This window comes from Plecotus auritus (assembly GCF_963455305.1).
Source record: "Plecotus auritus genome assembly, chromosome: 4".
In the NCBI taxonomy this organism is placed as follows: Eukaryota; Metazoa; Chordata; class Mammalia; order Chiroptera; family Vespertilionidae; genus Plecotus; species Plecotus auritus.
This window is the reverse complement of record NC_137775.1, coordinates 101,434,093-101,570,145: the sequence shown is the minus strand read 5'-3', so window position 1 is coordinate 101,570,145 and position 136,053 is coordinate 101,434,093. Positions and strand designations below refer to the sequence as shown.

The following is a 136,053-nucleotide window of genomic DNA, read 5'->3' as shown; positions in this document are numbered from 1 at the left end:
CTCCCATAAGGCTAAAATTCATCAGAAATTCTACAGGACAGAAGGGAATGGTATGAAGTACTCAGGTAATGGAAACCAAGGATCTGAAACCAAGATATATCGAGCAAGGCTTTCATTCAAAATAGATGGTGAAGTAGCTTCCCAGACAAAAAAGGCTAAAGGAGTTCATCACAACCAATCCAGCACTACAAGAAATGCTAAAGGGACTGCTGTAATGAGAAGAAATAGGGAGAGAAACGTAGGCATACAGAATCAAAATGGCAATAAATAAGTACTTATCAATAATAACCTTAAATGTAAATGTATTAAATGCTCCTATCAAAAGACATAGGGTAGCTGAATAGATACAACAACACAACCCACCTATATGCTGTCTACAAGAGACCCACCTGAGAACAAAAGACTCACACAGGGTGACAGTGAAGGGATGGAAAAAATTTTCCATGGAAATGGAAAAGAAAAAAAAAAGTTGGGGTAGCAATAGTCATATCTGACTAAATAGACTTCAAAATGAAGGCCATCACAAGAGACAACAAAGGTCACTACATAATACTAAAAGGATCAATCCAACAAGAAAATATAACCTTGGTAAACATATATGCACCCAATATAGGAACACCTAAATATATAAAAAAAACTTTTAGAGGACTTTAAGGGAGAGATCAACTACAATACAGTCATAGTAATGGACTTTAACACCCTGCTGACTTCACTGGATAGATCTTCCAGACAAAAAATTAACAAGGAAACAGTGACACACTGTATCACATGGTTTTAATGGATATTTATAGGACATTTCACCACAAATCTGCAGAATATTCATTCTTTTCAAGTGCACATGGGTCATTCACAAAGATAGACCACATGTAGGACACAAAATAAGTCTCTACAAGTTCAAGAAGATTGAAATCATACCAAGCATCTTCTCAGATCATAATGGAATGAAATTAGAAATCAACACCCTAAAATATTTAAACACATGGATGCTGAATAACATGTTATTAAACAATAAATGAGTTACCAATGTGATCAAGAAAGATATAAAAAACTTCCTGTAAACAAATGAAAATGAACATACAACAACCCAAAGTCTCTGGGACACAGAAAAAGCAGTCCTGAGAGGGGAAATTTATAGCACTACAGGCATACCTCAAAAAACAAGAAAAATTAATAATAAATGATTTAAGCTTATAACTTAAAGAATTAGAAAGAGAACAAGAAAAGCCCCCCCCCCCCAAAAAAAAAGAAAAGCCCAGAATAAGTAGAAGGAAGGAAATAATAAAGATTAAAGCAGAAATAAATGACACAGAGACTTAAAAAATAATACAAAAAATCAATGAAATCAAGATCTGGTTCTTTGAAAGGATAAACAAAATTAATAAACCATTAGCCAGACTCATCACGAAACAAAAAGAGAGGACCCAAATAAATAAAATCAGAAATGAAAGAAGGTAAGTAACCACTGACACCACAGAAACACAAAGGATTGTAAGAAAATACTATGAACAACTATATGCCAACAAGCTGGACAATGTGGATGAAATGGACAAATTCCTAGAAAAATACAATCTCCCAAAACTGAATCGGGAAGAATCAGAAAACCTGAATAGGCCAATAACAACTGAGGAAATAGAAGTAGTAAAAAACAAAAACAAAACAAAACAAACAAAAAACTCCCAGCAAACAAAAGCTGGGTCTGGACGGCTTCACATGGGAGTTTTACCAAACATTTAAAGAAGAACACCTATACTCCTCAAACTATTGCAAAAAATCCAAGAGGAAGGAAGACTTCCAAGCTCTTTTTATGAAGCCATCATTATCTTAATTCCAAAACCAGATAAAGACACTACAAAGAAAGAGAATTACAGGCCAATAAGCCTGATGAACATAGATGCTAAAATCCTCAACAAAATATTAGCAAATTGGATCTAGAAATATATTAAAAAGATCATACACCATGACCAGGTGGGAATTCTCCCAGGGATGCAGGGCTGGACAATATTTGCAAATCAATAAACATGATACATCACATAAACAAACTGAAAGACAAAAAACACAGGATCATATTAATAGATAGAGAAAAAGCATTGGACAAAATCCAACACCTATTTTTTATAAAAACTCTCAGCACAGTGGGAATACAGGGAGCATATCTCAACATGATAAAGACCATATATGACAAACCTACAGCGAACATCATACTCAATGGGCAAAAACTAAAACCATTCCCTCTAAGAACAGGAACAAGACAGGAAAGTCCACTTTCACCACTCCTATTCAACATAGTACTGGAAGTCCTAGCCACAGTGATCAGACAAGAAGAAGAAATAAAAGGCATCCAAACAGGAAAGGAGGAAGTAAAACTCTCATTCACAGATCACATGATATTGTACATAGAAAATCCTAAAGACTCCACCAAAAATCTATTAGATTTAATAAATGAATTTGGCAAAGTTGCAGGACACAAAATTGACACCCAAAAATCAATGGCTTTTTTATACAGCAATAATGAATTCCCAGGAAAATAAACTAAACAAACTATTCCATCTACCATGGCAAGAACAACAACTACAAAATTAAGATACTTAGGAATAAACTGAACCAAAGAGGCAAAAGACCTGTGCTCAGAAAACTATATGACGTTGAAAAAAGAGATAGAAGAAGATATAAACAAGTGGAAGAACCTAATGTGTTCATAGAATTGTAGAGTCAACATCAGTAAAATGTCCATACAACCCAAGGCAATCTACAGATTCAATGCAATCCCTATTAAAATACCAACAGCATAATTCACAGGTCTAGAAGAAATACTCCAAAAATTTATATGGAATCAAAAAAGACCCCGAATAGCTGCAACAATCTTGAGAAAGAAGAACAAAAGTTGTAGGATTCACAATACCAGATTTCAAGTTATACTACAAAGCCACTGTAATCAAAACAGCCTGGTACTGCACAAGAACAGGCATATAGACCAATGGAACAGAACAGAGACCCCAAATATTGACCCAAGCCATTACACTCAATTAATATTTGACAAAGGAGGCAAGAGCATACAATGGAGTTAAGATGGTTTCTTCAATAAATGGTGTTGGGAAAATTGGACAGATACACGCAAAAAAAAATGAAACTAGACCACCAACTTACACCATACACAAGAATAAACTCAAAATGTATAAATGATTTATATGTAAGTCAGGAAACTATAAATATCATAGGCATCAAAATCTCAGACATCTCAAGTAGCAATATGTTTACTGATATAGCTCAGTAAAAAGAAACTAAGGAGAAAATAAACAAATGGGACTACATCAAAATAAAAGGCTTCTGCACAGCAAAAGAAATGATCAACAAAATGAAAAGGGAGCCCACTGTAAGGGAGGACATATTTGGCAATGATACATCTGATAAAGGTTAATACCCAAATATATAAGGAACTCATACAACTTAACAAAAGTAAGACAAACAATCCAATTAAAAAATGGGTAAAGGACCTAAATAGACACTTCTCCCAAGTGGACATACAGATGGCCAAGAGACATATGAAAAAATGCTCAAAGTCACTTATCATCAGAGAGATGAAAATTAAAATGACAATGAGGTATCACCTCACACCTCTCAGAATGACTACCATCAACAAATCAACAAATGACAGGTGCTGGCCAGGATGTGGAGAAAAGGGAACCCTAGTACACTGCTGGTGGGAATGCAGACTTGTGCAGCCATTATGGGAAACAGTATAGAATTTCCTCAAAAAATTAAATATGGAGCTACCATTTGAACCAGTGATCCCACTTCTAGGAATATGTCCTAAGAAACCCAAAACACCAATCAGAAAGAATGTATGCTCCCCTATGTTCATAGCAGCACAATTTACAATGACTAAGATCTGGAAACAGCCCAAGTGCCCATCAGTAGATGAGTGGATAAAAAAGCTGTGGTACATTAATACCATGGAATACTATGCAGCAGTAAAAAAGAAGAATCTCTTACCCTTTGAGACAGCATGGAGGGACCTGGAGAGTATCATGCTAAGTGAAAGAAGTCAGTCAGAGAACGACAAGTATCACATGATCTCACTCATATGTGGAATCTAAATAACAAAATAAACTGATGAATGGAGTGGATGCAAAGACATGGAAGCATGGAACAGAGTGGGGAATCTCAGAGGGAAGACAGGGGATGGTGGGTGGGTGCATACTAGTATATACATAACCTTGTATGCATATATACATAATCCATGGTAGCAGATAGTGGGGTGGTGAGTGTCTGGGGAGGGCTGGAGAGGGTTGATGGGGGGGAAATGGGGACATATGTAATACTTCCAATAATAAAGATTAAAAAAAAGAACTGAAGTTTCCATGAACATATCTGTAGACCTCCATATTGAGAAACACTAAATTAATGGGTCAACTTTGTCTCTTCAGGTCCTCTCTTATCACCATTGTGACTATAAAACCCAATACAAATATAGGTGCTGAAACTTCTTTTAAAAGTAATGCAAATTATCCCAAATGAATATTATTTTTTAAAATATATTTTTATTGATTTCAGACAGGAAGGGGAGAGAGAGAGAGAGAGAGAGAGAGAGAGAGAGAGAGAGAGAGAGAGAAACATCTATCATAAGAGAGAACCATTGATTGGCTGCCTCCTGCACGCCCCCTATTGGGGATCAAGCCTGCATGTGCCCTTGACCATAATCAAACCTGGGACCCTTCAGTCGTAGGCCTATGCTCTATCCACTGAGCCAAACCAGCTAGGGCTGACTTTTATTTTTTAAAAGATGACCCATCAAAATGAAAACACAAAATTTAAGTTTTATAAGAGGCCTCAGAAGTTCCCAGAGAGAAATCCATGGATGTGTAGATTCCCCCAGGTCTCAGCTTGAGAAAAACACAGGACCCAGGAGGAGTTGAGGTGTGAAAACTCAGAAAAGGGAAGGAGCAGAGGCATCTTCCAAAGTGTCACTGCGTGAATGTTGACTGACTCAGAAAGAATGTATTGCTCTTTCCCAGCTCCTCCCTGCTTGCTGCTGGGGCTCAGCTCTCTGAGAATAGTCACCAGGGAATTGGGGAGAAGACAGGAAATAAGCCAGGAGGATTATATCCCCAGTCCTGGCTAAAGAATATGGGATCTGAAGAAGACACAAAAAGAGGGTGACAAATCAAAAATTGCTTACCTTTTGGGATAGAGGCATGGACTGGGGAGTAAGGAAGGAGCAATGTCTCTCTCCTCTTTTCCCTAAAGGTCCTAATATATAAAAGCCCTGGGTCCGTCAGGACCGGAGGCTCAACCAACTGGAAGTCAGTCCTGCAGTCAGCACTGGGTTACCGTGGTGACCCAGCACTGACTGCTATGGCAGCAGGCTCGGTGACCCAGCACTGACTGCTGAGGGGACTGTGAATCAGGCCCAGAGAGAGGCCTGAAGAGAGAAGCAGGGTCTGATCCATAGCCTCTGTGGCAACTGTTGATCAGCACTTGCCTCTATTTCTCTCCAGGCCTTCACCGGGGCTGCTGATCAGCCCTGCCTTTCTGATTAGACCCTGTTGATAGGCCCAGAGATGCTGACTGGAATAGAAACCTACCAATCAGAACCATATCTGGGTCAACTGTGAGGAGCCAATGGCTGCCTAGGAGGCGGAGCTTTTGACGCTGACTGGCATAGAAACTGATCAATCAGAACCAAATCTGGATGAACTGTGAGGAGCCAATGGCTGTCTAGGAGGCAGAGCTTTTGATGATGACTGGCATAGAAACTGACCAATCAGAACCAAATCGGCTGGCAAAGGAGGGCAGTTGGGGACGAGTTCAGGCCTGCAGGGGAGGGGAGTTGGGAGCGAGATCAGGCTGGCAGGGGAGGGCAGTTAGGGGTGATCAGGCCAGCAGGGAAGGGCAGTTGGAGGCGAGATCAGGCCAGCAGGGGAGGGCAGTTGGGGGCAACCAGACCGGCAAGGGAGGGCAGTTGGGGGGGGACCAGGCCAGCAGGGGAGGGCAGTTGGGGGCGAGATCAGGTCGGCAGGGGAGGGCTCTTGGGGGCAATTGGGCTGGCAGGGGAGAAGTTAGGTGTTAATCAGGCCAGCAGGGGAGTGGTTAGGGCAGTGGTCAGCAAACCGCGGCTCGCGAGCCACATGTGGCTCTTTGGCCCCTTGAGTATGGCTTTTCCACAAAATACTATGGCCTGGGCGAGTCTATTTTGAAGAAGTGGCATTAGAAGAAGTTTAAGTTTAAAAAATTTGGCTCTCAAAAGAAATTTCAATCATTGTACTGTTGATATTTTGAGTTTGCCAACCACTGGGTTAGGGGGTGATCAGGCTGGCAGGCAGAAGCAGTTAGGGGCAATCAGGCAGGCAGGCAGGCAAGCGGTTAGGAGCCAGCAGTCCTGGATTGTGAGAGGGATCCAAGATTAGAGAGGTTGCAGGCTGGGCTGAGGGACACCCCCCTCCCCAGTACATGAATTTTATGCACTGGGCCTCTAGTTTGAGAATAAAATGGAAGAGCAGACTTGAGGGGGAGAGATGAAAAGGAAACTTCTTCCCCAAGTGACTGGATTCAATCCCACCCTCTCACTACAAGTGTCCTCTGCTTTCTTTTTTTCTTCAATGGCCCACGGACTAACCTCACAGCATCAAAGTATATGGATGCAACTAAGACATTTCCCCAGTTTCAGGTAAGAAGGACAAGAAGGAGGAACACATAGGAACCTCCCAAAAGAGAGTAAGATTATGGGAGACTCTGGGTCTTAAGAAAGTCAAAGACTTTTTTTCTCCCTGGCAGCTTGAAGATTGGCCACCATCATGAACAACACAGTAACTATCTGAACTGCGAAGTTCATGACCAACAAACTATTTCAGAGGAAATAAATGCTCACTGACATGCTTCATCCTGGGAAGGCAACAGCACCTAAGACAGAAATTAGGAAAAACTAGCCAAAACAGACAAGACCACACCAGGTGCCATCTTTGTGTTTGGATTCAGCACCCATCTTGGTGGTGGCAAGACCACTGGCTCTGGCATGATGTATGACTCCTGAATCACCCAAAGGAAAGGGAGCCCAAACAGAGACCTGAAAGACATGGCCTGCATGAGATGAAAAAGGCCTCAAGGAAAGAGAAAAGAACGTAAGAACAGAATGAGGAATGTCAGGGGGCTGCAAGGCCAGTGTTGGTGCTGCAGAGAGTGAGCTGGAGACGGGACGACAGAGGAGTAAAGATTCCTCAGGGACTTGATCTGTGGTGACTGTGCAGATTTTTCATGAGAGGGTTATTTAAGAACTTTAACAAAAGAAAGTCAAATATACATCTGGGAGAAGGGAAGGACTTGCAGGAGGGAGAGTGTCACTGGTTCTGCTAGCTATGATTAAGGAAAATGAACCCCATTCTGGAACAATTCTTCAGCAAGGGGCCTTGCTGAAGATTGGGCTGGGTGAAAAAGCCATAGCTGACAAGTTTCTGAGGATTTACCTGAAATAACTGTTTTACACTCACCTGGAGTCACTTCTTTTCGAGACCCCTCCTGCCAAGGTGGCTCAGAGGGTCTGGCGTATGCTGCCACTCTCTGCCTTCTCCCAGAAGGATTTTTGCCTTCATTGAAGTTCTAACCTGATGGCATAACCCAAGGTGAGGTCCAGGAGCTGGTGGAGGTAATTGTGAGCTGGTGGTTGTTCTGTGTTGTCTCCACACACAGAGCATAGGATACCTGCCTTCTCAATGAGTGAAGTAAGGTTCTTTTCTTATTCATTCAATAGCCTTTGCTGAGTACGCAGAATTCACCAAAGAAACATGGAGATAAACACAGAGATCTCCACCAGTAGTCTAATAAGGGTAAAGAGTCATTTAACCAAAGCTCCAGGTGCAAGGGCAAAAGTGGTAAGTGGCAGGGAAGTTATGTCCAACTGGGGGTGATCGGAAAAGGAGTCCAGAGGGTTGAGCCTTGGAAGAGGGCCATAACTTTGACACACCATGGTTGAAGGGGTGCACTGCTGGTGGAGAAAGCAGGCAAGGCAGGAGCCATAAGAAAGGATGCCCCTTTACACCCGGCATTACTCACCTCCCGTTTGCCCTCCAGCCTTCCCAGAGTACTCCAACACCTCGTGCTGCCCTGTCCCAGGCATCAAGCCAGCTGGAAGTCTTGACAATCTTACATCCCACCGTGTTCCATACTCACCACATGGGACCATATGCTGCACTTGCTTTCTGCCATTTAGCCTCAGCATGTGCACACATATTCTAGCTTTCCAAAGGATAAATAAATTCCCTTCTGTTTAGCTTTGGTGGTTTCTAGTTCTGCTGGGATTTATGTCAAAATTGTTCCTCCTGTTCGCTCCCAAAGCATTTGGCTTGTGCTTGTCTTCTGGGGGGGCTTTGGGGCAGAGTGAGGCAGCCTTACCATGGTGAAATGTTTAGTGATGAGAGCTGCTCTTTACCAAGCCTTGACCTCATGGTGACCATAGCAGCAGGCTTTGTGCTAGGTCTCATGTAGACCACTTCTTTCCTCCTCATGCAACTCCAGGAGCTACCTATCTAGTCACTCAGCAGGCCCTCCTCTGGGCCAGGCACTGCATTGTGAATAAGGCAGTGGGAAAAGCCCCACATATCTTGTAGCTTATATTCAAGTGAAGATAATCTATATATATAAAAGGCTAATATGCAAAGTGTCCCCTTGGGAGTTCGACTGGAGACTGGGAGTTTGATCATTCGCTATGACGTGTGCTGACCACAGGGGCGGAACGAAGGAAGGCCCCGGCCAGCAGCTGGAAGGAAGGCCCCAGCTGGCAGCCAGAAGGCCCCAATCGGCCCTGATTGCCAGCCAGGCTAGGGACCCTACCCATGCACAAATTTCATGTGCTGGGCCTCTAGTAGTCTATAAAAATCCACCAGGAAAATGTGATGTCAATTCTGTACAACCAGAGGAGGATCCAAGATGGCGGCGTAGGTAAACACCTAAACTGCTGCCTCGCACAACAATTTCAAAACTACAACTAAAAGACAAAATGTCTATCACCCAGAACCACGGGAAAGCTGGCTGAGTGGAAGTTCTACAACTAGAAGGAAAAAGAAAAGAGCAGTGAGACGTGCACAAGCACTGAAAAGCTGAGGTACTGAGGCGTGCGTATTGGGTTGGCGTCGGGCAACTGGGAGCGCTGCTATTTTCAATCCGAAGGGAGATAAGCTCCCGATTACTCTGAACTCCAGTTTCTGGGGAGACACGGGGGTCCCAAACTCCTACAGGGAGAAGCTGGACTGGGAAAGTGAGAGTGGCTTGCTTGCAGGGCTGCCCGCAGGAATAATTGTTTACTGCACTGGGGCGCGAGATGCGGGGACGCGGTTGGAGACACAGAGCCGGCTAACTGGCAGCCATCGCTATTTGCCATGCCCTAGCCTAGTGGCGCCCTGAGACCCCGCCCTGCACAATCTACAAACCCACCCAAGCTCCAAGCAGCGGCTTTAGCATATGAATGGTCTGCCCTATTGCAGCTTAACCTAGCAAACTTGCAGCCCAGGTCAGACAGCTTCAAAACCTCCAAACCCCAGGCAAAGAGGAGAAAACTGTAGTTCTCGCTGTAGCTCCTGCTGGGTGGCCTCAGACAGTAGCTGACCTGCACCCCATTGGAGATCCAGAAGCCAGTGTACCTAGTGGTCAGTGTGAGACACCAGATTTCAACTCCTCATATCCATAAGTGACACATTCAAGAGGCAGACTCAGTGAGCACCAAAGCCCCACTGAAACAAGTCCTGCACCATAAGCGTGTCGCCAGCGCAGCAGTTCTTCCATAATAGACAGAGCAGGTCCTCACAGACAATTGGCCCGGAGGTCAATTCCTCCCAGTGTACCAACAACAATCAAGGCTTAACTACACCAAGACTTTGCACTCAGCCCACAAGGGGGTGTACCAAGAGCGTCCTCCTCAGGTGATTGGGGAGGCTGAGCTACTGGCCCCTATAGGTCACCTACCACACAAAGCCACGCCATCAACACAGGGAAGCAGCCAAAATGCGGAGACAAAGAAACATGTCACGAATGAAAGAAATGGAGGAAAGCAAACTACTGGATGACACAGAGTTCAGAACCACATTTATAAGGTTACTCAAGAATCTTCTAAAAACCTCTGAGGAACTTAGTGAGACCTTTAAGGATCTTAATGAGAATGCCAAAAAAAAAAAAAAATGGAAAAGGACCAGACAGAAATTAAGCATACACTGTCTGAAATAAAGAATATACAGAAATTCAACTGTAGATCAGAGGACCCCAAGAATCAAACCTAAGATCTTAAATATGAGGAAACAAAAAACACCCAACCAGAAAAACAAAAAGAAAAAATCCAGAAATATGAAGATAGTGTAAGGAGCCTCTAGGACAACTTTAAGCGTACCAACATCCGAATTTTTGGGGTGCCAGAAGAAGAGAGAGAGCAAAATATTGAAAACCTATTAGAAGAAATAATGACAGAAAACTTTCCCTACCTAGTGAAAGAAATAGACTTGCAAGTCCAGGAAGTGCACAGAACCCCGTACAAGAGGAATCCAAAGAGGACCACACCAAGACACATCATAATTAAAATGCCAATGGCAAAAGACAAAGAGAGAATCTTGAAAGCAGCAAGAGAAAAACGGTTAGTTACCTACAAGGGAGTACCCATACGACTGTCAGCTGATTTCTCGGCAGAAACTATGCAGGCCAGAAGGGAGTGGCAAGAAATATTCAAAGTGATGAACAGCAAGAACCTACAACCAAGATTACTCTACCCAGCAAAGCTATCATTCAGAGTTGAAGGTCAGTTAAAGAGCTTCACAGACAAGAAAAAGCTAAAGGAGTTCATCACCACCAAACCAGGATTACATGAAATGCTGAAGGGTATTCTTTAAGAAGAGGAAGAAGAAGAAAAAGGTAAAGATAAAAATTATGAACAACAAAATGACATCAAATACACACCTACTAACAAGTGAATCTAAAAATCAAGTGAATAAGAAATCTAAAGAACAGAATGGACTGGTGAATATAATAGAATCAGGGACATAGAAAGGGAGTGGACTGACAATTCTCAGGGGGAAAGGGGTGTGAGGGGTACGGGAAGAGATTGGACAAAAATCTTACACCTATGGATGAAGACAGTGGCGGGGTGTAAGGGCATGAGGTGGGGTGGGGTGGGGTGGGGAATCAGGTGGAGGGGAGCTATGGGGGGAAAAAAGAGGAACACCTGTAATAATCTGAACAATAAAGATTTATTTAAAAAAAATTCTGTACAACCAGGTGGTATTAGATAAATGAGCACAGTGAAACAGGGTAAGGGAATGGCTGGGACATGCTCCCAGGTGTGTAAGTCTGCTTTTAATCAAGTGACAAGCAAAGCCCCCTCGTGGTGGCGACATTGGTGCAGACATGAATGAAGGAAGGGAGCACACAGGCAGGCGTCTGAAGGAATGTGTCCAGAGAGAGAACACAGAAATGCCAAGGCCCTGAGGCAGGAAGGAATTGGATTTTTATGCTAAATTCATAGCATCTAGATAGAAGAACAGCAAGGGGCCCATAGTGGGTTGAGCAGAGGGAGGAAGGAAAAAAGTAGGAAGGGATGAAGTCAGAGGTGTGGGGAGGAACAAGACTAGGAAGGCTTCACAGGCCAAAGTAAGGGTTTGGAGTTTGCTCTTTTTTTTACTAAATAAAAAAATTTTTAATGTTTTTATTTGATTTTTTTTTTGAGAGAGAGAGAGAGAAACATTGATTTGTTGTTTCACTTATTTATGCATCATTGGTTGTTTCTTGTATGTGCCCTGACCGGGGATGGAAACCACAACCTTGGCATGTCGGGAGGATGCTCTAACCAATTGAGCTACCAGCCACGGCAGACTTCGTTCTAAGTGGATTGAGAACCATCCAAGGGTTTAAGCAAGGTGAGTGATGTCATCTGGTAATTTGAAAGTTCACCCTGGTTTCTGCATGGAGTAAGGACTATATCAGGCAAAAAGAGGCAGAAAAATCACAGGAGCTTGACTAGGGTAGAGGAGAGGGCTGAGGGTAGCGTCCCAGGACCCTCTGAGACTTAGGAGTCCAGAGGAGCAATAGAAGCTGTCAGGGGAGACAAAGAAGAGCAGCAATTTGGAAGGAGGGAAGACTTTGTTTAGGTGGATCCAAAAAGAGTATTTTAAGTGAGGAAAGCAGCATTTCAAGGAGGAGGGAGTGATCCACTTTCAAATGCTGCTGATGGGTCTAGTCCAGGGGTCTCAACCTTGGCACACGTATAGCATATATTACAAAGGAGCGGAAAATCCTGCAGCTTAAGAAATAAAGCCTTCCTGCAGTTGTTAGAGCTCCCCCTGTGTCCCTCTCCATCAGAATTCCCCTCCCACCGAGGGGTAACCACTCTTCTGAATGCCATGCTTTTACTACTGAGGCCAGTAGCAAGCGAGGTTTTTTCTTCTCGGAGATAAGTTATATTATTATAGTACTAGAGGTCTGGTGCAAGAAATTTGTGCACTCTGTGGGGTCCCTCAGACCGGCCTGCACCATCTCACAGTCCGGGAGACCTTGGGGGATGTTCAACTCCCACCACCGCTGCTGCACTCACCAGCCGTAAGCCCGGCTTCTGGCTGAGTGGCACTCCCCCTGTGGGAGCGCACTGACCACCAGGGGGCAGCTCCTGCATTGAGTGTCTGCCCCCTGGTGGTCAGTGTGCATCATAGCGACCAGTCGTTCTGCCGTTGGGCTGAAACCAGCTCTCTGACATCTTCCCTAGGGGTCATGGATTGCGAGAGGGCACAGACCAGGCCAAGGGACCCCACTGGTGCACGATCGGGGCTGGGGAGCGACGTGGGAGGTTGGCCAGCTGGGGAGGGACTGTGGGAAGGCTCCAGGGCATGTCCTGCCTGTCTCACTCAGTCCCAAACAGCCGGACACCAGCAGCAAGCTAACCTACCGGTTGGAGCATCTGCCCCCTGGTGGTCAGTGCTTGTCATAGCGAGTTGTTGAGTATCCTTAGCATATCATTAGCATATTACGCTTTGACTGGTTGAATGGCCGACCAGACAATCGGACACTTAGCATATTAGGCTTTGATTATATAGGATGTTTGTATGATGAAGAGAATGCTTCAATCAAGAGGGGGAAACTGATTATGTGGAAGAGACAGGGGATACTTTCAAGAGTCTGTTTCTGAGCAGGTGAAAGGGGAAGTGCCCATGTGGGTGGGGCCAGGTCAGCGTCTCTGTAGTAACAAGGGGAAGGAGTGAATATGGTGGAGATACAATGGCCTGGCAGATTTGGGACCATGAGGAAGTTTGAAGTTTCTATTTTCTCACTGAAATAAGAAGGTAGGTTGTCATCTTGTGAAATTGTGGTCTCAGATTTGGGGAATGTGAACTGACCGGGGTAATGTGGGCTGGCGGCCATGCTGAGGCCCACAGGAAGTGAGGCTAGGCAGTCTGACTGTGTTTTTCCCCGATGATTCAGCTGTCGGGTGCCAGTGTGGAGCAGGCAGAGCTGGATTTAACCAGGAATAAAATGTTGGAGGGAGAGGGGCAAAGGCTGAGAGGTGATTATGCTGTTGAACCTGGGGACCTATACTTGGTAATGCAGAGTGTGAGAAGTTGAGGGGATCAAACATCAAAGAAGAGTGAGAGAGTCCATGGATGGGAGGTCCGGGTGGGGCCGAAGAATTTTTGGGATGGGCGTTCTGGGCAGAGGAGGGGGTGACAGGAAAGACTGAAGGATTTTGAAAGGGTGGCACTTATTGGTGACAACCAAGTGAAAGCTTTGGCCCAGGGAGTATCTGGTGATATAGGGGAACATCATTGTAGGTACTGATCTTCATAAAGGAAGAGCAGTGGTGAACCTGAATGAAATCATGGGGGAATCAGAGCTCCAAGTAGAAGCCAAAGTGGTCAGAACCTCTTTGAGGGGGCAGAATTATTGATGATGGGGTGCAAAGCCAAGGGTGCCATGTTGGGAGGGAGTGGAGGATGGCAGAAGGAGAAGCAAATTGGAAGAGGCTGAGGGAGGAGTTGCAAGGTGAGATCTGGGGAAGTCATTTTCAATCACTTTTTTCTCAGCCTAATTCCTTTCCATCCAATTGAGTTCAAAAAGGTTTTATCTGATAAGAATCTGAAAACCAGATATCCTTGCAGAAGAGGTTCCAGCAGGACGTTTTGGATTCCTTGAAGGACTTTTTAGAGCCTCCTGTGCTCTTGCAAGGCTCCGACCTTTTCCGTAGGTGTTCAGGGCTCCTGCAACCAAGTCTCTGAGGGCCACTGCCCAGCAAGAGGCCTTGCCTCCCTGGGTCTTTATGTCTGGCCCAGACCAGTAGTTCCTCAGAGAGCAGCTCAAAGCTGGGCCTTCTGGACATGGGAGTTGCCTTCTCCATCGTCAGTGGACGCAGGTCACCATCATCACCACCTTCATAACTCCTGTGTGAGGCGACAGGGGACACTGGCTGCTGGGTCTGGGGCACCGTGAGAATACAGCTGTTTACAACCCAGAAAGTGTATCTTCACCAGAACCTGACAGTGCCAACACCCTGAAGGTGGACTTCCAGCTTCCAGAACTGTGAGCAAGAGAGAGAGAACTACATAACCAGACACCTGGAGAAGAGAGACCATGGGGAGACAAAGAAACAGCCCGCATATGAAAGAAAAGCAGGCATCACCAGAAAAGGAAGTAAACGAAATGGAGGCAAGCAACCTGCCAGAGAAAGAATTCAGAGAAATGGTCATAAGGTGGCTGAAAAGAATGGAAGACAAATTCGACAATATGTGTAAGAACCAAGAGGAAATGAAGAACCAAGAGGAAATGAAAAATGACATCGCTGCTGTAAAGAACTCAATAGAAAGCATCAAGAGTAGACTAGAAGAAGCAGAGGACCTCATCAGTGAGCTAGAAGACAAGGTAGGAAAAAATACCCAAGTAGAGCAGCTTCTAGAAAAAAAAATTACAAAGCAGGAGGAGAGCCTAAGGGAACTTTGGGACAAAACAAAACAAAACAACATCTGCATAATAGGGGTTCCAGAAGGAGAGGAAACTGAGCAAGGAATAGAAAACCGGTTTGAATAAATAATGACAGAAAACTTCCCTGATATAGGGAAGAAAAAACCCACACAAATTCAAGAAGCTCACAGAGTCCCAAGCAAAATGAACTCCAAAAGACTGACGCCAAGGCACATTATAATTAAATTGGCAAACACCAATGACAAAGTAAGAATCTTAAAAGCAGCCAGAGAGAGACAGAAAGTTACCTACATAGGAACCCCCATCAGACTAGTGCCTGATTTCTCAACAGAAACACATCAGGCAAGAAGGGAATGAATTGAAATATACAAACTCATGCAAAGGAAGGGTCTGAATCCAAGAATACTGTACCCAGCAAGGCTATCAAAATTGAAGGTGAAATCAGGAATGTTCACAGCCAAAAAAGGACTAAGGGAGTTTATTACCACCAAGCCAGCAATCAAGAAATGCTAAAGGGTCTGCTGTAAAAAAAAGAAATAGGAAGCAGAGAAGGAACACAGGGGTAAAGAATAAAAATGGCGAGGAGAGGATCCAAGATGGCACCGTAGGTAAACACCTAAACTGCTTCCTCACACAATTTCAAAACTACAACTAAAAGACAAAACGTCTATCACCCAGAACCACGGGAAAGCTGGCTGAGTGGAAGTTCTACAACTAGAAGGAAAGAGCAAACAGCATTGAGGGGTGCACAAGCGCGGAAAAGGTGAGGTACGGAGACACGCGAATCGGGAGCACTGCTGTTTTCAACCCGAAGGGAGATAAGCTCCCGATTACTCCGAACTCCAGTTTCTGGGGAGACGCTGGGGACCCAAACTCCTACGGGGAGAAGCTGGACTATCTGCCGTGGGGTCAGAAAGTGAGGGAGGCTTGCTTGCAGGGCTGCGCGCAGGAATAATTGTTTACTGTGCTGTGGCGCAGGACGTGGGGACACGGTCGGAGACGCAGAGCCGACTTCTGGCAGCCATCGCTGTTTGCCATGCCCTAGCCTAGTGACGCCCTGAGACCCCGCCCTGCACAACCTACAAACCCACCCAAGCTCCAACCAGCGGCTTTAGCATATGAATGGTTTTCCCTATTGCAGCTTAACCTAGCAAACTTGCAGCCCAGGTCAGACAGCTCCAAAACCTCCAAACCCCAAGCAAAGAGGAGAAAACTGTAGTTCTTGCTGTAGCTCCTGCTGGGTGGCCTCAGACAGTAGCTGACCTGCACCCCATTGGAGATCCAGAAGCCAGTGTACCTAGTGGTCAGAGTGAGACACCAGATTTCAACTCCTCATATCCATAAGTGACACATTCAAGAGGCAGACTCAGTGAGCACCAAAGCCCCACTGAAACAAGTCCTGCACCATAAGCGTGTCTCCAGCGCAGCAGTTCTTCCATTATAGACACAGCAGGTCCTCACAGCCAATTGGCCTGGAGGTCAATTCCTCCCAGTGTACCAACAGCAATCAAGGCTTAACTACACCAAGACTTTGCACTCAGCCCACAAAGGGGTGTACCAAGAGCGTCCACCTCAGGTGATTGGGGAGGCTGAGCTACTGGCCCCTATAGGTCACCTACCACACAAAGCCACGCCATCAACACAAGGAAGCAGCAAAATGCGGAGACCAGGAAACATGTCACAAATGAGAGAAATGGAAGAAAGCAAACTACTGGATGACATAGAGTTCAGAACCACATTTATAAGGCTACTCAAGAATCTTCTAAAAACTGCTGAGGAACTTAGTGAGACCTTTAAGGATCTTAATGAGAATACCAAAAAAATGGAAAAGGACCAGTCAGAAATTAAGCATACACTGTCTGAAATAAAGAATATACAGAAACTCAACTGTAGATCAACGTACCCCAAGAATCAAACCAAAGATCTTAAATATGAGGAAACAAAAAACACCCAACCAGAAAAACAAAAAGAAAAAATCCAGAAATATGAAGATAGTGTAAGGAGCCTCTGGGACAACTTTAAGCGTACCAACATCCGAATTTTTGGGGTGCCAGAAGAAGAGAGAGAGCAAAATATTGAAAACCTATTAGAAGAAATAATGACAGAAAACTTTCCCTACCTAGTGAAAGAAATAGACTTGCAAGTCCAGGAAGTGCACAGAACCCTGTACAAGAGGAATCCAAAGAGGACCACACCAAGACACATCATAATTAAAATGCCAAGGGCAAAAGACAAAGAGAGAATCTTGAAAGCAGCAAGAGAAAAACGGTTAGTTACCTACAAGGGAGTACCCATACGACTGTCAGCTGATTTCTCGGCAGAAACTATGCAGACCAGAAGGGAGTGGCAAGAAATATTCAAAGTGATGAACAGCAAGAACCTACAACCAAGATTACTCTACCCAGCAAAGCTATCATTCAGAGTTGAAGGTCAGATAAAGAGCTTCACAGACAAGAAAAAGCTAAAGGAGTTCATCACCACCAAACCAGGATTACATGAAATGCTGAAGGGTGTTCTTTAAGAAGAGGAAGAAGAAGAAAAAGGTAAAGATAAAAATTATGAACAACAAAGTGAGACACCAGATTTCAACTCCTGGTGTCAAATACATACCTACCAACAAATGAATCTAAAAATCAAGTGAATAAAAAATCTGAAGAACAGAATGGACTGGTGAACATAATAAAATCAGGGACATAGAAAGGGAGTGGACTGACAATTCTCAGGGGGGAGGGGGTGTGAGGGGTGCGGGAAGAGATTGGACAAAAAGCTTACACCTATGGATGAAGACAGTGGTGGGGGGTAAGCACATGGGGTGGGGTGGGGAATCAGGTGGAGGGAAGCTATGGGGGAAAAAAAGAGGAACACCTGTAATAATCTGAACAATAAAGATTTATTTTAAAAAAAGAATAAAAATGGCGACAAATAAGCACCTATCAATAATAACTTTAAATGTAAATGGATTAAATGCACCAATCAAAAGACATAGGGTAATGGATTGGATAAGAAAATACGACCCATATATCTGCTGTCTACAAGAAACCCACCTCAGAAAAAAAGATGCACACAGACTGAGCGTGAAGGAATGGAAAAAGGTTTTTCAGGCAAATGGAAATGAAAAAAAAAGCTGGGGTAGCAATACTTATATCTGACAAATTAGATCTCAAAGTGAAGGACATAACAAGAGATAAGGAAGGCCACTTCATAATACTAAAGGGAGCAATCCAACAAGAAGAAATAACTCTGGTAAACATATACACACCCAATACAGGAGCACCCAAATACATAAAAAACTCCTGGAGGATATCAAGGGAGAGATTGACAGCAATACAATCATAGTAGGAGACTTTAATACCCCACTATCACCATTGGACAAATCCTCTAAACAAAAAATCAGCAAAGAAACATCAATCCTAAATGACTCACTAGACCAGATGGAATTAATTGACATCTTCAGAACATTTCACCCCAAAGCCACAGAATATACATTCTTCTCAAGTGCACATGGGTCATTTTCAAAGATAGACCATATGTTGGGTCATAGGCAAAGTCTCTTCAAATTCAAGAAGATAGAAATCATATCAAGCATCTTCTCAGATCACAGTGGCATAAAACTGGAAATCAACTACAATAAAAACAATCCAAAAAAATCAAACACATGGAGACTAAACAGCATGCTATTAAACAATGACGAGGTTACCACAGAGATCAAAGAAGAAATAAAAAAACATCATGGCAACAAATGACAATGAAAACACAACAATCCAAAATCTATGAGACACAGCGAAGGCAGTCTTGAGAGGGAAGTTCATAGCTCTACAAGCCTACTGCAAAAAAACAAGAAACAATGCTAATAAATTACCTAACTCTACAACTCAAAGAGTTAGAAAGAGAGCAACAAGAAAAGCCCAGTGTAAGCAGAAGGAAGGAAATAATAAAGATCAGAGCGGAGATAAAACAACATTGAAACCAAAAAAATAATACAAAAGATCAACAGAACCAAGAGCTGATTCTTTGAAAGGATAAACAAGATTGATGCCCTAACTGGTTTGGCTCAGTGGATAGAGGGTCGGCCTGTGGACTCAAGGGTCCCAGGTTCAATTCCGGTCAGGGTCATGTACCTTGGTTGTGGGCACATCCCCAGTAGGGGGTGTGCAGGAGGCAGCTGATTGATGTTTCTCTCTCATCAATATTTCTAACTCTCTCTCTCTCTCCCTTCCTCTCTGTAAAAAATCAATAAAATATATTTAAGAAAAAAAAAAAGATTGATGAACCTCTAGCCAGGCTCAGCAAGAAGGAAAGAGAGAGGACCCAAATAAACAAAATCAGAAATGAAAGAGGAGAAATAACAACAGACCCCACCAAAATACAAAGGATTGTTAAAAAATACTATGAACAACTCTATTCCAACAAACTGGACAACCTGGAGGAAATGGAGAGGAAATGGACATATTCCTAGAAAAATATAACCTTCCAAAACTCAATCAGGAAGAATCTAAACATCTCAATAGGCCAATAACTATGGAAGAAATTGAAGCAGTCATTAAAAAGCTTCCAGCAGCCGAAGCCGGTTTGGCTCAGTGGATAGAGCGTCGGCCTGCGGACTGAAGGGTCCCGGGTTCGATTCCGGTCAAGGGCATGTACCTTGGTTGCGGGCACATCTCTCATCGATGTTTCTAGCTCTCTATCCCTCTCCCTTCCTCTCTGTAAAATATCAATAAAATATATATTAAAAAAAAAAAAGCTTCCAGCAAACAAAAGCCCAGGGCCAGATGGCTTCACAGGGGAGTTTTACCAAACATTCAAGGAAGAACTAAAACCTATCCTCCTCTGACTATTCCAAAAAATTCAAGAGGAAGGAACACTTCCAAGCTCATTCTATGAAGCCAGCATCAACCTAATACCAAAACCAGATAAAGACAACACAATGAAAGAGAATTACAGGCCAATATCCCTCATGAACATAGATGCCAAAATCCTCAACAAAATTCTAGCAAATCAGATCCAGCAGTATATCAGAAAGATCATATACCATGACCAAGTAGGATTTATCCTAGGAATGCAAGGATGGTACAATATCCACAAATCAATAAATGTGATACATCGCATAAACAAATTGAGAGATAAAAAATCACATAGTCATGTCAATTGATGCAGAAAAAGCATTTGACAAAATCCAACACCCTTTCTTGATAAAAACTCTCAACAAGGTGGGAATAGAAGGATCATACCTCAACATAATAAAAGCCATATATGATAAACCCACAGCTAACATCATACTCAATGGGCAAAAACTAAAACCATTTCCCCTAAGAACAGGAACAAGACAGGGATGCCCACTCTCACCACTCCTGTTCAACATAGTACTGGGAGTATTAGCCATTGCAATTAGACAAGAAGAAGAAATAAAAGGCATACAAATTGGAAAAGAAGGAGTAAAGCTGTCCTTATTTGCAGATGACATGATATTGTACATAAAAAACCCGAAAGACTCCATCAAAAAACTAATAGACTTAATAAATGAATTTGGCAATGTAGCAGGATACAAAATTAACGCCAAGAAATCTATGGCATTTCTATATACCAATAGTGAACTTACAGAAAGAGAGACTAAAAAAGCAATTCCATTTACCATCACACCAAAAAAATTAAGATACCTAGGAATAAACTTAACCAAGGAGGTAAAAGACCTATACGCGGAAAACTACAGGACACTGAAAAAAGAGATAGAGAAAGACGTAAACAGATGGAAGAACATACCATGCTCATGGATTGGTAGAATCAACATCATTAAAATGTCCATACTACCCAAAGCAATCTATAGATTCAATGCACTCCTCATTAAAATACCAACGGCATATTTCACAGACCTAGAAAGAACTCTCCAAAAATTCATCTGGAATAAAAAAAAAGACCCCGAATAGCCACAGCAATCCTGAGAAAGAAGAACAAAGTAGGTGGGATCTCAATACCATATTTCAAGCTGTACTACAAAGCCACTGTTCTCAAAACAGCCTGGTACTGGCACAAGAACAGACATATAGACCAATGGAATAGAATAGAGAATCCAGATATCAACCCAAACCACTATGCTCAATTAATACTTGACAAAGGAGGCATGAACATACAATGGAGTCAAGACAGTCTCTTCAATAAATGGTGTTGGGAAAATTGGACAGATACATGCAAAAAAATGAAACTAGACCACCAACTTACACCATACACAAAAATTAACTCAAAATGGATACAGGACTTAAACATAAGATTGGAAACCATAAAATACTAGAGGAATCCACAGGCAGCAAAATCTCAGACATATGCCGAAAGAACTTCTTCACTGATACTGCCCCTAGGGCAATGGAAGCCAAAGAGAAAATAAACAAATGGGACTACATCAAAATCAAAAGCTTTTGCACAGCAAAAGAAACCATCAACAAAACAACAAGAAAGCCCACTGTATGGGAGTCCATATCTGCAAATGTTATCACTGACAAAGGTTTAATCTCCAACATCTACAGGCAACTTATACAACTTAATAAAAGGAAGATAAATGATCCAATAAAAAAATGGGCAACGGACCTAAATAGAATCTTTTCGAAAGAAGACAGAAGGAAGGCCAAGAGACATATGAAAACATGCTCATAGTCACTAATTATCCGAGAGATGCAAATCAAAACGACAATGCGGTACCATCTCACACCTGTCAGAATGGCAACCATCAACAAATCAACAAATGACAAGTGCTGGCGAGGATGCGGAGAAAAAGGAACCCTTGTGCACTGCTGGTGGGAATGCAGACTGGTACAGCCACTGTGGAGAACAGTATGGAGTTTCCTCAAAAAACTAAAAATGGAGCTCCCATTTGACCCAGTAATCCCACTTCTAGGATTATATCCCAAGAAACTAGAAACACCAATCAGAAAGGATATATGCACCCCTATGTTCATAGCAGCACAATTCACCATAGCTAAGATTTGGAAACAGCCTAAATGCCCATCAGCAGATGAGTGGATTAGAAAACTATAGTACATCTACACAATGGAATACTACGCTGTTATAAAAAAGAAGGCATTCTTATCATTTGCAGCAGCATGGATGGACCTGGAGAACATTATGCTAAGTGAAATAAGCCAGGTAATGAAAGAAAAATACCACATGATCTCACTCAATTATGGAAAATAAAGAACATTATAACCTGATGAATAAAAAGATAGATACAGAGGCAGTAAAGCACTGAACAGACTGTCAAATTACAGCAGGAAGCCTGGGGAGTGTTGGGGAGGGAGGGAAATAGATCAACCAAAGGACTTGTATGCATGCATATAAGCACACCAATGGACACAAGACACTGGGGGGATGGGATGAGGGCATGCGACAGGGGATAGGGGAGGCTGGGGGAAGGTCAATGGGGAAAAAAAAAAGAGATATATGTACTAATATATGTAATATTTTAAACAATAAAAAAAAGAATCTGAAAACCAGTGATAAACCAGATGTGGCTCCTGCAGTCACAAGGTAAGGTGAGCACATCAAGCTCTCAGATGGGGAGAGGGGGAAACTGCAGATACATCAGTAATGGCCAAGTGTTAGACCTGGCACCTTTCTCCTAGAGAAGGTTACTCTGGTTGAAGCTGCACACCTTTTGACCTCTCCCCTCCCCGTGGGTGGTCCCTGAGGTGATTCCCAGCCTTGACTGGCCATGGAAATCACCTGAGGATGTCTGAAAAAATATTGACGCCTGAGTACCACCCACAGAGATTTGGATTTAATTGGTCTAGATGCAACCAGGGCTTTGGGATTTTTATTTTTATTTATTTGTGGGTTTTTTTAATCTTTTTTTTTTTTTTTTTTTACAAACCTTTGTATGGAGGGCTGACTTTCAATAGATCGCAGCGAGGGAGCTGCTCTGCTAGGAACAAAACCGACCCAGAAGCAGGTCGTCTACGAATGGTTTAGCGCCAGGTTCCCCGTGAACGTGCGTTGCGTGAAGGGTGTGGGGGCGGCGCTTTGGGATTTTTAAATGCTCCCCAGATGACTCTAATGTGTAGCCAGGGCTGAGAAGCATTGCTCCAAGGAGTGCCGCAGCTCTGGTTAGAAACCCACTGCTGTAGTCCAACCTGTAGGGGAGAGAGATTCTGTCTTGCTGAAGTGAGGGGTGCATTGATTTGAGCCTTGAAGAATAGGTAAATTTTGGCCAAGTGGAGAAGCAGATGTGAAGTAAACACCTGAGTAACGGCTTACACGTGATCTGAAACACATGTCAAGCAGCAAATGATTTGGTTTATAGCAGGTAGAGATTGGAGAAGGAGGCCTAAGATTCAAGGACAGCTGGGTAAAGACCTGGAGGTGGAATGATGAGTAATTCAGTTTGATTAAAGATTAGGTTGAAGAGAAAAGATGGATGATTTTAAATTATGGGAAGGGTTAAAGGCCCGATTAAAGGTTTGTAAGTAATTGAGTGAGCAATAGGGAATTTTGCAGGCCCTTCAGCCGTGGGGTTATCTGTGTGTGTAAGAATAACTTGACAGTAGTGTCAGGGGACACTTGGAGTGGGGAGATGTAGGAAGTAGGGAGGCCTGTTAGGGGAGCTGCTGCAATAATCCCAATGAGATCATTTTTTCCAGCAAAGGCTGGGGAAGTTACAGATTCAAAGATATTGTGATGGTAGCACTGACAGCTTCACAGCACAGCGAAAGAAAAGGCAGGAGGGGAACGGAGGCGGCATTGTGAAGGATAGCAAGAAGCTAGGACAATTCCTGGGCAAGTGGAAGGGGAAACTGAGACAAGAAAATGAAACAAGGCCAACCAGTTTGGGCAGCTTGCAGGCAGCTATGAGACACAATCCTTATCCTCCCCAAACAAGGACACTTGAGAGCAAATGGTTTCTACCTCTGCTCCCTAACCAGGCAATACTGGTACAGGAAAGGGTGGAGGAAGAAGGGGGGAGTTTTTGTTTGTTTGTTTGTGTATTTTTTGTTAATCCTCACCTGAGGATATTTTTTTTCCATTGAGATTTTTACAGAGAGTGGAAGGGATGGGGTGAGACAGAGAGAAACATGGATGTGAGAGAGACACATCAATGAGTTGCCTCTGCATACACCTGGACCGGGGCCGGGGATCGAGCCTGCAACCAATGTACATGCCCTTGATCAGAATCAAACCCGAGACCCTTCAGTCCTCGGGCTGATGCTCTAACCACTGAACAAACCAGCTGTTGCCTGAGATATCTGGCAGAGGAAACTTTAAACTTATAGACAGAAAAGTATAAACCCCTATATGTCAAGTGTATTTTTAAAAAATATATTTTTATTGATTTCAGAGGGGAAGGGAGAGAGAGAGAGATAGAAACATCAATGATGAGAGACTCATTGATCAGCTACCTCCTGCATGCCCCACACTGGGGATTGAGCCTTCAACCCAGGCATGTGCCCTGACCAGGAATTGAACCGTGACCTCCTGGTTCGTAGGTCAGTGCTCAACTAGTGAGCCATGCTGTCCAGGCACCAAGTGTATTTTTAATAAATTTGCTAGCCTTGCTTCCTTTTTTAAATTATTTATTTATTTTTAAAATTGATTTTAGAGAGGAAGAGAGAGAGAAACATGGATTTGTTTTTCCATTTATTTATGTATTCATTGATTGATTCTTGTATGTGCCCTGACTGGGAATTGAATCCACAACCTTGGGGTATCCAGATGATGCTCTAACCAACTGAGCTCCCCGGCCAGGGCACCTTGCTTCCTTAATAAATTTGCTTGCTTGCTACAACACTGCTGTCTGTCATTTGTCTGGAATATTTCTTATGATATTGACAAGAGCCAAGGAGGGGACAGCCTCCCCCCCACACACACACACTCAAGGGGCTGTCTGCTAACATTTTTCCTGGTGTCATGATGCAGCTTACGACTGGGATCTGTTCACTACCAATTAACCCTTCCCATGACTCAGGTCACTGCCCGGGTGTCTTTGATTCCTGCCAGCAGATTGCAGGGCATGCATTCCCTTCAGGGGTTCCCTTTTCTGTTTTGCCATCAGGGTTTAGGGGGTTGCAGCCTAATAAAAATTAGCAAGACATGCTGGGCCTATGCCAGGGGCAGGAAACTGACAGTAAAACCATGCCCTAACCTGTTTGGCTCAGTGGATAGAGCGTCAGCCCGTGGACTGAACAAGAGTTCCGGGTTTGATTCTGGTCAAGGGCACTTACCTTGGTTGCAGGCACATCCCCAATACGGGCATTCAGGAGGCAGCTGATCGATGTTTCTCCCTCATTGATGTTTCTAACTCTCTGTCCCTCTCCCTTCCTCTCTGTAAAAATCAATAAAATATATTAAAAAACAAAAACAAATGAGTGCTTGGGCTCGCTGTACTCCAACAGAAAAAAAAAAAAAAAAAAAAGAAGCAAGTCCTCCCTCCAGTTCTAGTCTCGGATGTCCTCACACAAGTAAGGGCATTGTGGAGGTATCTGGGGTTGAACCCTAAGATGTACAGGGGCCTCATAGGGACTTCACTTGTAATTAACTGACTGGCTCATCTGGGGACATGCACGTAAGGTTGGTCACTCAGTGCTCTGAGCTCTTCCAGTTGAGCCCTTCTAGTGGCTTTAGACGGCTGGGAAAGAAACTGAGACAGGTAAGAGGGAATGAGATGGGCAGGGGGTTCGAGAGGGTAATGGACCCTGGAAGCCCTTCTCACAAGCATTTGGACCCATTCCATGAAATCCTAGATTGTCTGCCTCTGGAGCAAGGCCTGGAGAAAAAGGAGTTTAAATCATCAGTCAGTTGTCAACCTGCTGCATTGCTGTGCCCCGTATGGTTTCTGGCAGCTCTGCCTGTATTTGACTCTCTCTGTAGGGCTTGTAAGAGAGGAACTTGCTGTGTGTGTAGACCAAACATTTTAGCTCTAATTGGGGGCCCCACAAGTTTGTAAGATATTGCCCTAGAACCTAGGGCCTAGGTTGAGGGAGGAGTTCTCTTCCCTTGCTTTTTTATATGAACACTAGGGGCCCAGTGTATGAAATTCATGCACTCAGAAGGGTGTCCCTTAGCCTAGCCTGTGCCCTCTCACAGTCTGGGAGCAGTTGGACATCCTTAGCGCTGCTGAGGAGGCAGGAGAGGCTCTCACCACCACTGCTGCGCTCATCAGCCATGAGCCCGGCTTCTGGCTGAGTGGCGCTCCCCCTGTGGGAGTGCACTGACCACCAGGGGGCAGCTCCTGCATCGAGCATCTGCCCCCTGTTGGTCAGTGTGTGTCATAGTGACTGGTCGTTCTGCCGAATCAGCTCTCCGACATCTCCCTAGGGGTCCTGGATTGTGAGAGGGCGCAGGCCAGGCCAAGGGACCCCACTGGTGCACGATCAGGGCTAGGGAGGGATGCGGGAGGTTGGTCAGCTGGGGAGGGACTGCGGGAGGGCTCCAGGGCATGTCCGGCCCATCTCGCTCAGTCCTGATCAGCCGGACCCCAGCAGCAAGCTAACCTACTGGTTGGAGCGTCTGCCCCCTGGTGGTCAGTGCACATCATAGTGAGCAGTTGAGTAGCCTTAGCATATCATTAACATATTACGCTTTGATTGGTTGAATGGCCGACCGGACAATCGGATACTTAGCATAATAGGCTTTTATTATATAGGATTATAAGGAAAGACACTGACCAGAAGCTACTAACAGACAACGATTATTGTTATGTAACCAAGCAAGATGCCCTGGTTAAATAAATTGAAGATTTTAAGGTTATTTGCCAGACTGATCAGGGCTCTTTACTGCATCCCATTAATCAGGGCACTGTTTCTGTGTGCCAGTTGTGGAATAAATGGGATAAGGGACCTTCTTCATACACATACTCTAGGCTCTGGTACCTAACTTTGGGACCCAAAACAATTTGTTAAATATCATGAGAAGGTTGACAGGCACAGCAGGAAATGTTGGCTTTGTCCTACTGAACCTTACCAAGCTTTAGGGTCTGTCACTAAATTAGCTGCTTAGATATGGACAAAGGAAGAGTTACCTGCTCTACTCAGGCATCTGTTATGCATGGCCCCCCAGGACTCATGATACGGGGGCGGGGGGCAGAGTAGGTAGGAATGCAGGTTTTCAGATGCTCAGAGGACTAATGTATTGGATAGCAAACTTTTTTTAGGGAATGAGAATATTGCAAGAACCTAGAAGGGTGTCATCTTTACAGTGGCTGGGAGAATTAGAAATACTGCAGTTCTTTTTCCAGCAGCATCTTTGGCAGGAAAAATAAGTCAGTAACTGGTGGCATTGTTGCCTAGATAGAAGGTACTTGTACAGGGGAGGAGGGATCAGAGGTAAAGGAGGTTTTAAGTCAAATGAAAATAGAGATGTACGCAGGGAAGACTCAGGAGACTGGCATGAAGTTGAGTCCCCTGTCTGAGTGGGACATCCTGGTCATTGGTAAGGCCACCCTCAGGGCATGGGATAAGCACATCCATAGGTAACTGAGACAGAAATTTGGGCTACACAGTAAGACTACTTAATCCTGGAAGCCTGTGCCCGAGAAAGGACGCCTTCTGCAGACAGTAGAAACAACATAGGAGGTGGGACAGAGACATTCATCCTCTCCCATGATCTCCTCTACTCTCTTCCAGATGGGAAACCAAAATTTCAATACCACAAGATTCACCTCTGGGAAGCATCCTAAAGAAAGGGGAAATGTTGACCCTCAGACCTTAAAAAGAAAAAGATTAATTTTCTTTTGTAATACAGCTTGTCCCCAATACAAACTCAGGGACAGGAAACTGTGGCCTGTAAATGGATCTCTAAATAACACTATTCTCCAATTAGATTTGTTTTGCATAAATTAGTCAAATGGAATGAAAACCCTTAGATTCAAATGTTTATAGCCCTTTACCAAGATAGGGACTTAAGGAAAACTTGTAGAATGTGTGTTGCCACAAGGACACCTTCCTCACAGCCCCAGCAAGACTCCGGCCTCTGTCTCCAGAGAAGCAAACAAAAGCCAGAGGCAGAGCAGCCTGCGTCTCAGCTCACTCCTCCTCCTCCCAAAGAGCAGCTGCCGCTGAGTAAGGCCTCCTTCACTGCAAACTGCAGACCATCGTTTTCAGAACTGCCACTACCCGGAGCAGAACTCATTTCCCCCAAACCCTAACAGTTGCCTCTGATGGAATTAGCAAATGGGGAGCCTGGTGAAAGAGTTGTTCAGGTACATGTTCCATTTTTATGTCTGACCTGGAACTTTGCAAAGAAAAACTCGGTCTGTTTCCCAAAAACCCTAGCGAATCACAGAGGGGTTTAATCATTTGGCATTGACTTATGAATTCACTTGAAATAATTTACAAATTGTTCTCTCCCACTACTGTACTGTGGATGAAAAGCAACACATAGCCCAGCCAGCGTGGCTCAGTGGTTGAGCATCAACCCCTGAACCAGGAGGTCATGGTTTGATTCCTGGTCAAGGCACATTCCCCAGGTTGTGGGCTTGATCCCCAGTGGGGGGAGGAGCATGCAGGAGACAGCCGATTGATGAACCTCTTTCATCACTGATGTTTCTATTTCTCTCTCCCTTCCTCTGTCTGACATCAATAAAAACGTATTTAAAAAAATAATAATAACACATAATAGAAGCTGCAAGGGTTTATGCTAGTGAATTAGCTGGTCATCACGCTCAACGTCACATATACCGACCACATCAGGACCCGAACTGGGTGTGTCAAATGGGAACAAATGAAGGACAAGAATAAAGGGACCTTCAGACCCATATGGTTACTTGTATCATAGAAGGAATTTTAAAAATGTTCCACTAAGCCTATTAATTATGACAAAATTTTGAAAGGTTACTCAAAAAAGGACGAAAACCCCGCTCTTTTTCAGGGGCAATTAACAGACTTTACAAAAATACACACAAAAAATGCCCCAAGTCTGTTGAAGGCTAAGCACTTCAGGGATGCAGTTCACCCAGAAGGCACCCCCAGACGTCAGGAAAAAATTACCAAAAACTAGCCTTGGAACCCCAGACACCCACTGAACAGCTGGTAAAAAATAACTTGCAGTGTTTTTAACAACTGAGAGGGGGATGAGGAAGAGCAAAAAGCCACTCAAGGAAAATGAAAAGCTCATTGATTAGCCACAGTGTTAAGCCTTAGGTCACCTCAGAGTCACCCAGCTCTGCCTACAATCAAAGGGGCAATGCTATTCCTACGGACAAGAAGGACACTGGAAAAGGCGGTGCCCTGGGAAGGGGCTTCCTCAGTAACCATGCCCCCTCTGGCACAAGTTCAGCCGCTGGAAGAGGGACTGTCCTGGGGACCAGAGGGTCCCTGGACCAGAACCGACCTACACAATGGCTTTGAACGGAAGGGGACCTATGCTCCAGTTGACTCCCACTAAAAACATTATCACTGAAGGGACGGAGCCAAGGGCAACCCTTGACTTGATGTGGCAAGTAAGCCACTGCATTTTTATTAGACACTGGGACTTCTTCCTCCACTCTGACTCACTCACCAGGGCCTCTTTCTTCCAAACCTGTTTGATCACTGGGGTGAATATTCGCCCTCAATGCTACCACTTCACTCCACCCCCGCCCCCTGCAGCCTTGGGAATCTCACTTAATCACCCCTTTCTTGTAGAGCTGGGTCCCCTGCTCCCTTATTAGGGAGGGGCATCTTGCCTAGGCTTCTGGGTAATTAAGATGTAAACAAGGCTAAGGTAATTAAAGGAAAATTTGTAAAAGTGAGTCTTTTCAAACACTCCAAATCTCCTCCTGGAGGTCCAGGAGCTGCTGCGGTCCTGGGAACAAAGGGGAATTAATATCCTAAAATCCTGTGTAGGCCCGGGAGCAGCAGGGCAGCTGGCCACCTCCATGTGAAGTAAAAAGATAATTTTAAACTGAAGCTGCTGGAATGCCCAAGCCAAATATCCCACCTGCCTCTTCCCACTGTCCGGGAAAAGGATGCAGGAAGAGCAAAAGATGCTTTCTCTAAAGGTTGCTGCAGTAGCTTCCTGTGGTGAATGTCTGACTTTCACTGCGTGTTCTAGTTATTGTCTTTCAGTATCTAATAACTACAATATGAATTGTTCTGTTAAGTTCACCTTCCCTTATAGTAATGGGCATACTAAGCTGCTGGCTGGTTGGTTTCTGATATGTGGGGAAACAGCATTGGGGGGGGCGGGGGTGCCTGTTCCTTAATATGACTGACCGTCTTTATGCCTTAGAAACATCACAGGGTCTGAACCAAAAGAGACCTCACGGCCGTGGCACCAGACTCCAGTGATGATCTCCACCTGGGAAGCCCTGCTGACTATATTGCTGTGACCATTTTGTTATGCTGGTAATGGTAGGCTCCCCTAATGTAGAAGTGACCTGGCTGCTTGTAGCAGGTAAAAGCCCTGACTGCCACCTCCAGGGCCAGACAGGATAAATCAAGAGCTGAGCCAGGCCAGGGAGGCAGTGCTAGAGACTCGGGCAGCAATAGATTATTTATTGTTGCAGCATAACCATGGTTGTGAGGAATTTAAAGGAATGTGCTGTTTTAATCTTTCTGACAATTCTCAGTTGATAGAAAGCATATCCAAGATCCTGCATTGGTGTACTCCATCCCTGGGAGTGCTTTCAAGGCAGAAGCAGATGCAGTCCAGCAGGACAAGACTTTTCATCTAAAACTAACCTCATAGATGTGAGATGATAGAAATAGCAGTGGGGAATGTTAGGGGCAAGAATAGAATATTGGGGACTAAGTATGGTGATGGGAAATATTAATCATGTGCTGTTAACCATGATTGCCTTGTGTTGGTTAAAGAAAGGACATTGTGACCTGGCTGGGAGTTGTGTACCCCTGGGACTGGGAGTCAACCTTGGACCTGGGAGTCAATCTTTCTTTTCTTTTCTTTATTGATTAAGGTATTACATATGTGTCCTTATTCCCCCATTACTCCCCCCACCACTCATGCCCTCAGCCCCCTGGTATCTGTGTCCATTGGTTATGCTTATATGCATACATACAAGTCCTTTGGTTGATCTCTCCTTACCCCCTCCCTCCCCTACCTTCCCTCTGAGGTTTGACAATCTGATCGATGCTTCTCTGACTCTGGATCTGTTTTTGTTCATCAGTTTATGTTGTTCATTATAGTCCACAAATGAGTGAGATCATGTGATATTTATCTTTCTCTGACTGGCTTATTTCACTTAGCATAATGCTCTCCAGTTCCATCTATGTTGTTGCAAATGGTAAGAATTCCTTCTTTTTTACAGCAGCGTATCATTTTTCGTTTTAAAAAAATATTTTTTTATTGATTTCAGAGAGGAAGAGGGAGAGAGAGAGAGAGATGGAAACATCAATGATGAGAGAGAATCATTGGGAGAAACCAAGATGGCGGCATAGGTAAGCACCTAAACTGCTGCCCCACACAACAATTTCAAAACTACAACTAAAAGATAGAACGGACACCATCCAGAACCACAGGAAAGCTGGCTGAGTGGAAATTTTACAACTAGAAGGAAAGAGGAAAGCTCATGGAGAAGGAACAGCAAAGAGCTGAGGTACAGAGACACGTGCGCGCAGAGAGGAAGGGTGGCGGAGTTCCTGGCTGTCTTTCTCTGGCGGGAGGGGGAAAGAAACCCCCGACTGCACTGAACCCCAGTTCCGACTGCACTGAACCTCAGTTCCGGGCGAAACCCTGTGGACCCAGGCTCATACAGGGGGAGTTTGGACTGTCAGGTGGAGAGAAAGGCACATGGAGACTCGGAGACTCAGGGGAGCCGCGGCGGCAGGGGTCGGGAGGCACGAGTGTGCACAAAGACTGACTGCGGAGGTTACCACAGGCTATCCATAGCAGAAGGGAGTCAGAAGCTCCTGACTGCACTGAATCCCAGTTCCGACTGCACTGAACCGCAGTTCCGGGCGAGCCCCTGGGGACCCACGCTCTTACGGGGGAAATCTGTACTGTAAGGCGGAAACTCGGGAACCGCGGAAGGCAGAGGTCTGGAGACTTGCGGGCAAGAGCAGGGCTGACGGGAAGCCAAGACTGTCTGCCCTGCCCTGAGACTCCACCCCTTCCAAGCTGAGCACAGAGGCTTTTGCAACTTGGCAAGGCTAATCCTATAAGGCTGTCTCCAGCACTGAAAATCTCCCAGTGTAGACATAGCTAATCCTCACAGCCAACTGGCCTGGAGGTCAATTCCTCCCAGTGATACCAACAACAATCAAGACTTAACTACAAGAAGGCTGTACACACAGGTCACAAAGGGGTGCACCAAGAGTGTCCACCTCAGGTTAACTGGGGAGGCCGACCCACTGGGCCATATAGGAAACCTAGCACACAAAGCTACTCTACCAACTCAGGGAAGCAGTGAAAAATGGGGAGATGAAGAAACAGATCACAAACGAAAGAAATGGAGGAAAACAAACGACTGGATATAGAATTCAAAACCACGGTTATAAGGCTCTTCAAGAATATCCTAGCCAAAACCGGTTTGGCTCAGTGGATAGAGTGTCGGCCTGCGGACTGAAAGGTCCCGGGTTCGATTCCGGTCAAGGGCATGTACCTTGGTTGCGGGCACATCCTCAGTGGGAGGTGTGCAGGAGGCAGCTGATCGATGTTTCTCTCTCATCGATGTTTCTAGCTCTCTATCTCTCTCCCTTCCTCTCTGTGAAATATCAATAAAATGTATTTAAAAAAAAAAAGAATATCCTAGAAAAGGCCAATAAATATAACGAGACCCTTGAAGATATGAAAAAGGACCAACTAGAAATTAAACATAGACTGACTGAAATAAAAAATATTATACAGAGACCCAAAGCAGACTAGAGGAACGCAATAATCAAGTCAAAGATTTGAAATACAAAGAAGCAAAAAACACTCAGCCGGAAAAGCAAAAAACAGGAAAAAGAATCCAAAAAGTTGAAGATAGTGTAAGAAGCCTCTGGGACAACTTCAAGCGTACCAACATCAGAATTATGGGGGTGCCAGAAGAAGATAGAGAGCAAGATACTGAAAACCTATTGGAAGAAATAATGACAGAAAACTTCCCTGACCTGGTGAAAGAAATAGACTTACAAGTCCAGGAAGCGCACAGAACCCCAAACAAAAGGAATCCAAAGAGGACCACACCAAGACACATCATAATTAAAATGCCAAGAGCAAAAGACAGAGAGAGAATCTTAAAAGCAGCAAGAGAAAAACAGTTAATTACCTACAAGGGAGCACCCATACGATTGTCAGCTGATTTCTCAACAGAAACTATGCAGGCCAGACGGGAGTGGCAAGAAATATTCAAAGTTATGAATAGCAAGAACCTACAACCAAGACTACTCTACCCAGCAAAGTTATTATTCAGAATGGAAGGTCAGATAAAGAGCTTCACAGTTAAGAAAAAGCTAAAGGAGTTCATCACCACCAAACCAGTATTAAATGAAATGCTGAAAGGTATTCTTTAAGAAGAGGAAGAAGAAAAAAGTAAAGAGAAAAATTATGAACAACAAATACATATCTATCAACAAGTGAACCTAAAAATCAAGTGAATTAAAAATCTGAGGAACAGAATAAACTGGTGAATATAATAGAATCAGGGGCATAGAAAGGGAGTGGACTGATAATTCTCAGGGGGAAAGGGGTATGGGGGTGCAGGAAGAGACTGGACAAAAATCGTACACCTATGGATGAGGACAGTGTGGGGGGAGGTAAGGGCAAAGGGTGGGGTGGGAACCGGGTGGAGGGGAGCTATGGGGGGAAAAAGGAGAAACAATTGTAATAATCTGAACAATAAAGATTTATTAAATTAAAAAAAAAAAAGAGAGAATCATTGATTGGCTGCCTCCTGCACGCCCTACACTAAGGATCGTGCCTGCAACCCAGGCATGTGCCCTTGACTGGAATCGAACCTGGGACCTTTCAGTCCTCAGGCCTATGCTCTATCCACTGAGCCCAACCAGGTAGGGCATAGACCTGGGAGTCAATCTTTGAATGTGGTCCATTCTCATTCAAGAACTGACTATCATCGTGGAAAGATTAACAACCTTGTTGCCCAAACAATGGGGCCCACCCAGCCTTCATAGCCTACTTCCCCATGTCTGTAATCCCTACTTCCCCATGCAATCTTTGTTTTACCCAATATAGGCATCTGGTTTATGGGGGATGCAGAGAAGATTTTTGTGAATGCCAGCATTATTGGAATAAATGCTCATATATGATTCAACCCTGTCTCTGATTAATTGGCTCAAGTAGTGACAGGCAGCACGGACCCATTGATTGTCCAGTTACAAATAAATTATGTATGTTCTGTTATCTTACACCATTAATCTAGGACAGTACAGAAAGCATTACAGGTGTATGGAAACAAAATTCTACCTGCCCCCGATAAAGACTACCAACAAGCTAAACTAGGGGAACAGGAGGAGGCAGGAGGAAACAACTGCCTGAGTCCCAACTATATCCCAGATGGAAGGGCCACATCAAGTCCTAGTAAGCACCCCAACTATAGTAAAGCTCCCAGGGATACCCAGTGGGGTCCACTTATCTAGTGTAATCTATTTCCTGTGAGTCCCCATAGGAACCTCAACCTGAGACCTACTCTTGTGAACCTACGGAGAACCTCAAGCTCCTCTTCAAGAAACAAAAGCCTGTTACAGATAAGTAATGTCATGACTAGGCTTTAATATAATTGACTTCCCTCCACTAACCTTCTTGTCAAATTTGTCACTTTCAGAAAACAGCAATTTTATGTCAAGATGATGACACTTCAAGAATTCCAGCCCACCCTTACTTTAGAAGAATCAGCCAATGGCCTCTGTATTCCAGTCTCAGATCCCACTCCTTGGTCTCCCTTAGCTCAGGCAGTGAAAGACTTCTGCACCCGACATAGTCAGGGACTATGGCCATTGTCAGCATGAAACGGTTGCAGAAGAAAAGACCATCCTCTTTCATCAACCCTAAAAGACTTTAGCAATGGAAGTCTCTGAGCAGGGAATGTGGCAGGATAGTAAGAAGCTAGGAAAATTCCTGGGCAAGTGGAAGGAGAAACTGAGACAAGAAAATTAAACAAGGCCAACCAGTTGGGCAGCTTGCAGCTAACTTGTGAGTCACAACCTTATCTTCCCCAACCAAGGACACTTGAGAGAAAATGGTTTATATCTCTCCCTCTAACCAGAGAATATAGGAAAGGGGGGAGGGGGAAAAGAGGGAGAGTTTTATCTCACCCACTGAACAAAGAAGTCAGCAGTCTTGGGACTTGCCCAGATAAAATTGCCAGATGTCATCATAAATTCTGGAAAAAGCCACAACAAAGTAAAAGGAGGACCTTGAAATCTAGTCTGTTGCCCGAGATATCTGGCAGAGGAAACTTTAAACCTGAAGACAGAAAAGTATAAAACCTCTAAACTTCCACCAGGCAGGGCACTCAGACTAGCTGGGTGCCCACTTATGCTATATGCCAAGTGTATTTTTAATAAATTTGCTTGCTTTGCTACCTTAATAAATCTGCTTGCTTTGCTATAATACTGCTGTCGCTCATCTGAAATCTTACGAGATTGACAAGAGCCAAGGAGGAGACAGCCCTCCCCATCCGACTCAGGGAACTATCCTCTAATAGCATCAAGTTTTCAGATAAGGGGCCTGGGAAAATGGTGCCAATAATAGAGACAGGGAAGCAGGTTTTCAGTGGCATTTCATCTATTTGGTTTGGAACATGCTGAGTTTAGAGGACCAGCAGCATGGTCCATGTGGAGGTGTTCCACAGGCCATGGAAGGGTGTCTGCATATAAACATATAGGTTGGATAATGTCTTAACCAACTCAGGCTGCTGTAACAAAAGGCCATATACTGGATGGCTTATAAACAACAGACATTTATTTCTCACAGTTCTGGAGGCTGGAAAGTCTAAGATCAAGGCACCACCAGATCCAGTGTCTGCTGAGACACTTCTGATTCATATACAGCTGTCTTCTAACTTTGTCCTTACTTGGTGGAAGGGGCAAGGGAGCTCTCTGTAGTTTCTTGTACTCATCCCATTCATAACAGTCCATCCTCATGACCTAAGCACCCCCCAAAGGTCCCACCAGCACATTGGGGATCAAGTTTCAGCATGAATTTTGGGGGAACACAAACATTCAGTCTATAGCAGAGAAGCATTAGAAATTACTTCTGGGCAGCTCTTCCTCTGGGAAGCACACCCATACCTTTCCCTTCCCCTCTGAGCCCATTTCTTCTACGAGTCTATGACTTTCTAAATAAACTTTCTCTTATAATTTGAAAAAAAAAAGAAATAAATGATGTGTGAGTTTGGAGTGGATGAGATTTTCAAGGGAAGCTCCCAAATAAGGGGGGAAAAAAATCCAGAACAGGCACTTAGGGGAAGGGAGGAGGAAAAACAGTGGGAGGAAGATGATTAGAGGTGTGTATGGAGGTAAAGGGGGGAGAGATGACCTGTCCCTGAACCCTGCCTGGGTGAGTGAGGAATCCAAGGTCAAGAAACAAACATGGGAGGATTCAGGAAAATGCCACTGATTTTGGCTCCTGATAATTTCTGGTCATTGGGTACTATTTCAGAGAGCAGTTTCAGTAGAGTAGGGAGTGGGAGCAGATTTTAAAGGGTTAAGAAACAGTGAGTATGAAAGAAAGACAGACAGAGACACATCTGTGACAACAATGTTCCCTTTTTCAGGCAGCAAGGGGTAAAAATGAGTAAGTGGTAAGGAAGTAGAGGTTGCAAATGTGAATTCTTTTTTCAAGAAGTTTGGTGATGCCCTGGCCAGAGTGTCTCAGCTGGCTCAGCTGGTTGAGAGTCCACCGGTGCAGGTGCGCCGAAAGGCCATCAGTTAGATCCCTGGCCAGGGGACATACCCAGACTGCAGGTTCATGTGCAGGACGCAACCAATTGATGCTTCTCTCTAACATCAATGTTTCTCTCCCTCTCCCTTCCTCTCTCTCTAAAATAATCAATTACAAAATTTTTTTAAAAAAAAAAGTTTGATGAGGAAGGCACATTCAACCTGAAATGTCTAAAAAAATGTTCCCCGTGATTTCCACACCCTCCTCCCACATCTCTTATCCTGGTGCATGGCTTTCCTTCTAGGTAAACTGCATGAGGTCAGTGTTCTCATCTGCTGTCTCGGCAAATGTCTCATCAGCACTCTGCGTGGTATCTGCATGTTGTATGAATGCATGGAGTCAGGGTAGGATCATGTCCTGCAGGTGTCCAACTGAAGAGACCAAGCCCACTGCTTGTGTCCCTTTCTCCTCCCTAAGAGGCCCCTGGCGGACCTCAGGGTAGGCAAGGACCACAAGCTCACTTGGGTTTAAGAGGCTATTGACCTCCTCCCTGGGGCCCTGCTATAGCCTGAATATGTTACTTGCAAACTTCATGTAAAATCCTAATGTGCAAAGAGGGGGCCTTTGGGGGGTGATTAGGTTCTGAGGGTGGAGCCTTCATGAATGGGGCACCCTCGCCCCTTCTGCCACTTGAGCATGCAATGGGAAGTCTGCAAGCCACAGAGGGCCCTCACCTGCTCTTGGGCGCTCTGATCTCAGACTTCCAGCCTCTGGGACCCTGAGAAATAAATTCTGTTGTTTATGAGCCCGCGGGCCTCTGGCATTGAGTGATAGCAGCTGGAATAGACTGAGACAGGTTTCCGCAGCCCTTTCCCTTTGCCTTCCCTGTACTGGTACAACACACCACTTAGGTCTCCAATTCAAATAGTCTGCCACCCTCCAGCCCGCAGGCAGGGACACCTGCGGGCAGTTGGCATCTTTTCTCTGCCCCTGCCACCCTATCTCTGACCAACATCTTCAGAATGGTCTGCCCTCTCCTTCCCTCCTGACTTTCTGGAGTTCTGGGGATAGATCCCTGGGTCTCCTTGTACCTTCTCCCTCTCCAAAGCCTGAAGCCCAGTGGGGTAGGGAGTGGAAAAGATGTGCTGCGGGAGGAAATCCTCCCCGAGAATGGACCCCAAGATCTTTCCTGGCAGGATCCCAGGGACCCTCCCGCTGCATGTGTGTGTGTGTGTCTCTCTGTTGTCCTGAGACCTGTCAGTCTCCTTCCCCACCACAACCCCAAGGGGAAATGGGAAGAGATGAAAGGGCGAACCAAAAGAGCAGGGTCTTTGCTAGGCTGTAGCCATCGGAATTCCGGGTAATAAATCCACTTAGACTCTTTAATATTGGCTTTCAGAAATTCACACACACACTCACACACATCAGAACAAGGCGGGGACTGCCGGGGAGCGGGAACGGGCGGCTCCCCCCGGACATTGGCAGGCCCGCAGCCTGGGTTCCCTTCTGCCGGCCGCTCAGGGAATATTTACAAGGAACGGCAGGGAATCTTCATCCCAGCGTGAAAGGTCCTAAACTGGGAGCCTCCCAAATTTCATTCCAAAAAACAAAACAAAACAAAAATAGAGGTTCTGGGATTAGCAAGAAACGGGGTGGAGACGCGGGTGTAGGAGACGAGAAACTGCTGGCAAAAACGGGAGTGCGCGTGGGCCGTGGCTACGCCGAGGCTGGGTCCTCACGCTGCAAGAACGGGAGTCTGTCGGTTTGGGGCGAAGCCTGGTGCCCCAAACCCAAACACCGGCCCGAAGCACCCCGCGAGGAAAAGAAGGCGGAGCCTGCCGACCTGGAGGCGGGGTTTTTCAGAGCCGGGGCGGAGCCTATGGAGGAGGCGGGGTTTGCGGGACTTGTCTCCGGGCTTCGCGAAGGACTCTCCGGCAGCTTCCCTGGGGGCGCTGCTTTTATGGGGGAGGGGAGTCTGGGACGACTGGGGCCTGGTGTTGGGCTGGGATCCAGGGAAGCGGCGTCCTTGGGAGTGTGGGCTTTGGCGAGGTTCCTGAGGAACTGGATTCGTAGCGTGCCCGCACCGCGAGAGCTTCGGTAGAGGCCGAGTTTGGGGTGCATCCAAGTCCGGCAGCCCCGGGGGCGGGTGTGCAGGGCGCCCCTGGGGTCCGCGGCGGGACTGCAGGACGCGCTGAGGTGGAGGGGCGCAGGGCGGCGCTGGGCCGGAGGCGTCCTCACGGATCCCAGTAGTTCTCGTGGTGCTGCGCGGCGATGATGATGACGACGGTGAGGATGGTGCAGAGCACCATGGCCGCGATGCCAACCGCCAGGGAGATGAAGGAGAAGTTCCGCGCCTCGCGCGAGGCGATCTCGGCCGACACCATGTCTCCGCGCGCCAGGGCCGTGCGCACCTGCGGGCGGCGGCGGGGAAGCGGGTCAGAGAACTGCCGCCCGCCAGCCCGCAGGCCGCAGCCCCCCTCTAAGTTGCTCCCAGACGCCCGCCCCTTGGGGATAAGAACCCGAGTGAGCCTCCTCTCCGAACGCCCCATACATACCTGCACCGCCTTGAAAATAGCGATGATGCCCGTGGGCCAGAAGCAGCAGATGGTGGTCAGCACGGCGATGGGCATGTAGTCGTGCGGCGGGCGCCTGGGCTCCAGCAGGGCCAGCCCCGGGCCCTGCGGCGGCGCGGGCAGCGTGGAGGGGACTCCCGCGCCCCCTGGGGTCCCGCCTGCATAGGGCTGTGTATGGAAGGGGGGACGGCGTCATGCGGACCCTCTCTGGGCCCCACAATGTTCCGCTTTTGGAAGAGCGAGTTTGAAAGCACAATTCTTTCACGTTGCTTCCAGGACACCCATACATTCCACCTAGGCCCCTCTCCTCCCTTCATTGTTGCCATTAACCCCATATCCTCGGGGTAACCCTACATCCTCTGGGTTCTCCAACTTCCCTCCCCCAAGGTATCGCCCCTCCGGCGTTGCCCCGCCTCACTTCAAACCTTGTTTCTTCTCTCCAGATCCCTACCTGGCCTCCCCACTCACTCAGTTCCGGGTTTCTGCGCCCTCAACTGTTCTGTTCCCCCTCCCAGGCCATGGTCTCTGACCTCACTGACTGCCAGAACCCCCTCCCCCCAGGCCTTTCCCTAGCCCTCTCCTCACCCCCCCCCCCCACCTCTCTAGGCCTTACCCTAGGGCCTCCAGGTCCCCTGGCCCGGTTTCCCTATCCCACCAGCCCCCAGGGTGTCCCCATCGCGCCCTCCCCCCTCCCAGGCCCCTGTCCGCCGCACTCACCGCGCCCACGGGGTAGACCGGCACGTAGGCAGTGCAGGGTTGCAGCTGTAGGGGGTACCCGGGGGCCACGTAGCCCCCCAGCGGCAGCGTGCCGACAGCCCCGGGGTGCGTCGGCACCACGAAGCCGGGGGCCTGGGCTGTGTGCGAGGGTGCCGGCGGGGGCGGGGCGGCGGCGGCGGGCGGCGGCGGGGGCAGCGGGCCCTCGAAGCGAGTCTCCTGCAGGTAAGGGTCGGGTGGCATGCGGGGCAAGGTGGCGCAGCCGGGCGCGGGCGCCCCGGAGGCCGGGCCGGGCGGGGCATGGTGTGGGGGCCGCGGCAGAGTGGCGGAGAACGAGGGCCCGCGCGTAGCAGAGGCCCCGGAAGCCGCCAGGCCGCCGGCCCCGAGGCGCGGGAGGGTGGCGGTGCCCGACTGGTGGTAGTGGTGGTGGTGGTGATGGTGCGCGGAGGGCGCCGCCTGCGGGGGCGGGGCGGGGGGCTCGGCGGGCGGCTGCGGGGCGTTGTAGGGCGGCGGAGAGGTGTGAGGGACTGAGTCCGGGAGCCCTGGGGCGGCGAGCCGAGGCGAGGGTCCAGGGGCAGATAAGAGCGAGATAGGGAGGGTTAGGGGGAAACATAGAGGGTCCGGGATGGAGGAAGACAGTGGGAGAGACAGAGGAGATAGGTGAGAAGCCATCTCATTTTGGGGGCAGGAGTGGGCTTGTATCTAGGCCATCTGTGCTCCCCCACTTCTGTTTCTCTATCTAGTTTTGAGGCCACAACTCTCTGCTCTTCACAGCACGGTGCCCACAGCGTTCACCAGCGGAGCCCGCTGCTGCTTGGCTGTGGCTGCCTCGGGCCTGCCTCTCTGAGCTAGTCCTGCGCGGGTACATGTAGACATGCAACACTGCTTTAACATGTGTCAGTTCAACACTGTGCAAGCCATGCAGGCTGACACGGTCCACCCCGCCATTCCTTCAGGGGGAGGGGCGCCCCAGCCTCTCTGGGAATCTCAGTGCTTCTTTAGGGCTGACAAAGAAGGGTCTGCTGGATTTTACTCCCCTAACAACCCGCATCTGATAGTGTCTCCATACTTCCCCACTGGATGTCCCCATGCCAGACAGTGCCATCTGTCACTCCCAACGATGATATCCCTGCAGCACCTGGCTGATGCTAAGCCACTCTCCTACTTCCCTTACTGCTTCAGCCTACCCCCTGCTGCCCACGTTGGCAAGGACAGAGGCTGAAACTGGAAGGAGGAAAGGAAGAGAAGGAAGAGGAGGGGGGTTAGAGGTGGCTGAGAGCTGGATAGAACCCGCTAGGAAGAGGTAAGGGAGGGGGTTGGAGCAGAGGGGAGGGGGAGGGGGGTTAGGAGACCGTAGAGGGAGTGGGAGGTTTTGCTGTGGATTCTTACCTGACTTTTCTGATGACATGCTTGCAGTCTCTGTCTCGCTGGGTCAGGGTCTCTGTAGCTGGAGTCGGGGGTCTCCAACTGGAGCTAGAGTCTGGGTGCAGGGATTGCGCAGCCAGCAGCGCAAGAGATGGAGAGAAGACAGCCTCGGAGGGTGGTGGTGGAGGGGGGGGGCAGAGGGAGAACAGGGAGGGGGAGAGCTTAAAGGGACCGAGGCGGGGTTGGGGGAGCTCTTCAGACGTACCCCCACTCGTCTCTCCTCCTCTCACCCCAGCATTCAAGCCCCCAGTTTGGGCTCCCTTGGAGTTGTCATGGAAACAGGGAGGCAAGCAAGACCAGGCAAAGTGGGTGGGACTAAGGAAAGGAAGGAGGGAGAGAGAACACTCTAGACTCGAGCCTGCCCCTCTGAGACTGGCTGTAGTGATCAGCTGTGGGAGGAATTGAGTAGGTGCTCCACAGACTCAATACCCAGCTCCCTGCAGATCTGGCTCACTCCAGTGAGGCCTCTCCTTCCCCAGCTTCCCCCAGAGCCCCCGCCAGGTCCCAGAATCTCCTCTCAAATTCTTGCCCCTAGTCTCCTCACTTCAGGAGACAACTGTGTATGAGGAAGGTGTATATGCAGAGTTGAGACCTGTGATGGCCTGGAAAGTTCCCAGGGTTATAGCCTCAACCTGCCACCCAGGCCTGGGCGAACGGGGAAGTAAAGTGGGAGGCTTGGGCTGTAACAGTTGGGAGAAAACTCCCCCCAACCCGCCCCCATGGGAGGGGGCAGGATGGAGGGGAAGCTTGGGGGATGCACTGATACTTTCTTCCCCGGGTGAAGGAGCTAAAGCACTTTGGGAGAGGGAGAGGTGAAGGGGCAGCTCATTTCTGGCCACTGGTTTGGAAAGATGTACTTGATCACCTTTTCTCCCTTTGCTTATGGGCTTCTTAGAGTTCCTGGGCCTGCCAGTGTTCAGATCCATTTCTTAACCCTCCCCCACCTGCCAAGACACAAAGTCACTCTCCTGGGCTGTGTGCTTCCCCTTCATATCTGAACAGAGACTACAGAGCTAGCTGTACGGAGACCCTCAGCTGGGCCTCAGGCTGCAGAGATTTAAATCACGGCTCCTCACTCTGGTTTTTATGGTGTTTGTGTGAGCCCCAACCTGTACCACCACCTCATCCTCATTCTACAAAACTCAGAGCTCAAGTTGGTGATTGGGAACTACTTTAGACGGACAAAGATCCTGTGAACAAGGGAGGGGTTTAGACAATCTGGGAAGTTCTTTTCTGAAGAGAAACACCTTTAAATGCTAAGTAAAAGCTCTAACTGGGGCTCCTGGTGTCCAAGAAACTCAGTAAGTGTCTGGAGGCTTTGATAGAAATAAATGGCAAAGATTTATCCAAGGATCTTAGGGTTGGTGAACTGGTAACACAATTAGGCAATACTTGGAGTGTTCCTGAAAAGAAAGAAAAGCTTATAGGGTACATTTTTCAGAAGAATCAGTTCATTCTTAGCTTCTGGATGGGTAATCCTCTAGATCAGTGGTTGGTAAACCGCGGCTTGCGAGCCACATGAGGCTCTTTGGCCCCCTGAGTGTGGCTCTTCCACAAAATACCACGGCCTGGGCGAGTCTATTTTGAAGAAATGGCGTTAGAAGAAGTTTAAGTTTAAAAAATTTGGCTCTCAAAAGAAATTTCAATCGTTGTACTGTTGATATTTGGCTCTGTTGACTAATGTGTTTGCTGACCACTGCTCTAGATGACCAGCGGTCTTCACACTGGATGTCAGGTGGTCTGGATATCAGAGTAGTTTTTCAGTTGTCTGGAGGTCTGAGGTATATGCAGGCATTGATGCAGGACTAAAAAGTTCCAAAGTTTAAGTTAAAACAAGAATAGAATCATTTCTTCATACCTCAACCTGCTTACCATTAGTAGCTTAGCCGCTTGGCCATAGTGAGTTCATTTTTTTCATTAACTTCTTCATGGTTATTGGGTAATGGTCACAGGTGGAGAGGTGGGGATGCCTGGGGCTTGGAAGTCTGGCCTGGTGGGAGGGTCTGGGTGGGAGCCGCCCCAGGAGCTCCCAGCTAAGGGCCAGATTGTGGGGGTCGTTCTGGTTGAAAGTCTGGTCGAAACCACGCTAGCAAGCGTGAGTCAGAGCCGCCTCGGGAGCCCTCCACCCCTTAGGGGTGGATCCTTTATGGGAGCTGCGGAGAGTAGGGCAGGAGAAACTGGGCCAGGCTGCTCTTAGCTCGAGGGGCCAGGAGGACTCTCCGCGTCTCGGGAGACAAGGCACTACACGCACTTCAGAATCAAGAGTTGTAAGAGGCCGACCCGGGCGAGCTGGCAGGGGCGGGGTGGGGCTCGCCTGGACTGGCTCCAGCCCTCAGCAGGCGACGGCGAAGCGCGGAGGACTGCCTTTCCCCGGGAGAGAACGTCGAGTTCCCTGCGGAGCCGGACCCCAGAACTGGGCACTGGGGCGAAGGCCTTCTCTCTATTCGCAGGACCTCTTTGCTGCTTCTTCCTCTCCTCGCTGTCAAAATGGATCGCTCTGCCTATGTCCTCCCCCGCTCCTAGGGCGCAATGGAAAGTTCCATGGTCCCTCCGGTCCCCGGCCTGCGTTGCCTGGGACTCTGGCACGGTTGCCAGGGAAAGCCCCGGAAATGACGGCTGAGCGCGACCCCGAGCAGCTTCCCCGCTCCCCCTGTCACTCGCGGGTGCACGCCGTCCTCCCTCCCCTCCCCCCCGCCCCTCCCCCCCCCAGGGCTTCCAGACCCGGGAGAAGTAAACAGCGGGCGGGCGGGCTCTCGGAGCCGGGCCGGTGGGAGTGTGCGCCCTCCCTGGGATCTGGCTGCTGCTCAGAGGTCCCTCCTGCAAAAGCCCGGTGGTGCATGGCGGGGACTACGCTTTAGGGAGGTCCCCGCGGGAGCACCCGGTCTCCGCCGAGTTGGGGGCGGGGCTTCGGGTGCGCGTCGCTGCGTCTGCGTGGTAGGGGGTGTGTTTGTGGGGAGAGGAACAGAGTAAGTTAAAAGTTGGCTGTTTTGTGACCAGGACCTGGGGTGGGCCCGGGCGGGAGAGGCTTGATAGCGCGTTGTCTGTTCCGAGGGTAGGGGGCGTTGTCATCGCTCACGAGCCTCATCCCCCTTCTCAGGTGAGAGCATGCTGGGGCTCCGGGGGCCTCGGCTGCCCCCTGCGGGGATCCTGCTCGTGTTGCCCTTCCTGCCGCCGCTGCTGCTGCTGCCTGCAGCCCCCGCGCCCCATCGCGCTTCCTACAAGCCGGTCATCGTGGTGCACGGGCTCTTTGACAGCTCGTACAGCTTCCGCCACCTGCTGGGCTACATCAACGAGGTCTGGCCGGGGACACCTGGTTGCGGGGTGTTGGAGGCGTCTACGGTGGCTAGGGAGGAAGCGTGGCCTGCCCGGTTCCTCGGGAGCTAGTGCTGGACTGGGGAGAGTTGGGTGGGGGACGAGATCCCCGGTTCTAGCAGGGCACAGTAGGCATTGGCGCAGCCAGGGTGGCGTGGAGGGCTTCGCAGTTCATCCCCAGTTGCAGCATTGCCCCTTCCCACAGACACACCCTGGGACTATGGTGACGGTGCTTGATCTCTTCGATGGGAGAGAGAGTTTGCGGCCCCTGTGGGAACAGGTGCAAGGGTTCCGAGAGGCTGTGGCCCCCATCATGGCAAAGGCCCCTCAAGGGGTGCATCTCATCTGCTACTCGCAGGGTAGGTGCCCCCCTAATCATAAGCACTATCTGAAGCTTGATCCTTATCTGAGGGACACTTCCTAGAGTCCCCTTTTCTGAACCACACTGTCCAGCAGGGCCCTGGTGCCTGAGCCCTCCTTTTCTGACTTCCCTCAGCCCCTGGGTCTCACCTCTGTGTGTCCTCAGTGGACACAGTGCTACCCCCTCCCTTCCCCATTACTCATGGTTCTCAGACCTAAGAGATAGTGAGAGGGGCAGTAAAAAACACCCTAGAGTTAGAGTCAGAAAGCCCCCGAATCAAAGTCTGGCTCTTGGTTCTGTCATTTACGTGATAGGGACCTTTTGCCACAGGACTTGTCTGTGTTGTCTGGCCCTCAGTCTTCCTTGTGTACATTGTGGTGGGGGAGGCAGTGTGGAGACTGTTGGCCTGGCTGTCCCTAAATCCCTGCCCATGTGGTGGTCTGCCTGCAGGAGGCCTGGTGTGCCGGGCACTGCTCTCCGTGATGGATGAACACAATGTAGATTCTTTCATCTCTCTCTCCTCCCCACAGATGGGACAGTATGGAGGTGAGTGGGAACTGTGGGCTTCATAGGGGGCCATGAGTTTGGGGGGCACAAAGGTTTGGATCTACTTGGCGCTGCTGTTCTCTTGCCAGACACGGACTACTTGAAGTGGCTGTTCCCTACCTCCATGAGGTCTAACCTCTACCGGATCTGCTATAGCCCCTGGGGGCAAGAGTTCTCCATATGCAACTACTGGCATGGTGAGTAGGGGATGCTAACCTGGACCTCCATGGAGGGGTACCCTGGAGGCTAGGGCCTGCTCCTCCCCCCTCTACCATAGCCAATAGCAATAATAACAGTGATAACATATTTATTGAGCACAAAATGCTTTATGTGTATCAGCTATTGTCTCAGAAAGTACCGTGTGGTGCAGAGGTCAGCAAACTTTTTCTTTAAAGCACCAGATAGTAAATATTTTTAGTCTTGTAGTCCGTATAGTCTCTGTCACAACTCCTCCGTCTGGCACGCCTGTGTGAAAGCAGCCATGTGTCTGTGTTCCAGTGAAACTTCCTTTACAGAAACAAGCAGTGGGCCGAGTGCAAAAGCCTAAGGTGCTTTTCAAGACCATGGATGCTGGGTCCAGGCTACTGAAGTTTGAAGTATGACCCTGCTGGGTGACTTCGGGTGTTCCTTAACCTTCCTGTGACTCAGTTTTCCTCATCTGTAAAAGAATAATATAATACTTACCTCATAGGATGGTTGTAAGCATTAAATAAATTAATGAGTATAAGATACTTTGAACAGTATCTGGCTCATAGTAGGTGGTAGGTAAAGGTGTTTGCTGTCATGTTCACAATTATTATTGTTGTTGCATTACATTACTATTCACCTGTCTATTACTGAAGCCTCCTGATTGGTCTTCCAGTCTCGGTCCTGCCTCCTTTCCCTGCTTCTCTGATTATCTTTCTAAATGCTATTTGTACCCAGATCCCCACCACGATGACTTGTACCTCAATGCCAGCAGCTTCCTGGCCCTGATCAATGGGGAAAGAGACCATCCCAATGCCACTGGTGAGACCCCAGGCTTCCACTTGGGTATCATTTTCTGCTTTTCTGACCTGCTATGTTCCCCTCTCCAACCTGGCCTGGCCCCTGTGACTGACTCGGGTTCTCTTCTTCCCAACCTGCAGCATGGCGGAAGAACTTCCTTCGCGTGGGCCGCATGGTGCTGATCGGAGGCCCTGATGATGGTGTTATTACCCCTTGGCAGTCCAGGTAACAAGGGACTGCATGGCCTGAAGATTCACTAAGGATACCCCCTAATCCCCATCAATCTTCATCGCATACCTAAAACTGGTCCCACTGTTCAGTTAATGCCTGTCAGCCAAGATCCAAACCTGGGAGTCATCCCCCAACCCCTTGTATCTAGCCAGTCACTACATCCTACTGATTCTATTTCCTCTCTATCCCTACCACCCCTAGTTTTTTTAAAAATATATTTTATTGGTTTTTTACAGAGAGGAAGGGAGAGGGATAGAGAGTCAGAAACATTGATGAGAGAGAAACATCGATCAGCTGCCTCCTGCACACCTCCTACTGGGGATGTGCCCGCAACCCAGGTACATGCCCTTGACCGGAATTGAACCTGGGACCTCTCAGTCTGCAGGCCGACGCTCTATCCACTGAGCCAAACTGGTTAGGGCATACCACCCCTAGTTTTATAAAAAACTTTTAACTTTGAAATAATTGTAGATTCATAGGAAATTGCAAAGATGGTTTAGAGAGGTCCTGTGTACCCTTCACCCAGTTTCCCCAATGGTTACATCTTATGTAACAATAGCACAGTATAAAAAAACAGGAACTTGACATTGGTACAATGTGTGTAGACATTCCATGCCATTTTAATCCATTTCCTACCACCTCTTTTACTTTCCTGGTCTGCTGCGATTGTCTCCTACTCAACCCTTCTGTCCTATTCCTCTGGGAAACCCAGGTCTCCGTGGCACTATGTGCGAGCCGCAGTTCCAGATCTCCTGAGTGATCTGAGGTGTCACTGACCTCCGTAGTCACTCATTGAGCACTGCATGCCATGACGCTGTTCTGGGCCTGGGGAATGTAGCTGTCAATGAAGAAGTCTCTGCTGTAATGTACCTTTCATTCTAGTGGGGGAGACAGATAACAGATGTAACTGTCTGTGTCAAGTAGGAGTGAAATAAGGCAGGGGAACGGCTGTCAGGAATGGAGCCTGTTTTAGGGGGTGGCCAGAGAAGCCCTCTAGGAAGAGTTGCCCTTTGTGCTGAGGCTGAGGCGGAAGGAAATCAGGGAAGGAGTTGTGCAACAGTGTGGGGGAGTAGGCCAGGGACAAGGACAGTACCTGCATGGACCCTGGGGCTGTGTGAACAGGGAGCTGGGGAGAGAGTGGGAGAGGAGGTTGAAAGAGGTAGCAGGGAGCCATTATGTTGAGCCTTCGTAGGGCAAAGTAAGGCCCTTAACTTCTTTTTTTTTTTTTTTAATATACACAACATAAAATTTGCCATTTTTTATGTATGTATTTATTTTTACAGAGAGAGAGAGAAAGAGCGGGCGATACATCAATCTGTTGCCGAGAGAGAGAGAGAGAGAGAGAGAGAGAGAGAGAGAGAGAGAGAGAGAGAGAGATCCATTGCCTTCTATATGTGCACCGACCAGGGCTCGAACCCAAAATCTGGTTATGTACCCTCACTGGGAATTGAACCCCACCACCTTTTGGTGTACCGATGACGCTCCAACCAGCAGAGTCACACCAGCCAGGGCAAAATTTGCCATTCGTAAATGCACAGTTCAGTGGCATGAAGTACATTCACATTATTGTGTGACCATCATCACCATCCATCTCCAGGACTTTTTTTTTCTTCCCAAACTGAAATTCCATATCCATTAAACACGAACTCCCCAGCCCAGCCTCCCCTGGCCCCCAGCAACCACGACCCTTGACTGTATATTCTGTGTAAAATGGGAAGACATTGGAGGGTTTTGAGTGAAGGAGTAACATCCCTTATAATAATAGTAAGAGATGGGATTTCTTTACATTTCATTTCAGATCTACAACCCTATAAAGATAGTAATAGCTCACAGTTACGTAGCACCTTTAAATAAAGCTCATTTAATTCTCAAAAACAACCTTTTAGGAAACTTGGGGTGCAAAGAGATGGAATTCCTTGCTTATGTTCATGGAGCTAGTAAGTGGTGAAGTCAGGCTATCTCTCTGTTAGCCACATGTTTTCCTTCCTCGCTGCCAAGGAGGTATTTCTTACATAGGACACAGGGGAGAAGTGGCATGCCCAGCTGCACACAGTGGGGAGTGTGGCAGAGCTGGAGAGCAAATCCAGGTCTATGTGCCCTGCTGCTCTCCCAGCCGGGTGAAATCCAGCTTCTCCCCATGGCCTCCAGGCCTCCAACCCAGCTCCCGGGACCCAGCTGCGCCTCCCCTCTGCGCCTTTGCTCTTGCATTCCATTGGCCTGGAGCAGCCTTCCCTAGTCCAGGCTCATCGTGGGGAAGCCTTTGTTGATGCTCTAAACCAGCCGTGGGCAAACTTCGGCCCGTGGGCCGGATCCGGCCCGTTCGGCTGTTCTATCCGGCCCGCGGAGCCGAAAGAGCGGAGGGTTCTCTTGCTCTCCCCTCCGCTCCTTTACTTTGAATTTATATTAGTTCACACAAACACTCCATCCATGCTTTTGTTCCGGCCCTTCGGTCCAGTTTAAGAACCCATTGTGGCCCTCGAGTCAAAAAGTTTGCCCACCCCTGCTAAACCAAGGGTGCTCTAAAACGGGCAGGCCAGATAAGGCCCCGGAAATCGTTTGGTCTGGCCTTGCCAAGGCATTAGGGGTGAGTTAATTAAATGTTTGACCAAACACACACAGCAGGCTAAATTTTAAGTTGATAATTTGGTATGGCCATCGAATTACGTTATAAATATCCAAATGGCCCTCAGCAGAAAAAAGATTCCCCACCCCTGCTCTACACTAAGGCAGTGGCTTTTGTCTTTGCTCCTGTGGCCCATTGGACTTAACTCTTATTAGCATTCAGTTATTAATTGCCAGCATCCACTCAATGCTCGTGCCAGTTATATATTCTTAATGAAAAAACATGTTCAGACCTTTTAAAATTTTTTAAATATATATTTTTCCTAGAGGCCCGGTGCACGAAATTCGTACACTGGGGTGGGGGGTCTCCTCATTCCGGCCTGCGCCCTCTCGCAGTCTGGGAGCCCTTGGGGGATGTCCGACTGCCACGGAGGCAGGAGAGGCTTCCGCCACTGCCACTGCCACTGCGCTTGCCAGCTGTGAGCCCAGCTTCTGGCTGAGCAGCGCTCCCCCTGTGGGAGTGCACTGACCACCAGGGGGCAGCTCCTGCGTTGTGCATCTGCCCCCTGGTGGTCAGTGCATGTCATAGCAACTGGTTGTTCCACCGCCAGGCCGAATGTGAGAGGGCACAGACCAGGCTAAGGGACCCCACCAGTGCACAATCGGAGCCGGGGAGGGACGCGGGAGGTTGGCCAGCTGGAGAGGGACCGCAGGAGGGCTCCAGGGCATGTCTGGCCCATCTCATTCAGTCCCAATCCTCCGGTACCCAACAGCCAGCTAACCTACCGGTTGGAGCGCCTGCCCCCTGGTGGTCAGTGCACATCATAGCAACTGGTCGACCAGTCGACTGTCTGCCCCCTGGTGGTCAGTGCACATCATAGCAAGTGGTTGAGTGGCCTTAGCATATCATTAGCATATTATGCTTTGCCAACCAGACACTTAGCATATTAGGCTTTTATTATATAGGATTGATTTCAGAGAGGAAGGGAGAGGGAGAGATAGAAACATCAGTGATGAGAGAGAATCATTGGTCCGCTGCTGCCTGCATGCCCCTTGCTGGGGATCAAGCCTTCAACCTGGGCATGTACCCTTAACAGAATTGAACCTGGGACCTTTCAGTCCGCAGGCTGATGCTCTATCCCAGGGTCCTCAAACTTTTTAAACAGGGGGCAAGTTCATTGTCCCTCAGACCGTTGGAGGGCCGGACTATAGTTTAAAAAAAAAAACAATGAACAAATTCCTATGCGCACTGAGGGCCCAGGACGAGTCGGCTGCTAAGCAGGACAGGCAGCAGCACCCGGCGGGCTGGATAAATGTCCTCGGCGGGCCGCATGTGGCCCGCGGGCCGTACTTTGAGGACGTCTGCTCTATCCACTGAGCCAAGCCAGCTAGGGCTTAAGATCTTTTTATTTTGAAACAATCTCATACTTAAGAAGTTACCAAAGTAGTACAAAGCAAACTCATATACTCGTCACCTAGTTTTTATAAATATGTATTTCAGAGAGGAAAGGAAAGGGAGAGAGGTAGATGCATCAGTGATGAGAATCATTGGTTGGCTGCCTCCCACACGCCCCCTACTGGGTGTGTGTGAGCCGTTTGAGGGTAGGTTGAAGACATAATATCTCTTTATCCCTAAAACTTGAGTATGTCAGTGCATATTTCCTATATACAGGGCATTTTTTTATATGTCTGCAATACAATTATAAAAATCAGGAAATTAACATTGATATGGTACTCTATAGACCTTATTCAAATTTTTCTAATTATCTTTTAAAAAATTTCTATTGATATTTTAGAGGAAGGGAGAGGGAGACAGAGAAACATCGATGAGAGAGAAACATCCACCGGCTGCCTCTTGCACACCCCCTACTGGGGATTGAGCTGGTGACCTCTTGGTTCATGGATTGACACTCAACCACTGTGCCACACTGGCCTGGCCCTAATGGTCTTTTTTTTTTTTTAAGTATATTTTTATTGGTTTCAGAGAGGAAGGGAGAGGGAGAGATAGAAACATCAATGATGAAGTAAGAATCATTGGTCAGCTGCCTCTTGCATGTCCCACATTGTGGATTGAGCTGGGCCCTCACTGGGCTTGAGCATGTGCCCTGATTGGGAATCGAACTGTTATCTCCTGGTTCATAGGTCGACACTCAAACCACTGAGCCACGCTGGCTGGGCTGTCTTTTTTAGGGGGAAAAAAATTCCAGTGCAAGATCAAACCCAGGATCGTGTGTTAGTTTTCATGTCTTTTTAGTTTCTCTTAATCTTGAACACTACCAAAGTCCTCTTGTCTGGGACACTGATATTTTTGAAGTGTATGGACCATCTATTTTGTAGAATGTCCCTCAGTTTGGGAATTCAGCGAAGTGATGCCGTGTCTTCTGTGCATCACCTCATGGGGTGCATAATGTCCAATTAAGTATTTTGAGTGTTCTCCCTGCTGCCTGTCTCCCCAACAGGCTGTAAGTTCTTAAAGGATCCTACCCCACCTTGATTTTCTCCAACTCTCCTGATAATGGCCCACCCCCATTTCTTTGTAGCTTCTTTGGTTTCTATGACGCAAATGAGACAGTCTTGGAGATGGAGGAACAACTGGTGAGTCCCTGGGATTTCTTCATGCCCATCCCAGTTCTCTAGCCCTCCCTACTGCTGACTCATGAGCTCAGGGGTTCACCCTGGGAAGGGGCCTGAGACTCAGCAGGAACTCACATTGTCTCTCCCTGTGTCTTTCTCCCATGCCCCTTTACCCCTCAAAGGTTTATCTTCGGGATTCTTTTGGGCTGAAGACTCTCTTGGCCCGGGGGGCCATAGTGAGGTGTCCCATGGCTGGGATTGCCCACACGGCCTGGCACTCCAACCACACCCTTTACGAGACCTGCATCGAGCCCTGGCTCTCCTGAGGGCATCCCCAGGGAGCCCAGAGACCAAGTGCTGGCCTTGGAAAGCAGCTGCCAGGCTCTGTTGCGCCTGTGACCATGTCATTACTTGCACACTGCCCCCACCGGCCAGGGCTCAGACCCCTCTGCTCTGTGAATGACAAATCCTGGTCTCCCCCTTCTCATGTCTTCATTTGGGGGTGGCTCCATGCTCTCACATCCTCCCAAGGCTGAGGGTGGGAAGTGAGAAACCAGGTTTTTAACTTATGGCTGCTCCTCCATCTCTGGCTGTACAGGAGGGGAACCCAGCCTGCCCACCACAGGGGTCTCCTCCCGGGCTGCTCAGGACATTGTTACTCTGTTCCCGCTGAACTCCCCCATTGTCAGCCCTCTCACCCCCAGGAAGGACTACCCATGAGAGCGGGGTCCAAGGCTCCCCTATGGGTACAGTTCCATTCTTGAAGTGTCAATGTTGGGGAATATCTGTGGCCTGCGAGGCCCATCTCAGGTTTGGGGATCCCCCAGTCCCTATGTTCAGTGTTGGGGTACTTCCTGGGAGCCTACTTTCTTTGAGGCCCCAGCCCCTCCTTTAGCTACCCTTGAATGGGCGTTACCTTGTATTTATGGAAATAAAGTTCCATTTCCTCAGTGTGGCTTGGCTCATTTCCAGGTGAGGGGGACCTGGCTCCCCAAAAAGGGTGGGAATGGAGAGCTCGAGGCCTGGGTGCCGGATGCCTGGTCTGGGGTGGGACCCCCTGGTGTTTCCGCTCTCTCAATGCCCATTCTGTGTGGGTTCCTGATTCTCTGTGGGTTCTTTCCTGTTGAGGACAATTCTCTTCCTGTCCCAGGCTGAGATTGGGGGGCTGAGCCCAGGGCCCCAGTGTTGTGTGCCCCAGCTTCATGGATGGAATGTCCTTGCCACCCCCAGGCCAGCCCAGGGGGGTAAGGGTCAGGGTAAGCATTTCTTGAGCCCTTTTCTAACCTTTGTAGACCAGAGTTGGGTGAGGGGCTGGACAATGAGCCTCCTCTTCCTTGAAAGGAGGAATTTTGATAGAGACAATAGGGCCCTGTCTACTCTTGCAGAGGGGGCGGTGGCTGACTCAACTGTGCCCCCTCCCAGGCCCTGACAAATGTCATCAAGAAATGGGGTCAGTTTTCCCCCTAGTGCCCTGGGTTGCTCCTGCCCCTCTGTGATGACTTCCCTTCTTTCCTCAACTGATCTTGCCTCTTCTCCCATGACCTGACCCCACTTTGTTCTCTGCCAGCTCTTTCCCTGCCCCCCAGTTCTCCCCTGGTCTGTGTTGGGTTTAAGGGGGAGGCTAGGACCAAGGGTACTGGTAGTGTTATATAGCAAGTAGCCTCTGCTGATTTGGGGGGTCCGGAAAGAAGGGGCCTCGGGAAGTTGGGAAGATACTTCTAGGGGGCCCTTTGCTGGGGTGGGGAAAGTGGTGAGACTTGGACCCCACTGAGCACACCAAGCAGGGGCTCTAGGGGGAGCCTGTGGGAGGGGGCAGGAATGGGAGGGCTCTGGCCCAGCCCCTCCTCTCTCAGCAGCCCAGCCTGCCCACCAGTCCAGCTGCTGCTGCTGAGGCTGGTGGGCCTGACTCTCCCAGAGAGAGGGAAAGGCAGGTGGGCATGGAATGTCAATGGGGAAAGTGGGGGTCATTCAGAGCCTTTGAGTGTGAGCTGGGGTGCTGTCTGGGTGAGGGGTGTATGTGATGGCATGGCGTGGGGGTGTGAGGGTAGTAGGCATGTGTTTACAGTGTGGAATTTGTGTGTAAGGAGGGAGGGGTGTCGTGGTGAATACCTAAGGTTTTGAAGGTAGGAAGATTAAGGTGGAAGAGGGCATGTTAGAGATCAGAGGGTCATGAAGGGCAGGGAGGTGTGTGTGTAGAGGGGAGGGTGGTGGCAGGTGGGAGCTTGTCTGGTGCTAAAGGAAGGGTGCTGTTAGGTAAACATGCACCCGGTGCCGCGATCCTGTTGACTGGTGCAAGTGTACACGAATGAATGTGCTGTCACCCTTTGAGGGCACCGCAGGCTGCTTGGGAGGGGCGGGAGCTGGATATGGTAGCAGGGGCGGGAAGGGGCGTCCTTCACCTCTCTTTCCTGCAGGCGGCAGTCTGGAGTCAGGAGCGTCATGGGGTCCAGGGCTGAGCTGTGCACTCTCCTAAGCGGACTCTCACTCTTCCTCCTACTGATGTCAGGCGAAGGGTCCAAGGGTGGATCCCTCAAAGAGAGGTGACAATGAGGGGGCAGAGGCAGGGTGAGATGTTCAGGAAACCTGGGTGGGGCTTCACAGGGGCCAACAAAGTTTAGAATGGGGGTAAGGCTGTCATCTGAAGGGAGGACTGGGCCTCGGTGAGCCTGGAGGGCGCTAGGACTCCAGGCTCCCCAGGGCCTGGCCCACTCAATGCCTCCCACCTTCCCCCGCATGGGTGCAGTCAGGGGGTCTGCTCCAAGCAGACACTGGTGGTCCCGCTCCGTTACAACGAGTCCTACAGCCAACCCGTGTATAAGCCCTACCTGACCCTGTGCTCGGGAAGGCGCATCTGCAGCACCTACAGGTGAGGGATGGGGAGCTTGGGTCCCGGGGTCTTTCAAGAGGAATCCCAAGAACCCCGACCAGGACCCATATGTCGGGGTCCAGAGCCGGGCACTGTGCTCCAGGACCACATACCGCGTGGCATGGCGGGAGGTGAGGAGGGAGGTGCGGCAGACGCACGCCGTGTGCTGCCAGGGATGGAAGAAGCGGCATCCGGGGGCGCTCGCCTGTGATGAAGGTGAGGCTGACTCTTCCTGGGCCTCGGGGAGGTGCGCCCGGGGTGGCTAGGGAGCCCGCGGGGCCCGTTCCAAACGGCCCTTCCTACGCCCCCAGCCATCTGCGCTAAACCCTGCCTGAACGGAGGCGCCTGCATTCGGCCGGACCGGTGCGAGTGCGCCCCGGGCTGGGGTGGGAAGCACTGCCACGTGGGTGAGTCGGATCGCCGCCCGCTCCGGAGCGCCGGGCCCACCCAGCCCACCCGGGCGCCCGCCCCCGCCCCACCCCTCAGCCCCTCCTCTTTCCGTAACTAGACGTGGATGAATGCAGGACTAGCGTCGCCCTCTGCTCGCACCGTTGCCTAAACACGGCAGGCAGCTTCACCTGCGGCTGCCCCCACGGCCTGGTGCTGGGCCCGGACGGGCGCACCTGCCTAGAGGGGTCCCCGGAGCCTCCGACTAGCGCCAGCATCCTCAGCGTGGCGGGTGAGCGGCGGAAGCGTGGGACGCGGGGAGGCGGGCGGCGGGGCCGAGGTCATGCTCTCCTTTGTGCCAGTTCGGGAAGCGGAACGGGATGAGCGCGCCCTGAGGCGAGAGATTCGTGAGTTGCGAGGGCGCCTCGAGCGGCTGGAGCAGGTGAGTCTGGGCCCTGGGGCCGAGCCCGCGGGGCTGGGCGCGCCCCATCCCAACCACCCGAGGCGTCTCTTCCTTTGCAGTGGGCTGGGCAGGCCGGGGCCTGGGTCCGAGCGGTGCTGCCTGTGCCACCCGAAGACCTGCGGCCGGAGCAGGTGGCAGAGCTGTGGGGCTGGGGCGACAGGATAGAATCTCTCAGCGACCAGGTGCTGCTGCTGGAGGAGAGGCTAGGTGCCTGTGAGTCCTCTTCCCCCAACCCTCACTCGCCCAACGCCTTCCCGACAGGCGGCTTCACTGTGGTTGGGTGAGAGTGCCCGGCTCCCAGGACCCACACCCGCTTCCGCGGGGTCGGCCCACAGACCACAGGTCTGCCTGTCTCCTGTCATTAACCAGGCTCCTGTGAGGACAATAGCCTGAGCCCAGGCCTCAAGGGGCGGCAATGAGGACCCTCTGCAGAGCCCTGCCCCCTAATTTACACAGAAGCTGGACCCACTGGGACTCGGAGCTGCAGATAAGGTCACCTGCCACTAACGAGCTACAACGTCTTGGCAGACTCCCTCGGGGTGGGAACCTTCTTCAACTTAACAAAGGCAGCTAGTGTCCAGATCTTTCTCAATCTTTATTCTTGGTTCCTTGCTGTTATCCAGATAATTAATAAAAACCAACCATGAAAAACAGAGTCCCACCCTCTCCTTTGCTCCCAGCCCCTCCCTGTTGTGGGCACAGGTCTGGGATGGGAAGCAGGGAGGCTAATGCCACAGGGAGGAAATGAAAACTGGCTCAAAGGGGGAAACCTCAAAAGAAAGAGAAATAAATTAAAAGCCCTCCCATCCCCTCCAGCCAGGGGTCAGTGCTTCCCCAGCCCAGGAGCCCGAGTGCAGCCCTGCAGTGCACTTCCCCTAGTCTCTTCAGAATGTATCCAAGGGCTGAGGGGGATGGGTGGGGCCTGCACAGGAACAGGGGAAGCAGAAATGTGAAGACCAAACTGGCATCCAGGAGTGTGCTAAGTCCTGGGCACCTGGGCACGGGCAGGAATGAGACCTCGGAGTGAGAAGAGTCCAGCCCCCACTGACGGAGGCTCCACGGGAGGGAGGGTGAAGTTGCTGAGGAGTGTTCCCAGGAGGAGCCTGGGAGGTGTTCCAGGCACCAGCTTCCAGGCACAGCATGAAGAGTCCTCCTCGCAAACAGATGAGTCCACTGAATCCATGGGCGTGGAGGTGGGGGGAATTGTTCCACAGAATGGATGAGTCCACTGGCCAATGTCGGGGGAGAGGGAGAGACCACAAAGGAAGGAGGTCCACGGGGACAGGATGGAGTGCTCCCACTGTGTGTAGGCTGAGCATTGGAGATGATGGGGAGGCAACTGTCCCACGGACTCATGGTACAGGAGGTGGGTGGGGGTCAGAGTGGAGACTGCACCGAGGCATGAGAGTCCATGGGGGGAGCTGGGAAGGGGCAGAGACATTCACTTCAGAAGCTGAAGACTCCAAAGAGGAGATTGAGTAGGGAGAGGGGGAACGAGGAAGAGGGCTTGGTCCTGCTTCAGAACCCACTGGCTGGCAGGTGTGTGTGGGGGAAGGTGGAGGGGAACTCAGAGCCGGGCCTCGCCGACTCCAGGTTTCTTCAGATAGTCGCCACCACCCCTGCCATCAGTGGAGATTTCCCGGAAAATGGTGAGCATGGAATGCCGGACTCTGTCGGCCAGAGCTGGGACGTCATCTGGTGTCAGCCCTTCTGTGGGCACTGGGGGCAGCACCCGCACCTGACATCGCCCTGGGAGGGGAGGGGGGAGCAGTCAGGGCCTGTCTACCCAGGCCTTTGCCCTCAGTTGGGCCCAGTTTCTGAGCTCTCCTGCTACCCCTCTCCTCAACCTTTTAGGGCTCTTCTCCCGACCCTGGACAACTGCCCCTCTGCCTGCCAGATGCCGCCTGTTCCTTGAGGCCCTCCTGCACAAAGTCTTCCTCAAACCACAATCCAGACTCAGCACCCTTCAAGCCCCCACTGTCTGGGTTTAGCACGTACTGCCGAGTGCTCCAGCTCTGCACACAGGCCTTATCTTTCCTGCTTGACAGTAACGACCTCTTATGGTGGTGCTTCATAAATACTTCCTGGCAGGTGATCCTGTGGACATTTCGCAGCTCTGACTCTCATGGTCCTGCCCTGTGGGGACGCCCCGCTGGCCTCTGCCATGACCTTTCCAGTCCCCCCACCCAGGTCTGCTCAGAGCCTCACCCGACGTGAAGCGGCGTTCCTTTTTGCAGTAGAAGTCTTGATAGGAGGACATGACGATGGGGACAATGGGAACCTGGGGAGGGAAAAGCCATCAGCCCTGACTCCCTTCGGAGGCTCCCAGACATGCTCCACCAGAGAGGAAGGAGGGGTGGTGGGGGCCTGGGCTCAGCAGCAGAGGGAGGCAGTCATCACCTGGGCCTGCACTGCAAGGTGGAAGGCGCCGCGTTTGAAGGGCAGCATGGAGCCATTGTGGTTTCTTGTGCCCTCAGGGAAAACCCAGACCCGCACCTGGGAGGAAAGACGCGTCTATGGAGGGGTCGCAACATGGTTGTGGCCCCTTAACCCTACCTATCAGTTTATTTACAACTGTTCTACTCTATATGCACCATCCCCCTCGTCTCCAGGGTGACTCACGTCCTGGGTGAGCAGGGTCTGGGCGACCTCAGACATGACACTGATGGCATCCCCAGTGCGCTTCCGGTCGATGAAGATGACTCCAGCCAGCCAACAGGCCAGCCCGGCAGAGCCAGCCCAAAGCAGCTCCCGCTTGGCGATGGGCACACATCGGCCGGGCAGTACCTCCATCATCCCTGGGGCAGGTGAGGGTGGGTGAGCATCAGGGCGAAGTTGGCCCACTTCACCCAGGTCATCACTATGCTACTAAGGCCTGGATATAAAGGAAGAGGGAGACTGGGGGGACAGGGCCAGGGAACACCCAAGTGGAGGGAAGGGTGACTAAAGGCCTACCACCCTGCTTATGAGGGAAAGACAGCTACGTCCCAGCTGAGGGGCAGGTGAGCACGTCCGAGAGAAGATTCTGGAGAAAGTTCCAAGAGGAAGAGGAAGGGCATGGCTGGGGGAGGTATGTTCTAGGAGGGTCTCACCAAGCAGGTCGAGGGAGCTCTGGTGGTTGGAGACCACGACGTAGGGCTGTGATGGAGGGAAGTGGTGAGCCCCTCGGACCTCCACTCGGATCCCGTACAGGTACTTGATGTGGAGCAGCATCAGACGTAAGATCCTATGGGGTGTCACGGCAGGCGGTTCCAGGCGGATCCACTGACATCCACCTGCATGCTTCAGCTCCCCTCTTTCCCGGCATCTTTGCAATCCTCCCCATTCCTGTCCCTGAACTCTTTCAGTCTCTCCTGCACACCCATGTCCTCCCCATGCACTGCTCACCTCTGACCTTTAGGTTCCCTCACCACCCAGCACCCCTTGGCCCTCACTTCATGTTCTCGACATTGCGTCCTCGCACGGCACACACGGGGATGGCGAGCACAGCCAGGAAGAGGATCCAGCCGTTGTAGAAGGCCATCTTGAAGAAGTACTTGGCACTGGGGCTGCAGAACCACAGGGTGGGCAGCAGGAAGAGCAGCAGCAGGAAGAGCAGCAGCAGCACCGTCCATGCCCCTGGCCACAGGTCCATTCTGGTCACCTGCAGGGATTGGGGCAAGGGACAGTGGGCCTGATTCCTGAAGGGGGGTGGGGCGGGTGAGGTGCAGAAGGCAGGAGACAAGATGGGGCCAGGGCTCCCGTCGAAACCCACTCAGGAAGCCTCTAGCAGGGGGCAGTGGGAGCTCGGGACTGGTCTCCCACCCCTCTCTCTGAAGGCCCAGATATCTTCAGATGCACAAGGGAGATGAGACATGTGCACCCACAGAAGCAGATGTATGATACTAAAAGGACAATAACAGGAGAGCTAACACTAGTGGCTGGTAAAGGTCTTACAAGGGCCTACACCTACGCTGTCCAACCCAGCAGCCACCAGCCACCTATGGCTACCGAGCCCGTGCAATGTGGCCTAGTCCAGACTGAGACATCCTGGAAATGTAAAATGCACATCAGATCTCAAAAACTTTGAATGAAAAACAGAATGTAAAATATCCCATTAATAACCTTTTACATTGATTACATTTTGCAATTACAAACTTTGGTGTTCAATAGAATATATTAAAATTAATTTCACCCTGTTACTTTTTACCTTTTTCAATGTAGCTACCAAAAAATTAAAAATTACAGCCCTGGCCGGTTGGTTGCTCAGTGGTTAGAGCGCCGGCCCATGGACCAAAGGGTCAGGAATTCGATTTCCGGTCAGGGGCATGTGCCTTGGTTGCAGGCTTGATCTCCGGTTGGAGCATGTGCAGGAGGCAACCAATCGATGTGTCTCTCTCACATTGATGTTTCTCTCTCTCTCTCCTCCCCCCTTCTCCTTCCCTTCCACTCTCTCTAAAAAAATAAATGGAAAAAAATATCCTCGGGTGAAGATTAAAAAGAAAAATTAAAGATTACATATGTGGCATGCATTATATTTGTATTAGATAGGGCTGGTTTATATATACTATACACTACATTAAACCACAAAATTTACATTTTATAGGAAACAGGCCAGAAAAGTTGAGTGACTTACCTGAGGTAATATAGCACCTGAGAGGCACTTCCTAGCTTCAACCTAAGCAGCCTTGTGCCCCTCACCACTCAGTTCCCCTGCCATCTGTATGCATATTACCTAGGTGCACACATAGCAGACACAGCGAAAATCACCCAACACCCACAGACATTCTCCAGGCTGGCTGACAAGAATGAAGGCTCTGTCATGCAGGCAAACAGACACACAAGACGGACCGGCACACATACACACACGTTTATAATCCTATCCAGTGACAGATGAAGGATTGGGAATGCATACCTAGAATATCCCTCTCCACCCACGTGGCCTCCCATTCCAGATAAAGCCATGGAGGTACCAGGAGTCACTACATCCATCAATCCTACCTCCACAGACAGGAAACGAATCCCACCACTCCTTCCCTCCCTTCCAGCGACACTGCCAGCAGTCTGGCCAGGAATGTACAGAGGGTAAGGCCTCACCAAGTGAAAAAAGAGGGCAGAGTAAAAAGGACATCACGCCACCTTCCCTGGAAGAGGAAGACGGACGGGCGCCCAGAACCTGCCTTCTAGGCTCTTCCTTCTTCCTCCACTCTGCTGTCCCACTGCTGGGGGCAGGGTCCCAATTCGCAAAAACGGTGTTCAGGTAAATACTATCAAGGCCAAAGACATTCCCTTCCAATGACAGGAAGGGCTGTGCTCAAAGGCCAGTCCATTGCCAAGAGCGAATGCAACAGGCAGTGGAGGAAAGGAGACTGCCAGCTCTGAAATGGCAAGCTTCAGAGCCCCCCATCCCACTGCCCCTGCAAGTTTGGACCAGTGTTTCTCATCTGGACTTTTGCAACAGGCTCCTGACTCTTCCTCTTCTATCCCTCTTCCACATGGCAACCAGAGATTCTTCTGTAACACAAATCTGGGCATTTTCCTGTCTTGACTAAAGGCCCTTCTTGACAAGTTGACTTCTGCTTACTTCTTTGGCCACATGCCCACAAATGCCTTTTACTCCAAACTGATTTACTTCAGTTCCTCAGACACACCAGGACCTTTCAGGCTTCTGTGCCTTGAACATGCTGTTCCTTTTGGCTGGAACGCCCTTCCACCCCTTCACCTGCCTCACTCAGCTCAGTGTCATATTTTGGAGGTCTTTCTGAAGCCTGCTAGGCCTGACTTTTCTTTACACTTTGATCTTAATCACTGGTTCTTAAAGTGTGGAAATGCAACTTCTTGGACTTCACCCCAGATCTCCTGGATCAGAAATTGTGGGTATTGGGACCATTGATCTGTGCTTTAACAGGCTTTCCAGGTGAGTTTGAGAACCACTGATCTTGACACCACTGTGTATAACTTCTCACTGCATTTCTGTTTCCCTCTCTAGTCTGTAAGCAGCTTGAGGACAGGGACTCTGTCTTATCCCCAATGCCCGGGACAGGAGGAGGCAGAGAAGGCACTCATAAACATTTGCTGAACACACCATAAGGCTGCATACAGACCCACACAACCATAAGCCTGAGCATGAGTAAGCTAGCTACACTCTTTAGGATGTGAACTATGAAAAGAAGTCACCGAGAAAGCAGTGAGCACACCAAGCCACGTGACGCATGCCACAATGAAAGCAGAGTGGTAACAATCAAGATGGCACATACCATCACACACACAAGAGAAACATCCAGAATGGGGATTAACATGCCACGGGAAAGATGCTGCTGTCACCAAATGCATGCCAACAGTGCAGAGCGGGGACAGATAATGTGCACAGCAGGGCTGACCCAGGGCAGACACTGAGCTCCACAGACCCACCGCACACAGTCCCTGGAGAGATCACGTGCAGAAAGAGACACAGGCCAGAGAAGTCAGCAAGGTAAGGCACCTGGACATGATTCTTTGGGGAGATGGAGGCCCCGTTACCCTCTCTAATATGTACTAGTAATATTACGTGATCCTCTCTGGAGCAGAAATATCCAAGAATTTATAAACACAATAGAGTGCCAAATGGGTTAATGAGCATTTGACTCCCAAAACATGTCAATAAAATTAAGAAATAATTAATAGTATGTGTAACCATAAGCATGTTAGACATGTAACATCAGCATATCATGTGAAGGAGCACGCATATGTGTAGAGTGAACCCTGACTGGGAAAATATACACAGCAAAGAGGTCAACTGGATTATGAAAGGAGCGTGTGCTAATCAGGTAAGCCATGGATCTCACACATGAAGACTGCTGCATATGATGGGAACATGGACGGAACACGTGAGCCCCCAAAAACAAGGTATAATCTCTACATGCCAAAGTTTATGTGCAAGAAACATGAGGCCAATAATAGATGCAATATGTATATGAAAACTCACACACCTGAACATGTCGAGACTAGACGTGAGACATGGACGTAAGATGAGAATGGGCAATTCTGATGGGAAATAACATCATTTCTTCACAGCCCATGGATAGCATAGGACAACCTAGCTGCACACAAGCCATTATGTCCAAAGTACACAGATTCAACACAGAAAACACCCAAGTGTCCGTGAGGGGAGCAGCACAGAGGCCAGGGGAAAACAAGAGGCCCGGTGCCTAGATGGGCAGACCAGTCTGAGGGCATTCCTAGGAAGCAAATTCTGGTGAGGGAGGGAGGGCCATAACATAGCAGCCTCCTCCCAGCCCCAACCCTCCAAGAATCAATCAAGTGGGGCCAAAGGGCAAGGAAAGGAATTGGGATTGGGGAGTGCAGGAATTCCCTCCCCAGGATTCCCTGTCCACACCCTTTCCACAACTCGCAGGGTCTCCAATTCTCCCTCTGGTCTCTTCCATCCTTCCTCCCGCTAAAGCCCCCTCTCCTTTCCCCAGAAACCCTCTCCCCAGGCGGCTCTCCTCCTTTTCCCAGCAACCCTCTCCCCAGCCCGCCCTCCCAGACCCATCCTCTCCCCAACCTTCTCCTCCCAGTGCCTTTCAGCACCCTCCCCCTCCTCCTCCCATCCCTTTCCTGCCCCCACCTCAGTGGGGAGGGGAGCCTGGGGGGCTGGCCCCCTCCCCGGCCAGGCTGCGGCAGCGGTGGTGGCGGGTGGCTGTGTCTCTGCCTCGTTCGGGGTGTCGGTGCCAAGGGGGCGACAGGGCTTGGGGGTATCCTAGCCCCGGCCGATGGAGGGGAGGTGAGAGTGGGAGGCAGGGCCCATGGCGGTAGGAATGGTGGGGGTTGTCCCCCAGCTCCCTCCCACCCTTCCTGCTGTCTCTGAGGGCTGGGCTGCCGCTGCCGCTATCCCCCCACACCCCCGACGCCTGCTGGTTTCCGGGGCTGGTCAGGAAGTGGGGGGCGGTGATGGGCGGCCTGTTTTGCCAATCGCCTCCCAGGCACCCAGGCGTCTCCTCCGCGCCGACCAGTCTCCTCTCGCTAGCTCGCTCGGGGCCGGGCGGGCTGGGCTGGGCCTGTGCCTGCAGCAGCATCCCTTTCCTCCATAAACTCCCTTTCAGCAGACAGACTTGTGTCCCCGCAGGCTGTGCTCGTTCCTTCTCCTCAGTCATCACCAGCTCTCCTTTCACTTTTCCGTGGCGTCCTCCTTTTTCCTTAACTCCCATGTCTGCAGTTGATTCCCTCCAACTCTTCTCTAAGGCCCCTTTTCTTGTCCCCCATTCAATTCCAAATATTTATGAGCATCTACTAGATGCCAAGCACCGAGCCCTTCACCTCTGTCCCTCCAGGGCTCCATCCATCTCGCCTCACCTCACCCTCCAGCCCCCTAGCCTGCTCTCTCCCTTTGTCCCCTCACTACCTCCCAGCGCCCCACTCCCTCCTCCACCCACCTCGCCCCTCTTTATGGGGAAAGGGTCCTCTCAGGCTCTCTCACTGCCAGTCTTTCCAGGCTCTTCCACTTCAGCACTTTTTCTAGTGCATTCCTATCAGTCTCCTGACCCAAGCCAAGACAACCCCTCTCCCCAGCGTAGAATCTGGGTGCACCTAGTCTTAAAATGGAAATTGGGCATTAGGGCTGCTTTGTGTGGGAGCGGGAGTGGGGAGAGGAAGAATGCTGATTTCCTCTGGGACAGGAATGCCTCCTTAATTTTGAAGTCATGTATCTAGCTCTGTGCCCAGCCCGTGTTCCCCATAATCCCTTTACCAGGATCATTCTATCACTGCTTCTTCCTTGGTCTCCACCGCTTCTTTTCGGCAACCTTTCCCTAACCCTCTACAGAACTCTTGAACCGTCACCTCCCCCGCATTTATCAGATGCCTGCCCCGCCCCGCCTTCGCCGAACGCGAGTCTACACGCCCTGAGGACGATGTCAGGGGCACTGGCACTGGAGAGTTACCTAAACCTGCTCCTTGGGCCACAGTGAGGGTCACTGACTGCGGAACAAAGGCCCACGCTAGGAAGTAGCGAGCCCGGCCTCAGGGGTTCAGCCCGGGAGGACCCCAGCTCCCCGGGGCATCTTACACGAAGGGAGGGGTGGGCCTACAGGTCGCCTTAAAAAGGGGCGGGCCTTGCCCCCGGCAGCCACTCGCGAAGTGGTGTGGCTGGGCATTTTCGCTGTGGAGGTTTAAAACGGGGTCGAGATCAACTCTGTTCTACCGGCCCCTTTAGAAAGGGTTTGGCTTTAGTTCAGTTCTGCTCCGTAAGCACCTAAAGGGCGGGCCGAGTCCAGCCGCGGGAGGCGGTTAACACCAGTGCCGCAGGTCGAGGCTCGCACCATCCCGGCGTCGGGCTAAGGCCAGTTCCCCATTCTTCACTGAGACGGCGGGGCGACCCCAAGTTTTATTCCCTAGGTCACCGAAGGAGGCCGGAGCCATTTTGAACCCTGCGACCCTAGTTTTGCCCTTTTTCCTGAGCTCTTCGCCGTCTCTTCCGATCTCGGCCAATTAGCGGCTAAGGAAACGGGCCAATCGGGCGAGAGATGCCTTAACCCGAGGACTCGGAGGAGGCTGAGCCGAATCCTTTGAACCTGAACCCAGCCAATTGTAGAGCAGTCACCATGACGACGAGATAGAGGTGCAGGGTGGGCCCCGAGAAAGCTCAGCGCTCACGGGATTGGTCCACCCCTTCCCGCCGCCTGCTGCGCATGCGCACTTCCTAACCACCAGTTTCCGTCGAGTCCAGCCAGTCAATTGCTTTGGAGTCATACGCTCCAAAGTCCAATAGGAATCCGGACCTTCTGAGAAAGAGGAAGTAAAGGAAAGCAAGGGCAGTCCCGAACCAATTGCTTCTGGACTTTGGATATGACTGGCAGCTACCCATACGAATAAAGCTTCCCTGGCCCGGCGGCGGGCGAATGGCAGAGCACGCCAGCGACGGCGACTGCATGAGCCAATAAGTCATAGTGCAAGGGCAGGGCCGCGCAAACCTCTTCCTCCCCCGCCTCCGGACCAATCCTTTATGTTCCATCCTGTGTGATTGGCAGGCACTCAGACCAATCGTGATTAAAAAACCTTGAAGCCTCCCCCAACGATCGTGAGCGGGAGGCGGATTCTTGTTTGTTGGGGCTTGTATTTGTGTGTTTGCGGGGACTTAGGGGTGCGTGGGGGCGAAACCGAACGGGCCATGGCAGCAGCGGAGGAGGAGGATGGGGGCCCCGAAGGGCCAAACTGCGAGCGGGGCGGGGCGGGCGCGACCTTCGAATGTAATATATGTCTGGAGACGGCTCGGGAAGCTGTGATCAGTATGTGTGGCCACCTGTACTGGTGAGAATCGGGAAGCGGGCGAGAGGAGTGGGGCTCACCTCTATACGGGGCAGGCTGGGGGCGGGAGATCACAAATCATACGGATAATCGGAGGGCACATCCCCATAGATGAGCCCGGAGGAGGGGACGTACATCTTTCCGGCTATGTGTGGGTTGGAGGGGCTCGTCTGTACGACAAGACCTGTGAAAAGCAAAGGCGCAGGAGCTAGGAGCGGGAGCGTATGGTGTGTTTTGGAGAAACGGGGCGAGGGTGGACGGCGCACATCTGTATAGGGGAGACCCGAGCCACCTTACCCCAAATAAGAGAGGGGTCTTAGCTATGCAGGTGGAAACGCATTAGACCCAACGGGTAAGAGAGGCATTAGTTGAGTGGGGGAGACCTAGGGAATGTGGGGCCACATTCAGGTGAGCTATGTCAGGGACGGGGTGGTATGTCCTGAGGACAAGGGCACTTGGAGGGACAGCCGTAAGAGGTTGGAGGATTGTGGCAATAGGGGCTTCATGTGCCTGGAAGAGAGGAAACGGAGTCGGGGGCGGGTGGTGCTAATTAGGAGGTTTGGTTTGGGAGTGATGGATGTGGGGCAAGGATGGGGCTGGGACTGAAAGAGGACATCTGGAAAGGGGTGGTTGAAAATAATGAAAATTAAGTCAAAAGGAGAAGGGAGAGGATGAGCATGTGTGTGTGTGTGTTGGGGGCGGGGAGAGGGTTAAGCATTTTGAGGATGGATGAAACTTTGTGTTGGAAGATTAGAAAAGCAGGAAGGCCAAGTTGGCTGGCATGGTAGAGGTGGCAGACAATATGAAAAGAAACAGCTGGTAATACCTGGGAATTGGGGGTGAGATGGGACTTGGAGGTCGGGTCCGTGTCTCTTTACTGTAGCTAGTTTGACCTTTTTTTTCCCCCCATCCAGTTGGCCCTGTCTTCATCAGGTGCGTACTCAGAAGAGATGAAGAGGGAAATGGGGAGGTCTGAGGAGCTGGAGGACCCTGCTGTATACTGGAAACCACTTCATTTTTCCCCCCAGTGGCTGGAGACACGGCCAGAGCGGCAAGAGTGCCCAGTGTGTAAAGCTGGGATCAGCAGAGAAAAGGTTGTCCCCCTTTATGGGCGAGGGAGCCAGAAGCCCCAGGATCCCAGGTGAGAGAGAGGAGGGTGCTGAAGGGAGGTGGGAGACTTCCTCCCTGGGAGGGGGTATTGAAGTGGAGAGACATTTCCTGTTGATGTCCCTCTCTTCTTCCTCAGATTGAAAACTCCACCCCGCCCCCAGGGCCAGCGACCAGCTCCAGAGAGCAGAGGGGTGAGTCTGGTCTGATGGTGTTCCTTCCTTGCTAAAGCCTCACACAGCCCACCCTGACTTCCTCTGCCTCCGTAGGGCTTCCAGCCATTTGGAGATCCCGGGGCCTTTCACTTCTCATTCGGTGTGGGTGCCTTTCCCTTTGGATTTTTCACCACTGTCTTCAATGCCCACGAGCCATTCCGCCGGGGTGCAGGTAAGAGCCTTCCCTCAGCCCCTGCCAGGGAGCCCTCCGAATCCTCTCAAGCCCCTCCTGGCCCCAGAGTGGGTGCTTCTGCCACAGCTTTCCTTTCTCCTCCAGGTGTGGATCTGGGACAGGGTCACCCGGCCTCCAGCTGGCAGGACTCCCTCTTCCTGTTTCTCGCCATTTTCTTCTTTTTCTGGCTGCTCAGTATTTGAGCCAAGTCTCCTTTCTGCCCACCTCCAGCCAGAGGAGAATCAGTATTGGGGGTCCCTGCTGACCCTTCCTCACTCTTGGACCCTCACCCAGCCCCTCCACTTCTGTTGGCCACTCTCCAGGCGGGTGTGGGAGGAGTGCATCTGCGCACAGGACCACAGGCAGGACCACAGGATGGGAGGAGCATCCTCTGACCTGCGCTCTCACTCGCACTCCCTCCGCAGCAGCGCCCCTCCAGCGCTGGGAGAGGAGGAGACTGAAGAGAAGGTCTGTTCTCCTCTTTTCCTCATCCTGTGCATCCCCCATTTCTTGATTTGATTTTGAAAGGTGAGCAAGGCTCCCTCTGACTCTCCCTGACTTCTCCCTTGATTTAATTTAATTTTCTCTCCCCAGGACCTACTGTGGGTTCTGACTAAATGCTCCCTTCTCCTCACTGACTTCTTTATCACACACTCAATAAACAAGTTGAGATGTATTGATGGGAACTCTGCCCACCTTTGTCCTTCCTCCCCTTCCTTCCCCGGGCGGAACATCCCCCACTTTGAGTGAGTGTTGGTGTGGTGTGGGGACGTTCTCAGGGCTGTAGGGAGTGAGGGTGTCTCTCTCTCTCTCTCTTTCTATCTCTCTCTCTCTCACACACACACACACACACACACACACACACACACACACACGAGCAAAGGGAGCAATTATGTCAGGTGTTTACTCATCACTGTTTGTGGAAGGCTCTGGTTGTGAAAGGAAGTTAGGTGAGGTGAGTAGAGGTTATACAAGGGAGAAATGGTCTGGGGCCAAAACAGTGTGGGGAAAAGAAAAGGGAGCTGAGGGATGGGGTGGCCAGGAGCCCCTCAAGGCCCTCCTGCACTGCTCTCGGCTGCATCGGGCTCCTGGGACTGATTGAGCTCTGCACGCTCCTCCTCTTCCTCCTGGTTTTCTGGGGCCTTCCTGGGGAGGAGGCGTGGGAGAGTTCTGCACATGGTCCTTGCACTTCCCCCACACCTCTCCTGCTGCCTGGAAGCCCAAGACCAGGTGTCTAGCTTCCTCCACTCACCTCTCCTCTCCTCGGCGGCGGCGCCTTTGCCACATGATGACCCCAATGAGCAGGGCGGCTGCCCCCAGGCCTCCCAGGATCCCCATGGCCAGGGCTATAGTTCCCAGCCCAGGCCCTCCCACAGAGCCTGTAGGGAAATGGGAGGGTGAGGGCCCAGCCCTGCCATTCCTTTCTTGTTGACCACACCCCCACTCACACTGGGGTCAGTCTTCCTCTCTGACCTGCTCCAGCCCCTCACCTGCAGTAGGCCCCTCCTCGCCTGTTTCTGGAAGACAAAGTCAGAGCAAGTCAGAAAGGAAGGCAGCAGGCTGGGAGGGGTCTAGCTAGTGGGAGTGTTTCCTTTTTTTAGCTCTGAGTGGGGAGGGGACAGGCTGGGCTGCTCTCTTGGTAGGGTTTGGGGGCGGGTAGCTGAGGCCTGGGTATGGGTGAATTGAGGGTGGAGTGGGGTGGCTCTTGGGGACAGTGCCAGAATGGGGTAGGTAACTGGAGCCTGCACATGCCCCTGGGGTGTGGGGAGAGGTCTCCTCACCGATGATGCTGATGCTGACAGCACGGCTTTCCTGGGGCCTGTGGCTGGGGTGGGTGGCCACACAGCTGTAGGTTCCTTGATCTTGAGGCCCTACCTCAGGGAGGAGCAGCACTGGGCTGGGGGGAATGGGCAGGGGGGTGCCCTGGGTGGGGGAAGGGGGACAGGAGGCTATTACAACCCAAGTCCATACATCCCATCTCCTGTCTTGGTCCACATCCTCAGGTACTTGTCTTCCCCAGCTCCTTGCCTGCCTCTCTATGAGCTCCCTGCCCTCCCAGTTGCCAACGATGCCTCTCTACCTCCCAGCCTCTCCCAGGTCACTCACGTCCTTGACCCAGTGGATTTGAGGAGGGGGCTGGGTGGAAGCTTCACAGGTCAGGGTCACAGTGCCACCAGGAGCTACTGCTCCGCTTTCCGGCTCCACCACCAGTTGGACCTCTGGAGGCACAGGCTCCGGGGCTGGGGAGGGCATGAGGCTGAGAGTTACACCGCTGTGTGGTCCAGTGGCCATACTTTCAGAAGGTACTCACCCACCTCTGGGCTCGCCCTGGACGCTGAGCTGGATGGGGGCTGTGTGCAGGGCTCTGCGCCGGGGACGACCGGGGCTGAAGCTACATGAGAAGGTGGGGTGGGGCGCTCCCCCCTGCGCTGGGGTCACCGTCAGCTCTGACTGGAGTGTGAAAAGTCCTGTCTCAGGGTGTCTCCTGCTCTCTTCCTTCACAGACACGCCTAAGGTGGAGGGAGAAGGCGAGGTGTCCCACGGTGTGCGGGGGAGGGATCAGGAAAAAGGCAGCTAGGAGGGGAAACTTGGGACTCACCTTTGCCATCAGGTATCAGGGGTTTCCCATCTAAGTGCCAGCTAAGAGTCCCTGCAGGGTAGCCCCCCTCAGACACACATGTCCCCACCTGGGGAAAGAGTGACCTCATCACCTTTGAAAGTAAGACACCATACACACGTACCCAGCCACCCGTCCTGTTCTCACTTTCTCCTCCCCTTTTCTCCCACTACCTTATTGGGGACACCAGCCTGGAGCTCAGAGGCAGGATCAACAATTTCTGGCTTCCCGGGGATCTCTGAAGGAGGGAAAATTCCAATCAAAAGCTGGGGCTTTGAAGATTCTCCCACCACAAGGGCCAGCCAAGGAGGCAAGGGTTGGGGTTGAAGGCTCTTCCTGAAAGGAGAGGTGGGCCTTGGGAAGGCCCTGGAACCCTTACGGTAGACTCGGACTTGGTAGTTAGACTTGATCTCCTTTCCTTTCCGGCTCATTGCCCGGCACCGGAAAATCCCCTCATCCGGGATCCCCACAGCCGGCAGGAGGAGGGAGCCATTGGGGAGGACTCGAGCCACGCTGTCCCAGGGGCTTCCCTGGGGAGACAGGACCTTCCAGGCTTCTGTCCTGCCTGTGTGCTGGGGACAGAGGAGAGGCCTGAATAGCGCAAGCCCTTTGGGAAAGGACTCCTGAGGCATGGAGCTGGGGAGGCTATGCCAGGAGCCCCACTTACCAGTTTCCATTCCAGCTGCTGGGGTGGTTTCCTGGGAGCACCCTTACAGTTGAGCACCAACGGCTTCCCGATCGGGGCTGTGACGTTTTGACAGCCTGCCACTGCCCCTGGGAGACAGCAGCAAGGTGGAGGGGCTGGAGGGAGGTGGGCTGACAAAACTGGCACAAGGTGGGCAAGGGAGCTGGAGGAGCATTAGGGTCCAGGGAAGATCTGGGAGGGGGACGAGTGCCTTCCACAGGTGGGGGCAGTGGCTCACCCCACAGACTGAGGACCAGCACCCAGGCTCCAGCCGTTGTCCCTGCCGCCATCCTGCCTCCTGTCCAGGCTCCTGGCTCTGTCTGCCTCTCACTGCTGTGGCCACTGCCCTAGGTGGGGCTTGTACCCGCTCCCCTGCCCCCATCTCCCGGTCCTGTCCTGGCACAGGGAATGCTAGGAATTCGTGACTCTCGGATAAGAGTCCTTCAGATACTAGAACGGTGATCACCCCACCCCTGGCACTGCCACATCTATGGGGGTGGGGAGTGCATCTTCTAGGGTCTCTCAAGCCCTTAGGACCCCCAACCTGACCATCAGTCTGCTGAGGGCTACCTGGTGGGCCACTGGAGCCCATCTGTGGACACAAGGTTGCAGGCCAACCGGTTCAGGCCAGGCTGTTTCCCATGGAAGAGGCCCGGCTGAAACATGGGGCCTGGGTGCTGAGGGCAAGGCTGGTGGACTCAGGGAAATCCTTTTGGGCTTTTATGAAGGGAAAAATGTTTTCTTCCTGGGGTTTCTTATGTTTTTGAAAATAATTCTCAACTAAACCCAGGGGGAAAATTTCTTTATTTAAAACTGTTTTTTTTTTTTGGTTTTTTTTGCGAAACTATAAGTTTACAAGTGAGAACTGCCCACACCCGTGCCCGTGCCTCCCGCCCCCACCCATCAGTCCCAACCTGCCCAGTCTTGCAAGATCTTTGATGGGAGGGGTTCCCCATGGTGACAGTCTGTGAAATCCTGACGATGTTGGAGGGGTTCAGGGCCAAGGATGGGGCAGCAGTGACTTTACCTCCCTCCGTACCTGGCTTTTTGCAGCCTCTCTCCTCTCCCCACCCTCATGATTTTGGACTGAGAACAAAGATACCTCATTTCTGGGGAAACTGAGGGAGATACATACACAAGCATCCCAACCCATACTTATTTCACAATAACCCTTCCCCCTTCTCCCCTCCAACCTGCATAGTTAAAAAAAAAGACGTGTCACAGGGGAAGGTGGCACTGCCTCCAAATGACTGTGCCCAGCCCTGCCCACGGGTTGAGAGAGGAGGGAGAACAGGCCAGCCATGCAAGCCCCCACTGCCTCCACACCAAGTGCAGCGGGAGCTGCCCAACCGGCAGAGAACACCTGGGCCTTTAAAGCAAAGGAGGACACCTAAGTGATCTGAGGGGGGCGGGCGTGGTGCCCTGCTAAATGGACTTCTCTGGACGAGCCAGCCGGGCCTCTTCACCGGTTCCACTTGTTCCCCTTTCTCTTATCATGACCCCTTTTGCTATCACCCCTAATATGGGAAAGCCAGTAATTAAGGTAAAGAAGAAATCCACATATAAAACATCTACTTCCCCAAACTCAAAAATTAAGAACCAACATCAACAAAACACCCCCAAAATACAGGTGGATCCCAGGTATTTTCTCTTCCCTAAAAAAAAAAAAAAAAAAGGTTCAACCCCCAAACCCAGTTAACAATTCCCAATTCCCTAAAGTAGCAGAAACTCCCTCCGAGGTAGATATCTGAGTCAGACACTCTCGTTCACCGAGTAATTCTATTGGTTTAAGATGAGCTGCATATGAGGTAATAAAGCCGTCTGGAGGGGGAGAGGGTGGGAGGCCCGGGGCGTGGCCAGGTCATCTGTCCAGAAGTTGTGTCCCCATTTTTGGCATCTCTGGTAGGTAGGGCAAGGCTGGCGTCTCCACAGATCCCAGAGCAGATAAGGGGTGGGGGAGGGAGGATGGGTGAACGAGAGAGAGAGAGAGAGAGAGAGAGAGAGAGAGAGAGAGAGAAAGAGAGAGAGAGAGAATAGTTGTGTATGTATCTATGACAGAAACAGAATAGTCGTATGTGTGTCTGTGAGAGAAACAATAGTTGTGTATGTGTCTGTGAGAGGATCTGAAAGATAGGGTTCTGGGTGTGTTTCTGTATAAGAAATGGGGAGAGAAAAAGATTGAAAAGAAGGGAAAACAGGGGAGACAGATCCCACCTTCCCCTTAGGGGACCCCCTTCTCCTTGTCATGTAGTCAGCAACCCCAGCACTGAGTCGGCTGGGGTAGGGCAACCCCATTTGCCCTTCTCCATCTTGTGCTTCTCCTGTGTCTGGGGCTTGTCCTCTGGATGCCTTTGTCCTCACATCTTCGTCACCTCGTGAGCCCCCACCCCGTGGCCCTGAGGGGGGAATCAGTTGGAAGTGTCAGAATGAACGCTCCCTGGTCCCTCTGTTGGGGACGTCACTGAGGACGGGGTCACAGCCTCCTGCCAGCCGCCGTTTGCCTGGAAAAAAGACAGTTGGGGTGAGGCTCTGAAACCTAGTGTTGGGGGCAGTGCTGCGGGGGAAGGGCACTGGTCCTGGGAGAGGTGGGAGGGCTGCAGGGCTCCACTCACCCTCATTTCCCGAGGGCTGTACATCTGGCCTCCCCCGAGGTTATCTCCGTAGCCCCCTGCGCCCATCGAGTGTCGGAGTGATTCCACCTATGGCAGCGAAGGAAGGTGTGACAGACACAGTGTGACGCCTCAAAAGAAACCGTCTAGTGTGCTGAAGGGAGGGAAACAGAGTGTGGGAAACCCTGCTCAGGGGAGAGGGCATCTGACCTGGGAAGCAGAGTAGGAGTCTCCGTTGAGCCCGGGCATCCCCAGAAACATGTCTCCGGATCCTGAGAGATTGAAAGAGCCGCCAGAGCCTTGGGGGAGCAGAGAAGGAATTAGGGACGATGACAGCCTGTGTGGCAGACAGGAGACACACCCCTGTTTCCAACAAGCCCTCTGAACTAGCTCTGTGGGGTGTGCCACTGCGCACAAACTCCACACAGCAACGCTGCAGCATCAAGGCTCAGCTCCGGGCCTCCCCTGCCACTGGTGGGAAGAAAGGCAAGACGTAACTTGCTGGAGTGGCCTCTGTCCCCTGACATCTCCACCCCATCTCAACTTGGTCTCTGTTACCCCCAAAGGCCCCCACCCTATGCCCATGATCCTGCCTAGATAGGAAGTGGGAACAAAAGCAGGAAGTGTGCAAAGCAGCCAGCCAGGCTGGCCGAGGGCTCCACCTGCGGAGGAAGGGGGTGTCGGGGAGCTGGTGCGGCTATGGCCCCCCTGGGTGACAGACACGGCAGTCTTGACGGCATAGATGTTTGCCTCCTCTTGAAACTTTCCGATATTTTTCTTATAGCGAATCCGCTTGTTGCCAAACCAATTGGAGACCTGGGGGGTGTTGGGCAGAAAGGAGGGTCAGCTGGAGACCTTCCCTCTGTAGGACCCTGTCAACAGGCCTGGAGCGCTTCCTGCTGAGACTCCTCCCCAATACCTGAGAGACAGTGATGCCACACTTCTTGGCGAGCTCCTCCTTAGCCTCCTCACTAGGATACGGGTTACTCAGGTGGGAATAGAAATACTCATTGAGGACCTCGGTGGCCTGTTTGCTGAAGTTCCGGCGTTTCCGTCTACAGAGGAGGGAGAAGGGCGCTGAGGACTGCTGGGCCAGCAGGGTCTCCATGCTGCAAGCTCCCCGGGGGCCCTGGGGGTCCTGTGTGCAGCCTGGACCCTGGGCCCCACCTGGCGTCCAGGAACCGGGAGCGCAGGATCATGACGGCCTCGCAGGTGCTCTGCTTGAGCTGCATCTGGATGGCGCTGAACTTGCGGTGGATGATGCTCACCATCCGCTCCATCTCCTTGGGTGCCACGGGCCGCGTGCGGCTCTGCTCCCTCAGCAGGTTCATGACGTGGGTCGTGAACTCATTACATGCCTGCAGTGGGGGCCGGTGGGCTGTGAGGTGCCCTTTGGCCTTGGGGTCCCCCCGAGGAAGCTCCCGCCACCCACTCCCGCGTCCTCGCCTCACCTGCTCATACTTCTCCAGCTCCGAGTGGTAGATATGGCGGATCTGGGCAAGTTTGCTGCGATAGTCCGAGTGTTCGATGGAGTTGTCAGGGGACACGCCGCCCCCGGAAGCTGCTGCGGCTGCAGCTGCTGCCGCTGAGCCCCCCCCTTTCTCAGGCCCAGCCACACCTTCTGCCAGAAGCATGTTGTCCAAGCGCATAAGCTGGGGGTCCACCGGCTCCTCCTCCTGGGAGCTTCGGATGCTGAGGCCTAGCACAAGCGGACTTAGGGACCCGAGGACCCCCACACCCAGTTCTCTGTCCTCCTGAGACCCGAGTTTCTTTGGTTCCCTCCCCAGTAACCCCCTGGACACCTCCCTGACCCCCACTCTCCTCAGGGCTCCATGTTGTCAAACTCTTGGCCTGAGTGTATGGTGAACTGGGTTCCCCTACGTACCGGTCTTCTCCTTGATCTCACACAGGACGCTAAACAGCGCTGGCTTCATTCGGTGGCAGTTTAGGGCATGTTTCCTTGGGAGGAAACAGGAGAGAAAAGTTTAGCTACAGAAACGTGCAGGGGGACACCATGAGGGTGAGAGAGGGAGCCTGGGAACAAGAAGGCAGGTAGAAAGTGGGGCTGGGGTGAAATGGGGGTGGGGTTCTTGGGGTGAGATCAGCTCCCAGCGAGACTTGGGGAAGCTGCTTGGCACCCGCCACAGAGTGAAGGTGGAGGCAGCAGGCTGAAGGTCTCATGGGCAGCTGGGGGCTGTGGGAGACCGTCTAGAAGAGTGCAGAGGGGGAGTTTGGGGGTGACTGCAGATATGAAGGTGACTAGGTCGATTTCAAAAGAAGAGAGATGGAGACTGGGGAGAAGAGTCAGAGTTTGAGGTGCCAGAGAGGGGTTAGGGGTGCCGAGCTAAAGTGGAGGGATCAGCAGAGATGTGTGTGGAGGGTCCTGGGCTGAGCAGGGGTGGAGGGGGGTGAGGACACAGGGAGGCTGGGCCATGGTGGAGAGGAGAGGAAGGAACTCTGGGGAGGGGTGTGGAGGTCCCCAGGTCTGCAGAGGAGGGGGTGAGCTGAGGGAGAGTCAGAGGAGGAGCCAGAAGGGGGCTCTGGAGAGGGAAGGGTGATTCAGGGGACTGGGGGGTCAGTGAGAGGTTAGGAGAGGGGGGTGAGACCACCTGGGGTTCCCCTCTTTAAGGCTTCAGGGCCTGGGGGGTGAAGGAGAGGAGTCACTTATCTAGGGGTTCCGGGAGCAAGAAAAGAAAAGAGGTGTGGGATCCTGGAGTTGGGGGGTTCCAAAGACCAAGCTTGTGAATGGGCTTCTGCTGCTCTGTGTGGGGTGGCGGGGTGGGGGCACTCACTTGGCCTGGGCCTCGTCCAGGCTCTGGTCCGTGATGGTCATTATCTGCTGCAGAATGTCCCCGATGTCTTGCTTCCCTCGGCCTCCCGGGACCCCCCCGCCACCTCCACTGGGGTCTCCGCCACCCGGAGGCTCGCCAGGGCCCCCAGGCTCCCCACCCACCAGCCCCAGGCCCCCCCGGCCCCCGCCTGGAGGGGGCGGCCCCAGCAGCCGCTCGTCCATAGTGGGGGGGGCCCTGAGGCCCCCTCCCTATCCCGTCCCTCCCCCGCCTTGTTACTTCCCCCCAAACTCGGCGGGGCCGCTGCTCTCTCCGCCCCGACCCCCGCCCGTCTCCCCGTCTCCTGGCTCCCCCGGGGGTTAACCCCGGCTCTGAAGGGAGACCTGGGGTACCGGCTGGTCCCCCCACAGGAGACCCCGGCCCCCGGCGGCGGAGAAAATGGAGCCGGAGAGAGGAGGCCCAGGCGGGGGTGTGTGTGAGCGAGAGGGAGGAGGGAGGAGGGCGAGGGGAGCTGGGGGAGGGGAGGGGAGCGGGAGGGCGGGGCGCGGGAGGAGCTGGGGGCGGAGACGCGCGACGGCACCGCGGCGGGGAGGGTGGGGGAGGGAGACGGGAGGAGGGGCGGGGAGGAGGGTGGAGAGAATGGGAGCAGGAGACGCGTGGGGGGCCGGCGTGTCGGGGCGCGCGGCCGCGGGCTGCTGGGTCGAGGTCCGGGGGGCGTGGACTCTGGCTCCGGAGTGCCTGGGTTCACCGACAGCGCCGTTCATATTTCTTGTCCTAATGACTCCCCTCCCTGTTCTACTTAATTAAAATCCGGAGGGGGCGGGGTAATTAGGGAGGTCTCCAGCCGCTGCTTAATGAGCCAGTAATTAACCAGCCGGGGAGGGGAGCTGGCCTCGGGCCAGCCCGGGGAGCGGCCTCCGGCCTCGCGGCCTCCCTGCGCCCGCAGCCCAGACACCAGTCCAGTCAGAGGGGAACACCTTTATTCACAAACCAAACTTGGGGCCCGCGGAGCAGGGAGAGGGGCGGGCAGGGCGAGCCGTGCACAGCGGAGGCCGCGTCCTGGCGCGGGGTGGGGAGGGCGCGGAGTGCGTCTCGGCGAGGCCCACCCTCCCTTTCAGGTTGGGAAGAAGGGTGGGACTGTTCCTCGGGTCACGGCCTGAGGGGACGAGACTAGTCTTGTCTTGGGAGTTGGAGGCCTCGAGCCCTCAGATTCTGCCTAGCGGCTTGACGTCTGGGGGTGTCCCTACCGCTCGGGACCAAGACTCCAAGCCACTCCCTGAGATCAGAGTAGGGACGGGTGTCCCTTGGTGCTGGGACCCTCACTGCCTCCGGCTCCGCGCACTCAGGGAGGGTCCTGGATAACCATCCTACCTTGACTATTCCCAGGGTGCGAGGTCTTTCACCCCCTCAGTTCCCAGCAACATGGGCGAGGACGATGGACAGAGATTTCTGCTGGGTCCAGTTTCTGGCGCCCCTGCCCAGCAGGGTTGAGGGTAGGCAGCGGGCTGCCCCGCTTGGAGCTCCGGGAGTGCGGAGGGGCTGGTGGGGGGCTCAAATCTCAGTAGGTGTGAGTGGGGGGCCGGGACCTTTGTTCCTCCATTCGACCCCCACCCTGAACTCTCAGCAGCAACTCCAGGAGTTCCTGTCCCCCTGGGGGTAGGGGAGGCTCTGACCGCTGGGCTTCCATCCGCTGGCACTGGAGGGATGGAGGGATGGGAAGGTGTTGGTGAGGTTTTAAGAGGAGCAGGCCAGGAAAGGAGCCAGGGCTGTATGAGGGGCATACAGGACACCTGTGACTGGGGTGGGGGGCTAGACTCTGGAGAGGGGGCAGATACCTGGGGAGAAGGAGGGATAGGGCCCCAAAGAGGACAGGGTCAAGAGACCAGGAAACCTGGGTCTGGCCTCCTGGGGGGTGGGGTGTCTCACCTGGTGACTGAGGATGGTGCTGTAGAGTTGTTCTCTGTCCTCCTGGGGCCGTGGTGGGGCTGGGGCTAGGTTTGGGGGACCCTGGGGGACGTGGAAGGTGGCTCTCTGCTCCTCTAGGCGGCGGGACTGGGCCTCAGCCACTAGGTCCAGAAGGAGCTCAGTCTGCAGGGAGAGCAGGGAGGCCGAGCGGGGTCCTAGGGCTGGGAGAGTAGGGGGAGGGCTCAGAGAGGTTGGCAGGGTGGGGGATTGGGACAGGGACAGACAGGGTGAGGTGATTAGGGACTGGTGGTCAGAGGTAAGGAGGTACAATGGGGAGTCCAGAGGATGTGGGGAAAGGGCCCATGATGGAGTGGACCCTGGTAATAGGATTAGGAAGGATGCAGGCACCAGGGTCAGGGAACTCCCTGGATGGGTGGGGATACCTGTGTGGCGGGTCCCTGGAGGAGGGGATGGAGGAGCAGATCGCCAAGGTCGAATGGTGGTGTTTACAGGGGGCCAGCCATGCTCATCCTGAGGGGGGCCCTGATGCCGAGACATCCATTCCAGTCAAGCAGGGGCGGGCCTGGCCAAGCAGCCTGTTTCCTCTCTGTGTCTCTGTTCCTACCCCTGTGCCCAAGCCCTTCCAAGTCCACCGTCCAAGGTCACTAGGTCTCTGCCTCAGGTCCTCTCACCTCCCTTTCCTCCAGGGTCAGCCCCCCCCTCTCCTCCCGTGCCAGCTCACCTGCTCACCATCCTCTTCTTCCTGGGGTCTCTCAGCCTCCATGCCCTGGAGGGGAGAAACCGATGGGGGAGGGGAGCTAGGATTTGGAGGAGGGCCAGAACCCTGAGTTCCTGTAGGGAGTGGGGGCTGGAAGGGGTGGGGGTGAGCCAAGGGCTGGATGTCTGGGTACTAAGCAGGAAGCTGGGTTCCTGGTCAGCCCCCCATGGGCCCCGCCCATCCCTGTCAACTTCCTCCAGTTCTGTTTTCCCACCCAAACTGCTTGCTCAACCTCTCTCCCCAGGGAAGCAGAGGCTGGGAAAAGCTCCTCCAGCAGTAGTGGAGGGGTTTCAAGGTGGGCAAGAACTCTTTTGGCCTTCCCCTCTCCAGAGCCTCAGTAGACCCCAACCCCCACCACTCTGTTCCCTCCCCCTCTCCTCCCCTCTAGCTCTGTCAACACAGGAACTAGCTGCACAGGAAGTGGTTTCAGTCCTCAGAACCCTCACCCCCAGGTCTCTCCTCTCCCTAAGATGTCCCCTGATGGTAGGATTCAGCCCTCCCCTGCTTCCCAGCTTACAGCCTCATTGGGATTAGGACAGGCATGGTTCCAGTGGGAAGCAGGACTCAGATCCCGGGATGTTAGGCCCTCAAACATATACATATACCCCCAGCACTGGGTCCAACACAGCGAGTGTCATAGTTACCCCTAGGTGCTTGGTCTACTCAGTGGACAAGATGTGTACCAAATGTGAGACATGGGTCAGGGAAGGCTTTCCTCTGGTCATGAATGAGGGATAAAGGGAGAGGACCAACTCCCTGGCTTTGTCATTGACCTCTCCACACTGATCACACTGGTGGGCACCAAGCTAGGACAGACATCTGGAGCCTCGAAATGGAAACCTGTCATAATAGGGGGTTTACAGCTGAGTGACTTCAAACATGAAATGATGAAGAACTCTGGTTCTGGCACTTAATGCCTTGTCATCTTTACCAGATAAAAATCTGTGCCTGTTTCTAAGAGTAAAATGGACCTAACAGTTTTGGTAGACCTAACAGTTGGTGTGAGGATTAAATGTGATAAAGCATTTGGTACAGTGAATGCTCAATAAATGGTAGTTACTACAAGGCATACTTCGGAGATATTGCAGGTTGGTTCCGGACCACTACAATAAAGTGATTATCACAATAAAGTGAGTCAGATGTTTTGGCTCCCCCGTGCATGTTTACAACTAAACTAGTCTATTAACTGTGCAATAGCATTGTCTTAAAAACAATAAACATACCTTAATTTAAAAATACTTTATTGCTAAGAAATTCTAACCATCATCTGAGCCTTCAGGGAGTCAATCTTTTTGTTGGTAGAGAGTCTTTGCTTCAATGTTAATGAAAACACTTATATGCAAAGTGCAACCAAGAGAAGCCCACAAAAATGAGGTATGCTTGTAATCCGCTTTCAAAATGCTCCAAGTTCCATGTCTCAGGCCCATCATCACTACGAGAGGTGGAACTACACTGCTGAAAGGTGGATTAATTTGAGATGGTCTCCGTCTTCCTCTACTTAGCTTGAGTTCCTGGGAGTCTCCTATGTGGCTAGAACTAAATGCCCTTGGAAGGTAGGCAACGTGTCTAATGTGTGGCTTCTCTTCAGACTACTAGACTCGTTTTCAGATGACAGCCTAAATTAGCACAGGACCCCCAAATCTTATTCTTGCTCTTACACTATACTGAAAGTCTCCATTCAAATATTGAATTTGGGCCCTAGCCAGTTTGACTCAGTGGAGCGTGTCAGCCTGCAGACTGAAGGGTCCCAGGTTTGATTCTGGTCAAGGGCATATGCCTGGGTTGTAGGCTTGATCCCCAGTAGGGGGTGTGCAGGAGGCAGCTGATCAATGATTCTCATCATTGATGTTTCTAACTTTCTCTCTCTCCTCACCCTTCTCTGAAATCAATAAAAATATATAAAAAAAATTGAATTTGGGACACAAAATTTTGAAGACAATGCAGCCACTCCCATATTTTCTTCATTGCACTCCTCAAACCCTCCAAAAGAAGGTAACACTTTATACCAGCTTTATTACCTAATGACAGATTTGGGGTTCTTAACTAGAGAAAGTAGTAGCTAGAAGAGTGGCACCTCATCCCTGCACTGGTGAGAATGCAAGGAGTCATCAGCTGGAGTGGTCCTTGGTGCTCCTCCGACACAGCACCTGCAATGCCTGCCACATAGCAGGTGCTTAACAAATATTTGTCAACTGTTTGTAGGTAGTGGGGGGTGATTTAAGCGCTCCCTTCGGGAACCACATCCTGTACAGGAAGAACATCTTACATCCCATCTGTAGTTCTTGGTTCCAGTTCAGGATACCTAGCCCACTCCATTCCACCCTCCTGTAACCCCTGACCCTTAATTCCTGGGCCCACTTCATCTCAGCACCTAAACCCTTTTCAGGGCTTCATCTTCTCCACGTGGAAGACGATGACGGTTGTGAGTAGGCATACACTCATTTTGGGAGGGACGCTATATTTCCGATCCCCTACTTTTGGAGCTCGAGAACTTTAAAACCTGAAGGACTCCCAGGCGGGCACTTAATGGGTGCTCACTTTTGGAATCCCACCCTGCCATTAGCCTTCTACTTTTGAGCTTCGCTTACTGCATTTGAGGGTATTACTTGGGGGACTGGGGAACCCCAGGCAACGCGAGGAGATCCGCGCTCGGGGGACGGAGTAAGGCAAGGAGGCGGGCTCCGAGTGTTGGGGGCGGGGCCGCAGGCTCCCAGGGACACCCAATCACACGGCCCGCCAGCGGAGGTCGCGACCCCGGATCTTCCTGGCATTGCGGCGGGGCCGGGCCTCGGCCCACGCGTGCCTGCGGGAAACATCGGGTCGCGGCGGGGCGGGCCTCCTCCAGCTCCTTTCGCTAGGCTTCGGTACTGAGAGTGGACTCCGCCCCCGTGCGCGGCCAAGTCCACGGACAAAGTGCGGGTTTGCAGGCCTGCTCCGCGCACACGCGGGGCGGCTCCCACCGACAGCGTCCGGTTGCGCCGCATGGCCCCGCCCCGCCGTCCGCGTCCCGAGGCGGCCCGCGCACGCGCGAAGGCGCCCGCAGGGCCTGCCTGGGCTTTGTGACGCGCGTGCGCAGGCCCTGCCTTCTCCAGCAGCGCCAGCAGATCCCAGTGGTGGCGCTGACGGGCGACGTCGGCGGGCGCCAGTCCCGCCTGGTCCCGCAGCGCTCGCGCCGCCCCCAGCCCCAGCAGCAGCTGGGCCACCTCCGCCGCTCCTTCGCGGGCGGCCAGGAACAGCGGTGTCTGCTCCTGCGAGGGAGGAAGCCAGAAGCGAGGTCAGGGAAGGCCACACCCCGGGACTGGCCCTTCGTGACTCCACCTACTGGGCCGTCGGTCCCTCCCCCTTCTGGCTTTGGGAGTTCCCGCTCTTCCCACCTCTCCGCACCCCTTTTTTGTGTGGGGAGCCCTCTGCCCGGCCTAACCCTGCCGTCCTGGGCGTCTTTATCGGCTCCGGCCTGGAGAAGGGAGCAGGCGGCCCGCGCGTTGTTCACAGCGGCGGCCCAGTGCAGAGCGGTTTTCCCTGGTTAACGACGTGGGATGTTGTCACCCTGAGGCCGGGGGCCAGGCGCAGGGGTTCCCGTTTCCCAGGGATCCTGGCCTTGGGGGAAGGGCTATTCAGGCCTGTTGAGTCTGGGTCCCTCAAAGACGGAAGCGTTGCCCGGGTGACGGCGGCGGGCCGGAAGCACTGCCCGGGTGACGTCACCGGCGCGCGGAAGGGACAATGGGGCATTGTTCTGGGGTCGGTGGGACCCGGAGGCGCCTACACCTTCCCACCGACACCCCTCCCCATCCTAGTTTACAGTGGGCTGGGGCATGCGCGTTGTTGAGGATGGGGGAGGACGTGTGCTCCATCCTGCCAACGCCCGCGGACTTATACCCTGGAGAGGCTGCCAGGGAACCCCCAGCCTCCAGTTGTTCCTCTGCCACCTCCTCCCCACTGTTATTCATTTTTATCTCACATCCCAACTGCTCAACTTTTCTATAGCACATCAACACCCCCAAATCCATACCCCATTTATCTCTGGCCCCCACATCTGCTTGGGCTGCAATCAGTTCTTCAACCAGGTCCTCCACTGCCAGCTTGGCGGCCAGCATCAGGGCCGTGGTCCCATCCACTGTCCTGGCATCCACTGCGGTCTGTCTGTTGCGGAGTAGGAGCTGGGGGGCCAGAGAGGGCCAGCCACCCTTGGTATGTCCTGGGCTGCTGGCTCAGGCCCTCACACCCACCTCCCAATCCATATTCAGCCATCTATTGCTTTTCCCTTTCAGGTCCCCAAGCCCACATCACCTTACTCTTTGCCAAACACTAGATGTTAGGTCGCCAAAGGAGGACTAGAGGATACTTTGGCCCAGCTTTACTTCCACATTTACTCCCTGTTCTCTTAGGGACCCCACTGTGCACTGACCTGGCAGACTTCCCGGGCATCAGCAGCCACAGCGGTGTGAAGAGGGGTGCGCCCCGCTCTGTCTGGCTGGTTGGGGTTGGCTCCAGACTCAAGGAGGCGGCGTGCAGCAGTTGGTTGGGAGAATCGGGCAGCCAGGTGCAGGGGGGTCTCCCCAGTGCCCACGGTGTGAGCCTGGGGACAGGCCCCTCCATCTAACAGAGGTTCCCAGGGCTCAGAGTTTTCCAGAAAAGTCCTGTACTCGACTGCCCCACAGCAGACTGCTGACATCAGGGGTGTTACCCCCTCTGCGGGTGGGAGAAAAGGAATGGGAAACAAGTCGATTTAAAGGACATGGGACGACGGGGCATGGAGGCTCAGGGAGAATCACAGACCTGAGGTGTCAGGAAGCCCAGCTCTGGCTCTTGATTTTGTGTGGCTTTGAGTCAAGTGACCTCTACTTTTCTCCAGGCCTCAGTTTCCTCCTGTTCAAGGAGCCAGCCAGCCAGCAGGCCTAATTCTCTAACCTTCTCGGGCAGTGGTTCGCAAACTTGAGTCTGGATTACACTCACCTGGAGGGCTTTTTCAAACAGGTCCCCAATAGCTTGAATATCTGAATCAGGAGCTCTAGAGCCCAAGAATTTGTATCTCTACCCATTTCCCAGAGGGCACTGATTCTCCTGTCCCGGGGCCACACTCTGTTGTAAGGCACTAATTCTAACATTTGCTTCTTCAGGGCTGATACCAAAGGATTTTCTGATTCTAAGGGTCAAAGGGACTTCTGGTCCGGGTTGGCTCAAGTACCAGGCCCATGGGTGTCCACATCAGGGATGTCCATCTCAGCTTCCTGGGGAGGAGTCAGCAGGGCTGCCTGGGGGAGTTCTCGACAGTCACTACTCAGAGACCAGAGCTGGCACTTGGAGGGTGAGGCCATGTCTTCAGCCTTGGGATCAGAAAAACAATTGGAAGGAAGGTTGGCTTGTCCCTTCCCCCTTCCATCGCCTCAGTGCTTTCACCTGGCCTACCTCCTCTCCTTCCTCGGGGCCTGAGCACATCGCCAGTCCGTCCTCATCAGCTTGGGCCTCTGGTCTCAGGGTCCTGGAAGAGGGTGGGTGGGTAGAGGACCTTCAGGGTCCACAAGGTTTGCAGCAGTCTTCCACCCCTTCCCCTTCCTCTGTCTTCAGCTTCTGCAGGGGCATCTCTTGTTGCTTCTGATCATAAATATCTTCACAGGCAAGAGTCCCCTCCCTGAGCCCCAGCTCCTCCACATTCTCACTTGAGGCCGATGCTGTCCTCGCCCAATGGGGGCCGGCGTCGGCGGGGAGCTGGCTGAGTCCGAGGCCTTCGAGTGAACCCAGGGGGCAGCCAGAGGGCCCCATGCTCTCGGCGCCTCCGCCGGATGAGCTGAAGGATGAGAAGAGCCCCAAGAGCCAGGAGAAGCACCCCGGCCACTGGCGAGCACAGCACAGGCCAGGGAAGCTGGTTGGCGGGGGGCTCTGGTGGGAGAGACAAAGGAGGCCATTCCAGGTGAGGCTGTAAGACCTGTGGGCCTCAGTTTCCTCATCTGTAAAATGGGAATAACAATAGCACCCGCCTCCATGGGGTTGTTGGGAGGATAAAAGGAGTTAGTACTGTAAAGCGCTTAGAGCACAGCCGGGCACAGTGTGTGCGACGTGAGTTCTTACTCTCTCGTGAGCTCTGCACCGTTTGACACAGGAGTGACGATGCACTCGGCCTAGCAGAGAGGATGGGCCGAGACCCGAGGCTTGTGGGAAGCCTAGAGGGAGGCTAGGACAAAGTCCTTAGGAAGATAAGGAAGGAGATTGTAGAGCGAAGGGGCCCTGGGAAGATCCCAGTTAGAGAAAGAGGGTAACAAGGGTAAGTCCCCACAAAGAGCATTTGGGTCCCAGGGCTCCTGTTTCATTTGACCTCCGTGCTGGTTGTGCCGTGAAAGCTGGCCTGGGAGCAAGGTCAGGGGAAATGATGGGGTCACCTACCGGTGCCTGCACGAGGGTGGGCAGCCAGCAGGGGTCCCGGCAGTAGGGGCTCCAGGGCCTCCACTGCAGCCATGGCAGCAAGGAAGCGGAGCAGGAACCCAGGGTCCCAGGGACAGCGGGATGCAGGGTGGTCAGGGCCACAGTGGGACAAGTCCACACCCATCACCACCACAAACCTGCGGGCGAGGCACCTCAGGGACCCTGTGTTGGTCCCTGGCTCCCTGCCCTCGCCCCTCGCCCAGCCTTACCCTGTGCTGAGGGTGTCTGTCTCCTTGCCCACAGGCTGTGTTTGAGGGGCTGCTGTTTCTTGATGAGAGGGGTCTGGGATTCCTCCCAGCTCCTTTTCGGCCTGGGCCCCAGGATAGGGGTACACCATGTCCCTGCCATCACTGTCCTTCCTCACCCAGAGACCCACCCTCAGAGCCAGGGACAGTGCCCGGGCCAGGGCAAGCAGCTGCTGGTCCAGGGCTGGGGGGCTAAGCACCACCAGCAGGGCCAGGGAGGGCCCCCACTCCGAGTTCCCATCTCCGGGCCTGCAGTCGCCTCCATCCCAGCCACACTCCGGAGTGCCGCAGCCTTTCTCACAGTGCCCATTGTGGAAGTGATCGTGGCAGAACTGGTCATAGGCTGGACTGGGGGGCGAGGAGAGGGGGCTCAGGACCCCAAAGAAACAGGACTCCCTCCTTCCCAGAGAGGATTACTGATCTCCCACAGCCTCCAGGGCACTCGCTAATGGGGCAGCTCCAGAGAAATGGGCTTAGGCAGGTCCTGGGTGGTAGGTAGCTCAGACACCCAATGTTGACTGACACCTTGTTTCCTAGGACAGTCCCTTCTTGCCCCCCAAGCTCCCCTCTCCCTGAAGGAGAGCCCGAGACGCTTTCCCTTGGGTGCCGGTTGTAGGCGAGAGTCTCCAGGCAGCAGCTTGGAGAGAGGCTGGGGCAGAGATGGTGCTCCAGTGGCTTTCGCTGCCCTGCTAACCTGATGCTGCCCTGTCCCTGGGTGGAGCCTAGGCCTTCCACCCTCACTTGGCAATGCTGACAGTGATGAGGGTGGCAACACCCTGGAGCTTGAGACTGGGTGACACTGTAACTCAAGCATCTATGGCCCTTCGCCCCAACTCACGTGCAGGCTGGAGGAGTCTCACAGTCATAGCCATCAAACAGGCATTCTGCAGAGTCACACTGCGGGTGGCACTGCCCGTCGCGGAAGAGAAGCCAGCAGCGGGAGTGGGAAGGGCAGCCCTTCCAGGGGTCCAGGACCCCCAGCGAGCAGTCCCCTCCATCCCAGTTTCCTCCCGGGCCACTGCAGCCAGCATCACAGGCCCCATCTCCACCTCTGCCCTCACACCCCTTTGCTCTGGGGCTCTGACACCTGGGCCCTGGGGAGCTGGGAGGGCAGGAGCATCGAAAGCTTGGGCCCCCCAGCTTGGAGGTCTCTGAGCAGTTGCCGTTGTGGAGGCAAGGAGAAGGAGGGCCACAGCCTTGAACGGCTGGGGTCAGGCAGTCAGGGCCCCCGTAGCCATTGAGGCAGGTACAGTGGGGTGGGAAGCCAGACTTGGGGGAGGGCAGACACAGCCCACCGTGGTGGCAGTGATGGGGGCCACAGGAGGGGGCTCTCTGGCTGCAGGTGGGGCCTTCAAAACCCTGCAGAGAGGAGAAGAGAGATTGGTAAGGGACCTTGTGTAATTCTTCCCACTTCCTCTCAAGACACTCCTGGATAAGATAACTCAGAGGGTCCTAGAGTGTCCATCTGGAAGGGGCATCAGAGAACAAGTTGATCATTTTATAGATGTTGCAACCATGTCCCATGTTTTTTTCACACAATGACAGTACAGGGTGGTGACAGCAGATGAACCACAGCTCTGCAGCCAGCTGCATGGACTGTAGCATCGCAGTGCAAGTCCAGGCAGACTAAAGAGTTAATAGAGTGGTGTTAACTGAACTACTGTCCTAATCCTTGGAAGTAGGATTATATACGCTCTCTTCCTCTGGAAGGGGGGCAGGACAGAGGAGGACATAAGTACCTGCAAGTTATTAATGTTGTCATTCTTGGATTTGGTTCATGGGTGTTATAGTGTAAGAATAAAATATATAGAAGGCCATGCACAAACCAATGAATGGTGTTAGTCTATCATGAACCAATTTTATGCATCGGGCCCATAGCGTGTGCGCACACGCACACAGTTAAAAGAACTGAGCACTTATCCAAAGTCACCCAGCTTGATTTTGGGGTCCTTATGCATTCGTGCTACCACCTGATCCTGCCTCCACCACCCCCTTTTTCTGCTGAGAGCCACTTCTGTGAGCAGGGGAGGGCTTTCTCCAGTCAGTCCCACTGCAGAGCTCCCAGGCTTCCCTCTAGCCCCAGCTCAGGCTTCGCCTTGTGTCGGTGCTGGGGGCAATGGAGAAGGCAGCTTGGCAGTCACTCACCGGGGCGCAGCGGCAGGTGAAACCTGGGGGTGGTCCTGCTGTGGCCTCACAAGACCCTCCATGGGAGCAGGGTTGGCTCTGGCAGGGGTCTATCTCCTCTTCACACCGCTGGCCTGCGGCGGGGGTGGGACTAGATGTCACACTGCTTTGGTCACTGCCTCCTTTTTGCTCATTCCTGGGAGTCGGCCCAGTTAGCTGCACAGGTACAGGGACCCTGGCCATATTCTCTGGGGACAAGATGACTAGCTGCCTTGTGGGAGGGGATTATCTGGGTTTCCATGGCCAGCTCAGCTGTGCCAAAGATGCCTGTGCGCCCCCCACCCCCGCTCCCCGCCCACGCCTCACCTGTGTGCCCCGGCAGACACTGGCAGTAGAAGGCGTTGGCTAGAGGGTGGCAGGCTGCAGTGCCTCTCGGGTGGCAGGGCTGGTCCAGACACTCGTCCACATCCCCCTCGCAGCGCAGCCCCACAAAGCCTGGGGGGCAGGTGCAGTGGAAGCCTCCAGGTGTGGGGGTGCAGGTCCCCTGGTTGTGACAAGGCTGGGATTGACAAGCGTCGGGTTCCTCTGAGCAGTTCTGTCCTTCGTAGCCCGGGGCGCACTGCAGGCAAAGTGGGTCAGACGGAACCAGGAAGCGAGCCCACCCCAGCGCTGCAGAGCTCACAGCTCAGGATAGTCTGCCAGCCGCCTTCCGGCTCCAGTCACACCAGCCCTCCCGGCACGTGTAGCTCGCCCCATCTCAACACACAACACACATTATTCCATAAGGCACGGCGCACACCCGCTCCAGCCCCAAACCACCTCTGGGACAGCGGTCGCCAACCTTCCGGACCTCGCGGCCCTCGGCCCACCAGTTGGCGACCGCTGCTCCAGGACACACTGCCACTAAAGAGAGCTCCGTTTTGGGTAGAACCTCTCCAACCACAAGCCCCAGGCTGTGCCAGGCTTTAACCTGCAAGCGCTGACTGAATGCCCTCTGCGCCAGCCACCACTTTAGGAGCAGGAATGCAAAGAAAACCAGACGGGTCCCTGCTTCCACGAGGCTCGCAGGCGGCCGGGAGTGTGGCAGCTGGCATGGCTTGCGTGACTTACACGCGGAACCTCCTAAACTCCTAAGCCCTTTATGTAGCTATTGGGCTCTCACTTCACAGAAATGGGGGCCGAGTCCTGGAAAGACTGACTTGTACAAGTCACACAGCTAGGCAGCAGCTGGGCAGTGCCAGGCTATGGCTCCATAACCGGCACCCGTACCCCTGCCTGAGTGTTTCATATTCTGCTGGAGAGAGGATCGTTGCGAGGCCTTTGCCATGTGCTGAGTTCTTGCAAGAGGAAGGCGAGCATGCAAGAATGGAACCAGGAAGGCTTCGGGAAGACGGAGAAAAGGGGCTCACAACGAAGTGGCTAGAGGGCTGAGGAAGCAGGCGAGGGGCTGTTTGGAAACTTCTGGAAGGAGTTTCACGAAAGAGAAAGTAAAGCTGAGCAGCAGGTGCGCGCGGGTTACTGGTCAGTGCGCTGCTTTGGTGTGTGTGTGAAATGCTCACAATACGACGCTATGGAGGGTGGTTAGGGGGTGCATGGTGCCTTCGCCCCGAAGTCCCGGTTCTGAATACAGGGACAAGGCTGCTCAGGCTTGAATCTCAGCTTGGCCTCTAGCTCCGTGACCCGACCACCAAGGAGAGCCCCGGACCCAGTCTGGGGGGTCGTTCAGGACATGTTTCTGAGGAAGGCACCTCCTGGGCACCATCCAGTGGGGGAGGCTGGGGAGGGCACCAGAGAGCCGGGATGGGGTGTGCAGCGAAGCCAGATGCAGTTTTGTGTTGCTGGAGCAGAGGCGGGGGCGGGCGGGGAGGGAGACATGAAGTCTGAGAGCCAGGGCGGGTCTCGCAAGGCCGTGGTGAAGGAGGCAGCCACTGGAGGGTTCTGATCAGGGGGGTGACAGGTCAGCACAACAGAGGAAGGGCTGGGCAGGGACGATGGGAGGCTGACGCAGGTGTCCACGTGGAATGCAGCAAAGGCCTGGACTGAGCCAGTATTCGAAGGCGAAGGGACAAGGACAACACTGAGAAATATTTAGGGATAAAATGGCCGGATGTGGTGGCTGGCTGGATGTGTGGGCCAGGGAAATGGATGGATCACTGCCCCACCATGACGACTGTTTCCCATGGCCCTGACCCCCGCTCACCTGGCAGAGATACCCCGTGGGCTGGACCACGCAGGTGGCCCCGTGCTGGCAGGGTCTGGACTGGCATGGGTTCACCCTGTCCTGGCACATATTGCCCTGGAATCCAGGGGGACAGTGACAGAAATAGGAGGGGCCACTGTCAACGCAGAGACCTCCATTCTGGCACAGGGAAGAGACTTCTGTGCCTGCAGAGAGACAAACAGGATCAATAAAGTGAAGTGGGGTGGAAGGGCGCCCCGGCCTCAGACACTGAGCCGAGAGGCCCGTGGGGCCACCAACATTCCTGGGGGAGGTGGAGGCCTGAGGACCAGTCCTGCCTGACACAGAAGGGATTAAAGCATCGAGTTCCCCTGCTGGCTGTGCTGCCATAACGGAGGGCCGCCCTCTTCTCGGGCTGTAGAGTGTAATTCTGCACCTTCCAATGTGCTTACTGCCACTAACCACCCCCGGTCCCATACCTCTCTTTCCTGAGGTCTTCTCATATCAAACTCATCTGCACAAAGGGCTATTATTATTTTTTTAAAGATATTTTTATTGATTGCAGAGAGGGAGAGAGAGCTAGAAACATCAATGATGACAGAGAATCATTGATCAGCTGCCTCCTGCATGCCTCCTACTGGGGATTGAGCCCGCAACCCGGGCATGTGCCCTTGATAAGAATTAAACCCGGGACCCTTCAGTCCACTGAGCCAAACCGGCCAGGGCAAGGGCTATTCTTTCACAAGGGGGTTGGTGTGGCATCACATGTGTGGGAAGCGAAATATGTTGAGTGTAGTTGGGTTAAGTGTGTCCACTCTAGAGATGATGATAGTGACAGAGTCGAGTTGCTCCACACTGGTTAGGTCCCTGTGGGTCATGTTAAACTGGAGTCTTATTGACTGGGCTGGCTGGTGTTTCTTGAGCTCGCTGAGTGTGTGCTGGGAGCTGGGCCGTGTGAAAATGCCCTGGGCGCTGAGTGTGTGCTGGGAGCTGGGCCGTGTGAGGATGCCCTGGGCGCTGTGTGTGTGTGAGGATGCCCTGGGCGCTGAGCATGGTGCTGGGAGCTGGGCCGTGTGAGGATGCCCTGGGCGCTGTGTGTGTGTGAGGATGCCCTGGGCGCTGAGCGTGGAATCAGTCACTGTGGTTGGCCTGTGTTGCTTCGACTCTGGGCTGAGTGTTTTGTTGGTCAAGTGTGTGATGGCCTCAGGGATGGGACAGAGGAGGGCACCTTTCTCCCCTCATCAGCTCCCCGTTGGCCCCTGGTTGGCACCTTGGCTCAGGGCAGCCTTCTGGCAGGACAGCGGGACTTCGCAGAGATGCCCGGTCCATCCCTGGAGGCACGGGCACTGGAAGGAGGGCCCGGCCTGGAGGCAGCGGGAGTTGCGGGGGCAGGGCTTCTGGGCGCATAAGTCCATCAGCGTCTGAGGGTTTGGAGGGAGCATGAGGCAGGACAGAGCACCAAGTCCCCAGCCCAGAGATGGTGCTCTGCCGACTTCAGCTCCTCAACATCCCCTCAGAGCCCCCCGGGTTCCTTTGCTGCCTACATCCCAGGAGTCCCCGGGCAGGCACCCTGGCAGCCCCTCTCCATGCAGACCTCGGTGCCTAGACTTCCAAACCTCTCCATGTGGGTACTCTGCTGCCACCTTTCCGTACCCCAGACCCTCTCACTAGCACTCCCCAGCCCCTGCCTCCTCAGCACACCTGGCTCAGAGCCCCTCACCTGGCAGCTGCTTCCTGTGTAGCCAGCAGGGCAGAGGCAGTGGGCGCCCTGGGGCCCATCTTGGCAGGTGGCCTTGTTTCTGCAGGGGCTGGACAAGAGACAGGGCATGGTAGGAGGCAGGTCCGGGACATGGGGAGGGCGGTCCCGGGGAGATGGGAACCGAGGGAGGGCCTCCCTCCGAGAGAAGGATGCGGGATGAGAGGCAGCTGGACCCCAGAGGAGGTGAAGGAGAAGGGCCTTTGCCTCTGCTCACCTGTCTGCGCAGCTGGGATGGACCCTTCCCTCACACCGTGGGCCCTGGAAGCCAGTGGCACAGAGGCAGGAGGGGGTGCCGGGCCTGTTCACACAGGTACCCCCGTTGAGGCACGGGGCTGGAGAGAGGAGGCTGTGAGCCAGGGGTTGGGTTTCTTGCCTATCACTGGGCCTGTGACCTCAGTCACACCACAGACAGGCCACCCCCCGACCCCATCAGAGCACTAGCTCATGGTCCAGGTTTTTGCTATGGCACAAGCACCCTGGCCGCCTGCGCCCAGCCCCAGGACACAGTGGCACTCACCGGAGGCACAGAGGTCGCTGCTGCTCTCGCAGTGGGGCCCGGTGTGGCTTGGAGGACAGGTGCAGAGGTGGCCCCCGGGGCGGGGGCTGCAGGAACCACCATTGAGGCAGGGTCCCGAGTGACAAGCTGTCACCTCCTCAGTGCAGGCGGGCCCTGAGGAAGGGAGCCCTCATCTCTCCTGTCCTCCCCTGCCCTTCTCTCTACCCTCCTCAGCCCACCCCCTCTCTTCCCTCCCAGCAGCTTTGCTTCTCGCCACCTCCAGCACCTGGCCCCTGCAGCCCATGCCGCGCTCCTGGATGGGGACAGAGCCTGAGGCCCCTTGTCACACGTCTCCACTGGCCTTGCCCTTCATCAGAGGGTGGCAGCCCAGGGTGTATATGGTTTAGGGAGCATCTCACCTGTGTAGCCTGTGGGGCACGTGCAGTTGTAGCCAGAGGGCTGGGGGTGGCAGGTGCCCCCGTGGGCACAGGGCGTGGAGACGCAGCCGCCCAGCTCTGCCTCACACTCTGGTCCTGTCCAACCCACGTCACACACGCACAAGGACCTGTCATGGAGGGAGGAGTTTTCTCCCGCCCCTCCCATTGGTCAGTCCCGTAACCTTCTGTGTTTGGCCAGAGACTCCGGCCCTTGCTTCAGGTCTTTGCCCTCAGCAGCGCCCCTGCCCACGGCCTCCTCTGCCCACGGCCTCCTCTGCCCACGCCCCGGAGCAGCGCCCCTGCCCATGGCCTCCTCTGCCCACGCCCTGGAGCAGCGCCACGCAGAGCAGGTGCTCAGTAAACGCTTGTCTGAGGGACCGGCCCTGGGATTCAGCGCTCTTCTCTCGGCTCTCACCCCTAGGCCTTCGCTCCCCGTTGTTTGTGATCTCTCCCTCCTGGACCACACTCACCGCCCAGCCCTGTCCCCCTGAGGCGGGGACCTCAGAACTCCGCCATCTCCTTGTGGTCCCCATGGCCCCCCCCCCCCCCCCCCACAGACCTGCCCGCTGTCTTCTCCTGGCCTAAGAGGGCGGGGCGAGCGGAGGGCCTGCAGGACATTACCTCTGGCAGCGCCCGTGCTGGCAGGTGCAGTTGTCCTCTGTGGGGGCACAGCCAGAGCTGCCGCCCGGGCAGAGGCAGTGGGCCTCGTCCTCCTGGTGCTGGCACCTTTGCTCGGGCTGGCACAGGTTGGGGGCACACAGGGGAACCTCACAGAGATGGCCTGGGGTGGGGAGATGGGAGAAAGAGACAGGGTCCCTCCATGTCCTCGATGGGGCCAAAGGCCACTTGTATGACATGCTCGCTGCCCGCGAGTCCTCAGGGGCCCCTGGTGCTAGGGCCCGCGCGCTTCCCGCCTTCTCCCCATCCCCCTGCGCTCCTGAGGGGGTGTCCTTTCCTCCCGTCCGCGTGCATGGCCGCCTGTCTGACAAACACCTGCTCCTTCTGGAAGGCCCGCCCAGGCCTGCGCAGCTCTGCGGGGCTGGCGCCCGTATCCAGGGTCTTGCGCACGCGGCTCTCAGAGCCCCTCCTGGCGCCAGCGAGAGGCTGTGACCTTTCCGCCCTAGAGGTAAGGCCCTCGGGAGGCAACTCTCACAGCGGTGTCTGTCCCTGGCAGCACTTAAGTGCCTGCTACCTAAGCGAACGAATGGCTTCCCCTGCTCCGGCCCCAATCCCGCATTCAAGCCGAGGCCGCGGGTCAACAGCACCGCCCGGCCCGTGCGTGCGGCCGGCAAGCTTCGCGCTGAACGAGGGCTCCCGCCTTCTGCTCTCCATCGCACACCAAACACGCCCTGTGACCTCGGCCCACCCGAAAGGACTCAGTACCCGCCGGCCCTTGCCAGTGGCTCCCCGCTGACCTGTGAAGCCGGAGGGGCAGAGGCACAAGAAGGCTCCTGGGAGGTCAAGGCAGCTGGCGCCCGGGGGGCACGGGCCGCTCAGACACTCGTCCACCTCCGCCTGGCAGCGCGGGCCTGCGAAGCCTAGGGCACAGGCACGCTCAGGGGCTGCGGGGTCCGCCCGGCCCCCTCTCCCTCGGGGTCTGAGCCCCGTTTACCTGGGAGACATTCACAATGGAAGGACCCAGGCTGGTCCTGGCACTGCCCGCCGTTGGCACAGGGAGAGCTGCCACACTCGTTGATGTCCTCCTCGCATTGGGAGCCTGTGAACCCTGCCGGGGGAGGGGGAGGGGGGCAGATGGCGGGGCATCTCTGTTCCTTACATGCATTAGGGAGTCGTTACAAGTGTTTGGCTGAGCTGTGCAGGCACGACTTTATGGGTTCGAAGAAGAAATGAAGTTACGCGGACAGCGAGCCTCTCCTTACACTACAGAAATGACCGCGCTGCAGATGAAGGGCGTGGTGCGGGGTCCGACTAAAAACGCATCGCTATGTAATGAAAGCTCCAATTGGAGGGCTTCTTAGTGACTTGAGCTTCAGGACATTACAGAGCATATGTGGTCACTTTTTCTTCATACAAATAAGGCATCACTGCATATATGTACTAATGCTGAAAATACATTTTATCAAAAGCATAAATCCCAGTCCTGGCCCTCCCCCTGGCCAGGAAAGGTGAACCTGGAGGGCTTCCCGGAGGAGACACCTGGGGCAGGTGCAGCTGGTGGGGGTAAGCAGTGTGCCCCCTGCAGAGGATTAATAATGGAACTGACCTCGGGCTGCCACTGAAAGGAGGGACAGGAGAATGCCTGAGACTAGAGCTAGGTGTGTGTTCGGTAAGCCAGCCACCATCACAGCAGAGGACCGAGGGTCCCGTGCCACCAGGAGTCCTGCGCGGCTGTCTCGGGGGTCGGCAGTGGCCCTGACCGTGCAGGGTGCACCAGGGGCTCGGGGGTCTGGAAAGGAGGGCTGTGGGGTGATTTGGCAGGACAGAGATGAGGGTGGGCGGGTAAGCAAGGGAAGGAGGATTTGGGGGATGCGACAGAAGAGAGCTTGGGGAGCAAAGCAGAGGCCTGGAGCCTGAACAGTGGAGGCTCAGAGGCCTGAGGCGAAAACAGAGTGCAAGCGGCACTCACCTGGGGCAGGTGCAGGGGGCGAGGGCGGGGTGGGCAGGCAGGTGCAGGGGGCAAGGGCGGGGTGGGCGGGCAGGTGCAGGGGGGTGAGAGGGGGTGGGAGGGCAGGTGCAGGGGGGTGAGGGGGGTGGGCAGGCAGGTGCAGGGGGGTGAGAGGGGGTGGGAGGGCAGGTGCAGGGGGGTGAGGGGGGTGGGCAGGCAGGTGCAGGGGGGTGAGAGGGGGTGGGAGGGCAGGTGCAGGGGGGTGAGGGGGGTGGGCAGGCAGGTGCAGGGGGGTGAGAGGGGGTGGGAGGGCAGGTGCAGGGGGGTGAGAGGGGGTGGGAGGGCAGGTGCAGGGGGGTGAGGAGGGTGGGCAGGCAGGTGCAGGGGGGTGAGAGGGGGTGGGAGGGCAGGTGCAGGGGGGTGAGGGGGGTGGGCTGGCAGGTGCAGGGGGGTGAGAGGGGGTGGGCAGGCAGGTGCAGGGGGCGAGGGCGGGTGGGGCGCACTCACCGGGCGGACAGGTGCAGTGGAAGCCGTTGAGCCGGTCCTGGCAGTCAGCCTGGTGCAGGCAGGGAGCAGAGGCGCACTCATCTGTCTCCAGCTCACAGAGCCGCCCTTCTAAGCCTGAGGACGGGAGCTGCGGTGAGGGCTGCGGCGCTGCTAGGCCTGCTGCCCAGGAGGCCCGGGTTCTAGAACCAGCCTGCCCCCGCCTCAGGCTGCCCTCCCAGGGTGCTGTGTGCATGCAGGCTGCAGGGATGAACTGGAGGCCCTGCTGCTGCTGCGAGTGGCCCTGCTCTCGGGAGAAAGCCCAGGACAGGTACCTGCCGGCTGTGAGAGGGCTGCGAGGACATGCCTTTTGGGGCCTTTCCTCTGTGCCCAGAAGGCGGGCTGAGGAGCCCGGAGGCCCCGAAGGACAAGTGAGACAGGGGCATCTGCTGGGAGGAGCTGTTTTTGTTCTTCCCGGGCTGTCTCTGTGCCAGGGAGACCGGTGCCCCAGCGGGGCCTCTAGGGCACTGGGGAGGCTCGTCGGTCCAGATGTGTCCTGTTCCTCGGGCAGGCCCTGGCCCCCGTCTCACCCTGCACCAAGGCTGGGCCAGCCTCGGACCATGCTGCCCCCCGCCCCCCTGCCTGGGAGCCTGCTTCTGCAGCTCCTCATGCCCACAGCCTGTCCCTTGGATCCCGGATGTTTTCTCAGCACGTTCCCAGGAAGCCGCTCAGCTTTAGGGGGGCAGGTAGTGCAGTGGCTGACACGATCGAAGCCTGGGTCTGAATCCTGGTTCTGCCACTTACAAGCTGGGTGACCTTGGGCAGGTCACTTAGCCTCTCTGAGCTTCAGTTTCTGCATTTATAAAGCGGGCACAGTAACGGCGCTGACCTCGTGGGGTTATTGTAAAGCTTAGATGGGCATGTAACCTGCTCAGGTAGCACCTGACACAGGGTAAGCTATTCTCTTTCAGTTTCTTTCCACTCCCGGCACCAGTTCATGATCTCCTGGGAGGCTAGCGGAGCTGCGTGCAGCCTGGCAGTATTCCCTTCCTGTTGCACCAAATTCAGGCAACAGGCCCTTCAAGGGCTTTACTGCCAAGCTCTACAGAGGAGCGTCTCTGTGTCAGGAGGAGCATTCTGGGTTGGCATGATGTTTAGGAACTGCTGTTCTGCTCCTCTGATGAGCCTGAGTACGGGGACCAGGCGGCATACTCCACGAGGACTGGGAAACGCATGCCCCTCCCCAGAGTCGAGCAGTGCACAGCCTTTGCCATCTGTGGCCCTGAGTGTTCATCTGGGGTGGGGGCAGGAGAAGGTTCTTGGGTAGCTGACTTAGCTGGCCTGAGGCTCTCCATGCTCTCGAGGCAAGAGGGCCTGCGTGTGGGATTAGCTCTGTCATCCACCCCAAGCCCCAGCCTGCGGGTACCTGGTGGGCAGAGGCAGTGGAAGCTGGCGAGCAGGTCCAGGCAGGTGCTGCCTGGGTGGCAGGGCTGGGACAGGCACTCATTGTGATCGGCCTCGCAGCGGGAGCCCGTGTAGCCAGGCAGACAGAGGCAGTCGAAGGAGCCGGGGGTGTTGAGGCAGGAGCCGCCGTGTTCACAGGGCCCCAGGCCTTGCTGGGCTGGGAGGAGGGAAGAGCCGGGTCCACAGGGGCCCAGGGTGGACAGCCGGGCAGCCAGCCGCTTGGGGGCCGGGGCCGTGTGTGGCAGAGGAGACCGCGTCAGGAAAGGGCAGTGCTTTTAGGAGAGAAGGACTATGTGGGGCGGGCGGCTGGGCAAGGGGAGAAGACCACGTGGGCAAGAGATGCCAACCCTAGACAGGTGCAGGGAAAAGAGCTGTTTATGCTTTTAATTTGGAAAGCGAATGGCCTATCTCCAGTGCAGAGGCTGTCCGGGGCCCAGAGAGGATCCGATGGGGGTGCCTCACCCATCTGGCACTCGTCCAGGTCCTGGTGGCAGGTGGGGCCCGCGTAGCCGGGCTGGCACAGGCAGAGCGTGGCGCCTGTCAGGGGGTTGGTGCTACACTGGGCTTCCCCGTGGCAGGGCTGGCTCAGGCACCTGTCCTCCAGGTGACACAGGAGGCCTGCGGGCGGGGAAGGCTCTCAGCGGCCCCTGGGGGTTTCTCTGGCAGCCCCCCTCCCAGCCCCGGGCCCCTCCGCCCACACCAGTGCGGCCAGGGGGGCAGAGGCAGGAGAAGGCTCCCACGCGGTCGATGCAGGTGGCTCCGGGGGCGCAGGTGGCCACGGCGCAGTCGTCCAGGTTCTCCTCGCAGCTCGCGCCGCCCCAGCCGCTGACACACACGCAGTGGAAGCTGCCAGCCGCGTTCCGGCAGGTGCCGCCGTGGCTACAGCGAGGGGCACGCTTCGGCTCACACTCATCCACGTCTTCCGAGCAGTCCCGGCCTGCAGGAGGGGGCGGGCCAGGGCTGGGGCGGGGCCTGTGGGGGAGGCAGGGGCTGGCCACCAGGGCCGTTGGGGGCGGGAGCTGGGCTTCAAGGACTCACCTGTCCAGGCCTCTGGGCAGAGGCAGGTGTAGGTGCCCAGCCCATCCTGGCAAGTGCCGCCATTCTGACACGGGTGCCCGGCACAGTCATCTGGATTCACCTCGCAGCGTGGGCCTGTGAGACCTGACAGGGCCCTGGGTCAGCGGAGGGGGGACACCTCCTGCCCCGGGGGGCGCAGGATGGCCCTGCGAGCACTCACCTGGGGGGCAGAGGCAGAGGTGGGAGGTGGAGTCCTCCCCGGGAACCAGCTGGCAGGTGCCCCCGTTGGGACAGCCCATTGGGGGACAGGGTCCTGCCCAGAGCGCGCAGCGGGGGCCTGTCCGCCCAGCGGGGCAGACACACTGGAAGGACCCCAGGGTGTTATGGCAGGCGATGCCCTCGGGGCAGGGTCCCGGGTCTCGAAAACACTCGTTGACGTCACGTTCGCAGGCGTGGCCCTCGAAGCCCGGTGGGCAGCGGCACTGGATCTGGGGGTAGGTGGTCAGGCACACCCCTCCGTTCATGCAGGGGTTGGCTGAGCAGAAGTCCCGAAGCTGGCACTGCTCACCTGTGGCCGAGGGCAGAGGGCAGAGGGCAAGGACCATCAGCTCCCAGGGCCTGGGAACAGCTCCCCATTTCTTCCCCCCGCCCGCCCTGCCAACTCGCCCCGCCCCATCGCCCTGCCTCAGTTGGCTTGTTTCTTGGAGGGTTTATCTGGAGCGAGGATATTTCTAAGCTAAAAGTAGGACTCGGGGTTGTTGGCGTGTTGCAGGTCGCCCCTGCCTGGGGAGATGGGACTCGGGCCCCCTCGGGGTGACCTGGTGGGAGGTGGAAAGCGGCCCTGCCTGCCTGCCCCCAGGAGACTTAGCACCTCTGGCCCCTCTTGTCTGGCCACCTGATCTTTGCGTGGGTGAAATCTTTGCAGCGACAAGAGACTCCCTGCACAGCCTCCACGCCACCAGCAAGGGCACTCGTGGCCGCGTGCTGTGTGCCAGGGCGGGCTAAGCGAGCGCCTCCTGAGCAGTGTGGGCCTCTCCACACGCCACATGTCCGCTGCGGGCACAGTCTTGTCAGTGGCAGAGCCGGCCTTGGACCCGGGAAAGGGGCTGCCCAGAACCCCGACTCCACACACAGGCCTGGCAAGTTGCCAGCGACGATCCTTGTCACGCGTGCTGGTCCCTGACGCCCAGTCTCAGAATTACCTGAGCAGCTTAAACATCTCCATGCCCTGGGCCACCCAGACCCACTAAATCTCTCTGGGATGGGGCACTGGTATTTTTAAGACACTCCAGGTAATTGCTGTGCCAGGCCGAGGCTGAGAAGCCGCAGCACCCCGAGCTGCCCCGGGCCTCCACATTCCAGGGCCTTTCTCAGCCTCCTGGCCTTGGCGGCCTAGTCCAGCCCTTCCAGCCCGACCGGGTCCTGCGGGTCCTTCCTCTCTGCGGCCGCAAGCTCTGTCCTCCCACCCCACCATTTCCTCAGGGTGGCACCCCCTTCTCACCCCCATCCTGCTGTCTTGCCCCAGGGTTGCACCCTCCTTCTGGGAGGACACCCATTCCTCTTCCTGGTCAGACCCTTTCCACCCCTTCTCACCCAGCACACCTCCCCCACTGAAGTCTGCCTAGTGAACCCCTGGCACCCAGCAGGCAGAGGCCACTCAGGTGCTCAGACACAGAGCCCGCTGCTGGGCCGACTGACCCTGTGGCTATGGTGGGTGCAGGGCCTGGGAGAGGACTCCGGCTGTACGTTGAGGAGACTGGCAGTAGCTACTTACCGACTGCTTTGGAAATATGTCAAATTGGGGCAATCAGCACAGCTGTGTGGTGAGTGCCAATCGCGGGTGAACGTGTCACCAAGGACCGGCTTGTTGATTCTCAGGGCCACTGTCTCCGGCCCAGCCCAGCCCATGCTCGCCTGCCCGCTCCCACCGCAGCTCACCTGTCCACCCAGGCAAGCAGGAGCACCGTGGGAGTCCTGAGGCCTGGATGTGGCAGTGGCCCATTTTGGAACAGAAGGAAGAACAGGGGTCCTTGAGCTGGGCCTGGCACCTCTCACCAGTGAAGCCCGAGGGACAGGTGCAGAGGAAGCTGGGGGTTAAGGAAGAGGGGGCGCTTGGGGAGCCCAGGGGGACAGGAAGCAGGGCTTGGCAGCTGCCCCCATTCTGGCAGAGCTGGGTATTCTGGCAGGGATCGGGAAACTGGCACGTCTCACCCAGGAAGCCAGGAGCACACCTGGTGTTGGGGGGGGGGGGGGAGGGACTCACATCACTGGCTGAGGTTGGCCTTCTGTCCCCCTCCCCCTCCCCTTCTCTCCCTCCCCCTTTCCAGTCTCCCTCCCCCACAGGCACCTCACCGACAGGTGCTTTGGCCCTGAGACAGGCTCAGGCAGGTGCCACCGTTGGCACAGGATTCTGAGAGATTCCCGCAGGGCAGCCCTAGGATGGAGACGAGGATGAGCCAGTAGCTCCGGGGACCTGTTAGCCTCCTACCCCTGTTCCTCGACCCCATGTGGTGCCCGCCCCACCCCCCAGATCCCAGGCCTCTCACTTATTAATCCCCACCCCCCTTCCTGTTTTTTTCTCTGGCTTCCCAAGTGCAGCCTCGGTCCCTGGTCCTTCGGAAGCAAGACAACAGGGATCAGGAGGGGGGTTGAGGGGACTCCTGGGAGGTGAATGGCTGAGACAGAGAAGGGATTTCCTCCCGGAAGGGCCCAGCATTGAGCCATGGAGGCGGGGGAGTGTGCCTGAACCGGAAAGGGACTTGGTGGACCCTCAACCTTTCCACATCTCCATCTTGTCACATCTCTTTCCCTACCAGGTGGTCAGTCTGTTCCTCTTCCCCCCAAATAAGCCCGCTGTCCCCAAGCTCCAGGTCACTGCGCTCTCCCTGGGGGTGGGCACCCTGTCATCCAACCCCAACAGACCCCTGGCACCAGGCCCACAGCCTTGGTCTGCGCAGAGCCGGCAGCAGAGCCAGCAGCAGAGCCGCCCCCTTCCAGGGCGAGGCTCTCCTCCATCCAGTGTCGCCTCAAAGCACGAGGCTCAGCCCCTGCCCCAACCCGCCAAAGGCCTCCTCTGGACGGTGGCCCCCTCTTCCACCCGGCACTGCACCGTGGTCCTCACCTCCGGTCTTCACAGCCCAGGAGCCCAGCAGCCAGAGCAGTAGCAGCGAAGGGGGCTGCATTCCAGAGCCCACGGCAGCCCTCCCGGGCCAGAGCCACCTCCTGCGCCACAGCCCCTTCCTCGGCCACAGCCCCTTCCTCCGCCACAGCCCCTTCCTCCGCCACAGCCCCTTCCTCCGCTGTCTTGGCCGCTGCGGGCCTCACAGCTGAGTAGTTTCCTGAGTCGCACAATGTCCTGGACACCCAAGTGATGGGGGGAGGGAGGAGGGACATTGAGGGGATGAGGGAGGGGCCTTCCATCCCTGACAACCCCTGCCACCCCCCCCCCCGCCCCCCGCCCCAGGACAGAGTGGCTGGAGGGCAGGTGATGGGAGGGGAGAACGGGCTGGTGGGGCCTGGGGACATCCCAGCCCTTCTGCTGAGGCGGCCTCTCCCTCCCCGAGGTGGGGACTGCAAGGTGGCACCTGTGCGGGGAGGCAGGGTGTGAGGGGAGCGCTCCTGCTCCTCTGCCAGGGGAGGTGCTTGCTTCTCGGGGCTACAGATGCTTCTCAGAGAACCTGCAACTTGGCCTAACGAGACGACTGCCCGGGCCTCACTTCGGCCCTTGCTAGGGCTTCTCCCCTTTTGGGGAAGGAGGGGGATGTCGGCTGCTCTTGGGGGAACCTTGGCCTTCCTTGGAGGGGAAAGTATAAAACCGCCATCAATTTTGCAGTCTGGATTATTCACAGCAAACCCTGCATTTGGGTCTTTCCCCTCCCCCCATGTCTCCCTCCCTCTACTGCAGAGTCCCTGGGAGGCAAGGAATGCTAGTCATTGACTTTATTTAATTTATTTTTATTTTTAAAAATATATTTTATTGATTTTTTACAGAGAGGAAGGGAGAGGGATAGAGAGTTAGAAACATAGATGGAGAGAAACATCCATCAGCTGCCTCCTGTACACCCTCCACTGGGGATGTGACCACAACCAAGGTACATGCCCTTGACCGGAATCAAACCCGGGACCTTTCAGTCTGTAGGCCAATGCTCTATCCACTGAGCCAAACCAGTTAGGGCAACTTTATTTATTTTTAAAATATGTTGTATTGATTTTTTTTAGAAAGAGAGGAAGAGAGATGGGGGGGGGGGGGAGAGAGAGAGAGAGAGAGAGAGAGAGAGAGAGAGAGAGAGAGAGAGAAACAACAATGTGAGAGAGAACATCTGTTCCTTGCTTTCCTGCATGCCCCCTGACCAGGAATTGAGGAATCAAACAGTGACCTATTTGGTGCATGGGGCAAAGCTCAACCAAGTGAGCCACACCAGTCAGGACCAGGCATTGACTTTAAAATCGGACTAAATAACATCACAAAAGAGAATTCGCTGCCCTGACTCACCTTACCTTCTTCTTCTTCTTCTTTTTTTTTTTAAATATATTTTATTGATTTTTTACAGAGAGTAAGGGAGAGGAATAGAGTTAGAAACATCAATGAGAGAGAAACATCGATCAGCTGCCTCCTGCACACTCCCCACTGGGGATGTGCCCGCAACCAAGGTACATGCCCTTGACCGGAATCGAACCTGGGACCCTTCAGTCCACAGGCTGACGCTCTAGCCACTGAGCCAAACTGGTCAGGGCTCACCTTACCTTCTTGAGTAAGCCCTGCTGTTGGGTCACCATCTCCGGCCTCCTCTGCTGGCACAGAGCTGAGAGTCAGGTGACTGGCACAGGTGTGGCAGCAAGCACCCTCTGCAGCCTGGGGCACCCTGAGCAATTTCCTCTGCCGAGGAATGCACCACTTAAAAAAGCTTTTTATTTTTATTTTAAATATATTTTTGTTGATTTCAGAGAGGAAGGGAGAGGAAGAGAGAGATAGAAACATCAATGATGAGAGAGAATCATTGATTGGCTGCCTCCCACTCGCCTCCCACTGGGGATCGAGCCTGCAATGTGGGCATGTGCCCCTGACCAGAATCAAACCTGGGACCCTTCTGGCCACACTGAGCCAGACCAGCAAGGGAAGCTTTTTATTTTGAAACTAGTGGCCCGGTGTATGGATTCATGCACATTGAAAGGAAATTAATTAGAAGGTGGCTGGTGGGGCCGGACTGGGTGAGACAGGTCAGACACACCCTGGAGCCAACCTCCCCGGGTCCCTCCCCAGGCAGCAGCACCTGGGGTGGCGCCGGGGCTTGAAGGACGTCTGCGGAGTGAGTGGGATGCCTCCTGCAGGTGGGGTCCCTCGGTCTGGCCTGTGGGGATCAGGCCGAAACTGGCAGTCTGACATCCCCAAGGGGTTCCGAAGTGCGAGAGGGCACTCTGCAAAGTTGCTGTTGCTCGGCAGCTCCTGCATTGAGCGTCTGCCCCCTGGTGGTCATTGTGTGTCATAGCTACTGGTCAGTGGCTTTTATATATATAGATTGCCAGTGCAGGTCATATGTACTGGCTGGTCAGTTGGACAGTCAGATGGTTGGTCACTTAGCCTTTTATATATATAGATAACTTAAAACTCACAGAAAAGGAGCAATGAGCCCTAACTAGTTTGGCTCAGTGGATAGAGTGTCAGCCTGCAGACTTGAAGGGTCCCAGGTTCGATTCCGGTCAAGGGCATGTACCTTGGTTGCGGGCACATCCCCAGTGGGGTGTGTGCAGGAGGCAGCTGATTGTTGTTTCTCTCTTATCGATGTTTCTAACTCTCTATCCCTCCTCTCTGTGAAAAATCAATAAAATATATTTTTTAAAAAGGAGCAATGATAGTAAAAATAATTTCGGGATATTCTTCACTCAGATTCACCAGTTGATATCATTTAACCATGTTTGCTTTATCATTATTTCTCTAAATACACATTAGAATATTTTTCGGAATCATTTGAGAGTAAGGTGGATACAAGACATCCCTCTACTGGTAAACACATTGGTGTGAACATAAGAATAATATTAGCCCTAGCTGGTTTGGCTCAGTGGATAGAGCGTCAGCCTGCAGAGTTGAAGGGTCCCAGGTTCAATTCCGGTCAAGGGCACATGCCTGGGTTGCAGGCTTGATCCCCAGTAGGGGACATGCAGGAGGCAGTTGATCAATGATTCTCTCTCATCACTGATGTTTCTATATCTCTCTCCCTCTCCCTTCCTTTATGAAATCAATAAAAATGTATTAAAAAAAGAATAATGTTACTCTTTTATTTAAAAAAATTTTTTGTTTTTTAATGATACTCTTACATAACTGCAGTACAACTATCAAAATCAGGAAACTATTAAACAAAAAATGTTAATGTCCGTGGCTAAAAGTCTTTTTGTGTTTTATATATACTAATATATCTATATCTATACCTATACCTATACCTATATCTATATCTATATCTATATCTATATCTATACCTATATCTATGTATATATATCTCCTCACCTGAGGATATGTTCATTGATGTAAAGAGAGAAAGGAAGAGAGAGAGACATTGATATGAGAGATTTGCTGCCTCCTGTATGGCCCCCAAGACATACCAGCAACCTAGGTATGTGCCCTGACCTGAATCAAACCCACAACCTTTTGGTGTACAGGATTATGCTCCAACCAACTGAGCCACCCAGCCAGGATGGAAAGTCTTTTTAAAAGAAAGGGTTTAGCCCTGGCCGGGTAGCTCAGTTGGTTAGAGCATCATCCCGATACACTAAGGTTGCAGGTTCAATCTCCCATCAGGGCACATACAAGAAACAACCAATGAGTGCATAAATAAATGGAACAATAAATCAATGTTTCTCTCTCTCTCTCCCAAACCAATGTATTTTTAAGGGTTTATTAGGGCATTGATAACAAAAAACAAACAAAAGACGAGTGAGGCCTGGAGCCCAACCCCCGGCATCATGGTGAGGTGGGAAAGACGACATGTCTGCATCCCGAAGTTTTGCTACATCAGGTGGGGGAAGAGAGATGTAAGCCGTTCTGAAAGGATTTACATTAGCTATAGACAAAGGAGGCAGAGAAGGTGAAGCAGGCAGCTCTGGTACAGGCAGAGTCAGCAAGGTAGAGGCGTCCTCTCCTGTGGATGAGCTTGGAGCAGATGGGGAGATACACGTGTGAATGAGAAGCAGACTCCTGGGGTGCCTGTGTTAGGGGCAGAAGTAGAATATTGGAAACTAATTATAATTGTAAGAAATATTAATCATGCTCTGTTAACTGATGGTTCTGTTCTGGTTAGAAAGCACATTCTCACCGGGCTGGGAGCCGCACGCCCTGGGACATGGGAGCTCACATGGGAATGCAGTCCATCCTCCTGTCCCGAGAACTGCCTGTCATATGGAAAGATTAGCAGCCTCGGGGCACCTAGTCCTGGAGGAACTGCTCTTTACAACCCCCAGTCCCCACTACCTGTAATCTGGTCCGGGGTGCCTGGGGTGCCTGCCCTCCGTGACCCCCACCCCCAGCCCACATGACTTGTAACCTGTAATGATTATCCCGTGCCCACTTTCCCACGCCTGTATTTCCTATTTCCCACGTGATCTTTGTCCCTCTACCCTATATATCAGCTGGCTTATGGGGGGGCAGAGCGGATTTCCGTGTCTGACCTGCTGCCGGCAGGATTGGAATAAACGCTCATGTATGATTCGACCTGTCTCTGTTGAATTGGCTCAAGTAGTGACAGGCAGCCCAGACCCTTGGTTGTCCGGTTACATATTCTGGTGACCCAGATGGGCCACAAAGTGGGAATTCCTCTGGAGTAAGCACCAGGGATCCCGCTTGCTGCCTGGCCTGGGGGTTCCCAGGCTGAGGCCTGGACTCTTATTTGCAGCACTGCCAGGAATTTTCCTGTTCTGAGTCCCAGCCGCAGCCTCAGTATCCCTGTCATCTCTCCTGAGACCTAAGTTGAGTTGAGCGTTCTGGGGTCTGTAACGGGGGATGTCAGTTGTCTGTTGCCCCCACCTGGGTTGAATCTGACCAGCTCTTGGTTGCAGGTGGCCTCTCAAGGTCCTTGCCTGGTTATTCTGTCTGGCTGTACAGGGTAAGGTCTGGCTGTGCAGGGTAAGGTCTGGCTGTGCAGGGTAAGGTCTGGCTGTGCAGGGTAAGCCACAAATGGTTGTCTGTCTGATGTGCGCACTTGTAAATATTGTAGTAAGAGTGGTTTTTGCCTGGTGTAATTTTGCCTATAATCTTGCTTAAATTGTTCAATGATGGGTGCTGGTGGCTCGATCCCAAAAGACATTCCATTGGGACGGATCTTGGCTGGGCTGGACTGCAGGCCTGGAGACACCAAGGGCTGTGAGTTGTTCCACTGGAGCCTCTGTGGCCCAGGTGCCTCTGACACCTTGTGTGCACCCAAAGTCCTGGGCTGCCCCTGGGGCCCACATCTTTGTGCAGGGAGGATTGTTGTCTGGCAGAAGCAATAGCTTGGGTAACCAGGGAAGCTGCTCCTGCTAGACGGATGTGGGGGTAGAGTTCTCATTTTAAACTTCTCCGGTCCATTTCTCCTTGGATGTGTGATTCTCTGTTGTCCCCTCCAACCCCAAACTTTCTTACTTTTTTTCACCCAAATGTCCTCCTGAGAGACAGACTTCTGAGGAGTAATATGGGCTTCCTCTCGATGGCAGCTCCTCAGCAGGTGTGTGCTGGAGGCTAAGTCCAGTGGGTCACAATAAATGCGAGAAGTCCTCAAAAGGCTGAATGGATTCTTTCAGCAGGGCTGAAAATCTGCATATATTATTGCCTGCTGCCAGACAGCTGAAGGCAGTTCTCCCAACCTGATAATCTTACTGCTTACCAAACCTTACCTCTGATATGTATATCTGCTTTGCTAAAGGGCAAAATCCTATACAATAAAGAGGTAATATGCAAATTGACCATCATGTCCTCGCACAAGATGGCCAGCATGGGAGGGCAGTTAGGGGTGACCCAATCGTCAGGAGAGGGCAGTTGGGGGCAACCAGGCTGGCCAGGGAGGGCAGTTAGGGGCGACCAGGCCAGCAGGGGAGGGCAGTTGGGGGCGATCGGGCCAGCAGGGGAGCAGTTAGGCATCGATCAGGCTGGCAGGGGAGTGGTTAGGGGGTGATCAGGCTGGCAGGCAGAAGCAGTTAGGGGCAATAAGGCAGGCAGGAAGGTGAGCGGTTGGGAGCCAGAAGTCCCGGATTGGATAGGGTGCAGAGCTGGCTCACTCCTGAGGGGTCCCAGAGAGGGTGCAGGCTGGGCTGCGGGACACGCCCCCCCAGTGCACGAATTTTGTGCACCAGGTCTCTAGTGTGTTAATAAAAAGCTAGGGGTCCAGAGACTTGGGGAACTGAGTTACTAAAGTTAAGCCTCCCTGGCTCCCCCCAAAATGCCTCCCAAATTTATATTTCATATCTAGTTTATTCATTTACTTGCAGCCCCTTCTCCAGATTCCTGAACCCTAGCAGATGCAGGATAACACCCTGGCATCAGGTGTGGCCAATGGGAGGCCGCTGCAATGGGAGAGGGAATGGGGTACTTCTCCTTTGTTGCCTGCCTCACTCCCTGCCAGTGTCTGGGCTAAGGGAGCTACAATTGTTATCTTGCTGTTCCTCCTCCTCTCAGCCCTTCCTGACTGGGCCTCCCCAGCCTCAGATCCCTGCTGCTGTTCCTCCTCTAGGCCCTTCCTGACCCTGAGGAGGGGGGCGCCTACTAGCTCAGGTCCCCTGCTGTCCTGGTGAGTTCTGCCTCCTGCTGGCAGCTTCACCTCGGGGTGTTCTCCTCACTCAGGACTCTTCTCTGTTGGCAGAATCTGCAGGGCAGAGTCTGGGCGCTCTTTCCTGCCCCTCCTCGGCTTAGACCAGCCGTGGGCAAACTACGGCCCGCGGGCCGGATCCGGCCCGTTCGGCTGTTCTATCCGGCCCGCGGAGCGGAGGGTTCTCTTGCTCTCCCCTCCGCTCCTTTACTTTGAATTTATATTAGTTCACACAAACACTCCATCCATGCTTTTGTTCCGGCCCTCCGGTCCAGTTTAAGAACCCATTGTGGCCCTCGAGTCAAAAAGTTTGCCCACCCCTGCTCTAACCGCTCCCTCTGTCTTGAACCTCTGGCCCAGCTCTGTCAGTTCCGAGGTTTTCGCAGAGGCCAGGTTCTCACTCCCATTCTTGGCTTCTAGCCAGCGGGTTTGGTGTCTCCCCAGGGCCGTGGTCGGCAAACTGCGGCTCGCGAGCCACATGCGGCTCTTTGGCCCCTTGAGTGTGGCTCTTCCACAAAATACCACGGCCTGGGCAAGTCTATTTTGAAGAAGTGGTGTTAGAAGAAGTTTAAGTTTAAAAAATTTGGCTCTCAAAAGAAATTTCAATCATTGTACTGTTGATATTTGGCTCTGTTGACTAATGAGTTTGCCGACCACTGCCCCAGGGAGTCCAAGCTGGAACCTGAGGCCACTGCTCCAGCAACTCTCAGGGTATGGTGGCTCCGAGCAGCTGAGGGTTCTGCCTTCCTGCCCACGTTGTTGTGTGATTTCTCCACTTCTTCACCTGTCCTGTCAGTGGTCCCCCTTGTGAGGGAGGCTGCTCAGAGCAAGAGACTTAGCGTTCCCTGTTAGAAGCACCTCTCACCGGGACCAGAGAGGTGTTGTATACGCTGCGAAAGCCAGTTTATTAAAGCGATTAAAGCATGCTCCTTTATTGAAAAAGCAAAGCCAGCAAACTTATGCATCTGGCTTAGAAGGGCAGCCAGGCGCTCAGCTGATCTGAAGAGCGAGTTGGGTGGGGGCCCGGGGCGTTATACACCCTCCTGTCTATAGGTCTCAAAATTCCTCTGCTGACTATACTGGTGCAGAGTAATTCTCAAGGTCCCTTTCACTTTGTTGTGGCCTTCCCAGAATTCATGAGTAACACCTGGCAACTTTATCCTGACAAACCTGAGACTGCGGGCTTCTGGGCTTCTCTGCGTAGGGAGTAAAAACACTCTTTTTTTCCTTTCCCCTTCCCCCCCCCTTTCCCATTCTCTCATCAGGGTTTTTAACCATTTGCTCTCCAGGGTTCTTTGCTGGGGAAGATAGTGGTTTGTTAGTGGCTATAAATTGCCCACACTGTGTGGCCTTGTTTAAGCTGGCTATAAATTGCCCACACTGTGTGGCCTTGTTTTAACTTTCCTGTCTCATTTTCCCTATTCCTCCTGCCCTGGATCCTGTAACATTCCCCAGGTGCCCATGAGCAAGTGTGGAGGGGGTGTGTCCTCTAGCCTTTCAGTAGGGGCGCCTTGAGAGGTGGAAGGGGAGGGGCAGGTGGAGGAGAAAAGCTTTGTGTTTGGGGGAATGGCAGAGGCAAGATCTGGTGTGGGCCTTTTTCAAAGAGAGGGTGCGTGTGTGCATGCATGTGCATGAGTGTGTGTGTGTGTGTGTGTGTGTGTGTATGTGTGCGCGCGTGTGTGGTCCAGGACAGGAGAGACCCTTGCCCTGTCAGGCCTGGGGCAGCAGTGAGATTGGGGAGCAAGGCGGGGCAGACCAATGCGTGGGGACATACTTGCTCAGAGACCCTGACATTGTCCCAGTGTTCCCTGTGGGAACTCAGTTTTGCTATAAAAAAAGAGTAACAGTTTATTAAAATAAATAAAAATAAAGTTAATAGAACGAGTAACAGTAAAGCATCAGTGAGTGAGTACGTGGTGAACTCGTCCCACCCCAGGTCACTCCCTGGTGTCCTCTCCTGTCCTGCCCCTCAGCCTTCTGAGTAATCCTTGCCTGGTTTCTGCTGCTCAGCTTGCTTTGCCTGTGGGCTTCATCTGTCAGGAATCCTGCAGGGAGTGGTCCGTCCATCCATCTGGTTTCCCGCTCCCCTCCAGCTTTCTAAGATCCCTTGGCCGCCCCGCCCCGCCCTCCTCCGTGTCCTGTTCTCCACGTGCTGGCCACACGGGGGCAGCAGAGCCTGACGGATCTTGGTGCGACCTGGCAGTGCTGGTCCACTGTTCCCTGGGCTACCGACCCCGCAACCCCCACACCCTTTTATGGGCGCCTCCCAGGCAGGGTATTCCTGCTTCGCCCCTTTGAGACCTGCTGCTTTAGAGAAGATCTCTGGAGCAGAGGTCTGGCGTGAGCCGGCTCCAGACTCTTGAGATCTCACACTCCTTCCAGCGACGTGCTGGTGTTCGAGTAGGTATTTAGGTGGATCAAAGACAGAATGAACGGACCAGAGACCAGGCTTGAATAAACAAGGGAAATGGGGCAGGATGGTGATCCAGGTCAGACAAAGACAGGAGGGAGGGTGTGCGGTTTAACGACCCCCACCAAAGGGGCAAATCTTACAACACACCTGCAAACAAAACCCAAAGAAGGGCATCAGCTAGGAAACGAATGGAATAGTAGGATCAAGACCAAACGAGGGAGGGCAAGAATAAGATAAAAAACCAGGGGCTACCCACACTGGGGCACTGGACCCTCGCTCAAGCTGCCCCTCTGACTTTGGCTCTTAAATGAATTTTGCCTCTTGCTGCAATTTCCCGTCTCTCCTCTTGCGTGGAATTCCTCCCTCTGCCGCAAGAACTTGACCTTGCAGACCCTCAGCACCGCTGACACTTTGAACATCAGTTAACAATTATGTGCAAACATTACACAGATGATAAAAACAACACCAATAACACATCAAAAGAGACACGAGTAAGCTTTTATAATAGAAATTCTAACTTTAAAAAAAATACATTTTTATTGGTTTTAGGGAGGAAGGGAGAGGGAGATAGAAACATTAATGATAAGAGAGCGTCATTGATCGGCTGCCTCCTGCACGCGCCCCCCCTCCTCGTCCCCCACTGGGACGAAGCCTGCAACCCCGGCCTGTCTTGACCGGAATCAAACTGTGACCTCCTGGTTCAGGTCCACGCTCAACTGCTGAGCCACCCTGCCAGGCCTAACATTTTTTTTTTTTGCCTCCCCTCCTGCCCTTAGACTCCTGCAGCGCTGCTGGGGTTGGTGCCCCCAATCTGGTGGCCCCCACTGAGAGCTCTGAATGGCCCGGCAGCCAGGGCTGGCTGACCCCGGTGCATCGGCCTTTGCTCTCTGCCCGAAGCCTCTGAGACACTAAACTCGAGGCACCCGGACTCTGGGCTACCCCTGAGCACACCCCTGCTGCCTTTCCCCAAGGTCGGTTCCTCCCAGGCCCACTCACACTCGGGATACTTGTAACATCCATAGGGAGCAAAAAAGAACCAGCAAGACGAGAACCAATATTGCTTAGGGTTCACCACCAATCCCTGCCCAACAGAGAGACTTTTCCAGGCCTGAGAGGCAGTAGGGGAATTTTATGAAAAGACAGAGGAAAAAGTTTTTATTGAACACCTACTAACTGCCAGGGACTGGGCCACAAAAATTATATCTGCCTCTCCATTCTCACATGTGCAAACAGAGATCAAGTAACCGTGAATCCAGGAACTCTAAAGAGGGGGGCCCAGAGCTGCAAGGAGACCCCTGCCCACCCCACCCAGCCCTTAAGCCCAGCCCCCAGCTGCACATGACAAGGTGAGGAGGGGCAGAAAGGGACCTTGGACTCAGAAATGCCCCCATGGTAGGGCCAGGAAGCTTATCTCACCCGGAATCCTGGCCCCAAAGGATCAAAATTGTGGGGAGGCAGGGCAGATATCCCAGGAGAACCTGGGAGGACACAGAGCCGCGGGCAGGAAGGGGAGCAAGCAGCAGGCCTCATTGCCCCTCCCGGCTGCTCAGGGGCAGGGTCCAGCCGGGCCGCCAGCAGGGTGGGGGGCTCTGAGCGGCTGAGCGCAGGGGCAGACGCTGAGCGCAGAGGGGGCTCTGCCGGGGCCCCTGGACCTCCTCCAGCTCGGTGCTGAGAGGCGCTGGCTCCCAAAGTCCGGCCTTCCCCGCAGGCACGTTGTTTTTGGGGACACCGTGGTCGAGGGGAGGAAGCGGGGAGCAGTGTGGGGAGGAGGAGGCTGAGAGGAGGTGCGGCCGGGTTGGGAGGTGGCACTGGGAACGGGGTGGCTCCGGGAGGACCCGAGAACCTCCGGGGGATCCTGTACCCGGAGACAGAGCTCTTCCACGGAGAGCAGGAGGAAGGGTCCCCTGCCAGTGGGGTGACCGGGCCCCTGCTTGGCACCTGAGGGACAGGGCGGTGGGTGGGAGTGAAGGTGACTCAGCGAGCAGCCTGAGCCGGACGGGGTGCCGGTGAGGGAGCCACTCTCCTCGGGAGGCCCCTGCTCACGCCCTTCTGTCCTGGGGGCAGCGGTGGTGGGCGAACAAGGGAGAGGGAGAGGGGCGTGGCTCCCTCGGGCCCAGGTGCTGAGCAGGGAGGTCCGGCTTTCTGGGCCGGCGGCCTGTGCTGCGGGCGCCGCGGGCGCCATGGGGTGGGAAGGGAAGGAGTGGCTCCCCCCAGCAGCCCTAAAGGTTCCTTAGCTGCACGGAGGCTTTCCAAAGGGCCGGTGGGCCCAGGCCCAGGCCTCTCCCTGCATCTGGTTGTGTGGGGCCCACCAGCCCATCAGCAAAATGAGTCCAGGGAAGGCTGGGCGGGGCTGGGCCTGGCCGCCACCGGCCTGCTGTCCCCGCTGAGGCCCAGCTCCCTCTGTGGGCCCTCACCCGCCCGCCTCCCCCCGCCCCCACCCCCGCTCCCCGCGCAGAGGAATGGAGGGTCGCCCCAGCAGCTCTGAGCTCCACCATCTCTCCTCCCTGCTTCGCCTCATGCAGCTGCTCACTGCGGGTCCGCAGGTGAGTGTGCCCTGTTCCTCTTCTTGTGTCTCTCCCAGGTGGGCGGGTGGGGCCCAGGTCCCCTGCGGGTGCTCCCCTTCAGGAATGGGGGCGGTTGGGGGAAGCCCTCTCTAAGAGGCGATGATGCTCCCACCCACTAGTTGTAGTTAACATTCTGGAACAGTCCCCGAACCATAAAATAAGATTGCGACCTGGGCGATGGGCCACTGAGGAGTGTTCGAGGTTTAAAGTCAGCTTCAGACGTGTGGAATACCTGTCCTCTCTGCCGCTTCAGGCTGTATTGGGACCCTAAGCACCTCTCCTCCGGGACCATTTCATTCCAGGAATGGTTACAGGGTGTTGGCCTGCGTCAGCGGTTCTGTGAGCAAAACAGATGGGCTGTCTCTGCAGAGCGCGCATCCGGCAGGAGACGGCGAGTGTCTAATGCAACTGCCCAGTCCCAGAGGTGGGAGAGGGGCGAGCAGTGGAGCAGGCGGGAGTGGCTGCGGGGAGGTGGGCGTGCTCAGTGTGGGCGGAGGTGGCACAGGGCTTGGAGGAGGAGGGCTGCGAGTCCGTGAGGATCCCTACAGATGGGAACAGCTGGCGGAGCTGGCACGTGCGGGGGTTCAAGGCACAGAGGACACAGTGTGGCTGGAGCGGCATGGGCTGGAGGGATGGGGGGCGGTCGTGCCTATGGATCTGCGGCCACTGGGGAAAGTGGGAGTGTTGCAGGGCTCCGAGCAGAGCAGGGACACAGCAGGTGGAAGGGTCACAGGTGGGAGGGTGGGGAGAGGACAGATGAGCCTCAGCTGAGGCCCCAGCCCACGGGTGAGAGGGCCCCTCTGATGTCCAGCGGGCGGTGCTCCCGCAGAGCCGTCATGCCTGTCCACAGGCTCCGGGGGCTCTGCGGGGCGGCCACCTCCGCTCTTAGCCAGCAGTGCTGGGCTCCTGTGAGCATGGGGTGAGGGCAGGCTTTAACGGAGGTAGCGTTTGCCTCCAGGTTTTAGATCCCACAGAAGCAGTCAGAGGAGAAAGGCAGGGCACCTGGGGTGCGGTGGGAGGGAGTTCCTGGGCGAGGCTGAGTGACCAAGAGTTTGGACCTGGCCAGTTTCCAGTCCTGTCCTTGGAGGGGCCAAGTGGGAGCTGTGTTTTCCGGGGGGGGGGGGGGGGCCCTGGAGCCTCAGTGTCAGCTTCGGGGACTCGCTAGCAATGCCTGTTCTCGGGCCTACCTACCGAGTCAGAAGCTGTTTTACAAGCCCTGCTGGTGACTCCAACCCCGGAGGTGAGAGCCACAGGCGGAGAGTCCTTCACGGAGGGTGTGAGGACAGGAGCCGAGGGCGAGAAGGGAGTCGTTTGGACATTCCGACCACAACTTTGTGACCCGAAGATTGTGCCCTGATCCGAGTGGCTACACCTGCGCCCCTGCCTGGGCCTTCCCGCCTGAGGGTCCGTGTGTCTCCATCTTCCTCACTCTTCCTGTGTCCGCAGAGGAGTTCTTGGTCCTCGGCCCCTCGGAGCCTCTGGGGGCCATGCTGGGCGGGGACGGGCGCTGCCCTGCCGCACACCCCGGCCAGGAGCGCCGAGAACATGCAGCTGCGGTGGTTCCGCTCCGAGTTCTCCGAAGCCGGGCTCATCTACCAGGACGCAGGGGGCAGCCGAGGAGCTGACGGCCCGGAACGCAGGGCAGACCTCACTGGAGACGGAGCTCCTGGGCAGGGGCAGGCTGCCACGCATCCGCGACGCCCAGGCTTCCGAGGACGGCTGCACTCCTGCTTTTGCAGGGAGGAGGCTTCTATGAGGAGGCCAGCGTGGAGCTAAGGGTGGTAGGTGGGTGACTGGCTCTGCACTCTCCTGGGGTGCTGGGGTGGGGAGGGGCCTTTAGGACCGTGCAGTCCAGCCCCTCACTTTATGGAGAGGAAAGGGTGGCTCATTTGCTCATTCATTTATTCACTAAAAATATAGAGAACCCCCACTATGTGCCAGGCCTGTTCTGGGCGCCTGGGACACACCAGTGAACCAGAGATCCCTGCCTGTGCAGTCATATTCTGGACAGTCACCAGGTAGATACGCGGGTAAGTGGGCTACAGGGATGGCCGGCGGTGGCCATTCTTAGGATGCAAGGCCAAGTAGAACAGGGAAGCAGGCCAGGCTGTGGGGTTGGGCGGGGGGCGGGCTTCACGGTCACACAGGGCTCACACGGGCTCTTACCGACAATCTGAGCACAAGTTCCAAGGAGGTAGGGATGTAGCAAGTGGCTAGAGGGCCGGGAGGGTGCCAAGCAGAGGGAACCCCCGTGAAGCCAGAGCAGGGGTGTGGCTGGCGTGCTCCGGGCGCCTGAGGAGGCCACTGCGGCTTGTCCCTGAGACGAATGAATGGGAGGGCGGTAGGAGCTGACGGTACTGGAAAAGATGTTCCTGGCCCAGGGCGGGGTTGATGGACAATCCCAGGAACATTCACAGGGAGTGTGCGCCCGAGCAGGTGCTTGAGGTCACCAGCCAAGGTCAAGGTCCCACTGAGCACTTGAGGCTGACGGACTGGGATTGGAGGAGGCAGGTGATTGTGTTTTGAGCAGTTACCAAACAGTCCTTGTGACCGGAGTGTGTGGCCCTGAGGGGCCCAGGTGGGGGGCGGTGGTCAGTGGGGAGAGCAGGTGGAGGGAGGCAGGTGGGGGTCAGGGAGGCTGTGCTGGGGGGGGAGCTGGATGCCCTGCTGAGGAAAGAGCAGGAGGGTCCCTTTGGCAGCTGAGAGGACGGATGGAGGGGAGTATAGCTGGGTGAGACGTGGTTATGAGGTGGGAGGCGACCATCTGATTTCCTGGAGTGGCACTTGGGCGGGCAGAAGGGATCACACATCATGAGGCTTCCAGAGTTGACCCACTGGGTGAGTAGGTTTGGGGACAGACAGTTTGGAGGGAGAGTGGGCTGCAGCGCTGTGGCTGGTCGTGAAAGAAAAGCCTTTTCTGAGTGAGCGTTCCAGCCAGCACAGCCCACTCAGGGCAGCCAGCCTGCTGCCAGCCAAGCACCTGCAGCTCCCCGCGGGCAGCGGCCATTAATCCTCAGGAAGGAGAACGCAAAGGCCCCGGCTTACCCTAACTCACCTGCGAATTGGGTGGCCATGGATGAGCTCATTGGAGAAAAGCGGATGCTCAACCTTTATGAAGGGAGGGAGGTGGTTTACAGCCGAGAGCACGCCCACTGCAGCCCGCCTGCTCCCGCCCGTGGGAGGCAAGGCCCGTGGTTGACATTTCAGAGGGGCCTCCACCTCCTCCCCAGGCGGGTGTGGGCTCTGCCCCCCGAGTGCGCATCACAGGGCCTGAGGAGGACGGGGTCCGTGTGCAGTGTGCGGCCCCTGGGTGGTTCCCAAAGCCCCAGGTGCGAGGCTGCGGGGAGCACAGTTCACCCAGGACGCCCGCGGGCTGTTCAGCGTGGAGGCCATGCTGCTGGTGAGAGACGGCTCTGCGGCAACGTGACCTGCCCCTTGCGCAACCCCATCCTGGGCCAGGAGAAGGCTGGGGCATTTTCATCCCAGGTCAGAGCTGCTCCTGCTCCCCGCAGCTGGAGGGCGGGCGGGCCTGTGCATGCTGGGGGGCTGTCCCGGGCTTGCTGGGGGGCTGTCCCGGGCTTGCTGGGGGGGCTGTCCGGGCTTGCTGGGGGGGCTGTCCCGGGCTTGCTGGGGGGGCTGTCCTGGGCTTGCTGGGGGGGCTGTCCCGGGCTTGCTGGGGGGGCTGTCCCGGGCTTGCTGGGGGGCTGTCCTGGGCTGGGCCCTGATGAGGCCTTCTTCCCCCAGGCCTCTCTCTGGAAGCTGGTTTTCTGGGTGAGCCTGGCCGCGCTGGGACTCCTGCTCCTGGGGGTGGCTACTGCGCCCACAGAGAACATTCCACGAGACTGTGGGCGCTCAGGGACAGGGAGACTCAGCTCCGAGCTAAGGAGGAAGACCGGTGGGAAAAGGAGGCGGCGCTGACCACCACAGGTGAGGTGGGACAGGCCAAGGCGATGGGTGTGGCCGCCGTGCTGAAAGGGGCAGGCCCAGGGCGGCGCCAGCACCAGGTACCAGCCCTCCAGGGAGACCCAGAGAGGGCTTGGGGTCTGCAGTGGGGACCTCCAGGCTACAGCGGTTCTCTCGGGTCGCTCCTCTCCTCGGGGGTGGCAGCTCATGCTTGCTCTCACTCTCTTTCAGGTGAACTGCAGGCCCAGCCCGGTAGGTTCTGCTCCCCCCTGACCTCTCTGCCCCTGTGGGAGACACTCCGCGTCGGCTCACCTGTCCTGTGTTTTCTCTCAGAATGGAGGAAGAGAGTGTACCTGGCTGGTGAGTGACTCTCCACTGTCCTCGTGCTCCTGCCCCACCTGGCCCAGTGTCCCTCTCCTGGCTTCTGTCTGGGCACACACGTGTGGACCCCTTCCTTGGGGCAGAAGTGGGAGCTGGTGGGAGGCAGACCCCTGCTCCCCCGGCTCCCCTGACCCACCGGGCTGCTGCTCTTCTCCACCCAGTGCTTGGGAACTGGGCGTGATGGTGGCCGGGGGTCTGCCAGGCACCTGGCCTCATTCCACCCCTGACCACCGCTGTATGGCCTTCCATGCGGGTAGCTCGGTCAGCACCTGGGAAGGAGCCATGTAAATAAATGGGGTCAGGAAGTGTAGGATTGTGAGCTCCTGCCTTCCCCCAAAACACCACCCAGAGAGTCTGTTTTCTCCAGTTTCTGCAGGTGCTGATCAAAAACGATTGGGGGAGCCCTGGCCTGTGTGCTCAGTGGTTAGAACACTGGCTCTCCCACCGAAGGATCGCAGGTTCAATTCCCGATCAAGGGCGCCTACCTAGGTTGTAGGGTTGATCCCTGGCCCAAATTTGGGCGCAAGCCGGAGGCATCCAATCTCCCTCCCTCCCTCCGTCCCTCCCTCCTTCCCATTTTCTCTAAAAATCGATGGGAAAAACTATCCTATGGTGAGGATTAACAAAAAAAGTCACGGGGGAACTGGGGCTGGCCACTCAGGGACTGTGCCGGAGCGGGCCAGCGCCAGAACAGGGACAGTGCTGGCTACTTTTAGAAACTATCTATGTGAGGAAGAGTGGCCACTTTACCCCAGATCCCACCTCACATCCCTGTCCTTAACTTAATTCCCATTTTGAGTTATTTTCCAACTCTACCTTTGTGAGAAAAAGATTGGATATGAAAGTGCTTTCTTAAAATTACAGAATAATTTATATTTATTTCCTAAAATATTTTCACACATAGTGTACCTTTTCATCCTGAATACGAACGGTGAGTAAGTAGGAAGTGAAACGGGAGTTTTTGAGGTTGTTTTGGCGCAGAGCAGCTAAGTGACCAGCCAGAGGCCACACAGCAGCAGCCCACCTGCCACGGGGTTTCCCTCAACCCCTGCCGGGCACCTCCCTGTAGGCAGTCTCCCTTGCAGAGCCAGGCAGCCACCCATTCCCGCTGCGCTGGGTGTAGTGGCCGAGGTCTCACCAGGTGTGTTCCCTTTCAGCCTGGAGGAAGGCCCAGCTGTAGGCAGGTAAGTGACTCAGTTTCCCGCGGCTTCACCTTCCCAGCCTCGACCCTGCTCCCTTCTCTGTCAGTGGACCGCACCCCAGGGTGGGGTGGGTGAGCCTGCTCTCTTGTCACTTTTGTGGCCGCCATCTGAAGGGTGCCAATACTCCTCCCTGGGAACACACAGCTGCCTCCGTTTGGCCCTCCCCCCACTGCAGGTCACCCAGGGCTAGCAGTACTGCTGAGCTCACCCTCCTGACAGCGGAGGGGTTGTGAGGAGAGATCGCAGGCCGGGACCACGGTGCAGATCCGCGGTCTCTCTCCAGGTTTCAGAAATCCTGCTTGCCTGCATAGGACTCAGGTCTTCCTAAGGGGCCTTGGTTTTGGATCCTTCTTGCCCTGAAATCCCTCCCATTTTTGGATCTAGTTTTGTTTCCGTTTCTTCCTGGTCCTCTGAGAGATTGGTCTTCTTGGCTTCCTGATGCTCTGAGCTCCGTCTAAGCTGGTTCCTCCCTCTCAGCCTCCTTGGTGCTGAGGAGGTGGTTGCTTTAGAGCAGGTGTTCTCAATCTGGGGTCCAGACCCTGCAGGAGGTTTCTGGTACAGTCTGTGACAGAGCTAAAATTCTATGCAAAAGTCCATAAAATTACACGCAAAATTCTGTATGTGATTCTAAAATTACATTAGAACCAACATTTTCATATTGACAGGTTCATAGTGTGAGGTGGACAAATGTCTGATCTCATCTTAGTCATAAAACTGGAAAACAAAAATGCATTGTGAACAAAAACACAATTTATAATTGTTCACACCCATTATTTCTCCTTGTGGGAGAACCTGCTTTTGCCCGAGGCTCTTGACTCTGGTTGAGTCTGTTAGGGCCAATGTGTGAAGATTCTCAAAGGAGAAACATACAGGAGTTAGAATTGTTTACTAGAGAAAGGGTGGGGAGCAAGTGAGGGAAGGAAAGATTCCGGGGGGTGGGGGGGGGAGCGGTTGATGAGAGAGGAGGAGGTGAGAAGGAAGTGGAATGCTTGAGATTCACTAGATAGAGATTTGGGTGGCTCAGTGCGGTGGGAGGGAGACCACAGGCCACAGCAATGGTGGTGTGAGTTGGGGAGTCCGCACAGGGTTTGCAAGTGCTTTTGGGTGCATGGAATGTAAGCATCTCCTTGGTAAATTTCAGTAAAGATATTTATTTTTAAGCCATTTTGAAGTAACCATACAATTGAGTTTCCTCTGGTGGTGAGAAAATCTCATCCTTCGATTGGCAGTCAGGGCAGGAGGGTGGCAAGGGGGATCCCAAGGCTATGAAGGGTGGTCCAGAGGACGCTTCAGCATGGGGCAGGTAAGGATCTGTGCCCTCCAAGCCTGGGTAGTGCCTCCCTGTGCTCCACATGTTTCTGTCTATGGTCAGGGACACAGATTGTGTGTGTGTGTGTGTGTGTGTGTGAGAGAGAGAGAGAGAGAGAGAAAGAGAGAAAGAGAAAGAGAGGTGAGCCATGGGGTGACGGGGGCATGTGGACCGGATGCGTGAGGAACCCTGTTTAGAGAGTCTTACTGATTCTCCCCAGGATTTATTTCTATAAAGTGGTGATCATCTCCCCCTTACCTGCAGAATTAAAGTGCTTGTGTTTTAATATGTACCTGTATCCCTTTTATTTTGTAAGGATAAACCCCATTACATTAGAACCAACATTGCCATATTGACAGGTTCATGGTGTGAGGTGGACAAATGTCAGATCTCATCTTATTCATAAAACTGGGAAAATAATTTCTAACGTAAAGATTTGCTGTAGAAATTTTTAAAAAATAAATCTTTATTGTTCAGATTATTACAGTTGTTCCTCTTTTTCCCCCCATAGCTCCCCTCCACCGGGTTCCCACCCCACCCTCTGCCCTTCACCCCCCATTCCACTGTCCTCATCCATAGGTGTATGATTTTTGTCCAGTCTCTTCCCGCACCCTCCACACCCCTTTCTCCCTGAGGATTGTCAGTCCACTCCCTTTCTATGCCCCTGATTCTATTATATTCACCAGTTTATTCTGTTCATCGGATTTTTTATTCACTTGATTTTTAGATTCACTTGTTGATAGATATGTATTTGTTGTTCATAATTTTTATCTTTACTTTTTCTTCTTCTTCCTCTTCTTAAAGAATACCTTTCAGCATTGCATATAATACTGGTTTGGTGGTGATGAACTCTTTTAGCTTTATTTTTTTTTTAAAAAATATATATTTTATTGATTTTTTACAGAGAGGAAGGGAGAGGGATAGAGAGCCAGAAACATTGATGAGAGAGAAACATCGATCAGCTGCCTCCTGCACACCTCCCACTGGGGATGTGCCCACAACCAAGGTACATGCTCTTGACCGGAATCGAACCTGGGACCTTTCAGTCCGCAGGCCAATGCTCTATCCACTAAGCCAAACTGGTTAGGGCCTTTAGCTTTTTCTTATCTGTGAAGCTCTTTATCTGACCTTCAATTCTGAATGATAGCTTTGCTGGGTAGAGTAATCTTGGTTGTAGGTTCTTGCTATTCATCACTTTGAATATTTTTTGCCACTCCCTTCTGGCCTGCATAGTTTCTGTTGAGAAATCAGCTGACAGTTGTATGGGTACTCCCTTGTAGGTAATTAACTGTTTTTCTCTTGTTGCTTTTAATATTCTCTCTTTGTCTTTTGCTCTTGGCATTTTAATTATGATGTGTCTTGGTGTGATCCTCTTTGGATTCCTTTTGTTTTGGGTTCTGTGTGCTTCCTGCACTTGTAAGTCTATTTCTTTCACCAGGTGGGGGAAGTTTTCTGTCATTATTTCTTCAAATAGGTTTTCAATATCTTGCTCTCTCTCTTTTTCTGGCATTCCCATAATTCGGATGTTGGTACGCTTGAAGTTGTCCCAGAGGCTCCTTACACTATCTTCAAATATTTGGATTCTTTTTTCTTTTTGCTTTTCTGGTTGGGTGTTTTTTGCTTCTTTGTATTTCAAATCTTTGACTTGATTCTTGCGGTCCTCTAGTCTGCTGTTAGATCTCTGTATAATATTTTTTATTTCAGTCAGTGTATGCTTAATTTCTAGTTGATCCTTTTTCATATCCTTGAGGGTCTTGCTAAATTTATCGGCCTTTTCTAGGAAATTCTTGAAAAACCTTATAACCATGGTTTTGAACTCTATATCCAGTTGTTTGTTTTCCTCCATTTCTTTCATTTGTTATCTGTTTCTTTGTCTCTGCATTTTTGCTGCGTCCCTGAGTTGGTAGAGTATCTTTGTGTGCTAGGTGTCCTGTAGGGCTCAGTGGCTCAGCTTCCCTAGTTACCTGAGGTGGACACTCTTGGTGCACCCCTCTGTGGACTGTGTGCTCAGCCTTGTTGTAGTTAAGTCTTGATTGTTGTTGGTATCACTGGGAGAAATTGACCTCCAGGCCAATTGGCTGTGAGGATCAGCTGTGTCTATGCTGGGAGAACTTCTGTGCTGAAGACACCCTTATGAGACAAGACTTGCAAAATTGCAAAAGCCTCTGTGCTCAGCTTGGATGGCGCGGAGTCTCAGGGCAGAGCCGACAGCCTTGGCTTCCCGTCAGCCCTGTCCTATGAGGCCTCAGTGTCCCTTGGTAATTGCTGCAAGCATCTCTGAGAGAAAGCTGCCCTCAAGTTTTGCCCACTTCCAGACAGTGCAGTTTCTCCCCAAATGTGTCTTGGTTCCCAGATTCTCACCTGGAACTGGAGTTCAGCGCAGTCGGGAGCTTCCGTCTCCTTCCCGCTTGTAAAGCCAGTGGCGCACTCAGCAGTCAGTCCTCTCCACAAGCGTGTCTCCGTACCTCAGCCTTTTGCAGCTCCTCTGAGTCTCCGTGTGCTCTTCTCTTTCCTTCTAGTTGTAGAATTTCCACTCAGCCAGCTTTTCTGTGGTTCTGGATGATGTCCGTTTTGTCTTTTAGTTGTAGTTTTGAAATTGTTGTGCAAGGCGGCAGTTTAGGTGTTTACCTATGCCGCCATCTTGGTTTCTCTGACTCTTGCCTTTTAATGGCTGTATCACTACAATAGTTTTCTAACTGATCTCTCAGCCTCGTTTCGCTTGTCTATACCACCTGATTACTCTTTCTGAAAGACAGCCCACCTTACATCTATTGCTTACAAAATAAATGAAATCAAAGCTCAACTCCCCCCAGAACCCCTTTTTACTTCAACCTTATTTTTTCTAGTACCATCAGTGTTTGCCTAATTTCAATCATTCAAATACCACTATTTGTCATTATTTTTGCCACACCAAAATTCAACCTGTACTATTTTTTACTTAATAATTTTCTTTAAATTGGCTCACCTTTTTACTTACTCTTATTATAACCTAGAATAGCTCCAAAAATGGGCTTGATGAGCTGGATACCCCCCCCCCCCCATAATTCACAAAAGTAAATATCAAATTTCACTATTAAAATATTTCCTTGGATATCACTTGAAATCACCTCACACATTAGTGGCTGTCTGGAGACTACATTTTAGAAACTTTGCTGCACACAAATTCTCTACTCTACTCTGCTTTCAGAATACATTTCCCAGGTTCTAGTCCAGCCGTGGGCAAACTACGGCCTGCGGGCCGGATCCGGCTGTTCTATCCGGTTCTCTTGCTCTCCCCTCCGCTCCTTTACTTTGAATTTATATTAGTTCACACAAACACTCCATCCATGCTTTTGTTCCTGCCCTCCAGTCCAGTTTAAGAACCCATTGTGGCCCTCGAGTCAAAAAGTTTGCCCACCCCTGTTCTAGCCTTTTCTCTTTCTTTCTTTCTTTCTTTCTTTCTTTCTTTCTTTCTTTCTTTCTTTCTTTCTTTCTTTCTTTCTTTCTTTCCTTCCTTCCTTCCTTCCTTCCTTCCTTCCTTCCTTCCTTCCTTCCTTCCTTCCTTCCTTCCTTCCTTCCTTCCTTCCTTCCTTCCTTCCTTCCTTGTTTCCTCACTTTCTATCTCAGTCAGTTAAATTTAGTAAATATTGCCTTTGGTAGGCAACGAGGATGGTAAGGAACAGATCTTTCTTCACAGAGTTTATAGTATAGTAGAGGAATTAAAAACTCAGGGGCCTCAAACAATGTACAAATCTTACCTGTCTTTTTATGATGCCCAGCTCAAATTCTACTGCCTATAAAAGTCCTTCATGGATTATCCCTATCCAAAGAGATTTTCACCTTTGAATTTTTCTCATTGTATTTACTGCTCTCTATAATTTTTTGATGTTCATATTTTTAACACTCTTATAGTGTTCTCATTTATATTTATCTCCTTGATGAAAATATTTTACATTCCTCTTTGGATGTAGCACTTAGGGACTGAAAATACTTGTTTGGTTAAACAGGGATATGCCATACTTCTTTGAGAAAAAGAACTCCACATTGCTATAATCAGAGTTTTATTTCAGAAAAATTGTATTTCCTGACAAGACACATCATGAACATACATTTTGAAAAACACATTTGGAAGCTGAAATTTGAGACTAAGAGATCTAAAAAGATGAAATTTCTGAAGGGTATCTTGCCAGATTGCAAGCAAAGAAATAGAAACTTTGTGACTAAAGAGAATGTAAAGAGTCTGTCAATTTATACCACAAAGACTGGGAGCTGATTTTGAAGTTGATGTATTGGAGTAAAATTATTCAATTCTATTTTGTTTGTAAAACCTGTTGCTATTTTTCTTTAATGTTACCTTTTTTAATGTTCTTTTTCTTCCCAGCAACTCCACTTGGGTCTATGTCCTTCTTACCCACCTTTACTTTATCATTTTCCCCCATAGAATCTGCTTTGGTGTCCTTGCCCTTCTTTTTGTCCTCATCTCCCTTCTTGCCCTTGTCCCCTGTCTTGTCCTTGTCTCCTGTCTTGTCCTTGTCCCCTGTCATGTCCTTGTCCTCTGTCTTGTCCTTGTCCCCTGTCTTGTCCTTGTCCCCTGTCATGTCCTTGTCCCCTGTCTTGTCCTTGTCCTCTGTCTTGTCCCCTGTCTTGTCCTTGTCCCCTGTCATGTCCTTGTCCTCTGTCTTGTCCTTGTCCCCTGTCTTATCCCCTGTCTTGTCCTTGTCCTCTCTCTTGTCCTCATCTCCCTTCATGTCCTTGTCCTCTCTCTTGTCCTCATCTCCCTTCATGTCCTTGTCCTCTCTCTTGTCCTCATCTCCCTTCATGTCCTTGTCCTCTGTCTTGTCCTCATATCCCTTTGTGTCCTTGTCCTCTGTCTTGTCTTCATCTCCCTTCTTGCCTTTTCCCTCATTCTCATCTTTATCCTTCTCCTTTTCTCCCCCTTTTGTCATGTTCACCCTTTCTCCTCTTTTTTCACCATCATTTTCACCATCTTCTTTTTTTGATTGGCCCTTATCTGTTTTCTTTCCCATGTCCATGTCATTCTCAACATCTTTCATTTTGTCTTTTTTCTCTCTCTTCTCTTTTTTAATCTGAGTTTTCTCAGGAAGCTTTTCAACTTTCAGTTCAGTTTTCTGTTTTTGTTCCTTTTCAAAGATTTCCTTAGGGCTGCTTAGTTTTTCCTTGTGTGGGTATTTAGGACCATTTTGGTTATTTTGTGATGGGACTGCCTGAATTTCCAAATGCTTATCCTGTTTCTGTGTAGTTTTCCTTTCTTCTATAGTGACATTTTTTGCCCCTGTCTTTGAACCTTCTTTCAAATTATCTGAAAATATAACAAAGCATATGATGAAAGTACAGAAATCATATCTTATTTTTTTTCTGTTGTAATTCTTTATCAGACACTTTTACTTTGTATTGTTTGAGGCAATAAATTTGTTTTCCCAATAATATAAAATTTGTGAAGCTGTACTAGTATACACACGGAGGATTAGATAAAAGGTCCTTGAAATACAGAGTTTTCAGAAATTAAACTTAGAAAAGGGAAAAATACAATACATAGGAATTGGTAATTGCTCAGTAGGAAATGGCTGGAGTGTGTGATTAAAATTAACAGAGATATGGACTGAAAAGAACTTTTTTTCTGAGAAAATTATTAAAAGATAAATTGATCTTGAGTGTTTGCTTCTATCATGTTTTAGTGCCCCTTTCCTTATTTAATCAAGAGCAAATAGCACCAGGAGTTACTGAAGTTGGAGAGAAATAGAATTTAAACATGTAATGGGAGTGGTGAAAAGTTTCATGAGAGCTCATGTTGGGCACCATAGTGGTACCCCTTGATAAGAGTCCCAGAACCCCACTCTGTACTCTCAGATTTATTCAATTGGTTCTGCACAGCTGTGGATGGCAATCACTCTCTAATTGGCTCTTGCCTTTGGCTGGAGTCTAGATGGGGCTTTTGTGTTGGGGTGTTGCGTTATCTGTACTGGGCACCCTTATCCACATTTCTCCCATCTGTAGTATATTCTCAAAGAAAAGATAACATTTTTTTGGTGGGGGGTGGGGGGTGGGGGGGAGAGGAGGGCTGGAATACGCCACAGCTTGAAAATTGTGGTAATAAGAATAAAGCAATTAATAATTTGTGAAACTGGACTGGTGATGTTTGGGGATAGAGAGATGGGGGAGGGTCTCTATAGAGACCCTCAACAAGGTTTTCAGCTTGGAATGTGAGCATTGTGAAATAGTCTTGTTTCTTGTTTTCAGAGGGTTTGTTAGACTGAATTCAGGATTGTGGAGAGAAAATTGGATAAGAAGTGAAAATATTTGAGTTCCATCACTTATTATATGGCCTTTGCCAATGACCCTTGATTTTTAATATATATAGGGAAGTTAATAATACTGACCATGTTTACCTCATAGAGTTATGCAAGGACAAAATGAGATAAAGTACATTAATGGGCTTTTAAAAATTGACAAAATAGTATATGACAGATACATTTGAGGTTAACAATTAGCAGCACAAGAGGAAATTCATTGTAAAATGTAATTACTACGGTGGTCTTTTAATTTTAAAATATTTCATGATTCTGTGCCAATAACATTAATTGATATGATCATTTAAATGTTTGTCTACTATTCCATTGAAATATTCTTATAACTTTTAAATCAACTTCCTATTGATTAGTATTATTCTCAAATTTTAATTATTATAAATAATGCTTTGATAAACCACCTAATACATATGCCTTTGAAAAGCTGCCATTTTTTTTTTCTTGGAAAGCATTTCTAGAAGCATAATTTCTTAGTCTAAGGATGTGCACATTTTGTATTTTGAAACATATTGCCAAATGCAATCTGAATTAGAAATATGGCCTAACTCTAAAAACATAAATTTTGTGAATCTTTCCAATGTTTTGCAAACTGATAGATTAGAAGTTCTTCTTTATCTGTCTTTCTTTGATTAACTAATATTTTTGGATCTTTATTTCTATCCTCTGCAAAGGGACTGATATATATTGGAAATACAACATTTTTGTTGCTATAGTTTCGCCTTCCAAATTTCCATTTGCTTTTTAAATTTGTCTATGGTAATTTTTTTTCCACACAGAAGTAAAAAAAAAAAAAAAAAGTCGAATTAATCAAACTTTTAAATTACAGCTTCTGGCCCAGCCAGCATGGCTCAGAGGTTGAGCATTGACCTATGAACAAGGAGGTCACAGTTCGATTCCCTGTCAGGGCACATGCCCAGGTTGTGGGCTCGATCCCCAGTGTGGGGTGTGCAGGAGGCAGCCAATCAATGATTCTCCCTCATCATTGATGTTTCAATCTCTCTCTCATCTCCCTTCCTCTCTGAAATCAATAAAAATATATATTAAAAAATTACAGCTTCTGTATTTTACATCATTCTTTGAAAATAATCTTGTTTGTAAAGAGAGCACTGGAGGAGGTTAGTTTACAAAGTAAAAATTATTTTTAATGCACATAAATAATGTAGTAATCATTTAAAAATAAGCCTAGTCTTGATAGAAGACACCTTAATAATAGAGCCTATTGAGCAATATTAAAGTCTTTCCAAAACATCCAAAATTTGGACTTGCATTTCCTAGAAAGCAGGCTAGTATCAAAGAAAGAAAACAAATATGAAGTCAAAAGAGTGAAAAATGGCGGTGGAGTAAGTGGAAGCTACACTGACACTCTCCAGGACCAAACTGTAATTACAACTAAAATACAGAAAAAACATTCTGAATAATCAACTGAGGACAAGCTGAAGAGAACTCTGATAACCAAGGACAGAAAGGGAAGACCACATAGAGACTAGTAGGCAGTGAGGAAGTGAGAGAGGGCTGGCAGGGCTCCCACAGGCAGCAGCTGAAGGGAGGGATATCTCAGGTGTGTGTGTGTGTGTGTGTGTGTGTGTGTGTGTGTGTGTGTGTGTGTGTGTGTCGGGGGGAGGGGTGTTCCCATTGAGAACTCTGAGATCTAAACCCCAAGCTGGGCTCCCCAGCCCAGAGCACCAGAATTGAGAAAGGTGCCCACATAACATCTGGTAGTAAAAAGCAATGGGGTTGCTGTCTGCCAGGGAGATAGCTGGATAATGCAGTTACCCTCTTAAAGGGCCAACACAAAATTTCGTGTACAGCCACTCATCTTGGACTCCAGCAGAAGGAGGGCAGAGTGGACTAGAGAGAATCAGTGTTGGGGGCTCTGGGGTGAGCTCAGAAGGCAGCCTCCTGATCTCCTGTGCTAAGTCATTCCCTCATACTGCAGAGGACATCTTTCTCAGGCAGACATTTACCATCCAGGAAGCTTTTGCCCCACCCTGTTGGAAAACCTCTTGCTCTGTCCTATGGAGTCTATGCCTTGCTGTGTTCTATAGCATGAGGCACATTAAGACTCTGAGAATAGCAATCAGACTGTAGGCAGAAGTGGATGGCTGGAGGCTTTGAGTCTTTGCCTGATCTCCTTCTGGACCTGGGGCTTGGAAAAGCAGGCCTTGTTGCACATCTTGGTCCTTTCCAAAGGCACTCAGCCTAAGCAGAGGGAGCCACAAGCTGTGGATTGTTGATATTTCCAAACAGGATACTTAGGGCCAGTCACAAATAGCACCTGAAATTGTCCTGAACCACTGACTGGGAGTTGTAGCAGATCTACCTAATACATAGACACAAACCCAAACAGGCAACCAAAATTCAGAAACAAAAACTAAGCCCAAAATGAAAGAACAAGAGAATTATCCAGAAGAAGAGTTAAGTGAAATGGAGATGATAAATTTATCAGATATAGAGTTCAGAATAATGATTACAAGGATGCTTAACAGCATGAGAAAAGGTATAATAACTATGAAAAAAAGAACAGTCGGAAATGAAGAATGACATAGCACTAATAAAGAACACATTGGAAGGAACACACAACAGATTAGGGGAAGCTGAGAATTGGATCAGTGAATTAAGACAGGGTAGAAAAAAATCACTCACCCAAAAAACCAAAAAGAAAAAAACCTTTAAAAAACAGGACAGCTTAAGGGAGCTGTGGGACAACCTGAAAGGTAACAATATTCGCATAATAGGGGTACCAGAAAGAGAAGAAAAACAATCAAGGGATAGAGAACATGTTTAAAGAAATAATGGCAGAAAACTTTTCTAACTTGGTGAAGGAAAAGTCACAAGTCCAGAAGGCACAGAGTCCAAAGCAAGAAGAAGCCAAAGAGGCCCACACACAGTCACATCATACTTAAAAAACCCCACAAACTTTATTGTTGAAATTAGAGACCCCTCCCTCCACCCCCCCCCCAACCGGTTTCCTCCCTGCCCCAGGTCTTCACCACTCTATTGTTTGTGTCCATAGGTAATGCATACATGCACCTAAGTTCTTTGGTTAATCTATTCCCACTCCTCCCCCCTTCCCTCTGAGATTTGTCAGTCTGTTCCATGTTTCCATGACTCTGGTCCTATTTTATTCATCAGTTTTTTTTGTTCATTAGATTTCTTGTTTATTTTGATTTTTAGATTCAATTGTTGATAGATATGTATTTATTGCCGTTTTATTATTCATATTTTTTATCTTTTTCTTCTTTTTCTTGTCTGTGAAGCTCTTTGTCTGACCTTCAATTCTAAATAATAGCTTTGCTGGGTAGAGGGTTGGAGGTCCCTGCTATTCATCACTTTGAATATTTCTTGCCACTCCCTTCTGGCCTGCAAAATTTCTGTTAAGAAACCAGCTGACAATTGTATGGAAGCTTTTCTCTTGCTGCTTTTAAGATTCTCTCTTTGTCTTTAATCTTTGGCATTTTAATAATGATGTGTTTTGCTGTGGGTCACTTTGGGTTCCTCTTGTTTGGGACTCTCTGCACTTTCTGGACTTGTAAGTAAGTCTATTTCTTTCACCAGGTAGGGGAAGTTTTCTGTAATTTTTTTTTTTAATATATTTTATTGATTTTTTACAGAGAGGAAGGGAAAGGGATAGAGAGTTAGAAACATCAATGAGAGAGAAACATTGATCAGCTGCCTTCTGCACACCCCCCACTGGGGATGTGGCCGCAACCAAGGTACATGCCCTTGACCGGAATCGAACCTGGGACCCTTCAGTCCGCAGGCCGACGCTCTATCCACTGAGCCAAACCGGTTAGGGCAATTTTTTTTGTTCAAATAGGATTTCAATATCTTGCTCTCTCTATTTTCCTCTGGCAGCCCTATAATACAAATGTTGGTACGCTTGGAGGTGGCCCAGAGACTTCTTACACTACCTTCATATTTTTGGATTTCTTTTTCTTTTTGCTCTTCTGATTATGTGTTTTTTGCTTCCTCATATTCCAAATCCCTGTTTTGATTCTCAGTATTTTCTACTATTGATTCCCTGTAAATTATCCTTCATTTCAGTTAATGTACCCTTCATTTCTGACTGATCTTTTCCATATCTTTGATGTTCTCACTAGTTTCCTTGAAATTCTCACTAAGTCCCTTGGAACTCTTACTAAGATCCTTGAGCATCCTTATAACCATTGTTTTGAATTCTGTATGTAGTGTTTGCTTGCTTCCATTTCATTTAGTTCTTTTTCTGAAGATTTCTTCTGTTCTTTCATTTGTGACATGTTTCTTTGTCTCTGCATTTTGGTTGCTTCCCTGTGTTTGTTCCTATGGATTAGGTAGAGCTGCTATGTCTCCTGAAATTGGTAGAATGGCCTTGTGTAGTAGGTGTTCTGTAGGGCCCAGTGGCTCAGCTTCCCTAATCACCTGAGCTGGGCACTCTAGGTGTGCACACTGTCTTGTTGTAGTTGAGCCTTGATTGCTATTGGCATCACGGGGTGAATTGATCCCCAGGCCAATTGGCTGTGAGGACCAGCTGCAACTATGGTGGAAGAGCTGCTGTGCAGGAGACACTCCTATGGAGCAGGACTTGCTTCAGTGGGGCTTTGGTGCTCAGTGAGTCTGCCCCTTGATCGTGTCACTCGTGGATGTGTAGAGTTGTAATCTGGTATGGTCTGAAGCTGTCCACTGGGTGCACTATCTCTGGGGCCCCCTTGGAGTTCAAAGTCAGCCATTGCCTGTGCCCAACCTGAGGCCACCTATCAGGAGCTACAGAGTGATCTGCAGATGGCTGCTAGTTGTGTTGGGCTTGAAAATGCCCAGGAGAGGCCAAGCTGTGAAGGAAGGCATGTCTGGGCCTCTTATTAAGTGGTATGGGGCATGCTGAGTCACGCTGCTGCTTATTTGACAGATTTTAGGAAGGTCTGAAGCCTGAGCTAGTACAGGCCATTCATATGGAAAATCTGCTGCCAGTATCTTGGCTGGGACTGCTAATTGGGTGCGACAGGGTCTCAGGGAATCATCAGGGTCAAGTGAACAGTGCAGGCCAGGTTGATGGAGACCCAGATATGGCACCTGCCAGTCAGGTGACAAGGGGAGGTCTCAGCATAGGAGCAATGCTCTCTGTGAGCACCCCGCTCTGGAAGAAAGCCACCCCCGAGTTCTTGTTCTGATGCCACACAATTCACTTCCTCCCCATATGTCTGTATCCCCCCCAAGGTACTGCCCCAGTGTTGGAGTTAAGAGAGAGGCATTCTGAGTAAGTCCATGCATCAGCCCTTGAAGAGGAACTGCTGGGACTCCAGCAGCTCCCTGTCACTTAGCTACAATCCCCACTGGTTTTTAATAGCCTGAAGTTATGGGGGCTGCTTTTAATAGCACTGGAACCCTGGGCTGGACATCTGGTGTGGGGCTGGGACCTCTTGCTCCTCACAGAAGGCCTCCTCAGCCTAGGTATCCCTCCCAATTAAAAACACACTACAATTGGGGGTTGAGCCAGCCCATTCCATACATCTGCCCTTCCTACTAGTCTCAATGTGCTTTCTTCTTTACTTCTCTAATTGTAAGAATTCCACTCAGCCAGATTTTAGATGGTTCTGAATGATGGTTGTATTTTAGTTGTAATTTTGATGTGGTTGTGGGAGGCAGCAAGTACCGTGTTTACTTATGCCATCATCTTGGTTCTTGACACATCATGATTAAAGTGCCAAAAATTAAAGGCAAGGGTGAATTTTAAAGGAAGCAAGAGAAAAGCAATTTGTTACCTACAAAGGAGCTCCTATAAGGCTGTCTGCTGATTTTTCATCAGAAACTCTATAGGCCAAAATGGAATGACATGAAGTATTCAAGGTAAAGAAGAGCAAGGGTCTGAAACCAAAACCAATCCTGCAAGGCTATCATTCAAAATCCATGGTGAAGTAAAGAGCTTTCAGACAAAAAAAGACTACAGGAGTTTATTACCACCAAAGCAGCATTGCAAGGAATGCTAAAGGGACTTCTGTAATAATAATAAGAAATAGGGGGCAGGGGGAAGAGAAACATAGACATAAAGAATTAAAATGGCAATAAATAGGTACCTTTAATGTAAATTGATTAAATGCTCCAATCAAAAGACATAGGGTACCTGAGTGGATATGAAAACATTACCCAAATATATGCTGTCTGCCATTTGTGACAACATGGATGTAATGGGAAGGCATTATGCTAAGTGAAATAAGCTAAGTAGAGAAAGATAAATACTATATTGTATCAGTTATATGTGGAATCTAAAAAACAAAAATGCAGATTTTGTAGAAATAGAGAATAGGCCGAAACCGGTTTGGCTCAGTGGATAGAGCATCGGCCTGCGGACTCAAGGGTCCCAGGTTCGATTCCGGTCAAGGGCATGTACTGTGGTTGCGGGCACATCCCCAGTGGGGAGTGTGCAGGAGGCAGCTGATCGATGTTTCTCTCTCATCGATGTTTCTAGCTCTCTATCCCTCTCCCTTCCTCTCTGTAAAATATCAATAAAATATATTAAAAAAAAAAAATAGAGAATATTTCTCCATCCAGGGGCTGGATGGAGAAAATGTGGAGATGTAGGTCAAAGGGCACAAACTATCAGTTATAAGAAGAATAAATTCTAAGCATGGTAACTGTAGTTAATATATTTGAAAGTTTCTGAGAGTAGGTCTTAAACTTCCTCATCACACACAGAATTAACTATGTGAGATGATGGATGTGTTAATTATCTTGAACTTGGTAGTCATTTCATAATGCATATGCATATCAAATCATTGGATTGTACACTTAAATAAATACAATTGTTTTATCAATTATTCCTTAATAAAGTTGAGAAAAAAATGAAACTCTGTGTGCTTTTTATAACTATTCTTTTATAAACCTAGGACTAGCACCATGGCCTATTACATACTTCTTAATTACTTGTACCCTGCATACTTATTTGTCCCATCCACTCCAGCCCCACAATGGAACCAGAAGAGGATTAAATTCTAAGGATACTGGCAGTCTTTTTGTTTATAAACTCTTTTTGAATATATTTTCTTTTTGAGTTAAGCTAGGAAATTGGTATTGACTGACCCATTATCTTTAAAATCTGATGTGTTTCTGGCCAAATGGCCATTTCCTAATCTTTTATTCTTTTAAATTGCATATCACTCACTCTAGGGCTCATAGCTTCTTAAAACTTTAACAAATTTTTTATGTTAATGCTGTGAAATTTTTAAGTCTGCCTTCCTAAAGGTCACATAGTTGAGATAATTTTTAGCTATTTCCTCTTCACTTATTACTATATCTAAGTTAATGTAATCCTTTACCAAGATTTTAATTACTTCCTCTCATTAATATAACCTTTTGTTTATATGTATAAATTAGGTTGAGAGTAGTACTCCTATTTGCTTTTTCTACCCATAATAAGGTGAATAAAGTCAGTTTGATTTTAACTTTGTTGTTTTCTTTTCCTTAACCCATGTACTTTTATTTTCTACTCTTCTCCAATCTCATTTAAAAATATTATCTTTTTAGTGATAACTTATGAATTTTGATATCATGAGAGAAATATAAGTATGACCAATTATTTTTTAATAAATAATATTATATTGTTGGTATACAATATTATATTAGTTTCAGGTGTACAACATAGTGATTAGACATTTATATACCTTTTGAAGTGATCACCCTGATAAATCTAGTACCTATCTGACACCATACATAGTTATTGATATAATACAATATTATTGACTATATTCCCTATGCACCCCTATATTCCCTACTTTACATCCCCATGACTATTTTCATAAATGGCAATTTGTACTTCTTATTCCTTTCACCTTTTTCACCCAACCCCTGACCTCCCTCTCATTTGACAGCCAATTCTTTTATTCACTCAAAAATAGAGCTATCATATGGTCCAGCTTGGGCTTCTGACTTACTTTGGGGAACTAGGTATAAGGACATTTATAAATGTCCTTTATGATTTTCTCATATTATCACCCATTAATTTTATTTCTCTGTTTTCTAGCTTCAACTCATTTCCTTTAGTTCAATTCATTTAAATTCTTTGAACGTTTCATCATCCATCTTCCAAGAACATTATTTAATGTTTTGGGAAGTCAGCTGACTTGATACAGTGGCAAAATTCGCTGCTTATTCTTTTTATAAGTCTGTGAGGTTTAACTTCAAGGCAATGATCAATAAGTAAAATTACTAATTTGTGCTCAAGTGACAATGACAACCTTTAAAGTTAGTAGGAGTCCAATGCACTATAATAGTCATTTCGTAGTAGAGTTACAAATAAAATAATATACTTACCAATTGGTGATACAGCTTTTGTTGAAATATAAACACAAACAAATGATTACTTGTTAAACTATTATAGAACACATTTTCATTTTTTGAATCTTCCAATGAGAATCTTATAAAATGACACCCAAACAGCACAATCACCTTCTGCATTGATTATTTTACTGCTATAACTCCTGGCCAAATAGTTCTTTATGGGGTATGTGCCATACTCAGTGCCGAGATTGGAGAGAACTGTGGAGAGGTTTTATCTCATCACCTGCTTGCTGTGCAAGCCCTTTTATAATATCCCTGTGAAAGGAGAAGCTTATGGCCAGAACTCTTCTTTGGAGGGGAACCCATTAATTTCCCTAGTCACTTACTTTTATCTTCAAACAACTCCTATTCATTCTCCCTTTCTATCTTCTCAGGTGTTCTTTCTCTTTTCTCTCAAATGTTGACTCACCTTTATAGATTCCAGTCTACATTATTTTTTTTTGAAAGTGGGTTTTATTGTTTTGAGGAATACATTCTCTTAGTTATTCAGTACATTTAAGCTTTTCAGCAAATTCCCAGTAATCTCTAAAATTCCTCCCTAGTAGGGGTGTATATCACAATGAGAAATACCAATAAAACATTTTCAAATTTGGGTATGCTACTTGCCAGAGTGATAAAAAAAATCGTCATGCTCTTATTTCTCCAGAAACCACTTATATTGAGAAACAAAAAGGAGCTTAAGGGTGGGTCTCTCAGTAGTTCCTAAACAGCAAACACATGAGGGCATGCAGTTTAACTGGTAGATTGCCCTAGTCTGCTGCTTTGAGTTATCTCAATATCTAATTTCCTCAGAGCACCAAAACTTTCATAGCAGTTATTAAGGCCCATTAAGGAATCACATATTGCTTTACTTCTTGATTACAGTTTAAAATAAAAATTTCCTGCTAATGAGCGAGATTTTGAGTATGGGAGGGGAAAGGCAAGCGGAGATATTATAACATTAATTTTAGCAATGTTGAACATAGAAGCAACTGGAGTCAGCAAAAACACACACACAGCTAAAGAATGAAATGACCTCGGAGTGGAGACAGAAAAAGAACTTACGTCTGGCTCTCCCACCTCTTTCTGTAATAAAAGAGAAATAAATAAAGACTAAGTTCTTAAATATAACATTTTCTTGAATACTAAATAATTGCAACAGCTAGTGATACTGATTTATTAACATCTTCCCAGGCATTGTTCCAAGTAACTATTTTAATCCCCACAAAAGTCCTATGAGGTGGCTACTATTGCTATCTTCATTTCAGCAATGAAAGAACTGGATAGAGACAGGTTAACTAAACTGCCCATGATTAGACATCACTTAATGGTGGAGTTTGGCTTTGTACCTAAACATTAAAGCACCAGAGCACATACTTCTATGGTCTTTTATTTGTATACTATAGGCCTGGTGCATGAAAATTTATGCACTGGAGCGGGGGCCCTCAGCCTGGCCTGCCCCTCTCACAGTCCAGAAGCCCTCAGGGGTGGGAGGCGACCCGGCAATCAGAGGAAGGTGATGCCCCATCACACCTCTGCTGCTGCCACTGCCAGCAGTGCAAGCCTCAGCCGGCCCTGGTTACCTGAGCCTCGGGCAGCCCTGGGCGGCTGGGCAGCCAACATCTGAGGCTTGCTTGTGCCTTGGGTGTTAGCTGGGGAGCCGCCATTCGAGGCTTGCCTGTGCCTAGGGCTGGCCCTGGGTGGCTGGGGGGATGAAGGGACTAGGGGACTCTGGAGGCATGTGCATGGAGTGGCCAGGCCCACCTGGGGGCGGGCCCAGCCTTGCTGTGCACCTGCTGTTCCAGTGGGGCTGAGGGGACTGGGAGCTGCTATCTTGTGGCTGTGGGCGCCGCCATCTTTGAGGGCGGGGCAGTCAATTAGCATATTCCCTCCTTATTGGCTGTGGGTGCCGCCATCTTTGAGGGTGGGACAGTCAGTTAG

At 51.8% G+C, this 136,053-nt stretch overlaps 9 protein-coding genes across 29 annotated transcripts; 3 read left to right on the top strand and 6 right to left on the bottom strand.

The window, feature by feature from the left end:
- Positions 1-38,021: 38,021 nt before the first annotated feature.
- On the bottom strand, positions 38,022-41,595 carry PRRT1 (proline rich transmembrane protein 1). Its single transcript, XM_080665849.1, has 4 exons — positions 41,337-41,595; positions 39,951-40,489; positions 39,216-39,401; positions 38,022-39,071 (listed from the first exon to the last, which is right to left on the bottom strand). Exons 1-4 carry the CDS (start codon positions 41,353-41,355, stop codon positions 38,895-38,897), a joined length of 921 nt encoding a protein of 306 aa, XP_080521975.1. The 5' UTR covers positions 41,356-41,595; the 3' UTR covers positions 38,022-38,894.
- On the top strand, positions 40,134-52,895 carry PPT2 (palmitoyl-protein thioesterase 2). Of its 11 annotated transcripts, none has more exons than XM_080665845.1 (9): positions 40,134-40,172; positions 44,470-44,666; positions 44,890-45,043; positions 45,496-45,591; positions 45,681-45,788; positions 46,516-46,599; positions 46,719-46,803; positions 51,912-51,966; positions 52,128-52,895. In XM_080665845.1, the coding sequence occupies exons 2-9, from the start codon at positions 44,478-44,480 to the stop codon at positions 52,269-52,271; spliced, it is 915 nt and encodes a 304-aa protein (XP_080521971.1). In that variant the 5' UTR covers positions 40,134-40,172; positions 44,470-44,477; the 3' UTR covers positions 52,272-52,895. The 11 variants fall into 11 exon arrangements, with proteins under 11 accessions (XP_080521971.1, XP_080521963.1, XP_080521966.1 ...); XM_080665837.1 differs by lacking the exon at positions 40,134-40,172 and adding an exon at positions 41,129-41,250; XM_080665840.1 differs by lacking the exon at positions 40,134-40,172 and adding an exon at positions 41,129-41,250 and having other exon boundaries at positions 46,516-46,623.
- Positions 52,896-53,126: 231 nt separating this feature from the next.
- On the top strand, positions 53,127-56,307 carry EGFL8 (EGF like domain multiple 8). 2 transcript variants are annotated; one of them, XM_080665441.1, is made up of 9 exons: positions 53,127-53,201; positions 54,360-54,485; positions 54,689-54,811; positions 54,915-55,027; positions 55,123-55,218; positions 55,320-55,490; positions 55,561-55,640; positions 55,721-55,874; positions 56,031-56,307. In XM_080665441.1, the coding sequence occupies exons 2-9, from the start codon at positions 54,385-54,387 to the stop codon at positions 56,078-56,080; spliced, it is 888 nt and encodes a 295-aa protein (XP_080521567.1). In that variant the 5' UTR covers positions 53,127-53,201; positions 54,360-54,384; the 3' UTR covers positions 56,081-56,307. The 2 variants fall into 2 exon arrangements, with proteins under 2 accessions (XP_080521567.1, XP_080521566.1); XM_080665440.1 differs by having other exon boundaries at positions 53,139-53,201; positions 55,721-56,067.
- AGPAT1 (1-acylglycerol-3-phosphate O-acyltransferase 1) lies at positions 56,238-63,531 on the bottom strand. 4 transcript variants are annotated; one of them, XM_080665444.1, is made up of 9 exons: positions 63,247-63,261; positions 62,609-62,663; positions 60,277-60,375; positions 59,096-59,304; positions 58,754-58,887; positions 58,284-58,459; positions 58,062-58,157; positions 57,870-57,942; positions 56,238-57,410 (listed from the first exon to the last, which is right to left on the bottom strand). In XM_080665444.1, exons 4-9 carry the CDS (start codon positions 59,293-59,295, stop codon positions 57,229-57,231), a joined length of 861 nt encoding a protein of 286 aa, XP_080521570.1. In that variant the 5' UTR covers positions 59,296-59,304; positions 60,277-60,375; positions 62,609-62,663; positions 63,247-63,261; the 3' UTR covers positions 56,238-57,228. The 4 variants fall into 4 exon arrangements, with proteins under 4 accessions (XP_080521570.1, XP_080521569.1, XP_080521571.1 ...); XM_080665443.1 differs by lacking the exon at positions 60,277-60,375 and having other exon boundaries at positions 63,247-63,531; XM_080665445.1 differs by lacking the exon at positions 62,609-62,663 and having other exon boundaries at positions 63,247-63,524.
- Positions 63,532-65,547: 2,016 nt separating this feature from the next.
- RNF5 (ring finger protein 5) lies at positions 65,548-68,091 on the top strand. Of its 5 annotated transcripts, none has more exons than XM_080663878.1 (6): positions 65,548-65,924; positions 66,836-66,854; positions 66,950-67,062; positions 67,168-67,222; positions 67,298-67,415; positions 67,521-68,091. In XM_080663878.1, exons 1-6 carry the CDS (start codon positions 65,785-65,787, stop codon positions 67,616-67,618), a joined length of 543 nt encoding a protein of 180 aa, XP_080520004.1. In that variant the 5' UTR covers positions 65,548-65,784; the 3' UTR covers positions 67,619-68,091. The 5 variants fall into 5 exon arrangements, with proteins under 5 accessions (XP_080520004.1, XP_080520005.1, XP_080520002.1 ...); XM_080663876.1 differs by having other exon boundaries at positions 65,682-65,924; positions 67,739-68,091; XM_080663879.1 differs by lacking the exon at positions 66,836-66,854 and having other exon boundaries at positions 65,553-65,694; positions 66,855-67,062.
- Positions 68,092-68,301: 210 nt separating this feature from the next.
- AGER (advanced glycosylation end-product specific receptor) lies at positions 68,302-71,619 on the bottom strand. The gene is made up of 11 exons (XM_080666326.1): positions 70,956-71,619; positions 70,700-70,806; positions 70,412-70,604; positions 70,206-70,270; positions 70,015-70,102; positions 69,731-69,925; positions 69,522-69,655; positions 69,197-69,338; positions 68,906-68,932; positions 68,668-68,794; positions 68,302-68,561 (listed from the first exon to the last, which is right to left on the bottom strand). The coding sequence occupies exons 1-11, from the start codon at positions 71,005-71,007 to the stop codon at positions 68,465-68,467; spliced, it is 1,227 nt and encodes a 408-aa protein (XP_080522452.1). The 5' UTR covers positions 71,008-71,619; the 3' UTR covers positions 68,302-68,464.
- On the bottom strand, positions 71,503-76,397 carry PBX2 (PBX homeobox 2). The gene is made up of 9 exons (XM_080666325.1): positions 76,119-76,397; positions 75,212-75,285; positions 74,778-75,025; positions 74,494-74,684; positions 74,246-74,381; positions 73,989-74,142; positions 73,537-73,625; positions 73,330-73,416; positions 71,503-73,218 (listed from the first exon to the last, which is right to left on the bottom strand). Exons 1-9 carry the CDS (start codon positions 76,337-76,339, stop codon positions 73,126-73,128), a joined length of 1,293 nt encoding a protein of 430 aa, XP_080522451.1. The 5' UTR covers positions 76,340-76,397; the 3' UTR covers positions 71,503-73,125.
- Positions 76,398-77,078: 681 nt separating this feature from the next.
- GPSM3 (G protein signaling modulator 3) lies at positions 77,079-80,980 on the bottom strand. 2 transcript variants are annotated; one of them, XR_013960495.1, is made up of 5 exons: positions 78,763-78,883; positions 78,464-78,563; positions 78,042-78,241; positions 77,487-77,811; positions 77,079-77,271 (listed from the first exon to the last, which is right to left on the bottom strand). XR_013960495.1 is itself a non-coding variant. In XM_080666332.1 (5 exons), exons 2-5 carry the CDS (start codon positions 78,802-78,804, stop codon positions 77,674-77,676), a joined length of 480 nt encoding a protein of 159 aa, XP_080522458.1. In that variant the 5' UTR covers positions 78,805-78,807; positions 80,873-80,980; the 3' UTR covers positions 77,079-77,673. The 2 variants fall into 2 exon arrangements, 1 of the variants encoding a protein (XP_080522458.1); XM_080666332.1 differs by adding an exon at positions 80,873-80,980 and having other exon boundaries at positions 77,079-77,811; positions 78,763-78,807.
- A 313-nt stretch (positions 80,981-81,293) lies between these two features.
- Positions 81,294-101,174, bottom strand: NOTCH4 (notch receptor 4). Of its 2 annotated transcripts, none has more exons than XM_080666331.1 (30): positions 101,107-101,174; positions 100,338-100,419; positions 99,924-100,216; positions 98,206-98,553; positions 98,007-98,129; positions 97,669-97,905; positions 97,431-97,586; positions 96,931-97,125; positions 95,529-95,642; positions 94,068-94,181; positions 93,871-93,993; positions 93,077-93,236; positions 92,438-92,583; positions 92,040-92,192; positions 91,737-91,854; positions 91,484-91,571; positions 91,034-91,184; positions 89,785-89,969; positions 87,951-88,203; positions 87,606-87,718; positions 86,299-86,819; positions 85,425-85,808; positions 85,177-85,352; positions 84,456-84,675; positions 84,196-84,277; positions 83,984-84,122; positions 83,204-83,487; positions 82,808-82,955; positions 82,220-82,317; positions 81,294-82,046 (listed from the first exon to the last, which is right to left on the bottom strand). In XM_080666331.1, the coding sequence occupies exons 1-30, from the start codon at positions 101,165-101,167 to the stop codon at positions 81,366-81,368; spliced, it is 5,946 nt and encodes a 1,981-aa protein (XP_080522457.1). In that variant the 5' UTR covers positions 101,168-101,174; the 3' UTR covers positions 81,294-81,365. The 2 variants fall into 2 exon arrangements, with proteins under 2 accessions (XP_080522457.1, XP_080522456.1); XM_080666330.1 differs by having other exon boundaries at positions 84,205-84,277.
- Positions 101,175-136,053: the final 34,879 nt, after the last annotated feature.

Coding starts and splice junctions, on each gene's coding strand:
- PBX2 (XM_080666325.1), bottom strand. CDS start 76,339: ATGGACGAGCGGCTGCTGGGGCCGCCCCCTCCAGGCGGGGGCCGGGGG. Junction 74,685..74,777: donor AGCTGGAGAAGTATGAGCAG/GTGAGGCGAGGA, acceptor CCCCCACTGCAG/GCATGTAATGAGTTCACGAC. Junction 74,382..74,493: donor TCCCGGTTCCTGGACGCCAG/GTGGGGCCCAGG, acceptor CCTCCTCTGTAG/ACGGAAACGCCGGAACTTCA.
- NOTCH4 (XM_080666331.1), bottom strand. CDS start 101,167: ATGCAGCCCCCTTCGCTGCTACTGCTCTGGCTGCTGGGCTCCTGGGCT. Junction 83,488..83,983: donor TGTGGACACCCATGGGCCTG/GTACTTGAGCCA, acceptor TCCCACCCGCAG/AGGGGGTAACACCCCTGATG. Junction 82,318..82,807: donor GGGGGCCAGAGATAAATGGG/GTATGGATTTGG, acceptor GTCGTTAACCAG/GGAAAACCGCTCTGCACTGG.
- EGFL8 (XM_080665440.1), top strand. CDS start 54,385: ATGGGGTCCAGGGCTGAGCTGTGCACTCTCCTAAGCGGACTCTCACTC. Junction 54,486..54,688: donor GGTGGATCCCTCAAAGAGAG/GTGACAATGAGG, acceptor GCATGGGTGCAG/TCAGGGGGTCTGCTCCAAGC. Junction 55,028..55,122: donor GGCGCTCGCCTGTGATGAAG/GTGAGGCTGACT, acceptor CTACGCCCCCAG/CCATCTGCGCTAAACCCTGC.
- PRRT1 (XM_080665849.1), bottom strand. Junction 39,402..39,950: donor CGGTCTACCCCGTGGGCGCG/GTGAGTGCGGCG, acceptor TTCCATACACAG/CCCTATGCAGGCGGGACCCC. Junction 39,072..39,215: donor CTATTTTCAAGGCGGTGCAG/GTATGTATGGGG, acceptor CGCCGCCCGCAG/GTGCGCACGGCCCTGGCGCG.
- AGPAT1 (XM_080665443.1), bottom strand. CDS start 59,295: ATGGACCTGTGGCCAGGGGCATGGACGGTGCTGCTGCTGCTCTTCCTG. Junction 58,888..59,095: donor CGCAATGTCGAGAACATGAA/GTGAGGGCCAAG, acceptor GACACCCCATAG/GATCTTACGTCTGATGCTGC. Junction 58,158..58,283: donor AGACCCTGCTCACCCAGGAC/GTGAGTCACCCT, acceptor CTTTCCTCCCAG/GTGCGGGTCTGGGTTTTCCC.
- RNF5 (XM_080663876.1), top strand. CDS start 65,785: ATGGCAGCAGCGGAGGAGGAGGATGGGGGCCCCGAAGGGCCAAACTGC. Junction 67,063..67,167: donor CAGAAGCCCCAGGATCCCAG/GTGAGAGAGAGG, acceptor CTTCTTCCTCAG/ATTGAAAACTCCACCCCGCC. Junction 67,416..67,738: donor GCCATTCCGCCGGGGTGCAG/GTAAGAGCCTTC, acceptor GCCACTCTCCAG/GCGGGTGTGGGAGGAGTGCA.
- PPT2 (XM_080665840.1), top strand. CDS start 44,478: ATGCTGGGGCTCCGGGGGCCTCGGCTGCCCCCTGCGGGGATCCTGCTC. Junction 45,592..45,680: donor ACAGATGGGACAGTATGGAG/GTGAGTGGGAAC, acceptor TTCTCTTGCCAG/ACACGGACTACTTGAAGTGG. Junction 51,967..52,127: donor TGGAGATGGAGGAACAACTG/GTGAGTCCCTGG, acceptor TACCCCTCAAAG/GTTTATCTTCGGGATTCTTT.
- AGER (XM_080666326.1), bottom strand. CDS start 71,007: ATGGCGGCAGGGACAACGGCTGGAGCCTGGGTGCTGGTCCTCAGTCTG. Junction 70,103..70,205: donor AGGCTGGTGTCCCCAATAAG/GTAGTGGGAGAA, acceptor CTCTTTCCCCAG/GTGGGGACATGTGTGTCTGA. Junction 68,795..68,905: donor CGAGGAGGGGCCTACTGCAG/GTGAGGGGCTGG, acceptor ATTTCCCTACAG/GCTCTGTGGGAGGGCCTGGG.
- GPSM3 (XM_080666332.1), bottom strand. CDS start 78,804: ATGGAGGCTGAGAGACCCCAGGAAGAAGAGGATGGTGAGCAG. Junction 78,564..78,762: donor AAGAAGAGGATGGTGAGCAG/GTGAGCTGGCAC, acceptor TCTCGGCATCAG/GGCCCCCCTCAGGATGAGCA. Junction 78,242..78,463: donor TCCAGGGACCCGCCACACAG/GTATCCCCACCC, acceptor CTACTCTCCCAG/CCCTAGGACCCCGCTCGGCC.